The 144,179-nt window shown below is 39.7% G+C and overlaps 12 protein-coding genes across 14 annotated transcripts in view; 11 read left to right on the forward strand and 1 right to left on the reverse strand.

Moving 5' to 3' along the window:
• Positions 1-3,532: 3,532 nt before the first annotated feature.
• On the reverse strand, positions 3,533-66,863 carry LOC117459026 (replication protein A 70 kDa DNA-binding subunit-like). Its single transcript, XM_034099857.2, has 17 exons — positions 66,750-66,863; positions 66,189-66,236; positions 65,905-65,980; positions 65,576-65,681; positions 65,395-65,486; positions 65,209-65,307; positions 57,826-58,177; positions 55,562-55,664; positions 55,195-55,263; positions 52,436-52,628; positions 49,118-49,254; positions 48,433-48,581; positions 44,887-45,016; positions 38,701-38,877; positions 38,456-38,563; positions 38,132-38,218; positions 3,533-8,255 (listed from the first exon to the last, which is right to left on the reverse strand). Exons 1-17 carry the CDS (start codon positions 66,780-66,782, stop codon positions 8,154-8,156), a joined length of 2,061 nt encoding a protein of 686 aa, XP_033955748.1. The 5' UTR covers positions 66,783-66,863; the 3' UTR covers positions 3,533-8,153.
• A 293-nt stretch (positions 66,864-67,156) lies between these two features.
• On the forward strand, positions 67,157-74,902 carry smyd4 (SET and MYND domain containing 4). Of its 2 annotated transcripts, none has more exons than XM_034099949.2 (10): positions 67,157-67,383; positions 67,689-67,833; positions 68,243-68,332; positions 71,209-72,178; positions 72,498-72,743; positions 73,000-73,202; positions 73,326-73,494; positions 73,586-73,702; positions 74,414-74,537; positions 74,694-74,902. In XM_034099949.2, exons 1-10 carry the CDS (start codon positions 67,247-67,249, stop codon positions 74,815-74,817), a joined length of 2,325 nt encoding a protein of 774 aa, XP_033955840.1. In that variant the 5' UTR covers positions 67,157-67,246; the 3' UTR covers positions 74,818-74,902. The 2 variants fall into 2 exon arrangements, with proteins under 2 accessions (XP_033955840.1, XP_033955841.1); XM_034099950.2 differs by having other exon boundaries at positions 73,326-73,473.
• A 15,627-nt stretch (positions 74,903-90,529) lies between these two features.
• Positions 90,530-92,701, forward strand: tpbgl (trophoblast glycoprotein like). The gene has a single exon (XM_034099645.1). It carries the CDS (start codon positions 90,775-90,777, stop codon positions 91,843-91,845), a length of 1,071 nt encoding a protein of 356 aa, XP_033955536.1. The 5' UTR covers positions 90,530-90,774; the 3' UTR covers positions 91,846-92,701.
• A 19,087-nt stretch (positions 92,702-111,788) lies between these two features.
• On the forward strand, positions 111,789-112,742 carry LOC117458936 (olfactory receptor 2AT4-like). The gene has a single exon (XM_034099686.1). The coding sequence runs from the start codon at positions 111,789-111,791 to the stop codon at positions 112,740-112,742; it is 954 nt and encodes a 317-aa protein (XP_033955577.1).
• A 2,398-nt stretch (positions 112,743-115,140) lies between these two features.
• On the forward strand, positions 115,141-116,740 carry coa4 (cytochrome c oxidase assembly factor 4 homolog). 2 transcript variants are annotated; one of them, XM_034098411.2, is made up of 2 exons: positions 115,141-115,309; positions 116,383-116,740. In XM_034098411.2, exon 2 carries the CDS (start codon positions 116,403-116,405, stop codon positions 116,652-116,654), a length of 252 nt encoding a protein of 83 aa, XP_033954302.1. In that variant the 5' UTR covers positions 115,141-115,309; positions 116,383-116,402; the 3' UTR covers positions 116,655-116,740. The 2 variants fall into 2 exon arrangements, with proteins under 2 accessions (XP_033954302.1, XP_033954301.1); XM_034098410.2 differs by having other exon boundaries at positions 115,144-115,309; positions 116,380-116,740.
• A 153-nt stretch (positions 116,741-116,893) lies between these two features.
• Positions 116,894-119,258, forward strand: LOC117458138 (olfactory receptor 2AT4-like). The gene has a single exon (XM_034098409.2). It carries the CDS (start codon positions 117,614-117,616, stop codon positions 118,631-118,633), a length of 1,020 nt encoding a protein of 339 aa, XP_033954300.1. The 5' UTR covers positions 116,894-117,613; the 3' UTR covers positions 118,634-119,258.
• Positions 119,259-120,680: 1,422 nt separating this feature from the next.
• LOC117458009 (olfactory receptor 2AT4-like) lies at positions 120,681-121,699 on the forward strand. Its single transcript, XM_034098245.1, is given in 2 exon segments — positions 120,681-121,197; positions 121,200-121,699. Coding segments are annotated over 2 exon segments (1,017 nt in total).
• Positions 121,700-122,781: 1,082 nt separating this feature from the next.
• On the forward strand, positions 122,782-124,929 carry LOC117458010 (olfactory receptor 2AT4-like). The gene is given in 5 exon segments (XM_034098246.2): positions 122,782-122,821; positions 123,711-124,109; positions 124,112-124,567; positions 124,570-124,688; positions 124,924-124,929. Coding segments are annotated over 5 exon segments (1,020 nt in total).
• A 915-nt stretch (positions 124,930-125,844) lies between these two features.
• Positions 125,845-128,002, forward strand: LOC117458011 (olfactory receptor 1M1-like). The gene is given in 7 exon segments (XM_034098247.2): positions 125,845-125,921; positions 126,914-127,083; positions 127,086-127,240; positions 127,242-127,436; positions 127,438-127,674; positions 127,676-127,759; positions 127,997-128,002. Coding segments are annotated over 7 exon segments (924 nt in total).
• Positions 128,003-129,893: 1,891 nt separating this feature from the next.
• Positions 129,894-130,913, forward strand: LOC117458012 (olfactory receptor 2AT4-like). Its single transcript, XM_034098248.1, has one exon. The coding sequence runs from the start codon at positions 129,894-129,896 to the stop codon at positions 130,911-130,913; it is 1,020 nt and encodes a 339-aa protein (XP_033954139.1).
• Positions 130,914-132,868: 1,955 nt separating this feature from the next.
• LOC117459003 (olfactory receptor 2AT4-like) lies at positions 132,869-133,868 on the forward strand. The gene is given in 2 exon segments (XM_034099824.2): positions 132,869-132,892; positions 132,894-133,868. Coding segments are annotated over 2 exon segments (999 nt in total).
• Positions 133,869-136,399: 2,531 nt separating this feature from the next.
• LOC117458013 (olfactory receptor 5K4-like) overlaps positions 136,400-144,179 on the forward strand; it is a 12,258-nt gene continuing 4,478 nt past the window's right edge. Inside the window, exons 1-2 of the mRNA XM_071205352.1 lie at positions 136,400-136,845; positions 141,618-141,733. Coding sequence (XP_071061453.1) covers positions 136,443-136,845; positions 141,618-141,733 — 519 coding nt within the window. The 5' untranslated portion in view covers positions 136,400-136,442. The remainder of the gene's footprint in view (positions 136,846-141,617; positions 141,734-144,179) is intronic.

Consider the following 144,179-nt stretch of genomic DNA (forward strand, 5'->3'; position numbering starts at 1 on the left):
GGGATTTGGGATTTGTAGTCTTTGTAGTCGCGTATTTTTCATAGTCTTATATTTCAACAGTTTTACGACAAAATGTGACTTTTTTGACATGGAACTTATTGTTTAAGATTGACAAACATCATATGTGTAGTTCGTGGCACAATTCAAACGGGATCAAAAGATACGTTTTCTCTCTCCATTGAATTCAATGTAAATGTTTCGCTTCCGGGGTCCCATGGGCCGGAAGTAGATGGGCGTGACTTCGCCTCTCTATAGGCAGATGTATCAGGGGCGTGGCCTTTGTCGAATAACCAGTAAATACACATTTCGATCGCTTCTTCTGTCGTTTACATAAATCTTTTGGTATATTTGGCTCCATAGGAACACTTTGATGCACTTTCAGTACCAGTGTGTGAGGTTGTGGTTGCGATGCCGATATGCGGACGCGTACAGCGAGGACTACAAAAAGACACACGAGGTGACTGGGGATGTGTGTTCAAAACATTGCAAGCTTGAATAAATAATTTAAACCATTTATTGTTGCCAGACTTATTACTGAATATCATGCTTAATGTGATACCAAGTCCATCTGAGACCTGTGTACACCTTCAGACAGCCTCCAAGTGAAGCACACATTGTTTACTCACAGTTTGAAAGCAGCGTGGAGAAGTCTTCAGCTGTGGAGAGCTCCGCCCAGGATAAACTGGGATACGACTTCTGTGGCTTGTTCTTGTTATCAGTCTTATATTTGTATCATGTATCGTTATTAATGTCATGTCGAGTTGATTTGAGACCCGTTTATACTTTCATACCATCTGTTAGTGAAACATACAGTCTGTCTGAGTTGTTTACACACAGCGTGGAGAGCTGTAGTAAACAGTGATCCGCTCAGATTAAACTGTGATACGAGTTCTGTGGCTATCAACCAGCGATCATGTTTAATATGACAGTCCTAGCCAACTGCTAGGACTGTCTTAGGGAAGACAGCTTTTAGATGCGCAGCTCCTCTGTCTTGGAATAGTCTGCAAATTAAATGGAAACTGAACAATCTGGTGCCACTAAATGTTTTTAAAGCTCGGTTGGATGCTAGTCAATCAGAAGCTATTGGTACCTGTTTATGTGGATAATTTTATGATGCTGTATGATGTCCTTTTGTTGTTCTGTTTATGCTTTTATGTTTCATGTGGAACTACTTGAACAGGTCTCCCTTGGAAAAGAGATCAATGATCTCAATGGGATTTTATCTGTATAAATAAAGGTTTGAAATGAAATGAAAGGAATATTAAAGAGTCAAGACTACACACATGTATCCCTTATCAAAACGGTATTCTGCACTTTGCCGCACTTATCCAGATCAAATTTGACTGTTTACTCGTTTTGCAAAGATAGAAGCAGAAATGTCATTGCTACATTTGCAGGGATATTTAGAATTTAAAATGCTGCTTGATCATTAATTTTGTTCTAGGCAAACAATGTTATGAATCCTCTATTCAAAAATATTATTCAGTGTCCATCGACATGAAAATAACAAAAAAGTTCATGCTGGACTCAGACCCGAGTCCCAATAGCAACAATCCCTCGTGCCAAGCGCGTTATGAGTGAGCCACGGGTCAATACGATGAATCTTCTCATCACAGGTTATTTTCTCACATTAACATTGTTAAAAGAGTCAGAGCAATTCAACCCGACCATCTTTTATAATGTGAGCAAATGTATGTACACTTTAAGCCATATAATATAAATGTTATAGTCATAGGCATTTGCTTTGAAATAGTATACTCTGATGATCTCACAGATGACAAAGACATCCATAGACAACGCTGCAAACTGTATGCCCAGGCAAACATATTAATGCGGAAGTTTCACAAGTGCTCTGTAGATGTCAAGGTATCATTTTTTAAAGCTTTCTGTACACCATTGTACACGGCTCACCTGTGGAGTAACTACAAGGCTAGAAGCATACACAAACTAAAAGTTGCATACAACGATGCTTTACGGTTGCTGCTGAGGGTACCAAGATGGCACAGTGCCATCCAGCTGTTTGTTAACTTGGGGGTACCTACTTGTCAAGCCCTTTTAAGAAAGTTAATGTACAAATTCATGTGTCGCCTGGAAGACTCGGACAATCATGTTATCTTGATTTTAATTAACCCTCTGAAGAGTTCTACCCGGTTCTCTTCCATGATTTGGAGACATTGGCGCAACAGCCTATACAGACAGTGAGCATGTGTGTCTGTGATTGGACTGATTTTATGTTTTTATCTGTTTGTTTTTATCTGTTTTGTGTTTAGCTTTTTATCTTATTTATTGATGTGTGTTTTGTCTTTTTGTATGTGATATGGACCTTGAGTCTGGAATCAAGATTGGAATATACCGTTATAGAATATCACCAGTTGTTCGGCCCACATCTTGTTCGGTAACACCGGCACAATGAATCCGCCTGAGGCAAATATACCTGAGGAGGGAGGGGAAGGCCTCTCTGAAATATGAAAAGAAATCAGAGAATTCCGCATGGAAACTGCTGGGAATTTGAGTATTGAAGGAAGATATAAACCACTTGAGAGAAGGCTTCGGAGAGCTGAAAATAAGAGCGGATGCAGCAGAATTAAGAATCGCAGAAAATGAAGACCGTAAAATCGGTATAACAAAAGTACTCCTTCACAGTTTACACATGCAAAAGCAACTGGAAAATAAATGTGAGGAACTTGAAGGCCGGAACAACCTGAGGATTTATTCAGTGCCCGAAAAATGTGAGGGAAATAGCATGATGGACTTTGTGGAAAACTTAATACGCGAGAAACTGGATGTGAGCGGCGAAATTCCCATTGAGAGAGCGCACCGGGCAACGGGGCATCTCACTGGGCACAGACCGTCCCCGATCAATAATAGTCCGCTTCCAAAACTACAACGTGAGGCAAAGGGTGCTACAAGCCGCATGGGCAAAGAAGGACATTAGGGTGAAAGATTGCAGGATTTTCTTTGATGAGGACTTCACCACCCAAGTGTTCAAGGAGCGCGCAAAATACAGACAAGTAAGGAAGCAGCTCCAGGAAAGAAACATCAAATCCCGCATTCTGTTCCCTGCCAAACTGAAATTTTTCGAGAAAAACAGAAAAGTCAGGGTGTTTAACAACCCACAAGATGCGGCACAGGGTCTACTGGAGTATGGTGTCAACATGCAGAGTCCAGCAGGAGAACCGGACTTGGAGTCTACTCTTCAGGCTTCAGGATGGCAGACACACCGCTCCAGGAACCGGAGAACCCCAGGATGTGAGCTGATGTCGGACGTAAAGACATTAATTGACTCGCTTGATCGGCATGAAAGAGCAAAGGAATGAACAGGTATGTGTGGAGGGAGTTAACTCCTTGCAGACGTACATGGAAAACAATAACAACACATACATGACTGAGCCACTCGGAATCTTTTCCGGATTTGACAACACAGAGTATAACATGTACAATTTTGATTATGATGTCAATTCAGAGAATCATGTGTTTAATCATATAAGTGACTCGTGTAAATATTATACCGATGATCAATTTAATGACAATGTTGGACTTGAAAATACATTTTCTTTAATACATTTCAACTGCAGGAGTCTGTATGCAAACTTTAATAAGATCACTGAATACCTACATACATTTAAAAGTAAATTCAAAGTAATTGCCATATCGGAGACTTGGCTAAATAAAGACGAAGTCACTGATTTCCAAATTGAGGGTTACGTGCTACACCATATCAACAGAACCAGGGGCAGACTGGGGGGAAAAAGTGGCCTGGGGATTAATTGACAGAAAGGCCCACTTAATGCGCGGCATGTATCGGCCGGCCGGCGCCGAAAGTATGATACTTAACAAAAAACCCTATGCATTTTATGTTATTTTGGATATAATCACATTGAGCCCTTGAGTTGCCTAGAGCAAAATAGTTACAGCATATATTTAGTGATTTTAATGTTAACAGATCATTGAATTGATGCAATAACATTTTGACCCAATTTGCCTGACTTGACACATGGAATAAAACATGGGCGTAGGAATCAATCATCATCATCATCATCATCATCATCATCATCATCATCATCATCATCATCATCATCATCATCATCATCATCATCATCATCATCATCATCATCATCATCATCATCATCATCATCGTCGTCTTTATTTAAAGAGACTCTTGGTCCATTATTACAAAACATACAACACTCAAATATAAATTAAAAAAGGCAGTTATACCAATGTTTCCACAGAGGTGACTGGTATCGTACAGCACTGAAACACGGATTTGAAAGCAGCATAATGACAGAGTTATGAGAAACATTCAATCGACAGATGAATTTGTACAACATGTTGGCTTGTATATATAAGACACGCCGCTGTCTATACATGTCATCATCATCAGCCATTTCATCTGTGATGATGTGTCCCAGATACTTAGTGTTACAGCAAACAGACAGCACCTGCGCTGATAGGTAGAATGTTGGAAAACAAAGGTTCTTATCCCTTTTTGCTCTACAGATCATTACAGCGCTCTTCTTAGCATTGTATTTAACATCAAATGTTAAATGTCAAACATCCTCAATGTGGGTGAAACAATTTAACAGGGGGTGTGGGCAGGTGGTGGACTTCACCTCCTCTAGGGGGGTCCGGGGGCAAGCTCCCCCGGGAAGATTTTTTTTTTTAAATGTTGAAGTTAAATGCATCAATCTGGTAAATTTTGAGCGCGAAATTATAGGGACTAAATCTATGGCAGTCAGTAGGGGCTTGGACTGTGAGCCGTAGGGTCGCCGGTTCAAGTCCCCGACCAGACCTATTTGGAGTGTGGACTTCTACTTGGAGAGCTCCTGCAGCACCAGGAGGCAACACGCCTTGTGTTTACCTTCAGAATCATTAGAAAGGCTAAAGAGCGGTGTGGCTGATGTGTTTTAACCACACACACACACACACACACACACACACACACACACACACACACACACACACACACACACACACACACACACACACACACACACACACACACACACACACACTATGCTATGCTTTTTTTTTTTTTGGCCCTCCGGCCCACACACAGCAAACTCCCGGTATTCCCAATGGCCAGTCCGCCCCTGAACAGAACCAATAAGAGAGGAGGGGGTGTGGCTCTTTATGTGGACAGCGTCCTAAAATGCACACTGGTTGAAAAAATGTCAATTGTGACTGATGATTTAATGGGATGCATAACTATAGAAATTGAAATGGAAAGGAAGAGAAATGTTGTTGTGACTTGTGCGTATAGAGCACCAGGATCAAATGTAGAGCTTTTTAAAGATAGTTTAGGAGTATTAATGGATGGCCTAAATGAAAATAAAACATGTATTATTTGTGGGGATTTTAACATCGATCTTCTAAATGTATCTAAATACAAAACAACTTCTGATTTCCTGCATGCATTGTACAGCAGGGGGCTTTATCCCCTAATCACTAAGCCCAGTGGAATAACATCAACTTGTGCAACATTGATCGACAATATCTTTACAAATGTCAGTGCATTTGAGTGCTAAGAGTGGGCTAATAATAAATGACATAAGCGACCATTTACCTGTATTTGTAGCATATGATTGGCAATTAAAGAAAAAGAAGGAAGAGACTCGCAGTAGATATGTCAGGGTAAGGACTGCTGAAGCAAAAGACACATTTAGGAGTGACCTCTTAAAGGAAGAGTGGAGAGGGGTTTATGTAGAAGATGTAAATGCTGCATATGAGTCCTTCCTGAAAATCTACATATCACTGTATGACAAACATTGTCCCACTGTACTCCGTACATATAAAGGTACTTATCATCAAAAGCCTTGGATAACCAAGGGCTTACAAAATGATTGCAAGAAGAAAAATAACCTTTATAAAGACTTCATAAAATGTAGGACAAAGGCAATTGAAAAGCAATACAAGGCATATAAAAATAAGTTGACAGTTATAATGAGACAAGCAAAAAGAGAATATTATAATAATATGTTAAAAGAAAAGAAAAATGATATCAAGCACATGGAAAATCTTAAATAATGTTATTGGAAATAAATCTGTATCCACTGGCCTGCCCAGTCACTTCATTGATAACAAAAATAAGGTTGTAAAAAACATGAATGAAGTGGTACATTAATTCAACTCTTTTTTTGTAAATGTCGGACCTCTTGCAAAGACTATTCCAAAACAACACGATGGGCAAAAAGAGGATGGCGGAATTGGGGGAAGTAAAGTGTTGCAGTCAATGTTTTTGGGAGAGATAAACAAAATTGAAATTAGATCCATTGTAGACAAATGCAAAAATAAGACTTCGACTGATAGTGATGGGGTCAACATGACAATAGTGAAAACGACTATTGACTGCATAATAAAACCGCTAAGCTACATCTTTAATCTTTCATTTCAGACAGGTATTTTCCCAGATAGCATGAAAATAGCTAAAGTTATCCCACTTTTTAAAATGAGGGAAAAAAGCCAATTTACCAACTACAGACCAGTGTCCTTGCTTTCACAATTTTCAAAGGTCCTTGAGAAATTGTTTGTCCAAAAATTTGATAATTTTATTGAAAAAAATGAGTTATTGAGTGAGTCAGTATGGATTTGGAAAAATCGATCGACAGCTTTAGCTTTAATGAAAATAACAGAAGAAATTACAACAGCTATAGAAAGAAAGAAATACACAATAGGTGTATTTATTGACTTAAAAAAGGCATTTGACACCATAGACCATTACCTATTAATTTAGAAATTACATAGATACGGAGTGAGAGGAGTAGTTCTAGATTGGTTAAAAAGTTATTTAGATAATAGACAACAATATGTAGAATTTGCTGGTAGTACATCGGAGTGTATGAACATAGAATGTGGTGTCCCGCAGGTCTCGGTTTTAGGGCCTAAACTTTTTATTTTGTACATCAATGACATATGTGAAACGTCAACATTATTGCAATACATTTATTTTGTTCAGGAGATGATTTAAACATTTTAGCAAAGTGTATTGGACATGAAATGGTCAAACTTAAAAGATGGTTTGATGAAAATAAGTTAACCCTAAATTTGAATAAAACGAAGTTTATGGTTTTTGCCAATAGAAAAAAAGATGAAAACATTTCACTGTCCATTGATGGAGTTTTTATTGAAAGGGTTTCTGAATTTCGATTCTTAGGTGTGACGCTGGATGAAAACCTGACATGGAAATCACACATAGCACATGTTAAAACGAAAGTGTCTAGGAATATTTCTGTTTTTGATGTCTTTGATGTGATGTCTCCTCTGTATTTGCCATTGTTATTGTTGTTATTGTTATTATTATCATCATCATGCGTCGCTTTCCACCTTCTTCTCCAGTAGGACTCAGATGAGGGTGTTGCACTTTTCCTTATACATGTGATGTTTTGGTGTTGTTTTGTTTCTTTCCGTTAACCGTCAAGGGGGAAATAAGTATTTTTTTGTGTGTGTTTCTCTTAGTATCCTAAGATACTGTTATGTTTGGCTGTGAAAAAAAATAAAAATATATATATTATTATGAAGGGCAGACCATCTATTTGTATTTATTTGTTTTTTTTAGAAAGGGGCAGGTCACATAAGATTTTATTCTTCTCCCTGCTCCTTTTCGCTCAATGGTAGAGTCATGTTTTGTGGCAATTATTGTACATTTGGTTTTGCGTACCATGAGCGGGACAAATAAAAATGAAATGAAATGAAAGGCTTTAAAACGGAACAATGAAAATCAAATAAAATCTCACTCAACGAACACTGAGCCACAGATTGGAAACCAAAGAGATGAATCATTTGTATAAAAAAGAGAAAACTCTTCAAACTTACCACGTATGATACACATGAAACATGATACAACTGTAAGCAGGTCTAGAACACAGTTATGCATAATCAGAAAGCCAAAGCTCTTTGTTAAAATGTCATTAAATAAAGAAAAGGTAAAAGTCATTCCCATGCCATTTGCAGTGTTTCACAAATGGCTCGCTGAGGGAAGTGAGCAACTAAATATCAGTCTTTTGTTTGGCTGCCATTTAACGCGATGAATCACCGGCCCTCTGCTGTCTCAGATAGGCTGTTATCTGGCTGGAGGGAAGCGGCGGACACCAGTCAGAGACCAGTGGAAGAAGAGTTTAATCACCGGGGCAGCTTTCAGATGACTGGGACCGGGTTCAGTTGGACAATCTGCGGATGTTGCTGAGGAGTCTCCGGCTGAACTCCCTGTGGTCCACCGGCTGCACCTCCATCACCGTCACCTTCACTCTGCTCTCATCCTGAGGAGGGGAGGAAACATTTCAGGCATCTCGAGACTCTGAGATCAGAAACATTCAAGAAATAAACATCATAGTGGACATTTTTGAACGACAGCTAAAGACACATCTTTTTAGATTAGCTTTTTATTAGCAAGCCCCCACTTTAAATGTTCTTTTAGTCTTTATTATTTACCTGCCTTTATATTGTTTTATTTATTTTATAGGTCTTAATCTTTTTATTTATTTTGTACCTATATGTTCACTTTGTTTTATGGGGTTTTATATTTTATATTGTTGCATCGACTCAGTTATCGATGTCAGAGAGAAACCATTATTTATTTTATTTAGTTTTATTATCATACATTTTACCTCCTTGTATCTATTAACCTGATAACATTTTATATTTTGCCACATGTACCTTTTAAAGTTCTTAACACAAAATGGGGGGGGGGAATTTCTTGTTGTTTGATTTCAACTTGTGATGTGTCATTTTGTAAAGCACTTTGAGCTGCATGTGTTGTATGAAAAGTGCTATATAAATAAAGCTTAATTAATATTATTATAGCATAATGTATTTCATGAAAACAACAGATCTCTTTAAGTAAGTGAGTTTAAATTATAAACAAATCCAAGCCTACATCTGTGTTTAAAGAGTGCTTCACACCCAACAGTCCAGCTCTAGTATCTATTGATCATACCGTGGATAGTCTGTTTATACGACAGCACTTTTTTAAATAGTCATGGTTATAGGAAAATGCATGTGTGTGGGAAGTAGTGAGAATATAACTGGATAGATTAGACTACGTTGTGTCTCATTATCCAGTTGTGAATGGATGTTGTTGAACATGGCCCACATTTACTTAATTTCTATTATTTTATTCACAAATGAAAGGTCAATTGATGGAAATAATTGATATACAAGTAATAACTTTGGGGTTACGTTTACCTTTAAGTAATTAGCAACAAGGCTATAGTAGCTTCTGGTAGCGTACCGAATGGTTTAAATGCTGTTGGCTGGTCATTGGTGCAAACTGAAATAACCATCCCAACTTATTAACACCATCCAACCTTTATAGGTATTTCATTATTTAACTAGAGTGAAACATGTTGGTCTGACTCCAGACTTGTATATAGAAAGCATGTACTGTATGTATGAGCATTGCTTGAGTTTTTTTTTTACAGTGACACATTTTTCGATTGATTGACGCTGTAATGGTCACAATTTCTTGACTGCACACATGGAAAACTCACAAGCGTGTTAGTGTTAATAAAACCATCGGCAAGCATTAGTCATGACGTTAACTCAGGGATAAATGCATATTTAACAATGTTTATACATTTATATGGATTGCTTTGTTCTTCTTGTTTACTGTATATGTTTGAGATTATGATGAGATTAAATGGAAGTTTTGTCTTACTTGCTTTCAAGCTTTGAAACTTTTTTAGATTTGCAGAATAAACAAAAATTACATGACAAAATCTGTGTGATAGAGGATTCATTTTCAACCTCTAAAAGTTAGCAAAAGCAGGATATTAAGTATTTGTATCTATAATTAAAAGAGAAAATTGTTAAATGTATGTTCTTATTAAATTATTACAGATATTTTTTAACTCAGCGTCAGTCAGTCTCAACAATGTGTAGCAACATCGACTATCAGCAGATATATTCCTTATCAAATAATGAAGTGGTTTGTCAGGACCTAATGTCCATATTAAAACAACTATACAAATGATTACACCTGACTGACAGTTCATTCTTCCATTAGCAATTCAGGCAGCATAACCAGCACCAATGATTTCATATTATACCATTATCTCATACGTGGTTCAACACCTCTATGAGTTTTCAATTTACGTATCTGAGTACGGCAGGAAAATTAAACTATACGGCGGCCGTCGAGACAAAAGGTACTACTTGACAAAAGGTGACAACTTATTTCAAAAATAATGGTCTTCCTAAGACGCGGAACTGTGAAAAATAAGGCTCGTTAATTAAATGTGCGTGAAGCTATTCCAATCACATCTGGAGAAAACAATTACTCAGTGGCCACGCATTTAACCCCTATTCTCGACTCTATTTCAGCAGGGGGGTGAGGTGGTGTCTTTCTTTGAGAATTAAAAAGGCAGACATGAAGACCCACACCTTCACACACATGCATCTAATAACAGCCAATACACACCTCTTTATTCCCCTTGATGAGAATGAATAAGATACTGTACTGAACAGTCACATGCTAAAATAAGCTAAGCTGCTGAACATGGTAAACATGTTACATGTTCATCATCAGACATTTTTATTGTCTGAGAGTATGTGGTCATTGCTGATGTTGACTTAAATGTCTAGCCCCGCTGGATTTCAGCCTTAAAGGTCACCGATTGTGCAAAATCCACTTTTTCATGTCTTTTAAACATAAACATGTGCCCCCTCTGTTTAAAGAGATTCTGAAAGTCTCAGTAACAAAGACCCCTCTCTTTTTGTCCTGATCCATTTATATAAAAACTTGTCTGAAAACGAGCTGATCAGATTTTGACCACTTTATGTCATAACGATTTTTTGGCTTGTGTAACCATTAGCCAATCACCAACCAAGGTAACCCCCCCCCCCACACACCTTATCACCTGAATCTCCTCCTAGAGCACCATTGTGTTCTTTTTAACCAAATATCTCTCAGAGGGGCGTGGGGAGGGGCTCCTTATTTTCATCTAAAGTAACAGACACAGAATCAGCACTTTTGAAACAGGGCTGAAACAGAGGGGATTATGGGATGCTGCAATGATCTGTTTGGTGTTTGGAGCCAAACACTTCAGAGACATATATCTGAGACCTATAATATATTGATGAAAAACAGTATAATAGGGGACCTTTAAATCGCAGCTATTAGCAGATGCTGAACCTGTATAGTGAATCTAATAATCCAATAAAAAGAAACCCTGCTATTCTCAAAGCAACCTAACTATGCAAACAACGTCTCGGCACTCTTTTACTTAATGCATGCATTTTAAATTAGGCTATATGCAGACATTTGGAGTATCTATCCAAAAGAAAGCAATTGCAAAAACAGTATAATTAAGAAAGCAGCAAAAATAGACAAACAGCAACAGTAAAAATACAAGTGTCTTCGGAGAGAAGGAGAAAGAGTAAGACCGCTCGAACGACTTTTTTTTGGGAAGCAGTGACAGGTTGCATTGTCAGCTGTTAAATGGAAAATAAGTGAATAAAGCAACCCTATTGAACATTTTTGAAAATGCATGTGAAAAAGAAGAATGAGAACAATGTCATTACTGTAAATAAACAAAAATATTTCTGCTCTCCATCCTTTCAGAAATCCTGGGCTTAGCTTTTTTCCTCTTTTAAGTGGCATCATGAGCCCCCCCCCCATAAGACCTCTGGCTCCAAATGACTCATACAAGCTTAATTGCCATTACGCTTAGACATTCCATTGGATGCAACAAAACTGTATGGCCGTGTACCCAATCAGTACATTCTGTGAATCGCACCTTAAGACATGGCAGCAAACCAATTATTTGTAGACGAGTCCCTTATAACCTATTTTAAGGCTTCATCATTTCCTGTTATCTTATGAAACTCAGAATGTGTTCACCTTCAGCCATTAAAGAATCTTCTGTACAAGGACAGGGAAAATATCTGAAAGTGATGCTGAAAGGATGCCAAGAGCGTGTTTTGTGGAGGATGTAAAGAGTGTGTGTGGCTCTCAGTGGCCTGTCTGTTAACAGGAAATAACAGGTCCCCTCTGACACTAATGTATTCATATAGACTACATCAATTCATTCACATCAGACAGACGGATGCACTCCTGCACAATCCGACTTATGCACACACACGTTTGAGGTCCTCCTGCAAACAACAGGCTAACACACACGTCTGCTTACCTCTTGTCTCTACATACATTAATAATAAAGTATAGAATCACAGATTTGAGATGAACAACCATCTAGCCTCGGAAAGACTTGAACGCTCACCGAGACTCAATATATTGCACCAAGTAATTTGTTTGTAATCAGATACACTTTCCCAAATTCTAAGCGCATCAAATGCAAATTTGATGTGGAAAATGCACTCATCTGTGCTAAGTAAATTCAATCCTAGGGGCCAAATCTAATTTTCACCATCATCTGAAGTCCATTCATGCCACTATAAGATGAGATGGGCTCCTACTGCACTGCAATCTGAAGCACAAGGGGCCGATCGACTGCTCTCTCCTACCTCTCAGGGGCTCCGCTCTAATGAAACCTGTCAGACAGTTTAGTCTAATATTCGGTTAAGATTAGTACATTTCATCACTTTAAGGTTCAAACAGATGTTGCCTCCACAGGAGAAACTTCAGCAGCTGTCCTCTGCTGAAACGTAAACTAACAAACATGGTAAATGTGACATTTTCTTCCGCTGGCAAACTTATTTGTAATCATTGCTCAATGCTGTAGAGAGCGGACTTTGTGGTCCCCCCTCCCATCACAGCTGTCCGACACCCTGGGGTGGCTCCTTGCTATCATTTCTGGTACTTTCTAAACCAGCAATATGACAATCATAACCGCTTCCTGCAGAGTTGTACAGGTGTGCAAAGATGAGAAAAAGATGTAAGGAAAATTCAGCAGTCGGCTGAACTATAAACAGTTTTGCCTTTCCATTACAGAAACAATATTATATTACATGTCATTTGTTAGATGCTTTTATCCAAAGCGACTTACATATATTCAGTACTGTGGACAATCCCCACAGGAGCAATTTGGAGTGAAGTGGGACACAACGACATGCTGACTGTAGCGGGGTTTGAACTTGCTACCCCCTGATTTGAAGTCCAGCACTCTATCCACTGAGCCACAGCCGCCCCGGAATATATTTTCAATATTGTTTATTACATTTATGACACTGTTGTGCATTTCAAATATTTTAAAATATATCTTCAGACATATTTGGACAGTGCATAAATCATGTTTAAACAATTTATATACCTGTTACGGCTGCTGCCTTCCTGGTCCTCTTAACTCTGTTGTGTGTGTGTGTGTGTGTGTGTGTGTGTGTGTGTGTATGCAAATGAGCTGTACGGTTCCCCCGATGGCATTGGCTGTCCCGCCCTCGTACCATCCGAAGAGGCTAGAGGCATCTGTCTCACAACACAAAGCCTCCAGCAATATAGTCTAGATTACGACTTAGTGAAGGTTGCCATCCTCAGAGTGTATGAGTTAGTTCCTGAAGCTTATCGACAGAAGTTTAGACACCATAGGAAGAGTCCTGATCAAACGCACGTAGAGTTCGCTAGGTAAAAGGGAATGTGTTTAGCTAAGTGGATTGCCTCATGTAATGCTACAGATTAATCTTCTCTGAAGGAATTGATTATGTTGGAGGAGTTTAAGAAGTGTTTGCCCGATCGCATTGTTATGTACGTGCATGAAAAGAAGGTAAACTCTCTCTCTGCTGCTGCTGCTGTTTTAGCCGATGAATATGTGTTGACGCATAAATCTGTGTTTTCTCCTGTCTCTACTGAGAGGTCACGCCGTGTGTCTGCCGCACCATCGCCTGAGCCGTTAAATGTGTATAATGTATACTGTCACCAACCTGGACATGTCATTGCCAACTGTGCAGCGCTGAAGCGTAAAGAACAGCGGCAGAATATGTCCCCGGCCCGCCAAACGGTATTGGCCTGATTACCCATACACGTGCACAGGCGAGTAAAAGTGTTTCTGATGTTCCATTGTCTGATCCTTTGATTGTGCCGGTGCTTCCAGATAAAGCTGTGTCCGAGGAGAAGCCAGAAATTGTGGCTTCCCCTCGTGAGGATGTCGTGAGACCAGCGCAACACGCCGGCTCAGACAAGCCTCTCGACTTCGACTCTGCCGGTAACCCGAGAGCGTCAGCTCGTTTATCGGATCCTAGTGTTGGTGTTAGCTCTGCAACACTTTAAGATTTATGTTGGACCCAGCCTGTGGCCAATTGTGGTGTTTACATGTTACAATCCCTTCATATTCCGCCCCAGCGTGTCCAAGCACAACCAGCGTCTCATGCAATGGGCTCTGATTGTGCGGGACTACAACGTTAGACATCCGTCATTAAAGGGCTCAGAGAATGTGTTGGCCGATGCTTTGTCCAGGTTGAGTTAGTGTGGGATTAGTGTAGTGTGTTTAGTTTCACAAAACCTGTGGGTTTGTGTCTTAAGGGGGGGGGGAGTGTTACGGCTGCTGCCTTCCTGGTCCTCTTAACTCTGTTGTGTGTGTGTGTGTGTGTGTGTGTGTGTGTGTGTGTGTGTGTGTGTGTGTGTGTGTGTGTGTGTGCAAATGAGCTGTGCGGTTGCCCCGATGGCATTGGCCGTCCCGCCCTCGTACCATCCGAAGAGGTGATTGGACCGACGTCATCCAATCCCTGCCTGCTTCCGGCACATCTTCCGGGGGAGGAGTACAAAGGCCGGGGACGGAGATCATTCTGGAGGCTCTGTGTTGTGAGACAGATGCCTCTAGCCTCTTGCTGTGCTTACTCGTTGTGCTCGTTAAATACTGTGAATCCTCTGCGTTTAGTTATACTGCTTAGCAGTGTGTTAAAGTAGTGTTCTGTGTTTAGTGTTGTGTGTTAAGAAGACCCAGGTTAGCTTAGCGGTTAGCGCCTGTCGATTAGCAGCAGCTGTGTTTTTGTGCAGCCTTTTCATTTACTTGTACCACGTTTAACTTGAGGTTTTGTTTCCCCTTTTGGGTAATACTTATTACGCTGTATAAGCTGTAAAACTCCCTTTTGGAGTTCTCTTTCCTTTGGTTGTTGCCCACCAGTGTTTTGCCCTTTGTTTCCCACACGGAAAGAAAGTATATGAACATATATGCCAATATATGGCAAATATATGCAGAATATATGCTGCATATATGCCATATTCAGTTTCATATATGTGCATATATGTGGATTAATAGGAGATATATGTGTCATATATAGCTCATATATTTCCACATATATGCCAAAGTCAGGTTCATATATTTGCATATATCTCCTACATAATGCCTCATATATAGCTCATATATCTGTATTTTTGCATATATGTCATACAGAATGCCTACATATAGGTCTTTGCAAGGTAATGTGGTAATGTGCATATTATTCCAAAGTTCTATATAACTACATGAATTAATCATTGTAGGCCTACTTATTTCCATTCAATTCAGATTGAGGTTTGCGGATTGCCCAAGACAATTCAATGTATAAAGACAATATTGTTTGATTACGGTATGTTTTATTGTATGAAGCAACATTTTTAGTTTAGTTATTTCACCCAGGACCGGAACCGGATGTTTATATCCGCTCGATGTCAGCTGATCAGTTTAAGATTAGTAAATTATTAAATATTTGATAATTGTACATTATTGTTAAAACACTAGGGCTGTCAAGTTAACGCGTTAATAACGCGTTAACACAAAAAAAATGAACGCCACTAATTATTTTAACGCATGTGTATTTTTTTTCCTCGGCCGCCCCGTAGTTTCAGAGCGCATCGAGTTTAAAATACCATCTACAAGCTGATGCTGACAGCCCCGCTCCTGCTGCCCGCTTGCAGCTAGTGTTAATTTCGTTGACTAAAACTATGACGAAATATGTTCGTCAACGACCTTTTTTTCCATGACGAAAACGAGACGATGACGAGACGGCACCGACGGCAGTAAACAATAACTGTAACGAAATCATCATGCAATATCGTTGACGAAAAGTGACGAGACGAAAATGTAGTTTACTAAATAAAAACTATGACAAAATCTCTCTTTACTTTCGTTGACGAAAAATGAGGAGACGAAATATTATCAAAGATAACCAGCAGTTCCATTTCCGGCAGCGGCACAATATGAACTGTCAGGAAGACTCGGGTCTAACTAACCTTATTTAACAGAAAATAAAATGGCAACAACAGGGCTTAGGAGCAGTGGTCGCGTTAACCCCCCCCCACGGAAATGTTACGATCCTGTCCGTCAAAATGACTGACAACGAAAAAGTCTAAAGCCACCACTGCTAGGGAGAAAGAAACGATGTGATATTTGGGCCCATTTTCGCTACAATGAGGCGGAGAAAAAAAGCGAATGCATTGTTTCATCAGAAGGGAAGTAATGTGGCAAAACAGCTGGTAAAAACACCACAAACCTGACCAGATACTCTCTGCAAAGCTGCTTTCTTAATCATTCAACCTGTGTTTTTCATCAAATAAGGACAAGATAATCTTATTTATTTATATATAGACTAGGCTAGACTAGTTTGACTGAAATGTTCTATATAATCTGATGACTAAAAAAGACTCAACAGTTTTCATTGACAAAAAGTAGACTAAAATAATTAGTTTTCTTTGACTAAAATAAGACTAAAATGCTCAGACTTTTAGTCGACTAAATCTTGACTGAAATGTTTACTGTTTTAGTCGACTAAAATAGGACTAAAATGCTCAGACTTTTAGTCGACTAAAACTTGACTAAATAAAAACAGGATGAAGGTGACTAAATATGACTAAAACTAAAAAGGAAATTTAACACAGGACTAAGACTAAAACTAAATTAAAAAATAGCTGACGAAATTAACACTACTTGCAGCAGACCACACTTCCACGCTCACCGGCAGGCACCGACTGGCTATTGGGAGGACCGGGAGGGTGTGTGTGTATGTGTGGCCCCAGCGAGCGAGAGAGAGACCTTACGTGTATTGTTGTTGTTAGCATCTGGTGCTAGCTAGCTGCGCTAACGGATATAAGGAGCTGTTTAAATGAAAACAGAGGAGCGACATTTCGCCACAACTGCGCCGAGCACTTGACTTTATGCAGGCAGCCAGACAGTGGGACATTGTACGAACAGTCAGCACGGGTAGTGCGCAACATGATTGCAGCGTCCAGGCAGCTCCCGTTCGAGCATATGCCTTGAGTTGCACATAGCTCCAACGATCCATCTCACACACACACACACACACACACACACACACACACACACACACACACACACACACACACACACACACACACACACACACACACACACACACACACACACACACACACACACACACACACACACACACACACACACACACACACACACACACACACACACACACACACACACACACACACACACACACACACACACACACATCCCACATCATGACAGCTCATTGATACTTTGTAATTCTACTCCACTACAATTCAGAGGTTAACCTGGTATTTTTACTCCACTACACTTATTTGAGTTACTTTGCAAATTCTGATTAATGATGTGAAATATAAACAACCCTTAAATCAGACTTTAGTTACACCTGAGTAAAATTCAGGGAAGGTGATTGTCAAGTGCCAACAATCAGGAGAGATATTTGATAGTTGGTGCTTGAGAAGACTAAACATGTATCTGCAATTGACATTAATGGAAACGAGTAATAAAGTATATTAATTACTCGTTATTCTCTACTAATAGTTAATTAAAGACTATATTATGGCTATTTTGCACATCCATTTTAAGATTTTAAGGGTTTATTGACATATCATATACACAACTACGGTGTAGTTATGCAATGAATGAAACACTTGGGTCACAGGTTCCTCAATAGTGCATTACAAGACATCTATCAATATGTGTGTACCTCCACCATTAAACTGTCATATTCTGCACATTTCTTATTCTATCTACATACATAAGAGTATAATCCATATGTATAATATTAGTTAAAATAAGTGCTTCAACATAGTTAACATTGCAGGAAAGCAATATATTAGACGTTAAGTACTTCGTCAGGCTTAATATTTATCTGGAGATAGATACCCCCAAAGTTTTTTCTTATTTAAAAGAAGACCTTAATCTGTTATTTAATGTTTAAATAAAGGTTAATTCGTTTTTCTGTTTTGCACCTCCTCCTATTAATATCTTTGTACATCTTGCACTAAACTAGAGATCACTTATAGTATCTTCTTGATTTTTTTATATTCTATATTTCTATCACAGACCTTCTACTTTCCCCCTATGAAAGTATATGTACTCTTAATATTTTTTTAATCAAATAGAACACATAAAAACAATAATTCAATAACATGCTTTAACCACTAGGCGGTGCACACAAGGTACACACAGCCATAATAACTTTGTATTATTAGTGTAGGACACTATGTACAACATCTGAAGATGTGTAGTTTTATTCATGCTTTCATATAATTTTACAGCATATTGCTATACTATTTCAGACTCAGTATTTACATTCTTACATTCAAAATTCAATCAAATTCAAATCAGTAATATCTTTAAAAACTACAGTCCTTTTATATCAGCTGTGCACCGTTATGGTGTAAATATAACCTATCTACAGTATGAATTATATCAAATGTAAAAGTCAGCCGAATTAGTGTTGATACTGCAAGGAGACGTATTGTGTGAAGAGAAATTGAAGATGTTTTTTAATTGTTGATATATTTATGACATTTCTTCTAGTTTTTCCAAAGGTCTTCTCATCAGGGCTCTATCAATAAAGAACTACGGCAGATCTGTAATATGTAATGCAGCCGAACCGTGTATTACAATGCCGTTATGTGATGACTTTTAAAGAGAAAAGCAAGAGCACTCGGAATTAAGTATTATTTTATTCTTTTAAAAATGTTTTCCGGATTTCATATAATATAAACACCAAATCCCAGCATGCTTTGCGGCTAAAACATCCAATCAGCGTAGCTGAGGATCTTGGGTAATCGCTCGAAATGCCTACGTCTGTTTCCGGTTATTTTTATTTGGAAATTCAGTTCCTGACGGACACCAAAAAAGCCAGAGATTATGGAATTAAACGAATAAATAAAAGCAAGCATAATTGTGTGTTATTGGTGAGTAAATAACAGTGTGTTATTTTGAAAAGAATAACAAATTAGAAGGAAAAAAAGATTTTAAAAATACGAGGCTCTGAGCCCCATGTATTTTCCTCACAGACGGCAACACTAAAGGTCTAAAATAAAGACCTAAATGAATATTTGGGATGTTCTTGCCTTTAGATTCTCCCAATAAGTCCAAGTACAGAGGGTAACTTTGCCGTGAAAAAACACATTTCCACCAAAAAAACGTTAGCAACCATGTGTACACATTCATGAAGTAATCTTCGTCATAACTAGCAAACTAAACATCATGTACATGTACTGCACAAATAATCAGAAATAAAACCTCATTACTCGCATAAAATGACATCAAAACGCATTTTAATGGCCAAATGAACCTTAAAATAGGCATTTTCCACCGAGAATAACACGAAGGTCGGCCATTGTTGTTGATCACGTGGTCTGGGAGCTGTTGCAGCGTCCATAGCAACCACCCTAGCAACCATGAATGTGTACACATTCATGAAGTATTCTTCGTCATAACTAGCAAACTAAACATCATGTACATGTACTGCACAAATAATCAGAAATAAAAACTCATTACTCGCATAAAATGACATCAAAACGCATTTTAATGGCCAAATGAACCTTAAAATAGGCATTTTCCACGGAGAATAACACGAAGGTCGGCCATCGTTGTTGATCACGTGGTCTATGAAGGTCTATGGGACGCCCTGCCCGTAGAAGCCTGACGGTCAAGGGGTCCGCTGTCCACAATGAAGGTCTATGGGACGCCCTGCCCGTAGAAGCCTGACGGGCAAGGGGTACCCTGTACGTAATATAGCGACAGGGAGGGGCCCTGACCGTCCGTCAATATGTGACGGGATGGGAGTGAGAACGTGTTGCGCGCGGACGCAAGGGAGCTAATAGACAGTGGCCGGTGTATCAAGCCAGGATCATCAAGGTTGCAAGTATGTACACGCTATCCATATTTATTTAGCTTTAGTAACTAATTAAATGAACAAAAGCCTGTAAACCAGGCAACGTTTTCAGACCAAGGACCCCTTGGCTGAGAGAGAGAAGAAGCAGGGACACCCACTACATATTGTATAAAATTGTGTTGTAAATTAAACATTTTCATAGATTTCTTAGACAGCTTCATAGACTTTGACAGCACTATCATCAGTGTATGTTCCATTAATGTGTATTTTCAGACATTTAACCACTTGAGCCATCAATATTTAGTCTTTTTCCCCCCCTCTACACCAAACCTCTGCCAAAAATAGCAGATCTGTAGTAAATCTGGGGACCCCCTGTTGAAGACCCCTGCTGTAGACTATATGTTGAGCCAGCTACGCTTTTCGGCGCGAGCAACCATAACAGAAAATAGCAGTACAGTGTTTGCTACTGTGTCACGTTAATGTTGATGTATCTGCACCAGAATGGGAGAAGAGTCTGAAAAGAATACTCTGTGACCAATGACGAGGCTGACACTACTAAACGGGTTACCAAGCCCAATTGGCGATACGTCGACAGTGATGAAGAGGAGGAGGAGAAGGGTCCTGCTAAGAAGAGGGCTTATCTGGACGAAGAGGAGAGACCTATTTCCAAGAAAAAGGTAACTGACTGCATCCATTGCGTGTTGTAAAGGTAAGTTTAGATTTAGCTGCATAACAGTAACTGTTTAAGGTAAACAATCAACTTGAGTGTTACGGCTGCTGCCTTCCTGGTCCTCTTAACTCTGTTTTGTGTGTGTGTGTGTGTGTGTGTGTGTGTGTGTGTGTGTGTGTGTGTGTGTGTGTGTGTGTGTGTGTGTGTGTGTAGGCTGCAAGTGAGATGCAGAGGGAGCAAGACACTTCAATGTGGGAGAAGAAAAAAAAGCAGCAATTCCAGACAACAATTCAGGAGTTGAGGGATGCAAACTTGGCCCTGAAAAATGAAAATGATAATTTGAAAGACCTCATAATAAAGCGTAAGTATTATTGTATTGCAGATTGAAATTGTGAAGGGGTCAGGAGTCTTTTGCAAAAGAGATGCGTGGAAGGCATCCATCGATACCACCTCTGGCACAGCAATGGTGCGAACTCTCCTCCTCGGCACATTTCCCATTGAAACCCTGCTTCAGAGCAACCTCAACGGTAAAATAAAAAAAGCTACTGTTCAAAGTCTCTTTAAATCAATCCTGTCTTTAATAAAGAAAGGCAGTTTACACATGTGTTTTTCTTTCTAAACTGATTCACCTAAGAATGGAAAAACTGAACTATTTTCTTACTCTCTGTTTTCGCTGCTGCAATTTGTTGCGAGTAATATTTTTTTTACAATTGTCCCACACTCTAGCCCAGTGGTTCTCAAACTTTATCATTTCAAGGACCCCCATAACTCAGAGTGTATGATTGGAAACCAAATGTGTATGGGTCTATTTGGAACACCCCCAAGGAACCTTGAGTGTCATTTGTCCCTGGACAACCACTCTAGCCTAAAGTGTGGGCCAGTAGTATGTAAACATTAGCTGCTGCAGATCAGCAGGATTACCCACCTTTCATTTGCAAAATAATAATTATAAAATATTACTTTAGGTGGCAAGCCAAAGCGAGGTGATGGGGAGCAGCTGGAAGCCCTGGACCTAGGGAAAAAGGCGGCCATAATCGGTGAGTAAAAACGAATGAATTTAGAAAGGAAAATAAAAGTTAATAGAGATGCCTCAAGTTGACTACTTTAACCATCCCTGGCTGTTTCACTATGTATTAGCTACCAATGGTAGTATCAGGATCAGCATCAGGTAAGTGAGGAGGACACCCATTAATGGTATCTGCACGGATTAGCACCTACTGTAGGGTGATCACTACATTTTCAATTGCTCACTTCTTGATCACAGCTCTCTTCTAATAGAACCCATTTTCTGGGCTAGTGTGCTTCCACTGTGGTGGTCCTCTGTGTTATAGAATATGTAGTCGTTAATAACCCCATGACACTAATTGTTCTCCTCTGCAGTGTTAAATAACCAGCATCTTCACCCTTAATCAATGACCATGCCCTTTGTACTGTGTTTGTGCCATATCATGTCTTTAATTAATGTTCTTGATTGCAATGCATATCTTAATGCTCTTCTGGTAAACAACCTGTGCTGATGATCTCTGTTGTTTGTATACAAGTGAAGTTCATGTTTTTTTAAACAGTATTTTGAAAAGCCAAACTTTACCTAATTCTAACTAATAATTGTAAACTTAGCAGCTTCTTAGACAGATTTGGTAATGCACTGACTTTTCAGATAATTCAAAAATAATAGTAATGATATATGAAACAAATCACTAATAAAATAGATCATCTGTTTGAATAAAGGCTTTGGGCTTTATCTGCCAATAAACTCACAGGGGAGCTCGTGTACACTACACCAGGTGGTTTGGCAAAACCTTGGAGTGGAATGCTTGGAGTCTGTAGAAGACTTGGAGCATTTTTACACTGTCATCTCATTATGTCCTTTTCTTTTCTCTGTAGAGGCAACAATGAAGAAGTGGCCACACACAACGAAGGACCAGCTGGGTACAGCCATCAACAACAAGCTGACAGAGCTCAGGGCTCGCCAAAAGCAGACAAAATAATTGACATTTATTGACAATAAATGTATGTTAATGACTTATACATTTTGTGTGTTGTATTTTTTTATGTAGGTATGTATAAACCTTGAACAGAGGTGTAAATAAATATATATGCACATATAGGCTAAACTTAAATGTGCATATATGTGAAACATATATGCACATATATGTTTTACATATATGTGCATATATGTGCAACCTATATGTGCATCTACTGTATGTGCAACCTATATGTGCATATACACTTCACCTATATATTTACATATATGTTCAGAGACATACAGTATATGTAGGGGTCTATATTTTTAATATATGTCACATATATGTTAAACATATATGCGACATATATTAAAAATATATAGGTTCATATATATTCCTTCCATGTGGGTTGTGCCAGGCTGTATGCCTTATTATTTTTGGTCCACCATTATATATATATATATATATAAAAGTTATAAGTAGTTTTATTATATATATATATATATATATATATATATATATATATAATAAAACTACTTATAACTTTTACCAATTCCATTCTGGTTTGTGTTGCTTCCCTTTGGTTCCCCTAGCCCAGTAGGGAACGTAATACATGGGGTCTGGTCCGGGATGACTATTTGTTTCATACCGGTTACGTCCTGGCTCGTGGAAAGTAACATATAACCAGTTGGAAATTGGTAAATCTCTAAACTTTTAGTGGTCAATAAAGGCTTATCTCTTGAATCATGAAAATAGCAAAGGAGAAAAAAAACATTTATACGAAAAGTTGAGTAATTTAACTTTAATAAATCTGTTGGAAAGTGGAGCAGTCTTACACCTCCAATTGAAGCATGAAAAGCAAGAGAAAAACAAAAGACTGGAGTCACAGGATCTGTTACATTCAGCTAAAGGCCTGTGCTGTTTACTATGTATGTATACTCGATGGCAGAGAAAACTACAAGATTTTAGTGAATTGTGCTTGTTAAATAAAACAGGTACTTTATCATCCTTGCTCTTCCCTTAAATAATTTGAAACGTAGTTTATATGCAAAAAAAGAACAACATTACAAATATGATCTTGAGCACACTTATTTTTCTCCGTCTGTCCCCATCTTTTTGAAAAGCTATGAAACAAGGCGCGAAGAAAAGAGCTCTGAATATATCTTAATAAGCCGTGTGGAGAAAACGTCCTGCTCACACCTCATTATCTGTACTTGCTGTTATAATCAGCTACAGTGTTCCTGTTAGACGTCAGATCTGTTTTTACCACATTTTTACAATATCACAAAAGTATGACAATAATTAAAAAGTTGATGAAAACTAATAGATGTAACAGGATGTGTTGATCCTGGTCTTGACATCAATTACTAAAAAAAATGTCTGACACTGCTCTGATGTTTCTTTTAAATATCTCCTACAGCTGTAGATTTGGTTTATAACTGGCTAAAGCATTTTTCTTGATAATTTCACCTGAAAATACAGACATGGATCTAATGCTAGAATTGTATTTGTTGATTTTTCCTCTGCTTTTAACACAATTCAACCTCATATTTTAATCGGCAGACTTTTAGAACAATTTGAAATAAGCAATAAGCTTATGGGCTGGATTCTTGATTTTTTTAACCAATAGGACACAAAGAGTGAGGGTGAATGGGACCTTATCTGCGTATCAGAGGCGCAGTTTGCGGAATGCCGGTGTGAAAAATGCGTGTGTCGTCTCTTTCAACCTGTCTGAGTCAGAGCGAGAGTTTAAAAAAAAAAAAGAGTCAGAGCGAGAGTAAACAGCTCATCTAGTTGCATCTGTACTGTAGCTAGTAGCCTATAGTTTCACCGACCGGGGTGGCATGGGGTGGCAACTGCCACCCTAAAAATAGGCCTTGCCACCCCAGCTTCCACCCCAGTTGGCAGCTGTGTTTTGAAAGAAAAGTTGTGGCTCATCGGACATTTATGAGAGAAAGTCCCTAATGTCCGAGTGCAAGTGAATGCAGCACAAGACGCACGTCTTGTAACCCCTCCCCCGGCCCTGGCGCGAGCGTGGAAATATGATTGACGGCGATTTCATTTGAACGGGACGGTGCAAAACGAGAAGCATTCTGACCCAAGTACTGAAGGAATGAGGTATTTGCGGTCTACAATGACAGAGAAGAGACTGTCAGTGTGGCTGTACTCAGCATTGAATCAAAACGCACTAAAGCTGTTGATCTTAATAAGTTTGTGAGGCGTTTTGCTGAACAAAATGGTAATCGCCACATTCAGCTGTAATACACGTCAACTTGATGCTCTGCTCACGGATGAGCATACAAAACTGTTAAGATGATGACCTTACGTGTGTAAATATATTTTTTTCTTTGTGGGAGTCTGCCCCCAAAAAACTGTTTTAAGTCCTGAGAAAGTCAAATAAGACGGTGTGTAAAACTACACTGCCCAGCCAAAAAAAGTAACCACTTTGATTGAACTAGGCCAGTAGGTAAGGGCATTCCACTGGATAATAACTGAAGTATAAAATAATGCTTGACTGAAGTGATGGAGACCATGTTTGAAGGCAAACAAAAAGAGGAAATAACAGGTCAAATCAAGCAAATCCCCCTCTCAGATTCCACAGCAACCAGAAGAACATAAATACTGGCTGGTGATTTGATTAATCAGCTTTGTGATGGAATAAAAAATGCACAGTGCATTTCCTTAGCTGTGGATGAGTCCACTGACACCACTGACAATGCTCAGTTGCTGGTGTTTGTGAGTTTTTATGATGAGACAAAGGGGGAGTTTGTTGAAGATGTGTTGGGCCTGAACCTCAGTGGACACACAAAGGGGCAAGACATTTATAAAGCAATAATGGGAATGCTGAATGAAAGAGGGTGCAGCTGCCTTTATTCATAACTGTGCAGCTCTTACACTGCGACTCTGAGGGATCAAGCACAGACACAATAACAATGAAAATGGCTGCATACAGATTATTTTTGTTTTTGCAACCTCGTGATAAGAATCTTGTTGCAATTCTTTAAAGGTTTAAATGACCGTAATAAACGGACCTTTGTCTTATTGAAACAATTTTTTTGGACCTTTAAGATTTGTATTTGAATGCCCCTGCTTTACAATATGTGTCAAAGTAGGTGGGAAAATAGGACTATTTTAAAGTATGCAGATGACTCTGTAATTGTTAGTAGGCTCCAGGACAATGAGACCAGCCACGGCCCTGTCATTGACGACTTTGTCAGGTGGTGTGAGGAGTCCTATCTACAACTGAACATAAGCAAAACCAAGGACATGATCATTGATTTTAGAAGACATCCCCACATATATGAAGTCTTAACAATCCAGAATCAGAAAGTAGAATTTGTGCAATCATACAAATATCCAAACTGTGAAGCTGTGTGCAAAAGGGGGCACCAGCGTTTGTACTGTCTTAGGAAACTGTCCTATTTTAACATGATGATCATGTTTTATCGTGCTTTTATCGAGTCAATTCTGTCTTTTTCACTAATGTCATGGTTTGGTAACCTGACTTTAAAGAGCAGAAACTCTCTGAGTCAGATCGTAAAGTGGTCCAGCCAACTCACTCCATAATCGTCCAGGAGCGACGTTTGGTCAGTGTCCGTGGCATGCAGTTATGACGCTCCTAGGCTCCTTCAGCTTCACAAAGGGACGCAAATAGCTTTCAACTGATTACAATGTATTCCCATCTGCGGCGGGATTTGACGCTCATGGAAGCACGGCATTCGTTTGTGTCGGCTGCCCTTAAAGGCAATGTGAGCGTCCATTCTCATTGGATAACGGAGAATTGTACACCCGGAAGTAAGTATTCCCCTTACGGTACGTCCACACAGCAGCTTTAAACAAATCTTCCAACGCTTCCAACACTTCTCTGCCCATTGACTTTGAATGCGGATGACGTCACTTTGCCTCGCTTTTCGCCGAACTGCATTGTGGGGGAGCGAAGCGAAGATTTCCAGGATTTTCAGGATTCAAAAGTTGAGCAATGTTCAACTTTTGAAGCTGAGCTGGAAGCGTCAGCCAATCAAATCCTGTTTATGCAAATCTGACAGTAGAAGCGCTAGCCAATCAAACCGCGTGTAAGCAGGGAGAACCAGACCGCAGTTCATTTCCTCATATTCCAAACGAGAAATGACGGTAGCAAATCACCCGGTTCTTTACGACCAGAACTATTAACGGGATACAAACCGGAGGAACCAGGCATGGAGGGAGGTGGCAGAGACAGTGGGTGAAACTGGTAGGTTTTCGCCTGTTTGGGGAGTTTATATGTATATTGCTCGCATAAAATGCCCGGGGTTTTTTGCTTTGTATGTCGGGGGCGGGAGATTCATGTGATTGGTTGTTGGTCGCGTTGCTCGCAAAAAATCCCCAAGCTTTCAGACACGTCCAGCTCCAAGATTTTCAAGATTTTTGAAAAGCTGCTGTGTGGACGTACCGTTACTGTCGATTGATTTTACAGTATTTTTTCGGAGTAAAGGATGGCAGAAGACACTACACTACCCAGAATCCCCAGCTATCGTTTAGGACTACACCATGATAGTCCTCAAGCTCTGATTGGAGAGTGTACTCCGAGGGTTACGCCGAGCCTCGAACAGCACTTGAAATGGGATGGAACCACGGCAGACTGTCCAAAACTGGATTTGAACGGGTCCACCGCACCGTAATCACACAAATTCTGTGTTTTATATTTAACAATTCTGTGTTCTTTATTTATTGATTGTTCAATACCTGACAAGGCCGGAGATGAAATATCTACATACATTTTATAAGAGTATAATACATTATGTATAATATCAGTTAAAATAAGTGCTTCAACATAGTACATATTGATAGATGTCTTGTAATGCACTATTGAGGAACCTGCGACCCAAGTTTTTCATTCAATGCATAACTACACCATAGTTGTGTATATGATATGTCAATAAACCTTAGAAAATCTTGAAATCTTGAAAGGGATGTGCAAAATAGTCATTATATACAGTCTTTAATTAACTATTAGTAGAGAATAACGAGTAATGAATATACTTTATAGGGATCCTATTAATATCTAATAATAAAAAATAATGAAATTCAATAACATGCTTTAACCACTAGGCCTAGGTGTCCCTTTATATCAGCTGTGCACCTTTATGGTGTAAATACAGCCTATCTACCAATTGGATCAAATATAAAAGTCAGCCGAATTAGTGTTGATACTGCAAGGAGACGTATTGTGTGAAAAGAAATATAAGATGTTGTTTAATGGCTGATATATTTATGATCCACGTCACGTTTTCAGTTCCTCATGTTTGTCTAGAAGTCTTCTCATCAGGGCTCTATAAATACAGAACTACGGCAGATATGTAATATTTAATGCAGCTGAACCGTGTATTACAATGCCGTTATGTGATGACTTTCAAAGAGAAAAGCAAGCACACTCGGAATAAAGTATTATTTTTTTTTTTTTAAATGTTTTCGGTCTGTTTCTGGTATTTGTCAATGACGATGTGCTGTGAGATGTGAGACTGGAATTGCACAGGGGAAAATAACGTATCTTTAGATGCAGATTTTGTTAAACTAATACGTTTGCGCTGTGGACCAACACCATACTTTGACGGGGAATGGGTTAGCAATAAAGATAACACCATTAAACAGTTACACAACATAACAGAAATAATATCGATAGCAGCGTCCCTAGCAACCACCTTGGTAACAATGAAAACGTTGTAGACACAATTTCCTGATGTAATCTTCGTAATAACTAGCAAACTAAAGATCATGTACATCCACTGCACACATCATCTGAAATAACAACTCATATTTCTCGCATCAAATGACATCAAAACGCATTTTAATGGCCAAACTAACTTTAAAATAGAAGCCATGTTTTTTTTTCTGCAGGGAGAAATTTGAAGATCATGTGACATAGACAGGGTTTGTCAAACAGAGCACATGGTGTAGTCCTAAACGATAGCTGGGGATTCTGGGTAGTGTAGTGTCTTCTGCCATCCTTTACTCCGAAAAAATATTTGTTTCTCCGAATCTAAGGGGAAAAATACAAAAGCATTGCACAACATTTAAACCAATCAATGTTGTGTAATTAACAAGGATAATCGGGTGTTTTTTAGTCGATGAGTAGTGCAGATATCACTGTAAAATCAATCGACAGTAAGGGGAATATTTACTTCCGGGTGTACAATTCTCCGTTATCCAATGAGAATGGACGCTCACATTGCCTTTAACCTCTTAAGCCCGAAGGTCCCCCCAGTGGACCCCTCCCACCGTTTTTTTACGAGACTATGTCTCAGGGCTTCTTAACATTTATGAAACTATTAATGTTTCATACCCTTTTAAAGGTAAGAAACTCCGCTAACTGACAATAAGAACAATTGTTAGCTAAAAAAAACACAAGAGTAATACCAAGCCTTTGAATTAGCATTGAGCGAAAAAATGCTAACTAATGCTAACGCTTTTTTACACAGAACTCACGGTAGAAATGCCCTTATTACTATCTTAACTGCACAAACAAGATATACGATTTAAAGCTGAGACTCCACAGATTCCACACATGTAATGTCATCACTGCACGACCTCGAATTCCTGGAGCTATCAGCCAGAAAAGACTATTCCAATGGTAATGTTTATGTGGATTTGGGAACTGCCCATCGATTCTATTGGATGTAATGGTTAAAGGGGACCTATCATGCAAAATGCACCTTTGTACGTCTTTTATACATGAATATGTGTCCCCGGTGTTCCAGGGAACTCACCAAGTGTCAGAAAACACAACCCTCTCTATTTTCCTCCTTCGCCAAATCTCTAAAAAAGGGGCTGCAACGGATCTGAAAAAAACGGATCCAGATTTTAACACTTTTCTACGTCACAGAGAAGTCCTCGGCTTATTGGTCAACTCTCCACCTATCAGGGGAATGAGCCACGGCCACGTGCATTGCCAAACCTCTCATTCGCATATAGGCTATCGGCAGGCCAAATCAACCCACATCTGTGTTTTTGCCAGCTCTTGCCAGGATGTCTAAGCCAGTTAAACGTTGTGCTGTTGTTGGCTGCAAGACTCGGGACAGGGGACTGCATGCAATGCCATCAGTGGAAAAAGAAATGAATCTGTGGCTAGACTTCATTTACAAGGGACATGTGCCAGAAGACCATGGCAGATTTCTGTTTGTGTGTTCCAAACATTTTACGACGGACATGTTTATGAACTTGTCTCAAGTCCAACACGGATATGCCTCCAAAGTAATGCTAAACCCGGGATCAATACCAACCATCCGGGACCAGGCCAGTGAGGACACATCCAAATTTGAAGCTGTAAGTTTTTATTTAGCGGTGTTTTTCCTGATAAAGCTATCTCTAGCTTGTAGCATGTAGCTTCGCCGTATCAATGTCGCCTCAAACCCAAATAGTAATCGGTTAGGTGTTTATATATTTTTGTAGCATTTTATTTTGTACGCTTCGCAGTCTTTGCTTTGTCTTTTATTTTAATTATCAGGCATTTGCTAACATGTTCAGACATACTGCCGTAATGGCGATCTGTGTGAAGGCTGTAAAGCCATGCCCTAGGCGATAACACAAGTATTTATTCTCCTATTTATTAGTATTTTGTATCCTCTAAAATCATATTGAGTAAGTTATAATAACAAACGTAATCTTCTGTAGGCAAGTGCCGTTTTTTCCAGCGTTATATGTAAAAGCTTTTGTGATTGTAGTCTGTAAGAACGATCAGATATCATCGATCTGTAAGCTAAGCTACGCTACGCTAATGAGACATGCCGTTTTTTCCAGCGTTATATGTAAAAGCTTTTGTGATTGTAGTCTGTAAGAACGATCAGATATCATCGATCTGTAAGCTAAGCTAAGCTAATGAGACATGCCGTTTTTTGCAGCGTTATATGTAAAAGCTTTTGTATGTTTACTTGTTTGCGCACATGAATATAAATGGGGGTGTGTTAGGATACAACACTGTGTATGTATGCGAGGGGGGACACACACCATGAGTAAAACTGAGCTAAAGCCCCGTTGGTCTGTTGTTGTTGACAAGGCCTTACCTCTAGCAACAGGCTAATTAGTGGCTAGCACTCATTACAGTCAGTCTACTGAGCTCAGCCCCTCTCCAACACATCATCTGTATTGAGTCAGAAACACAGCATGCACGTTACGGTTCAAAACTAACTCGGATTGGAAAAGGCTAAGCAAAGAGCTTTGCTAAATAGAGAGTTTTGCTAAATAGAGAGTTTTAGCCCCATCTTTTGGGATTTCAGACTATATTTATCCAAATAGTATTTTCTCATCCTGAATACTAAATTGAGATGATTTTGTTCTAACTATGTGTTCTTCTTTACAGGCCAGCACCTCACATACTTACTAATTAGTGACAATTTGTACATCCTTTGCTATTATTTACATTTTTTTGTATCATGGCGGAAATGAAAGACTGTACCTGGCAGCCCTGCACTACAATGAAAACGCTGAGCGTGCACAAGCCACTACATCCACTGGAAACCCTCTGTATAAACTGCAGTTCCCAAAGGCCAGGAAGGGAGAATGCAGAGCAAAACCAGTAAAGACTGACCCCACATTCCGTAAGTGTTTAAAATATTTATTATACAACTATTTACAAATATAAAATAAAAAAATTAGAAAGAAGTTTCAGTTTTTTACATGCATATACTAATCTAAACCACATTTTTTGTTGTGCTTTTTTTACCATTGCACAGCCCTACGTGGCCAACTTGATGGACCTCATCTTCGACCAAGTCTTTGTGGACCCTGCACCATTATGAGCGACCTGACAGGGAGGAGGTCATCGCCGGGTATGCTACACGGTTCAATTTGGCTGCTGTCTGAACCCAACATCGACATTTCACGGATCAGGAAACTCCCTGCGTATCCTGAGGACAACGCAGGCCGGAATCACCACTCTGATCCTGCGTCCAAGGAAGCCCCAGCACCAGCTCACAAAGCATCTGTACAAATATTTAGTGTCATTTATACAAAATACAAGTAGGCTACATTTAGTTTTTTTTAATGGGTTTTTTTAACCGTTGATTTTGACAATAAAGTTCCGAGTTGATATCAAAATGTGTCGTGATTATTCATGTTTGGATGGGTAAAGAATATTCTGATTTCAAAAGCATAAGGTTGTGTGTGTGTGGACCTTTTTGTCGTACACATGGGTGTGTTATGCCATTGCTGTGTAGTATATAATATAATAGTACATGTACAATGACAGAATGAAAGATTGCATAAAGCCATATACACCAGTATTTATTTCCATGAACAATATTAGCATTAGTTTTACAATTTCAGTCAAAACAAACAAACCACTCACTGCTCTATTTGCCTCAACTGTAGTCCACCATGTTCAGCTCTGTAAATATTCAACGCATTCTGCAGGGAGAACACATTTAGGCACCCAGGCTCCAATCCAGGATGGTCCACCATACAGGTTACAGAGTCCTCAAGTTACTGCATCCGTCTTGACACATTGTGATAAACATATATTGAATGACATGTGAAATGTATTTAAACAGACAACTTAGTAAAGCTGTCAAAAATGTTACCTGTGGTATCTCCATGCAGCACACATTCTCCGTTCAGAAGGCATCGTGGCGCAATTTGCACAAAGAAGTCAATAACTGAGCTTTTAAAAACACATGAAACTACACACATTGCTGACAACTGAGGTGTTGTTGGAGTTATACTTTTTATCATCCTAAGTTATTCAACCTTCCAATGGTTGTTGCACGATGTTGGAAGAAAAGGACTGTAAACTATTAATAAACGCGATGAGGCCATTGTATATATGCTGAAAATATGAATGTCTCCCTTTATAAATATATATATCGCTGTTTTTGCGTTACAAACTGTACACATTGCATTCTTGCTAATTAGCCAAAATATGAACGGAATAAGGAGCAAGCATCGTAACAGAGTAAAATAAATAGGGACAACAGCTTGTCAGCGAACCATTCAGAAACGTCCTGCTGCAACCGAGATTTTTGCACCTCCACCAAAAACTCCGCTGCTTCAGGGTCAGTTTCTGGATCAAATTGATAATATGCTTGAACACATGCATTGCTCTGAGATGACATGTTTATTCCACACTCGTAATCACAGCAAGCACGGTAACGTGACTCTCGCCGGCTCATGCCTGCTCTTCTGCAGGGGGGCGTGGTCAGCTGCTGCTCAGAATTTTCAAAGACAGGTTTGGAATAGAGCGAAAATGAGCGAAACGAGGCATGTCTAAAAAATGATCTGTTTGGTATTTTGAAAAATAAAATGTATAAATATACCTTATATAGGTATGGTCATACACTATATCATTTACATATAGCATGATAGGTGTCCTTTAAGAAAAAGGTGTAAATCACCCAAATCGACCAATGGGTTCCAGAGATATGGTCCTGCGTAAAGTATAAAGAATGCCAGCCAGCTTAAGTACATTACGCAGCAGACTTTACTTATTATTTACTACGTAAGGAAGCAGGAATTGCAGGACCCAGAGCGCACGAAGCACAGAGCGGACAGCAGATAACGGAATTGCAGTTTTATTGCTTATAGATTATCAGAACATTTCAAAGGGGACACAGCCACATTGGATATTAACCTATGGATTAACTACATCATCGTTTTTATCGTTTTAAAGCCATTGAAGACCAGTTTAGACCAGACAAAGAGGAAGGTGAGCCATGTTAGCCTAGCACATTAGCGCTAGCGCCACTTGTTTTGATGTACGTTTTTGTTGATAACGTCTCGAGTTTGTATCTTTCAGTGTTGAGGTGGGCACCGTTAGATTCTGTGTCTTTACGATCATAAACAATGTGTTGGATGTGCAGCTAGGATAAGTAATAAGAACTTAGAAAAGAAAGCAACCAATCAGATCTTGTCCTTCAACCAAGGTATTCTACATCCTTGATCGAATGCCCTGGCTGTTGCACTGAATGAGAGCGTACGTTTGGACTGACAGTTTGATCAACCAATCATATATTGATTTGTAGCCAATGGGCGTATTCTTTCAGAGTTTCCCTCGGTTCCAGGGTACTCTAGAAGGCCCGCAGTTAACTGGCTCGAGACAGAGGATAGATGAATGCGACGAAGCAATTCATGCCATTTTATTGTTTTTAACGTTGAAATGACAAGTGCAACAGGTGAAGATGAAGTTGTTGCGGAATTGTTGTGAGTACCCTTTTCAAGACAACAATTCAGTGAAAAGACGGACATTATAATGTCGCGGAGGTGTGTGTGTCTACATAAGGTCCAGTTGTGATAGACACAGTTCGCCACTGCGTTACTCTGATGATAGTGTTCAAGACAGCCTATATGTCTGAACTCGATCCTTAGAATAATGTGTTACGGAGCCTTCTCTTCAATAACGTTTCCACATAACGAGCATTTTGCGCTGCTCTTTTCCAATGTGGAAGCAGAATGTGTGAAAGCATACAGCAGGATGCGGGGTGTGTCTCTTGACATCTTTAGACTGGAATAGCGGGGCCCAGTACGTGAACTCGCCTCGCAGGTGCACACGACAGGATAGAGGACATCAGACTCCAGAGAAAAATCGTAGGGGGGGAAATTCACGAGTCCGAGTCAGCGTATACGATAATTCACGAGTCCGAGTCCGAGTCGCATCAATCAGTGCGCGAGTCCGAGTCGAGTCACGAGTCCCGAAAATCGGCACTCAAGTCCGACTCGAGTCCGAGTCCGGGACTCGAGTACTTCATCTCTGAATCACACTAAGGCAGGGATGGGCAACTTTGATGCTGGTGGGGGCCACATCATTGATGCACTGGCCACCAGGGGGCCGCAGATTCAGTTGGAACACACACACACAAATTCCATGTGTTGTATGTAATTATTAACAAATATACTAAGTCTGACATCTTCATTGACATTTTACAATCAAAGGGAACATCCCCAAAAAATGGGAACATCCTCTTATAAGCTCACTAAACAAATATCAGAAATGTTATTTCATTTTTACAAGTGGCATGTTTGTATTGAACAGGTTATTAAACAGTGGAATACAACTATTTTAAACTATTGGAAAGCACGGAAAATGTGTGTGTATTGAGATGAACCATAAAGATGACATAAACATGAAGTCATGAACACTAACCCAGACATTAGTTATCTAACTTGAACCTAAAACACTTGTAGCCAGTCTCTGCATTCCCCTTGTTCCACAATAAGGGGAATGTCCACACAGACACCCGTCAGCCCGCACTCTGCTGTTCCTCAGCGCCGCTCCCTCCCTCCCGCTGACATTATGAATGAAAAGCGCAGTAATCATAGATAACGGCAGGGTCCGTGACAGTTTGTTTTCATCTGATTTCAAATAAACAAAGTCTTGGTTTTAAGAATATTAAACTTGTTTCACCAAATTCAGATGATAAAAATAACTTTTAAGCTTGTAACAGCATAATTACAAGAGGCAACTTAACGTCACAGCAGGCACAACAACAGCCGGTGTTTCTTGTGAGGGTTTCCCCGGGAAACAAACACAATACACACAAATGCGTCACAGATTATTTCGCGGTATTTTAAATCATCGACGCAGCTCTCGACGTAACTAGGAGTCTAGTGGACGGTATCAGTACTACAAGTAAACATTTAAATTAAAAAATATAAAAATAATTATTTTTTTTTAATTAAATACGTTATTTATAAATTAATCTGAGGGCCGCAAAAAGAGGAGGTGGGGGCCGCATGCGTACAATATCAGAAAATAATCACACTTTTTTCTGACTATAAAGGTTGTGTCTCGTATGTAGGTTCTAACTGTTAGATAAGCTATCTGGCCGTGTCTGGTTTGTGAGGGCTGCGTATCAACAGTGTCCGCTGTTTATGCATATTGGATAAAAATCGTTATTGCACCCTTTAGATTTGAGACCGACAGACATATAGAAGAACGGACCGACTGTCACTGCCCGTCCCTGAAACCCCTGTTAGTGTTTGTATGGCTGCGGTCGGATAATCCAAAAATCAGCTCCTAACGTCTAACCCTATCGTCTATTCCTTGACCTCTGAGTGAAACGTCACGGGGTTAAGGGATAGTGGATAGGAACATTCAAAAGGACTTTGGAGAAGAGACTGCGGTACTTTAGAGAATCCGACTGCACTTTCACTATCCGACGTGTTTATAATGCGCCAGCGGACTTCATAAATGTGCGTCTGCTACTGTGGGGAAACTATGGAAACTACAGTTTTCTATACAGCGGACTACAACATGGATGTATAATAAGAACGAGGGACTACTGTAAACTCATCTAGAAACTCTGCACCGTGCTCTGATGCTGTTGTTTTATGCTTTATGACAGTGATTCTCAAATGGGTGTACGCGGACCACTAGGGGTACGTTGGGGTACTGCAGGGGGTACATGAGGTAAACAAAATAAAAAGGTTAATAAAAAAAATACCTTGCATGATTACAAAAATAATCTTAGTACAATAAGTTAAATAGAAAACACAATTTTACATAAAATATTCCTAGAACCACTAAGGGGGTCCTCATATAAACATGTTACATTTGTGTATTGTATTTATAGTTTTTAATAATATATAATTTTGTTCATTGGGTTGTTAAACATATAATAATTCAATTGAAAAACTTTTTTTTCATGCATAAAGATGAAAATATCTTTAGTTTGTTGTAATGCATGCATTAAGGAGTTCATAAATCACACACTGATGGAACATCACTATATTGTAATTATTTATATAGGCTTTTTCTGTCAAAAATGTCCGGGGTCGGTCAGGGGGTACTTGGCTGAGAAAAATGTTCAAAGGGGGTACATTACTGAAAAAAGGTTTGAGAAGCACTGCTTTATGAACGTGGACAACAGAGAGACATATTCTTCATGACCAAAGTTGGAATTGAAATAAAAAATTCAATCAACCACACCTGCAACCTGCTCATCAGTCACTATGAAAGCCTGCAGCCTGCACTCATTCCCTGCCGGATTGTTGCCGTGAACGGATTGTTGCGTTATCAAAAACATCTTAAGAAGGTTATCACCAAACATTTTAAGAATGTTTTTAGAGAACGTTATCCTACCTTTCAGAACAACATTCTGGGAACCAAAATAAAACGTCCAGCTGAAAACATTTTAAGAATAGTAGGGCATAATGTTCGAACAATGTTATCAAAAACATCTTGAGAATGTTATCACCAAACATTTTAAGAATGTTTTTAGAGAACGTTATCCTACCGTTCAGAAGAACATTCTGGGAACCAAAAGAAAACTTCCCGCTGAAAACATTCCTAGAACAGTGAATGGTAACATTCTCAGAATGTTTTTAGAACAAAACATTTCAAGCTGGGCCTGACGCTCTGCTCATGAACTTTGCATCGCATTCCTCGTAGGATTTCTTGAGGTCAGGACGGTTCAGAGCTCATCCAACATCTCAATCATTCCACTCAGACTCTTGGTATGCGCCCCTGGTAGCAAATTAGCTTCTGAATAATTGAGCTAATTAGGCTTAGACAGACAATAGCTAAATGCTAATTAGTGCCTAATTAAGAGAAATAAATCCACAGCTGTATTTGTTTTCTGTTATCCATAGTGCACTTGCAACATAACAACTCCCTTGTCAGTGTGATACTAATTGAAATGATTCTAGATGCATGTTGTGTGACTGACAGCACGTTGTGATTATATTGCGCATCTTGTTTTGTGGCTTTGCATGCTTGGTACCGCGGTAAGCCGAAGATAATAACCAAAGACAATCTGGTTAAAACAAGTTCACGGATGGCACGCAACCCATTAATTAAAAAACAACACACCTCGATGTATCATACTTTAGCACCGGGGGAAGCTTCACATCAAATCAGTGAAGTCTCACTTTGGAATATTTATGGGGATATGTTATCAAGCGAGCTCCTTCTCCTCCTACACCTATGATATTCACTTCCAGCTACAACTCTTTCCACCACTGCCTGTAACAAGATCATCTTAAAAGGTTGCTGCAGATCAGTTTAATCGTTCTGCCAATCAAAATACTAAATCTGTAAACGCTGCAAGCTCTGCCTTTTCATGTTTTTACCAACATTCACTCACCAAAAAACATGTTTCCTGCCAAAACAGAATCTTGTGGGATTGAAAAATATGAAATGCTGCCATTTGTAATAAAAAGTACTTACATTTTCATAACTTAACTGTTGTCATATGAAAGAAACTGCTTTAACAAACAGACTCACACAGCTTAGCTGTATGCTGTAGCTGTTCCAATATCCTGGTTTGATTGTGAAATGAAATCGACGCTAAATGAGACCATTTACTGTTTTTACAACAATGCCACTTGTTTGCAATCCTGGTTATTTTAAAAGCCTATTTTTCCAGATCCATTATTAGTGTACCGCTGGTGCATTTGTTCAGAACAACGATAAGACGGACGTGACATTTTTCTCACAGCTTGCAGGACAATGAGTGGAACCGTTGTATGTCATTACATTCTGCTTTCTTATTCCTGGGAAACTAAATTGCCTCGCATTGTATCATATTCTTTTGTGCTCTTGTTTATAGCTACTTACGTTGTACGTCTCCAGCTTGACTCGGTTTCTGAAGATGTGGGTTGTAAAGTTGGCTTTCTGAAAGACTTCATCGAATGCATTCTCGTCCTCAGGAGCACGCAGACAAAAGAAAGACAAGGTAAATACAAAAGCATTGGCAATGGAAGCAGTCTGTTATAGTTAGACCTCCTGAAAAAAATGTGTTCAAGTAATTTTCTTGTCAGATGGGAACAAAATAGTTAGAGGAGTGTGTTGTAGCATAGCGTGTGTGTGTGTGTGTGTGTGTGTGTGTGTGTGTGTGTGTGTGTGTGTGTGTGTGTGTGTGTGTGTGTGTCTCTCTCTCACTGTGTCTCTGAGCTGTCCCAGTATTTCTGCACTGTGACCCAACAGGGCCTCAGCTGTCTCCTGGAAGCATGTCACCCACTGGTTATCCCCGAAGTCTGCTAAGTTGGCCTGAGTGTCAGACAGAGAGGATGAAGGGGCGAGAGATTATTCATGTGTGTGTATGTGTGTTATTGGAGAAGTTCCTCAAAGTCAACGGCACTGCATGTGTGATAAACAAGTGTTAATGATGTACACTTTGAGCTTACATTAAGTATGAGTCGGTATTTGAAGTTGGGGAACTCTCGGCTACACTTCTCGCAGCGGTACAGTCCGTTCTGTTGCTCGATCACCTTCTTGTTGCAGTCTTCAGTGGGACAGGCCTGGTACAGACAGTTCTCCTTACGAGTGTACAGGACCGTCGCCAGGCAGCTGAAGTAGTCAGCCTGGGATGAGAGAACAAAAGCGGGAGAAGAGGAAATCTTATTATGGGGACAGAGCTTTGAGATGAATGAAAACGACCAAAATCTAACTCCTGCAATCTGAACGTCTAAAAGGCTGTTATTCATTTGCAGGTGCTACCCCCTACACAATGTGCAACGACAAATCTAACCTGAAATTCAAATGCCATACGGAAAAATCTAAGCAGATGAACACTCATTTAATTATAGAAATGTGTGTGCTGCATTTGTTCATCTTATTTTACACATGGTAAAACCCTGTTGCTCCAATGGAGAATATGAATGTGGATGTCTGGTCAAATGTCATGCCACCTTTACACAATGTTTGAGGTGAACTGCATTAAATGTTTAATTTCGGCAACCAAGCCAGATCCCAGCGCAGTCAACATGTCGATGTATCCTTGGGCAAGATACTTAACCCTGAGTTCCTGTTGTGTGAATGTTAGTTCCTATAGCAAGGTGCAGTGATCTGTATGAATGGGTGTGAATGGGTGAATGACTTGAAGTATGTAAAGTGAAGGGTCGTAAAGACTGGATTTAGCGTTATATAAATACAGTCCATTTACCAGGGACATTCTTCCAACTGGAGCTTTGAGAAAATACTCCGTCCTTTCAGGTTTCAAATGAATGGGTCTAAACAAGACACATCATCAGTGTTTGTTATGTAGGAGGATACATCTTGGTAAAGGAACAAGGCGCCATGTGGCTCAGGCTGTAAGAACACAATGAGTAATCACCAGTACAAGGAACAAAATCACAAAACAGTGGTCGGGTACGATGAGCTATTTTAGAGCATGCAACACTTCTAACACCTTTCTGTTCAGGCTCAACAGGAAGCCGTCCTGTTTATAATAAACAAAAACACATTTAAAAAGGGCGAAGAAACATCTGTAATAAACGTTGTGTTAGGGCTGCTCAATTAATCGTATTTTAATCGCAATTACGATGTTGGCTTGCAACGATTATGAAAATGACATAATCAAAATAAAACGATTATTATTTTTTATTTAAAAAAATGTGTTTGATTGGTTTTTCAGTTGAATTATACTTAAAGTTTAGGGTAATCAACTGTTACAAACATACTGTTCACATTTTTTTTTCAATAAATGGATGTTTTCAAAGTAAATGCATAATCATTAATAATAATAATAATAATCGTGATATCAATTATTGACCCAAATAATCAAGATTATGATTTTTGCCATAATCGAGCAGCCCTACGTTGTGTTGTCAATCATAGTAAGGCAACGGAGTAACAACTGGCCATGTGGCTTTAATGACAATCAAGTAGTGTTGGGTGAGGTAAATCAGTACAGAAAGAGTGCAGGAAATTAATTGCCCACATGTGCACCATGTCTGCGTTCAAATATTGATCTTATCATGGCTGCCATTACATTTGGTATTCTTAAATCATAACTTTGCAACGTACATGTTAAACCAAAGCCCATCAAGGTCTATGAAATAAACTAAAGGAGTAAAAAAGCTCATTCTAGAGCAGACAGGAAATCCTTCAAGGGTTTTAATTAATTTTAATGTGAATAAATAAGCTGCTTAGGGTGTAAAGAGAAACGTTAAATAAAATGAGTAAACTTCGATCAAACTTGGCTTCATCAGTAAAACTGTTGCCAGCGAGTCAGTCCAGCTGGTTGAAGCGCGCTGTTTACACATCTCTATTTGACTTCCAAACAATCTTGGAACGGTTTGAAAAGAAAGCAGAGGGGGTTTGAGAGGTTTTTGCATAATGGTTGCAAGATGAGACGATTCTCTCTCTCCCTGTCTAATACATAAATTGAGCTAAAGTGTACACACACACACACACACACACACACACACACACACACACACACACACACACACACACACACACACACACACACACACACACACACACACACACACACACACACACACACACACACACACACACACACACACACACACACACACACACACACACACACACACACACACACACACACACACACACACACACACACACACACACACACACCTATCATGCAGGGCTATATGCAAACACCCTAAACTTCTTTCAGTTAAGAATTTCAATTGAAGTGCACACAGTCAAACAGAATCAAATTTCAATCCAGCGAGTCGCAGTAATTTAAAACAGATATTAGCACCTAAAGTGGCAGAACTCACACTGTGTAAAATCAACGGCAAAATGCTAATTCTGGGGGAGAAGATGCTATTATCTCATGCTGTAGAGAGGCACAGCATTCGATTTCCAAATATAAATATAAAAAAATGCATACAGCAGCTGAACCGTGTCTCATTGGGAAGAAGCACACTCGTGTACACGCCTGCATTCAAACAGTAATGGTATCTTCTACCAGGAGAGCGGGCCTTGAACAAGATGTTGGAATTACAGCCAGGATTTAAAATGCATTCTAAACAACAACTACAAGCAAGAGCTGGGCCAGACTCATTACTAATGTTGGCCTAAATGAGTCCATCAAAGACTCTCTCTAGGACGCTGGCCAACTTTACACACTGACTGAGCAATGCTGCTTTCTTTAAACAACCCACAAATTCTGTACAATGTTCACAGGGAGTATTTGATATGAAAAGTCCATAGTGTTCTCTGCATCCCCTGTGAGATGTTTGATGCACCCCAGCACGTGCACTCCGCTCTGCATCAGCCAAACAGCTCGCTGCACCCTCGCTGCGAAGGGGACCCAAGTTCCCATCAGCAAAAACACGTGGGTTTGCTATCCTGGCTCCAAAATGGTGGAATGAGCTCCCCATTGACATCAGGACAGCAGATAGCTTACACACCTTCCGGCGCAGACTGAAAACTCATCTCTTTCGACTCCACTTCGAGCGATAGAACTATTAACAAAGCACTTATATACTAATAAAGGGCTGGCTTACCTAAAGCCAGTTGAGTAGCACTTGAAATGTTTTTGCTCTATGAAACCTGATGTACTTATATGATTCTGTTTTCTTCAAGTTTGTATTTTGTTGGTCGAACGCACTTATTGTAAGTCGCTTTGGATAAAAGTCAGCTAAATGCAATGTAATGTAATGTTGTCCCCTCGACCTCTGCAGATACTTCTGTCAGACTCTGAGCTATCTGACACTTTGTTCCCGCTAGCCATCATTGACTCACATCCTCATACTCTGTCCATCTACCAGAACCCATGCCACACAGCAAGGACCCCTCAGAAACACTTACTAAGAAGGTTTTTTTAATTAGGAGAATGTCTCCCTTAAGCAACAGCCCTCTCCCCATCATCACTGCTCTCCCATGCTTCCGCCCGCATGCCTGCCTCATCACATTTTGCAGACATGGGCAGATTGAAGCGCTAGAAGGCTGAAGAGGTGGCGAGGCGGTGGGGGGGGGAAGGTGGCAGGAGGGTGGACGCGGCATGCGGCAGGAAGAACACAACGCCTTGTTCGGGGGCTTGTTGAAGGCTCGGGATGCTGCTAAAGAAAATATGAGGATAACAGGTCGGAAGTATCTGGGCCATAGTGCTTCCATCATAGTGACTACACCCCTCCGAATAAATCCCTCTGCAATTGTCATCCTCTCTGCTGTTCTTCTTCAGTTCTTTTTTTGTCACCTTCTGTATTCTAGCGTGTATATTGAAGCCTTGGGGCAAAATATTAACCTTTAGAACACCGAGAAGAACCTAGAGGAGCAGCACGACCAACGCTGCACACAAAAAACTATCAGAGACAAAAATATCTGTGCAGACTTACCTGAAGATTCACACACACCTCTAACATTCTGTAAATAGTTGTCATTCTTATCACACCAAATCCCTATGTCACCTTCTGGCACTTAAATGCAATTAAAATGTGTATGTGGAAGTGAAAATCTACTTCACATAATTGACGTACGTGGCTGCACATGCCAACTTTAATGCTTGTCCCAAAACCCCAACTGCTACATTCATTAGAAGTGGCTTACACCCACCCACCCGCCCGCCCGCCCGCCCGCCCAAGAGAAGACTAAATGAAGGTAAAACTAAATGATGGTAAAACCCAAAGAAAAAGATAGGAGCGAAATCAGAGTTTGAATTATTAACACATTCTCACCTCTCAACCATTTCCCACACAACTGCCACTTAGCTAACTGTTCCTATCCTTTTCTAAATACCCCTCGTCACTTCTCTCTTTTAGTCACCACACTTTTCACACTGTTTTAACTTTTTGGTTTTGTTCTCCGTGGCCTTGTTTCCTTACATCCTGCTACACAGGTTTGTAAGTTACATGCATTTTAAGTGTCTAGATTTCCTTCCCGGCTCTCACTCTCCCACGTTCTCCGTCCGCACTACTTCCCTCCTGGTAATGTTATGCCCTATAGGCTTCCTCAAACTCCAACACATAATTAGACATTTTCATTAGAAACGACATTGATCTTGAAGAAGCTACCCCTAAGTGGCTTCTAATTAAACGTGAGGGATGAGGGAGACTAGTCGGAGATAAACCTAATTTATTAGATAGAAAGTTTATGAGTGGCACGTACCATTACATTGCCTTTACTTTTAGTGGCAGCCTCGCACAATTCTGTACAATGACATTTCTTAAAATGGCACAAGGTTTAATTTCTTACATGCTCCTCCGGCATATGGCAGTTCAACCCCGTACTGCTAATATGTGAGCATCACTATCTCCCTCCCACTGCTAAACCAGGAGAACCATGACTCTAATCTGTCAAGTCGCGGCCTCCAACTGCTCTATTTACAATGAAAGAAGACTGGCTGTGGATTTGAGTTTGGCTAAATGCTTACATTCAAAAGGAGGCTGACTAAAATCCTGACTATTCACAGAAAATCTTCTTTTTAAATAAAAGGCCATCAGTGTAATCTCCATATGGCTAAACAATCACTATTCAGCTGTTATATCCTTTGACAAGGCGATATTTACCATGTGATCTTTCCTAAAAGCCTCAAGTTGAACTCAGCCGTGGGTCACACTGTATATGTAGCTTAAGAAAACACAAGCCACAGTTACAGCAAGTGAGTGAAATGTGTCAACAAAATGCAAGACTCAAACTCTTGATGTTTTTAATCCCTCAACATTTGGTTTTGATCCTGTCTGACTGCAAAACAGTAAAGCTGTAACTCTTTGATTTTCAAGGACTGACACCAAAACCCTGTGTTTACTGAGCTCGTCTTACATCAAACTCTGCTCTACTGTAGCTGCGCTGATCCAACGTCAGTTCTAAGGGTTTCTTTCATTTGTCTTTAAACAGTAGCCAGCAGCCCAAGTGGGAGAATCTTTTTTTTTTAATAAACATATTAGTTGCTTCCAGCTAAACCCAGAGATCCAACGAAAACTGCAGCGCAAATACCAATATTTATTTTTTGCTGTGACTTTTCTAAATAATTAGGTAATATTCATATTCTGAGAATAAAACTTGAAAAAGTAAACTAATCTAAAACCCAAATAAAAACAAGGTAAACTGTTGGAGTCACGGTTGTTTAGAGTTTTCATTATGAGTCTTCCTTTCTGATCTTATAATGTGGACTGCACTGAATCATGCAGGTCCTAAATAAATCTTCAACCAAAGCCAAAGAAACATAAATACTGTAAATGCCAAAACATTCCGTAAAATGAAGACAAAAAAACATTCATTTACAATATCAGTAGATCAACAATCTTCAGATCCATATCAAATATAACTAATTAGCGACAGCCCCATTTAACTTTGATAGTAGTTATCAATCAGAATATAGCATAATAACAAAAGGGATGGAAAATAAAAAATGTAACCCAAATCGGTTTTATAGTTTCTTTCAAGGTTCAATATATCCAAATGACCAAAAAAATGTGTAATATAGTATTTAATTGTAAGTATTCATTTGATATGGCGGGGTTTTATATTTTTCTGTCTCTGGTGTAATGTGGGTGAACTTATCCCTTGAGGTCACTTTTTCTTTCTCTTTTGAAGGTCAGCAGGTTTAATACGTCTTTAGATGGGTGGCATGCTATGTTGTTGTGTAAGGCTATAAGTATGCACTGCACCTTCTCTCCATGTCCCAGGTGTTCATTCTTAACTTCGCTCAGCGTTTTCCAGTTGGTCTTTGCTCCGCTGCCCGCTGACCTGGTCTCTGTGAGGGATTGGCCGTCCAGCGCATAGCCTCCCTGATCATACCTATTGTGTGGACATGAAAACACATGTGGAAATAACTGTATGCTCAAAAAACAAAAACAAACATGCATGCATTATTTAGAGCGTAAGGATGATTTCTTGAGTGAAATGAAACAAAAACAGAGCGTGTGCTGAGCTGATTAAGCTCAAGTAACACCTTCAATATTAGTCATCTGTAAACATGTAGAAGTGTATCATATGGCAAAGAAGAGGATGTGAAAGCAAATGTGTGTGTTACACATACATGGAGGTGTGCTATATAAACAGACTTTCCTGTGAAGGAGATACTGCACTGTATCTTCTATTATCTAAAGAAACTGCCTACAGTCATGCCCGTTAAGTCAACTCCCTTAATCCCGTAACTGATTTACAGAATCAGTATCCTGCAATCTATGTCATCTGACATATGGCTATCTATCATGGACAAAGGCATTATTCTTCATTTAGCTTTTATATTTACATACATTTGAGTCCCTAAACCCTGTTTCTTTAATGAGGCAGAAAGAAAAATAATGCTCGTCTCTCTTTCTTTCTACTCCATCTATAAATGTATCTACCTTTTTAATATTCCCTTTAAAATCATATTGAATCAGCGTGATTCCTGCTCTGTATTCTAGTGGAGCAGAACAATCTAATCAAGGCATCATCCAAATTCATCAGTTTCCTTCAATTATGCAAGCAAGCCTGGTCAAAACAGTCTCTCAAAGCAACACGCCGCCACAGGAACAGGAGTCTGACAGATACTCTTTGTCTTCACAAAGCGCAGACCTACATGATATTAAAAGGAGTGAAAACACTCCTTGTTCCTTGAAAAACATTCAATGTCATTCCTAAACCGATGTCAGCATGTAAACTGGAGAGAAGAGCAAACAGCAGCAGAGAGAGGACGGGAGGGGGGGGTCGGAGAAGAACAGAAGGAGAAATAAAAGAAAGGACAGGCAGGGTGTTTTTTTAGCCCTTTGAATATAAAGATGTATTGACCAAAGACTAACAGAACTCAGGTTGAAGCTCCAGCAACGGAACATGCACTCTCTCTCCAACACACACACTGAATTACTGCTGTAAATAATGCAACACACACTTACACACAAATGGCTTTTGTTCAAGCAGTTAGCTTACTTTTCAAACCAGTCATTAACAACTGAAAGAATGAACATAATAGTGCCCACAGGAACCAGCCAACCTAAACTTTTATTTATAGCATGCAGACGCTGTGAGTGCACTGTTTGACGCAGTTCCATCCAAGAATAGCTTTCAGTGTAACACACAAGCCGGCACATGCACACTAGGCATTGAAATGTACATACACACAACAGGAAAAGAAAAAAGGAGAATAAATGCATTTATATTTCAGCGGTGGCCAGGCTTGGGAACAGCCTTAATGAGTGAATGAGTCATAATTTTAAATCCCTGCACAGGAACTGCTAATAAGAATCCAGTTTGATGTTGCTCACTGTGTGCCCATATTTCTGTGCACGTACAGTAGTAGTTCAGAGCGGAAATCCAGAAATATCCGTGTTCTGCTTTTCTGTTATTCCCTCAATCCTGTCTAGAGTCTTGCTGGGACTGGGGAGGCACATGCCACCAGTCCCCTGACACGTGCTCATCTGGGTGATGTGCATGTCCCAGATGTGTGTTAGGTAGGGCTGCACATGTTGGGAAATACTGACATTGGAATATATATTTCAGGGCTCTGTTCTTGGTCCCCTCCTCTTCTCCCTGTACACAAACTCGCTCGGATCTGTCATTAGCCCGCATGGTTTTTCATACCACTGCTATGCTGACGACACCCAATTAATTCTGTCCTTTCCCCGCTCAGAGACCCAGGTCGTCGCACGTATCTCTGCTTGTCTAGCTGACATCTCTCAGTGGATGTCTGCTCACCACCTCAAGCTCAACCTTGACAAGACTGAACTGCTTTTCCTTCCGGGAAAAGATTGTCCCACTCTTGACCTGACTATCAACATCGGCACCTCTGTTGTTTCCCCGACTCAGACTGCAAGGGATCTGGGTGTGATCCTAGATAACAACCTGTCCTTCACTGCAAACATCGCTGCTACAACCCGTTGCTGCAGATACACGCTTTACAACATCAGGAAGATACGTCCCCAGCTGACCCAGAAAGCGACGCAGGTTCTGGTCCAGCCTCTCATCATCTCACGCCTAGACTACTGCAACTCCCTCCTGGCTGGTCTACCTGCATGTGCCATCCGACCTCTGCAGCTCATCCAGAATGCAGCGGCTCGTCTGGTCTTCAACCTTCCTAAATTCTCCCACATTACTCCGCTCCTCCACTGGCTTCCGGTAACTGCTAGAATCCACTTCAAGACAATGGTACTTGCGTACCATGCTGCGAATGGATCTGGCCCTTCCTACATCCAGGACATGGTTAAACCGTACACCCCAGCACGTGCACTACGCTCTGCATCAACCAAACAGCTCGCTGCACCATCGCTGCGAGGGGGACCCAAGTTCCCATCAGCAAAAACACGTGGGTTTGCTATCCTGGCTCCAAAATGGTGGAATGAGCTCCCCATTGAAATCAGGACAGCAGAAAGCTTACACACCTTCCAGACTGAAAACTCATCTCTTTCGACTCCACTTCGAGCGATAGAACTATTAACAAAGCACTTATATACTAATAAAGGGCTGGCTCATCTAAAGCCAGTTGAGTAGCACTTGAAATGTTTTTGCTCTATGAAACCTGATGTACTTATATGATTCTGTTTTCTTCAAGTTTGTTGGTCGAACGCACTTATTGTAAGTCGCTTTGGATAAAAGCGTCAGCTAAATGCAATGTAATGTAATGTAATAATTATTTTGGGATATAAAGAGGAATTTCAACCAGATGAAGACAAAGTTATATATTTAAAAACATCCTCCTCTCTGTAGCAATAACACATCCATACAACCAATGTTTCTGTATGCAAATGTCTTCCTTTTTGCAATCAAATCTGACTTTTCTCCCTTTTGTCTCCTGTTCCTCTCTCAATTTCATGTTGTGGTCTCAGTGGCCTACTTTGGTTGTTTGATAAACTGATCAAGAATTATCGTGATTAGTTGCTTGTTGTGAAAGCGGAGACTGCATGTCACTAACTGGCAACTTAGTCGGAGAAAACTATATTCTATTTGACAGTGGTTAGGGCTCAGAAGAGGACTTTCCTGCGATATGGTTATGCACATGCAAACATCCCACAGTCACTGCTGTAACTCTATATTGTGCAGCCCTAGTGTTTACTTTTTAATATATCTCACATACAGTACATAAACATGAGAAAACAATCAATATTTGGTGTCCTTTGTCTACATGTAACCTGTCTTGTGTGGTGCTTGTGGTTGGATGTCCGTGGACAATTGTGTGTTTATGATTATGTTGGTGAGTGATTGTCGGTGAATGAGTGAACAGCAGTGTGACTCACCAGGCCCGCAGACTAAAAGCCTCGGGTAAGTCTGGGTTGACCATGACTGTTGAACTGAACAAAGCCGAGACAGATCTTCCCCCAAAATCAGACAGCCGAGCGCCTTTGACGGCCACCACAGGGTTTACAGAGCAGTCGAACTTCTCCGCCTGCAGAAAGAACAAACTGTGTCAGACAGTAATTGAGGGGAGAAAGATTTAGAACGACAAAATAAGTTGTTTTTTTGTTTCTTGTATGTGCAGTCTGTTCCTGCAGCTTGCAGAGGGCACAACGTAATATGTGGTATCGTTTGCTTTTATGATTGGACAACCGACAAGTCATTTGAAAGTCATTTTTGGATTTTGGCAAAGAGGAGGGATTAGCTCTTGCAGATTGAATGAGCTTAGAGAAGAATAGTGCCATTTCATGCACATTCGAGAGTTATTTAGCCTTCAGCTCAAATCAGGGCCTTTGGTTCAAAACACTCCTGAAGGTCAGGAGAATGATTTGACCGAGCCAAATTTTACAGCCCAGTAAGCCCACCCGCCTCGATTCGCCAGAGCACACACAGATAATGTGCATAGATGGATGGGCACCTTCATAAAACACACGATTAATTACAGCCTGCTAAACAAGTTTTTATGATAAACCGCAAATCCATCCCTGAATGCAGATGGAGAGCAAGGAAAGAGATTATAGTTATTACCTCCTCTCTCCACAGTGTGAGTGTCACCACTTTGCCAGTCGTGTCTATTAGCTGGAGGGCCCTCTTGGAGACTTCTCTGCTGGTCTTTGTGGTGATACGAGATACATCGTCGGCACTCTTGCACACTCCAATTACATCTACAGGCAGAGGGAGTCATTGTATATGTCCATCTATAGATACCTCCAGGTAGACAACAATCCAATGAGGTATGAAAGCAATTGTCTGTTATGTGAAAAGAGCCTTTTGAAATGCCTCCACATGGTGTAAAGTGTGAAAATACCCCCTGGATACACTACATTATATCAAGTGGTATCACATCATGAGCACTAAAGACCCAACACAGCAGAGAGTAGACACCCCTCTGATGTTGCCAGTTGTAGCAGACTGACATAAATGTCATAACATGCTGGCTAACACCCAGAACCACACTCAGAACCACAACAAACATGCTCATTCATGTTTCCTGTCATGCTCAGGGACAAAACTTCATTCAGGATTACTGCTGAGCGCAGAAGGTGAAGAGCAGAGCCTAAAAAGGACTGAAATTAAGAATTAAACCCGAAGTCAAATTAATTCAAGACACTCTTGTAGAACAAACGGAGTGTTGAAAGGTTACTGAAAACAAAGCAAATAAAAAGACTGAATCAATTTCGGAAAAGTATTATGAATTGTTATGAATGAACACATTTTAATCATATAACCAAAGGTTAAATAGACTGTGTGTACAAACTGACATCCTATGATTGAATCTTTAGTCTAGAATTGACACGAAAAAAACGTCTTCGATATTTGCAATCGTATGAAAAGAAAAGCAGCCAAAACAACGAAGCTATTATCGGCAAAGGTTTGTCATTTTACATGATGTAAAACCTAATGGTTAAAAAGGTGCAGTTTTTCTTGTAAACAAACAAAGTTACCCTCTAAAATGCTCTGTGTATGTCATTGACCTGACAATATGTTGAATGCCTTTCCTCATTTTAAACCAACATTTGAACAATTTAAAAAAGCTTCTTTTTTATTGCATTGTTTACTTACTTACTACTGCTATTGCCGTTGTTACAGTATTGCAATTTTATTTCCACCATCTATTGAGTTATGTGTTGTGTTGTGTGTGTGTGCACATAACAGGGACCCAAAAGCACTACTAGAGGTGAAATGCTCCGCAGGGCCCCTTTAAATGGCAATGATTGAATTAGTGTTACTTAATTTTCTGTCCGTCATCCCATGATGTCACAACCAGAGCCCATGCATAAAATAAAATGACTGGGCCTAATCACAATATAGATTTTGCAAACCAGTCATTCTCTAAACATCATCCTCCAGACTGCTACTTCTGCTAACCTTTCTCTAAACTCTCCCTCTCCCCCCTCCTCTCTTGCTCCGTGTCTGTGCCTTTTTAGCCCTCGATAATTCCATTATGATTGAGACGATGTCATCCACCTCTGAACTCCATTATCACCACAGGAACAGGCTGACAGTTCTCATTACCATGTTATAATCCCCTATTTAACAAAGGAGCAAGGAGAGCGGTAGTGGGGAGAGAGTGAATGGAGAGACAACAGATGACACGCACAGGAGTCCGGACGTGTAACGCTGCCCCTCTGCGAACACACTCCAGCAGGTAAACCCTCTCAGTGCATCGAAACAGTGATGCTCCGCTGGCTTACATTGCTCATAGTTCACGCTAATTTAGTGATGCAATATTACTGCTCTGAATGTAAACCTACATGAATCATCCACTCGGTAAGTTACAGTATGTGGTTGGCATTTCATAGCCACCATTAATTTAATCTCCAATATGGCATGTTGAATAGTTAATTGCAGCCCTACAGTATACAATGCAAAGTGAAGTGCAATTTCCCATCTGGGTGTGTGTGATAAAATGAAGAAACTGATGGATGTGGTGGGAAATGCGTCAGAGATTGCTCTTTAAATTCTGCTTCACTATAATACTCACTGGCCATTTAACTTTGATAACTTCTCAAGGCTTCTGTACTTTTCTGCTCAGACTGGAATATGATTAAGTCATTATGTGTCTATTTGAATCAAAATGTGTGTCTATTTCATTTTGTTTAAGCAGAAATTAAAAATGTTTCTTAAAGTTATCATTATAAAGTTGTTTGGAAGATGTAATGGCCGTATAATGACACCATCAGCTTTAAATGGGTCCTTATAAACCTGTACTGGAATGAAAATTATACACATTTAAATAATGCCCTACTCAAAAGAATAAGCCATGTACTTGCATACAGACCAATAGCAGTTTTAAAAAAAGACACTCTTTGCCACAACTACAGAAACATCACTGTCACACCGGGGATAGTGCACTGATCCTCAGATCAGTCGAGCAGGGGAACACTAGTTTAATCCCGCCATGACCCCCACTGCAGTCAACATGCCGTTGTGTCCTTGGGCAAGACACTTCACCCCAAATTGCTCCTGTGGGTATTGTCCACAGTATTGATGTATTGCTATCTAATATATGTAATATGTAATGTAAAGCGCTAAAATAAACGCAATTAATTATTAATATTAGTATAATACCTGTACATCATCTCACTAATAACATAGAGCCAATCACACTGTTTTTCAATACCAATCTACACATCGGTCGTCTCAATTTACCTGTCACCGAGATAAGACATTTCTCTCAGGCACAGAGGGCAGGCATTGCAACTAACCTTTATAAAAACAGTGAATGGAGCATTATCCTCGTTATATCTCTACTCTTTCCAATATGTCTGAATTAACCTTCCCTCTGACCCCATCATAATGGTACAACTGGCATGAGCCTGTCTATTAGCAAAACATTTAATCTATCATTTGTAATTGTCTGAATTGATAGAGTAGATAGAGAGATGACCCAGCCGATACCCCAAATGTTCTAATACTGGCAGCCTGACCAGCCGTCCTCTGGGTTATAAATTGGGCCGCATGCTTTTTATTTTTCCCTGGTAAAAGTATTTTAGGTTTCTTGGGTTACACAGTTGGTGAATCACCCTTCACACTTGTTTCCAGTGTTCACAAGGTTAGAAGAGGGAGTGAGTCATCTTCTGAGCCCGAACCACAGCCGGCTGATTGGTTGTGACACATATCTATCTTAATCAGTTGATTTAACTGTTTTCAAGACAGGATTGAAAACCATGCGCTTGAGAGAGAGATGTCAAAACAAAAACCTTGATCGGCCACACTTCATTTGCATTTACATTTGCCGTTCCCTCTAACAGACCTGCTATCTCAGTCTTACGTTTTTATCTTTGAGTGGTTGAATGCTAGAAATGTATTAATCAATTCTCATTGATGAAATTCGTCTCTTACCAACAATGGTGTCTGTATCTCTGTTCTCCAGCTCTGCAATGGGCACAAAGTCACAGTTCACTGCGGGAATGCCCTGACTGTCATCACATGGCACGACGGATGAGTGAGCCTGGAGGGTCATCTCGTAGTTGTTCTTCAGTGTGGTGAACTGTTTGTTAGCTACCTTCAGCGTAGCCTTAGTGATGTAGTACACCTACAGAGAAAGGATGAGCAAAGTCATCAAATCAAAGCTAATCAGACTGATTATTTCCTGTGAAGTTAAAGCAGCATGAACCAATCGATTGGGTAACCACTTTATTGATCCCGCAAAGGAAATTATTATTTTACAAAAGAGCCTCTTGTTCCACCCAAAAATCTTAATAAGAAAGGAAAAACCTTCAGGTCCTACTAAAATGTGGTGTCATATCAGGCCCATCACTTCTGTAATTCACCAGAAAAGAAGCGGCAGCTGAGAGCAAGTCTGCTAAACAGCAACATGTAAAACTCAATATGCGAGGCACACTTCTTTGTTTACTCCCCCAACACTCCAATATTAGAGGGTATATAGCCTCTATCTCTCTGCTCTATGACTTGTTTGCATTCCTTCCCCTCTCTCTCTGATTTACCCCACACAGAGATGAAGCTAATGTGATAAGCATTCTGGCCACTCAGAGCCAGTCACACCCACTCACTGTTCTGTCAATACTCCGATCACGAAGGGAAGACGGATTCATTCCTTTATTTATCTTTGGAGGGCAGAGGGCACAAATTGGATGTGGGGCTGTTGGGAGTCCCTGTCAGCGGCTGATACCTGAGACAGTGTGACGAGCAAAACGATGGTCGAGGTTAATTGAGTTATTAAGCTCTGTGGACACACGGAGTTGAGCAAGAGCTTTAACATGTGTTCTACCTGTTGTTCATTTCCAAATGGCATGTTCAGGGTGAGCCCCACCCATTTGAACACAAACAGCACGCACTGGAAAGGCCATTGTTTCTTGCATGAACAATAGCCTGAGACCATTGCCAACGCCTTATTGAGGAACAAAGGTGATATCTCTAATTGTTTGCCCTCCTACATCTGGATACCTCTTCTGACATTTTACTCTTTATCACTTTTTTATTAATGCCACCCTTGTGTTTTTTGTACGCAATATTCTGGTATACTATGAACATGACTTCAAACTTCGAAGACCTGAAGGCACAAGTTTCATTTAAGGGCAGCACTTTTTATTGTTAAAAGGAATTTCTTAAATTTGAATTATTTCTTAAAATTCGTTAGTATTTTAGGGATCCTACTATACAACATAATATTATTGTGTAGAGTTGTTTTTGCAGGCCTCCAGCATCAGTGTCAGTTACATAACCTTAGCTGGAGCTGGACAGTAAAGCAGATCCTCGCTGACACAGGGTCTTGAATCAGGACCCTCGGGATGAAAGATGATCCTATTAACAAATGCTATCTCCAAGTTTTTTCTGAATAATGAAAATGTTTCACTGATTTTGATCTTAGTTATAGTCGATATGATAAATACTAGAATCCCAAAGGATTTTCTATTATTTTATAAAGCCATAGCTTATCTGAAGATCTTGTGTTGTTAGGCTTTCAATAAATACAAATATATATTACAAGAGTCATTTGAAATCAAATAAAAAAGTGGGTATTCAAATATGTGGGCCTTTGAATAAAAAAGAAGCCTGAGCAAATGTTTCGAAGATTTTTGTTGCTAGCTGTAATTCCTCTTCTCCTTACTTGCTGTAAAGAGAAGTACAGTGACTGCAGTCTAAGAGAAAAGTGAGAAAATCAAGCGTCATTCTTCTTGTGTGTTTCGTTGTTTGTGTTGTAGGTTTTTCTAATGGATTGCAAGTCTGACAATGAAGTAGAGGGAGATGATGTGCCGAAATGCGTTGTGATCATCCAGGAAGAAAAAGTGCCAGGACACAACATTAGCAATAAATCACCATGACTACCAGGATTAAGACACAATAAAAACTGTGCATTTCTTCGCCCCATTGTTTCCGGTGTTTAAAGTGATTGCTTCGCTTCTAATATGTAGAGAAGGAGTGAGCATATTGACGCAAAATTATAATTATCTCTGTATCGATTACTAATGCTGGAATAGAAACTTTATAAAACACGTCCTCCATGGATAACACAGCCTGCTGGACTGGTAGCCATTTCAATACATTGGTAATAGATGTAATATCAGCAAACAAACAAACAAAACAATATCAACACATCAGAAGTTTGTTCCCACTGTTCTCAGCATACTCCTGGCCTCATACTGTATGTCTTCTCAAATGCTGTAAATGTCTCAAATATATAGCATATATTTCAGAAAAATACGACATAATAAATCCCTTCCACAAAATCCTCTAATACTTGCCTCCGGCTCATTCATTGGTCAGAAGTCCTGAAGGCATTAAAGGATTTTGCAGAAGGGTTTGTTAGGCACTCTTGTACCTATGATATATTAGTTTGAGGCGTTATGCGCATAAAATATGGATAACTGAGCTTAGAAGCTTACTCTGCAAGTTGTTTGTGGATTTGTACAGCCTTTAGATATTGTCTTAATGTTGTCAACTTCATCAAAGAAATGAAATGGCTGCAATGCTTCAAAGCTCCTTCTGAAACAATGCAAATACAAACATTTCTTTCCATCGTTCGAAGCTGGAATAATAATGTGTAACAAAATAACTAAAGCTTATTTTTAAGGGAAGAAACTCTTATCACTTCCAGTAAGGATGGGTGTGGGTGAGGGGGGGGGGGGGGGTCTGCTCACCTTGCCTTGCTCCACTAGTGAGAAAAACTGGTCCACTTCTTTGTTGAACGCTGTGACCCTGATTTCTCCCTGTTGAGCAGCACATTTCCATCAAACAACATTTCGTTACACGGATAAAACCAAAAACAGCCATGTGTGACATGTGTTTGACATGCACGCACAAAACTGATATTCAGGCCTCTCCACTCGTCTACTCGTGATGATATTGGTGATGTTGTTAATGATGTCAGGACTTATGCCTTGAATGTTGTTGTATTAGTGTTTTATTATTGTTGTATTGTTTTAAGTGGAAGTGTTCCCCAGGAAGAGTAGCTTTTGTCAAGAGCAAAAGCTACTGGGGATCCTTAATAAACATAAACATACTCACACTCTCGTCCAGTACTTCAAAGGAGAAAAGCCTCCCGTCTCCTCGAGAGTTACTCCAGGTGCGGATGCTGGACTTGTTGGTGACTCGGACTCTGATAGTCCATCTAAGAATACACACAGAGCGTATCATAATGAATCAGAGCATATGTCAACAAGATAAGGTAAATCACGCGATGTGCAATAAGTGATGTTGACTTAGCCCAAATGGCCCTGGTGAAAACATTAAAGAAGACATTTGTTGCATACGTTTTTTTTCAAATATTTTACCTGCAGGATGAACGAGAATGCCTTTAATCAGATTTATTTTATGGGTATACACGTAACTATAAAAAAAATGAAGTTGTCTTAGGCCAACACAGTTATGTTCTTCAACTTAATTAAAAGTGTAGAAGTTTTCAGGTCAAACCAAACAGTAAAGAACGCTGCAGAGACAATATTAAAAGCTTATTTTTTTGTTAATGAGCATCACAACTCTTACATAAGGAAACTGGATGAGTGTCTCCTTTTTTTTTCAAAGTTTTATAAAAGAAAAGAAAAAAAAAACACCCAGCAACTTTCTTTTCAAAGAGTAAACTAGGTGTTCATCTGCCAACTCCGGGATGCATTTCAAATATGCCTCTTGTTCTGTTTTTAACAACAGCCTGCCTAGCTCGGCAGTTTATGCAGCAGTGAGCTTTTTGACTGCGTTGATAATTGTGCAGTTGAGGATATTCATACCATAACTTTGCCTGCAATAAAATCCCCTATCATGAGAGCAGCTGCTGGCCCAGAGTGAACCTCATTCCCTGCTCAGTATGGATAAGACTGCTACACCCAGGTTTATGGCAGCCAAAAGCCAATTATACTCTGCTCTAGATGCTATTACTTAACAGCGGCAGAATGGGATGAGAAAGCTGTGCAAATGGCCATATAAGACCATGTACACAAACACAGCATCCCACACACCCGCGCCTTTCTTTTCATGCTAACATACGTAGCAGAACACAGCTGCTGAAGTAATCTGTTTTGCTCACTGTAGGTACTCCCCAACTTCAAAGTTAGAACAGTCATCAGTTTGTTACAACACCTAGAGGCACAGTTAACTTTACAGCTTGCAATTTCAAACTGGGCTACAATATCAGAGTTCATACATGAGAGAGAGCTGACAGGTTACCTTTAGTTCAATCTGGGTAAATACATCTCGCTATACGGTGCCCTTGTATTTTATGGCCAATTTAAAGGCGAGAGACTTAAGCTAAATGAAAAGATTAGAAGCAAGAGGGGGGGGGGGGGGGGGGGAACAAAACGATGTTGGCCAAATCCCCAACAGGGAAAATAGCAGAATCAAAACCTCAGCAGCAGACAATAAAGACCCAGCAGTACCTGCCGTTAAAGTCTACCTTTCTGAGGAAAGATTGGTCATTTCATTTCCATGCAGATGTGCTGAGTGCCCACGCAAAATCCATACACACACACAAGCATATAGGCATTGGTAAAGAACAACTGAATGCTCACGCAGGCATAAAGATACACATTTTAAAACATGCCCCAAAGTGATTCTCTGAAATAGCAGCAAACAGGAAAGTAGAGTCACAGCATGAGAGGAAATTGTTATAACGAGTATAAGGAAAAAAACATTGTTTGCCTAGAATCTTGGAGGAAATGCATGCAAGTCAGCTTCCTCGCAAAGTTACGTTTTGTTTAAAGGTCACCTATTATGCAAAATCCACTTTTTCATATTGTTTATACATCAACATGTGTCCCCTCTGTGCAAAGAGACTCTGAACGTTTCAGGAAAAAAAATGTGCCCACTTTTTGTCTTCTTGATCCATTTATATAAAAACCTGTCTGAAAATGAGCTGATCAGATGTTGGCCACTTTATGATGTCATAACGATTTGTTGGCTTGTGTAGCCATTAGCCAATCACCAACCAAGGTATCCCCCCCCCACACCTTATCACCTGAATCTCCTCCTAGAGCACCATTGTGTTCTTTTTATCCAAATATCTCCCAGAGGGGCGTGGGGAGTGGCTCCTTATTTTCATCTAAAGTAACAGACACAGAATCAGCACTTTTGAAACAGGGCTGAAACAGAGGGGATTATGGCATGCTGCAATGCATGATCTGTTTGGTATTTGGAGGCAAACACTTCAGAGACATGTTTTGTATTTATCTGAGACCTATAATATATTGATGAAAAACAGTATAATAGGGGACCTTTAAAGAATTTTAAAACTACTGTACATGTATGTGAAAATTTAGAAATGGACACACACTTAAACTTACTTGCTTTGGTAAGGGTTGAGGCCTTCTATTGGAATCACTTTTGTTGAAGAACCTGGAGAAGTGCTGCCACCCTTTGTGGGTGTAAACTTGTGAGGGGAAGTTTTCATTGGTGAAGCTTTCAATGGTGAAGCTTTCATTGGTGAAAACATGGACGTTGAAGCCATCATGGGTGACGCCTTCATGGGTGATGCCTTCATGGGTGATGCCCCCATGGGTGATGCCCCCATGGGTGATGCCTTCATGGGTGAAGCCTTCATAGGTGATGCCCCCATGGATGATGCCTTCATGGGTGAAGCCTTCATGGGTGACTTTCCCACAAAACCACTTCCCTGTCCTCGTGGAGGAGAACGGTCTGCAGGGAAACAAAGTTAGCTCGTTCCTGAATATGTGTACTCCAAATGTACAAGAGGAAAATTAAATAGTGATTAAAGATTAATACATTTATTGAGCAATTACACTTTTCAAAGCTTAAAAAAAAAAATTCTAAATGTGGAGCCTACGTGGCCCACAATGCAGACATGCTCAATCTGAAGCTGCTTTCCCAAAATATCATCACTTTCTTCAACTTTTGGTACGTTCTGCAGCTGCCCTAACAAAGTGTGTAATGTTGTGTACAGCAGGGGTTCCCAACCCCCGGTCCGCGGACCGGTACCGGGCCGCGAGGTGTTACTGCCGGGCCGCAAAATAGCTGTGAGTTTATTGTAATATTTGCAGAATTATAAATATATAAAAATATGACATTGACTCTTTTGCTCATATATCTACTGTAATTGTGACCAGATGCACTTGCACATACTGTGTTCTTACTAAATCTCTTTTTTTTGGGAGTTCTTGAGTTGCTAAATAACCTCCAAGCACATGCAAAAGTTTGCATGCACAGTAGATGAGGTTAACCACTTAAATTTGATGATAAGGGTACGTAACTGGTAGAACACTTACTGGATTTTCCAAGAGGCAATGTGGAATTAATGAAACACTCGCACTCACATTATAAAACATTAGTGGTTGTACTGTTATCTGATCATTTGAGCAGCAGCCAAATGATAAACTGCCTGAGAAAATTAAACTCTCCGCACAGATCTCCCTGTAGAGTTACTAATTTGTAAAGTTTGTGCCAATGAATGAAACCGTTTTAGGGTAATACTGCCCATTGATTATTAAATGTTTTAATTACTTTACCTACAGTATGCCTTTTGGTCATTGGAAAAATAAGAATGAAATATCTGAATATCAGTACTGACATAAAATATACATTCCTAACCACATTCACGAGTCTGTGTCAGAGTAAAACAAAATCTTTAGAGGGTATTATACCTTATATAAAAGGTCAAATTAATGTTTTAAATAGGCAGTAATGTGTTTAGCAGTATGAATACATGAGGAAGCCTTCACTTGTATACATAAAAATACAAGTTATATCAAATCAATAAAACTCAGTGTTACAATGAATTACTAGGTTGATAATGTTTTTCAAGATTAGGTAGGTGTGCACTAAATCCACCTTACTTTGACTCAATATAAAATAAATCACAGACAGACCAACACAACTACAAATGCAAAGATAAGAAAAAGTTCCCATTGTTTTCTAAATAGATCATCTTTTATATTTATTTAAAAAATGACAATGCCAGCAAACTTGAACAGTTCCGACCGGCCTACAGAATTGCAAGGTGTTATTCTCACCTCCCACAATAACGTTGAATCAGCCCCATCAGCAGTGACTCAGGCTAGATAGTTGGCTGTTGTCAAAATATATTTTGCTCAATTTCTCATTTTGGCTTGAATGGCGTATCATATTGAGGAACAGCATTTGAGGGGAAGAATTGTCAGGGATAAAAAGGTGCAATTCCACAGAGACCACTCCGCTGATATAAGCTCCTGTTCTGGAGCATAACAGCAACTCACCTCGATGATACCCTCCCCTGCTGGTGTGCAGTATCTTGTGTATGTGTGTGTGTGTGTGTGTGTGTGTGTGTGTGTGTGTGTGTGTGTGTGTGTGTGTGTGTGTGTGTGTGTGTGTGTGTGTGTGTGTGTGTGTGTGTGTGTGTGTGTGTGTGTGTGTGTGTGTGTGTGTGTGTGTGTGTGTGTGTGTGTGTGTGTGTGTGTGTGTGTGTTAGGGCTGTCCCGAATACCATTTTTCGGGCTCCGGATATTCGGTAGTAATCAGCAGCGAATATTCGAATATTCGGTGCGGAGAGATTTGTATTTTTTTTTAATACATTTTTTTTTCACATTTTTTTTTTTTCCCCAAAAGGTTTCATAACACGCTCCGAATCCGAGACACCTGACAACACGCTGTTAAGCAGAAGCGCAGATAGAGCATACTATTACGATTTATATGTATTTATTGTATCAGTACTCGCAAACATTAAAACTAAATGTGTCCTCTGCATTTAACCCAGCGCAGCACCCGGGGACCAAATCTGGTTCCACATTCCGTCTATAACATTTTACAACCTGAACAGTCAAACAAAGATACAAAACACATATTTCAGCTGCCAGCTTCATGTTGCTGGCATTGTCGTGGACAACGGCTACTCGCTTATAATTCGGAATGGCAAAGGCGTCCGCCACTTCTCCAAGCTGTTCTACAATATTTACTCCCGTATGGTTTACTTCCATTACTTTGGTTTCCAAAACAAAGTTACAGAGTTTCCACTCGCGAGTTATGAAATGACAGGTGACAGCCATATACGCCTCCATACGCACCGAGGTGGTCCAAATGTCCGTTGTAAAACTTACGGCAGTTGAGTTTTCAATCTGAGTTACAATTTGGTCTCGGTGATCGCTGTACTTCAGAGACATGGCATCTAAAATACTGGAGCGTTTGGGGACAGTGTAGCCGGGCTCCATCTTCTTTATTAATTTTCTGAAGCCTTCGCCTTCGACTATGTAAATGGGTCTCATATCCATAGCGATGAAATGTACTATGGCATCTGTTATCTCTATCTTTCTTTTCTCCGTTATCGTTTTTTTTAACTGTAGGGTCTGCTGTATTGTTGAGGATGTTGATGGCTGGGATGCGTGGGGATGCACCTATGGCCACAATGTATTATTAGGCTGAGCTACTCAACTTTATGCCAATAATTGCCTTAGCCCCAGATGTTCCCACATTACTCCTATTATTTTCACTATGCTGATAAAATTAAAAAACTAATATAAAAAAATAATTCGGTTGCTTGCTTGCAACTATTTTCCAAGCAAAGTAAGTGCACGTTTTTATCATGTTTAACGTTACTGTTTAAACGGCGGATAAAGCAGCTTCATCATGGCAACTTCACAACAGCTAAACTAAGCTAGGTTACAGCATCCAGGTGACTTTTCAGAGTTGTTGTGCCACCGTGGTAGGCCAGTTTCTTATCACATATTTGGCACACTGCCTTCTTTTTACCGTCGTCCAATTTAAAATGGTCCCACACAGCTGAAGTCTTCGGCATTTTATGGGTGAAACGAGGTGAAGCGAGATGAAGCGTGCCATTTGCGTTTGTGACTGTGAACAGTGAACGCAATGTCAGGAGCACAGGCTGAGATTGTATATATTTCCGCATTTTAACAGTGCAATTCAAAAGTATAAATATAGTATAAGAATATGGCAATTCGCCTTTATTAATAGCATACATTTAGAAAAATATATTAATTTGTTTGAAAAATATTTTATTTTTAAAAATATTTTTTTGTTTGAAAAAAAAAAAAAAAACGAATATCCGAATAATGAAATTGAAACCCGAATAGTTGGCCAACGAACGAATATTCGAATAGTCGAATATTCGGGTACAGCCCTAGTGTGTGTGTGTGTGTGTGTGTGTGTGTGTGTGTGTGTGTGTTTCATGTATCCTTGGGGGAATCACAGATTGAACAGCTATTTTCAGGCGAGGGGTAATTAACATCAATATTCATACACACGCCATTCGGATGGAGTGTTTAAAGGAAAGAGGCATGTAGTGAAAGAAGAGACGAGGTGAAGATGGGCGAGGACGGGAGAAGAACAGAGCAAAGAGCGGGGCACAGAGATTGATCAAGAATCCTCATTTTTGGTGATTAAGACGAGTACAGAGTCCTAATATGTCGGCCACTAACGTATTCAACGCTGCCCGTTTGAGGAGAGTGCTTGATGGTGAGGATACAACAGGAGCAGAGAAAATTAAAAAATTAAAAAATTAAAAGGCCATAAATAGAGAAAGTGAATAAGAAAGCGAGAGCGTGTTCAGAGAATAAGTGCCAAAGTGTAAAGAGTTGTGAGGACAAAAGAAACCTGCAGAGAATAGTTAGTAATGAATAATGAATAATTTTTTTAACTGCACTTCAGCGAGTGCAGATCTCTTTTTAGAATTTAAATATCATCTGCGAAGCAGTTTTAAGGTGGTCTATTTCAGGGGTTGCTGCTGATGAATATTTAAATGGGAACACAGAGACGTCAGTGACGACTGTGTCATGACCTTTGGCTCCACACCTAGTGCTTACAGACTAGTTTGTTTTAAAACAATACAGAATATTAATATTGGTAATATTTTTGTATTTAAGGGAGAACAATGTCACTTATGACTGACAGAGATTACAAGTTATCCATACATGTACATTAATAATAAATGCTGAAAATATTTGAAAGGATTCCATCAAAGTCTGCTGACATCAGGGGAAAATCCTCCCAGTCCGCGCTGCCAGAGGTCAGGTTTCCCTGCAGATCAGAGCCCCCGTGGCTGATAGGGCGAGCTTTACATTCAGCTAATTACGCTTTCTCCCGTCCTCGCTTCCTGCCTCTGGACCGTGATCTGGATATTGATCAACTTCATCATTAAGGATGATATGTCTCAGAAAAGACAAGAAGGAAGGAACCAAAGGTGTATCCTACTGTAGGTGGAAGTATTTTTAAAGGCACAGCAACACCATTAAGTCAGAACCTGTTCGTGCTTGATCGGCTGATCTGATTGGACAGTACAAGAGCAGACAGTGGACTGTTGTAGAAACAGCTATATGTTAAGACTTAGTAATATTATTGAATAATTGTAATACTGTACTGTACATTGAGAATTTTTCATGTTTATGCAGAAAACATAAAAGATTATCCGTGTTTATTCCGAATCACATATTAAATCATAACAAACTGCTCCAACTGGCTCATTCAGGCACAATGTTTATCCTAAAGAGATTCACAGATTATTTGTATTAGTCTTTTAAATCTAGCTTGAGCCTGCTTAGGATAGGCACACCGTCACGGAAGAATGTTTTACATGATTGGGCTCTATGGCTTGTTATATTATTTTAGTAATTACCACATGTATTTGTGTATTGATGTTCATTTTACAATGCTCTAATGCAGCAATAGATCTGTAATTGCTGTTGAGGCATCAGGCAGATGATGTGCGTCATGAGGGGTAACCATCTCTTAAAATCCACATTGTCCAGTTAAAACCATTCCTCCATCTTTGCAACTCTGCCTCCTTCTCTCTCACATTCCCTGTTGGGAGGAGCTGAAGGACTGTGAAGAGGCTTGAACCCCGACTCTCTGATAAAACAGGACCCTACCCAGTCTTAACACTCACAGCTCATTGGAAACAAATCATTTGTGGCACTTAATAATATTTCAACGGCACACAAATGTATCGCATTGCTATTAACAAAAACAAAGTAATTAAACACATTCAGTAGGAGATACAACTTACTAGTGAGACATTATGCATAAGGCTTGTTTTTGGCTGTAGAAAAGAATGCAGGAGTGTTTCATCAACAGAACAATTAAATAGAGCAGCCAGTTTGCTGTATTTGGCGCGATCTCTGAGGTAACACGATTCAAAGGATCTAACGAGGAAGTTTGATGAACTACTTAATGCAAAGCCTCATCTTTGCTCAGTCAAATTAGTTGACTTTCTCTCTCCCCCTCCGTCTGCCTGTGCATCGCTATGAGGGGAATTCAGTCCACAAAACAATATTCATGAAGCCATGAACTGGAGGAGCCATCGGCCCACACATCTCCCTCAGCCACGACACACACATATACACACACATGTGCAGACAAACACCTACAAAGGAACAACATATACCAAGCACTCATTATCCACCCACATGCCTACATCCTCCACTGAGGAGGACTATTGGGTATGTTTCTGCCACACAACAAAATCAATGTGGATGCTGAGAGCAGCTGGTGGTAGAAAGCAAGTGAGTGAAACAAAGACTCAGCTAACAAAAGAGCACCCAATAAAACACAGGCTACGTTCGGCATGATACATGGCACCAGCCGTTTTGGCAGAACGCCAACCATCATTTTCCCATTCTGTTATAAAAAGCTGACCGGTGGTAAAAGAGTCAAAGGTGTAAGTTATTGTGTCCACCAGCTGCAGAGGCCAGTGGATAAGATAGTTTCCTGCTCTGATAGGTGAGCAATAAATAGGATAAAAGTGCAAAGTGTGATGTGAAAATAGAGCAAAGGAGCTGCAGTCTTCCATTACCTCCACCTGGTTGAATACCATGCTGTGCTTTGTGATCCGGTTTCATCTTGTTCTTAACTGACGCTCAGTCTACCGAATTTGAACACTGAAGTTCAATGAGTATCAAAAGAATGATGCCAGGATGATATTTTTAGTCTATATTCCCGGTTAAAGTTTGGTATGGTAAATGCGATTGAAAAACAAAGACTGTTGAGGAAAACCAAAACAGAACTGCAAATCTATCATCAGCACTATTCTTTCCAAGGGTACATGGCTCCCTCTGTTGGTCACATGAGAGGTTGAGTATAGAGATTTTCTATAAAATAACAGCCAAACGAACAACAATCTCATCAATCCTAAGATATCCTGTTATTGTGCAACTATCATTCAATAACTCCATATTCACAGTGCAACGGAGATTAATAATGACTGTCTTAAATAAGAAAAATCAACAAAATATGTTGAGATCTGAGAAATGTAATAACTGATTGTCTAAAAAGAAGAACATTTTATTCCTAAACGATGGTGAATAAGTTATACATTGAAAACTACACATTCAAAGTAAATATCAATCAAGAATTCCTTCTGCATGATTTCAGAACAAATAATTCATTCTGTGACTTCTTGTGAACAAAACTGTATTCACCTCAATCACAGCCCTTATGCTCAGTGCTTCTAACTCGGCTAAATGAAGAAATTAGAACTTGTTTACATCAGTGGGGTATTTAATGACTGTAATCTCTGTAGCAAATGAGTAGTATCAATCTAAATGACATGTAATATCACAAGCAGAGGGCCTCTGGAGGCATTGTTTTGTTGTGTTTGACAAAGATTTATTCTAAAGTCTCTGCCTTGCAAGCAGTGGCTCGGAAAAGCAACCCATATATTTTTGGTACTGTCAATACTTTACTGGCTTCAAAACACTAAAATACACGATAGCTTTAAATAGTACACTCACTGCTTTTGTTCCACTTAAAGGGACCAGGTTCTGCTGCAGATGGAAGGGAGGCCGGGACAGAGGTGCTGGAGACAGACTCCTGTGAAGATGACATCTTAACTGAAAGTTCAAAAACACCATAAGGAACATGAAAGCCATTTTTAATGGATCCTGACTTCATGAATGTGCATTTAAAAAAAGTCATACCAACTGTTTCATATGGAGTGGGATCTCCAATCTTCCCTCCAGTTTCTTCAGCAGACTGCAACATCTCCATGTCCAACAAAATCACCACAGACCTGGAAGTTCAAATATGTCTAAATTAAGGGCAAGAACCAAATAAATATAGAAAAGGAATCATGGAGGAAATGCAAATGAAAACACATACCTTCCATCTGTCAATGTATTGTTGATGGACTTCTTCACCAGAAACACACTGTTCGGTACCAGGTTGTCTTCTGTCAGATCGTTTAACTGTGTAGCCAGTAGGAAGGCTACATTCAAAACACATACAAACATATTCATGTTCATTCCAAAAAAAGATGACAACTTATTTATCCATAACTGGTTCTAGATTATCTCCTTAGGCATGATTTTCTTAAAAAAGAGACCGTATATAATTCAAAACTAATTATTGCTTAATAATTAATGACATTACAACTTTCTACCAACATTTCAAACCCACAGTCACAGACTTGGCAACTACAAGATACTCACAAGACCAAGTGTGCTGGCCATCACTCATCCTTAGCCGGTACCTGGGTGGAGAGCCAGTAGACACCTGACGGATGTTCTGACAAACACAAATGGAGTACAAAAAACAAGGCTCAACATTATCACACTCATTTGACAGTAACATCAGAAATCCAACTGCCCTGTGTACATAGTACAGTAAACAAAATATAAACATTAATAATAATCGTCATATAAGCATGGCTGTATTTACTGTATAGAGACAGCATAGACGTTAGAGGCCATGCAGAGAGTGAGAGTTTACTTACAAGTATCTGCAGCACGGCATTGTTCACCTCTGAGCCTTTTACCAGGGCCTAGACAACAACACACATGGTTAGTATCTGTCTGCTGCCTGGCCCCATCCTGTCCCATGTCACATTACCATGCTACACAAGTTACAGTAAAACATGCATAAGAGATTAATGAAGTGGCAAATACGTGTACCGCCACTAGAAGGTAAGCGTCAACAACATGGACAGCAAATGTTTAGGAAGAATTGGTCAAATTGTGAGATTTGAGTCACAACCATAGACTGTATATAAAGGGTCACAACACATAAATAAAGCGTTGTTTTTGCGTCAATATTTGAATACATGATATACAAGCTTGTATTTATTTAACACCATTAACACAGAAAACTGGCTTTAAATAACATAAAACGTTTCACAATTTGGTAGGTTAATGTTAATGTTGCTTTATTCAGCTGTCAAAACAAAATCTCATTAGCTGACAGTGCTAACAGTTGCAGAAAAACGACGGCTCGAAGCTAGTATTACTATTTCAAGTCAATAAAATAAACAGTGTATTATATTAACATGTACGCTTACTTCAACTGCCCCATTTGTGAGTGTTACACTCATTTTCCTAGGTAATGTGCTTCTCAAAGCCAGCAGACTTTAGGTTTTGATGTGCGTAGCCAAGTAAAAAAGATGGTAATTTATCGCGAGAGAAGAGAGACAGACGATATTTGCAACACGGATTATTGTCAGATATTGGTAAAGCCTTCAAAATAAAGTACAGTCTGTCAGGAATTGTGAAACGCAAATAGAATTGTTTAGAACACGTGCGGTTAATTAACATAAACAAAACTATAACTTGATATTTTACACTCAGTATTTAATTGATATCAATGCATTGCAATTTATCAACATTGTTCCCTTTGGTTTATATGTTAGGGTATTATTTTGAAGGTTGGCATCGGAAGTTGTTTTTTCATCTGCGCTACCTTGACAGTTGTGCTCTGTGTGCCGTGAGCACGCGTGAAACGAAACTCAAAACAAACCCAGAAGTATCATCCGGTGCGCATGTGGTTTATTTGTAGGTCATGATGGATCTTCCATGCATCCAGTGGCAAGATTATGTTGCACAAAAATGGACCGTACTTGACCCCGAGCTAAAGGAAAAGTTTACTACCCTGCTTGAAATAGATGATATTTTCAAATGTAGCCTAACTCTGACAACGTGAGTAGCTAGCTTACTGCTGTAGTTAGCTGCTTGTGGGTTTAAAGTGTATATCTGAGGACAACGTCACTAACTAAATAAAGGTCCATTAACTATTTAAAAGTGCTTTGTATTAAGTATTTGTGAACATAGCCTTGTTTTTCAATTGGGCCGTTTAACTAAACTTGGCAAATGTACATTTAGGTTTTCTTTAACTCTGTAAACAATTACCAATAGAAAATGTTGAACCCAGATACGTTAACTCAAGTAATAACTTAGTAAACTACTTGATTAGTACTTAGTTTATCTCCATTTGTGTTTTAAAGTCAGGAGGATCTGGACTTCGTGCAGTCAATCTCTGCAGCATACTCCGTACAGAAGGAGGCACAGCAGGCAGCCAAATGCAGGGAGAGGGGGAACTCCAGCTTCAAGATCAGAGACTTCACTGCAGCTGCTCTGCACTATTCACAGGTGAAGTACACGTATTACTCTATTGATCCCTATGTGCCAGAAAATAAAAACAAAATACATGTATGTGGTACTGCTAGGTTATCTGTCGCCACTTTTTAATAGCGGGTACCCGGCTCCTCCACATGAACTTTTTCATTTCTCAAAATAACAAACATTAATCATAGGGGTTAGGGTTATTTAGAGAGTCTGAAAAAAACAAAAAAGTACCCATTATATTTGTGTCCAACATTCCAATTTCAGTTGAATTTCAGAAAAGTTATGGCTGAAGCAATGATATAATGAAAATGTAAATTGAATATATTTTGAGATCCCCATTATTTAAATTAATTTGTGATTATATAGCATGACATGTCTAACTGTCGAAATAAATACATATTGACATCCAGTGATCTCCCTCTCCTTATGAAAGGGCATATGTGTTAATCCTCTAAGCTCGGAGCAGCTGTCTCTCTGCTATGCAAACCGCTCTGCTGCTCTCTACCATCTGCAGCACTACCAGGTAAGAAATAATAAGAAAGTGTGGCACTTGCTGTATCTTTAAAGCCTGTTTAAACCAGTTCGGCTATATAGTATGGAATGCCATTTAAGCCAAAGTTAAATAAATAATTAAATAAATGCATATATATATATATATATATATTTAAATATGCCTATGAAATCAATTCTGAAATAAATAAATGAAGCAATAAATATGTATACATGTACATTTAAATACATATTTATTTATTTCATGGGACTTTTATTTCATAATGACACATTTATTTATTTCAAGAGACTAATTTCATAATGACACATTTATTTATTTCAAGAGACTTTTATTTCATAATGACACATTTATTTATTTCAGGGGACTTGTATTTCATAATGACACATTTCCATTACTTATATGCAAATGAACGGGGCATGGTTAGCTCACAGATCCAGACCAAAGCAACAGCACCACAACACTGACTCAATAGCTCTTGTTTCACACTCCAGTACTCTTAAGTGGTTTGCAAACTGCCAATAAACCAAACCGGTTCCGGTTCAAGAGCCGTTCTGAGTCCAGAGCCAGTTCCGGGCTACAGCCTGATTTAGCTCTGGTTCTTCCTGTTTCAGCCGCAGCGGAGCCGCCGGCTCTAAACACCGAAAACCGGTTCTTAGCTGACCCCACTTGGCTGCCAGGCAAGAACCACGCTCACGTCGGAAGGGGGTGAGATTAACCTGAGCCATAATAACAGTTTATGGCGAGTATGGAAAATGAAAGTTGTAACAAGCAGTAGCGCTGAGCAAAGTGACTAGAACGCAACCACACCCTTGTAAAAAAATAACACTTTATAAAGTCAGGCAACACTAACCAGGCTTCGTGTGATTCTGTTTATTTGTACCTTACTTTGACCATCCGTTCACTGTCATTGATCATTGTGGAGAGCAGGCAGAAGTGTTGTTTTGTATTATAGCAGCTATCAGATGGAATCAATACATGGGCTGCACAGGTTGTGCTGTCGGACTATCACAAGTAGAATCATAATGAAAAGGTAAAATTTGCCTGTAGAAAACAGCTTATGCCACAATAGGATAGCAACAAGTAGTCAAGATAGTCAGATTAGCTTCGGTTGCTGTTGCATAACTGAGGTCAACTCAGCCGTCTCTCGCGTTCGCTTGGTCAAATCAGCAGCTATTCATTTTTGAGTGCGCAATTAGCAGTTATACAACAGCAACCGAAGCTAATCTGATTATCTTGACTACTTGTTGCTATCCTATTGTGGCATAAGCTGTTTTCTACAGGCACATTTTACCTTTTCATTATGATTCTACTTGTGATAGTCCGACAGCACAACCTGTGCAGCCCATGTATTGATTCCATCTGATAGCTGCTATAATACAAAACAACACTTCTGCCTGCTCTCCACAATGATCAATGACAGTGAACGGATGGTCAAAGTAAGGTACAAATAAACAGAATCACACGAAGCCTGGTTAGTGTTGCCTGACTTTATAAAGTGTTATTTTTTTACAAGGGTGTGGTTGCGTTCTAGTCACTTTGCTCAGCGCTACTGCTTGTTACAACTTTCATTTTCCATACTCGCCATAAACTGTTATTATGGCTCAGGTTAATCTCACCCCCTTCCGACGTGAGCGTGGTTCTTGCCTGGCAGCCAAGTGGGGTCAGCTAAGAACCGGTTTTCGGTGTTTAGAGCCGGCGGCTCCGCTGCGGCTGAAACAGGAAGAACCAGAGCTAAATCAGGCTGTAGCCCGGAACTGGCTCTGGACTCAGAACCAGAGAAGAACCAGAAAAGCACAAGAACGGTTCTTGAACCGGAACCGGTTTGGTTTATTGTCAGTTTGCAAACCACTTAAGAGTACTGGAGTGTGAAACAAGAGCTATTGAGTCAGTGTTGTGATGCTGTTGCTTTGGTCTGGATCTGTGAGCTAACCACGCCCCGTTCATTTGCATATAAGTAATGGAAATGTGTCATTATGAAATACAAGTCCCCTGAAATAAATAAATGTGTCATTATGAAATAAAAGTCTCTTGAAATAAATAAATGTGTATTTAAATGTACATGTATACATATTTATTGCCTCATTTATTTATTTCAGAATTTATTTCATAGGCATATTTATATATATATGTATTTATGTATTAATTTATTTATGGCTTAAATGACATTCCATAATATATTACTGGCTGTGTGAAAATGGGCCTGGGGAAATCTAACAGATTGTGTGATCAAACGGTGACTAGGGCTGCTCGATTATTGCAAAAATCATAATCTCGATTATTTGGGTCAATAATTGATATCACGATTATTAAAAACGATTATCCATTTACTTTGAAAACATCCATTAATTGGAGAAAAAACTGAACTTTAAGTATAATTCAACTGAAAAACCAATTTAAAAAAAAAAAAATCGTTTTATTTCAATTACGTTGTTTTCGTAATCGTTGCAAGCCATAATCGTAATTGCGATTTAAAATACGATTAATTGAGCAGCCCTAACAGTGACACAATCAAACATTTTCTGCACATTATTAACATGCTGTTCACACTAAAGTCCATTCATATAGCAGATGCTTTGCAAGAGCATATACGTATGTGATTTGAGATTAAAGTGCATTACTTACAAGGCCACCCATGCAATATATATTTGGAGGACAGGCAAGCCATTACATACAGACCGTGTGTTCAGGGCATATGTATTCTATGTAATCTTTATGTTTGTTTATGTTTATCTCTTTTATTGAGTGTGTTTTATTTTCATATTTTTAGGCCTGGTTTAGTTTTAGATCTGTACTCAGTCCTAGGCTTGTTTTTACTTATAAATTAGTTATTACAATGTCCATCATCTTTATATTTTGCTCACAGTTCAATGATTCTTATTATCCCTCAGGATTCCCTTAAAGACATTGACAGAGCTCTAAAGCATGGCTATCCCTCTCATCTTTCACACAAACTAGAGGACCGTCGCACACAATGCCTCAGGCACCTCTCTGTAGATCAAAAGGGAAAAGACAATCCTGACTCAAAGAATCCTACAGACGGAGGAAAAGGGACATCTGTTGGACCTCTTTCATTTGGGATTTGTCCTCAAGCTGTTGTTGGCTTCAGCCCGGAGAAAGGGCGACACCTTGTGGCTGCGGAGAGAATAGCAGCTGGGGAGGTGCTTCTGCATGACAGGCCATACAGCTGTGTCCTCATACCAGGGATGGAGGAGGTACAAGGTAAAGGAGGAAGGCAGGATGCAGAGGGAGGAGTGGAGCACCGGCGCTGTCACAGGTGTTTGACTGAAACTCTGAGTCCTGTGCCGTGTGAGGGCTGCAGCTACACCCGATACTGCTCAACTTCCTGTCAGCGAGACGCCTGGGAGGAACATCACCAGTGGGAGTGTTCATTGGGAGCAGATCTGATGGTGATGGGCGTGATGTCACAGCTCGCTCTGAGGGTCACACTAAAGGCGGGGTTGAAAAACATCCAAATGGCCAAGGAGCCAATCAGAAACGAGCACACAGAGCCAGAGTCCAGGGATTCAAAGCCTCCCGATCCTTGTGCTTCACACTACGGTGACACTTATCGCAGCGTGTTTCACTTACAACACCACCTGAATCGCCACAGCCCTTGTGTGCGTTTCCTGAGTGCGATTACCATAGCAACACTGTACCTAAAGCTCAGCAAGGCAGGACCTCCACCTGCATCTTGGAACCTTAGTAGACCCTTACAGGCAAACAGCCATCCCCCAGACGAGGAGGGAGGTATTGGAGCAGCTTGGAACTCAGAGCTGTGGCTGATGGGAAGTGTAGTTCTCAGGCACATGCTGCAGCTGAGGTGTAACGCTCAGGCAATCATCACGCTGCAAGACACAGGTGAATTGAGTTTTGTCCAAGTGAAAAATCAAGACTTAAAGTCAGACACATTAAAGCAGTTTGTTCACATCTTTAGGTATTCAGATTCTTATTATAGAAGAAAACAAACATTGACTTTTGTGAAGTTAGAACCAGTGAATTGGCCATATGAACTGATTATCTCAACTTTTGTCTATTCTTTTCTGGTGGTAGACTCATTTTGCTTTACTTTAATTGTTTCAATGGTACAATCCACAATAGAAGAATGTATACTATCTTCAGCTTTGAATGTTGTCTAATCGTAAATTGACATTTTCTTTCTCGTTCTTGCATCTCACAGGAGCGGAAAACTCACCGGTGCAGTCTAGCAGGGAAATTCGCATTGCGACGGCGATGTTCCCAACTCTCAGTCTTCTGAATCACTCCTGCTGTCCCAACACCAGTCTGGCGTTCAGCACAGGAACACATCTGTCTGCAGACTTCAGTGAGAGTGTAGCTGAGATGAGAAGCAAAGCAAGCGGAGTCACTGTCGCTGTCAGAGCAGCCAAAGATATCTCTCCTGGACAAGAAATCCTGCACTGCTATGGTAGGAAAATGTCTTATTCTGCTCCAAAATAATTGTTAGGGTGCTGACCAATTTCATAACATACAAATCTTCATAGAAAAGCATTACCTTACATATAGTGTGGATAAAACAATGCTTTTTAATTGTTTTGTTGTAGATTAAACACTGACATTATTCAGCTGAAATGACTGTGCTTTCAGTTGGCAGTGTTATTCTTTAACTGTTCTTGTTGTGTTATAACTGGTGCTGTAATAAAGCCCTATCCTCCCTCCCTCAGGTCCCCACAGCAGGAGGATGCCGACCCAAGAACGCCAGTGTTTCCTGCAGGAACAATACTACTTCCTGTGTCAGTGTGAGGCCTGCACGCTGCAGCAGCAGTCAGAGGAAGAGGACGGTTCAGAGGGCAGACAGCAGTGCTCAAGTGTTGGAGGCAATCCACAGTCTGGACTTTTGTGTGGGAAGTGCAAAGGATCTCTCAATGTAGGTATTCTTAAGGGTTTTTGTGGATTTTCTTTCGTGCAATTAAACATGATTAATTGTCTGAGTTTCTCTATCTTTCTAGGGTTCCATCCTTAATCATTTGAATCACTTTATGATTTTCAGAGAAGCAGCGAGGAGAGAGGAAAAGGATTCATATGTTCCCAGGCATCCTGCGGTCACTGTGTGGCGTTATCTGAAGTGAACCAGAGGCTGCAGGAAATAAAGCAGGACCTGAAGAAGGCTGTGGACCTCATGGAAAGAGAGAGGCCAGGTGATTCTGAAAAACCGAAATGTAAATGTGGATACAGTAATGCATCACTGCCATTCTTCCCTATGTTCTTTTTTACACCTTCATGTTATTCTTCTGCTCCTCCCTCCGTCAGATGAGGCTCTGAGACTGTTGAGGAGGACCCAGAGTCCGTCTGCTCTGAGCCTCGCAGAGACACATCCGTTACAGGGGGAGTTGGAAGATGCTACGGCCAGAGCGTATGCTACCATGGGTGAGAATAATCATGTGTGTGACCTCTGTGGTGAATACACACCTGCTGTTGAACTTTTACAATAACAGAACTCTCTACCGATTGGTTGAGCATCTAAACCTTCTGAAAGTTTGCCACCTGAAAAGTTCTCTCTCTATGTGCACTCTGGGGATTTGTTATATAATTCTGGGCTGGATCTGGCTCAATCAATAAAACATCACATTTTTCAACAGCATGTCATAATTCAATAACAATACCAAACAGTAGGGAAACATACTGAAGATTTAAAGAATAATTCATTTACTTTAATTATAATGTACCATTATTATTGGTGCTTTTTCAGGCAGATGCTGTTTCACACATATACAAACTGTATCAAGCATTATCGTTAATGTCATTTGACCTCCAGCAGTTTATGTGAAATGATTGGCCCTAGAACTATTTAGCTGTGGAAGGCTCAATTTTTGAGTCAAAGATAACCACTCTGAAAAGGAAATTGTATTTGGTATCCTGGCATACTTTACTAGAAATGTAGTACTGGCAGCCACTGGACAAGCACACTGATATGTTGTTGTTTGAATCAGCTGAATTTCTTAACAGTGTAATGCTTATATTAAATATGAAGGAAAAGCCGAAAAACAATAACGGAATGATCAGACATCCTGAGGTGTCAAATGTGAATATTTTTGAACTTTTGCAACCCTCTTACTGGGTGGTTTATTTTTCCTGTAGGCGATTGGAGTAATGCTGCCTCACACCTTGAGAGAAGTGCCGTAGCTATTGAGAACCAGTACGGAAAGGAGAGCATTGAACTGGGTCGACAACTCTTCAAATTAGCCCAGCTTCACTTCAATGGGTGAGTGAGTTGTGCAGACATAAAGTAAACATTTTCAAGGTGTGTCGTTTGTTTCAATGTCTAAACAATGTGCAACTGTTCTGCTGTGTTCTTATTTTGACAAACATCATTGGTAGAAAATAATAGTTCTGTATTGCTCTCCTGTCCTTCTCCCAGTGGTGCCAGAGGCCCCGCCCTCTCTGTCATCCCCAGGGTCAGAAAACTGCTCTGCCTTCACTGTGGCCCTCAATGTGAAGAACTACAGGAGCTGCAAGCGATGGAGGACTGTCTAACAGCATAGTCTTACATAATAACAAGAGCGGAAATCTTTGCAGTATATTTTTAGTTTTGAACGAAGTCTAAGTAAATAAAAATCTGTGAACGTTTCTAATTGTGAGCCTTGTGTGCTTTTTAATGTATTAAGAAATTGAGATATATCACTGTTTACAAACACTTGAGGGTATGTACAGGTACCTTTATACTGACATACTGTTTTGGAAGTGACGTGCATGTTTTCACAGCGTCTCCATGGCCACAGGTATAGATTCAGTTAATCGTGGTTCCATATGCTTCCATCATCAATTTCAATGTCATGCTGCAATGGAAGTATTGAAGTGTGAGGCAACCTACACACCGGTAACAAAAAGGTTTACACCAAGTTAATCAATTTATAAAATCTGCAAATGCCCTCAGCCACATACACAGGTAGCCCTCTGACCTTTAGGTGGCAGCATTTATCCACCAACAAATTAAATGTAATGCTTCAATGGCCGTAAAGCAATATATAGCTTTGACTGTTTAACCAACAGAATCAACCCCATGTCCACCAATACCTTCAACTTAAAGTCTTTATGAGCCAGTGTTATAAAGCATCATCATCATGTGCTACATGAACAGCAAGAGACGAGGGTTCTGGTCACAGAGCTCTGCTGAAGAGGTGAATTGGTTTTCAGAGATGATATAAAGCTCCTGTTGTGCAAAGACACTAACATATCGATCACAGCTGGAAGTCCTGAGGCATCTGCCAGTTAGACGTCAACAGTTTCTGGGTGGCAGCCAGTTCCACTGACATGGGTACGTGCTCACAGAAAGGTTAAGACATTAAACTCGGGGGAGGCAGCTGCTGAAATCAGAGGAGAAGTCGTGTGTGAAGGCTACACGGGGGCGGGGGCATGCTTAATATTAGGCTCAAGACCAAAAGAAAAGTCAATCTTGAGCAGGGGGGAAATAATAGAAGCATATCATAAGCAGGGATCATTTCACGGTGACTTTGCTCTTTTCATTCTTTGTTGAAACCCAAGACAATGAGAGAATAAACCCCATGATGTCTTTTTTGTGCAACCAACCATTCAAAACTCCCAGACATGCAATTTGCTATAATGCAAGACACATTTGAGAACCTGAGACAATCAAATGTTTGAAATGATTCAAACAATGAATTGTTATTAGACGGTTTACACTACTTTCTTAAAAAAATGTATCAGATACCGAAGAGCAATGTTTCTTATTATACTTTTGTTTTACTACAGAGTCTATAAAACAAGAGGTGAAGAGCTAAGAAGATTTTTCTATGTGGCTGCGATCAGCCAAGCGACTTCAGAGCCACAAATCAAGGCCTGACAAGCTGAGGAGGAGTTTCACACAGGCTATGAAGGCCTTGAACAACGCACAATAAACTATGAAGGGCGATGTACTAAAGAACATGCAGCTAAATTAAATGTTATGGACAATACTGCATTTTATACTGTGATGACACATCTCTTTCCCCTTTATTATATCTTGCAGTTGTTTTTAATTCTTTGTATATCTTCAGTACTTGCTATTTTGGTATGTGTTATCTAGTATTTTTTGTAAACAGCATTTAAATATGCATAAATGTTTGTATTTGTAAAAAAAATACCTTAAATCTTATGCAACATACGGTCAGTACCGCAAATAGAAACCTATAACCTAAAAATCAATTTAAATGACCCGAGAGTCTTTGAATTGTATACATTTTTTGTAATAAATGACATAGTACTTTTATGTTGTATGCAAATCAGTAGATGTCTAAAATAGCTGGCTTGAAAGAATGTTCAAACACCAGTTCAGGGGGGTTTTTCAGATCAGAAAATATTATCATGCTGTGTAGACACTGCTGTAGAGAGTCCTCAAAAGTGAACCAGATATGAACCCTATTTTGTAATTCCACTCCTCGCTGAAATCTCCCTTAGCAAATCCTGAGCACGTACTTTTTTGTACAGTCTGTCCTCTAATGAGCTACTGTACATTACCATAATGTTAACATGACATTTCAGATAATGACTTCTCAGACTGGGAAAATCACTGATGCAGCTTAAAATATGCAAATGTAGAGCCAGAGATAACATTGCTTACATTTCATATAGGGAGATGCAGCACACAAAAGAAGGTACTAATGTGGCTGAACATCCCCTTAAGTAGAGTAAGTGATAACATTACTGTCATAGTAATCCAAGAGGTATTAAAGATACAGTATTTTAATTTTAAAATGCTCTCCAAACACCCTGATGAAAGACTATTGATAAGAAAAAGGCCCCACATTCAAATTCTGAACATCTCGAGATCTAAAATCACATGCTGGTTTCTGAGTTATTTCTGTTTGTTTGTGTGCCTTGTTTGTAAGTTTCTATATCAGGCAGGAGGTCAGGGAGAACATGTCAGCTGATATTTAAAAGAAAAGGCAAACAGCATGAACAGGAGCATGAGAAATAGAAACACAGCCAGCACGAGGAAGTCTGCAGACATCACCGTGCTGCGGCCGTATCAGATCACAGGTTCCTTATTAGAATGTCCAGAGCCATTTGAGGCCAATTTTCAGTGGCTGAGGTCTCGGGCTTATCAGATGTCTTGCCATACATAATGCAATCAAAATTGGCCAGACTGACAACAAAAAGCTGTGGCGTGTGTATTCTGTAACAAGGCCTGCGTCAATCTGTAACACAGACCGAAATACTCATCTTCTGTAAGCCTCAAACGTTACAACTCACTGCCTGCATGAATTATAAACAGCTGGTAACATTAACAATGCACTGGTCTTCAGTCTGAATGTGTGGCTAGATATGGTAAAGTTAAAGAAAGACACATTTGTAGGTAGTTGGTAATAGGCCTACCAGGGTTTTGTACGATCAAATGTTTAGAATCATCATCAGCTGCACAACTACAGTATGACAAAAACGTTTAATGAGAGATTACTTTACAGTAAGAAGCCTGAATGTGTTACACTAACGAATTCCACCAAGGTCAAAGACCCTATCTTGCCATAAAAGCAAGTGAAAAAAGTGTTGGTAATTCAACCTGTGATTTGTATTCGATACACAACGTTATGGTCTCTCACTGGACCCATGCAACAGTATTCCACCAATTGGGAGTCTGACTGGTACACATAACTATATCAAAATAGAAAGACACAATAAAAATGGTTGCGTAATAATGGGGCTAGATGAAAAGTCAGGCCTCCCTAAAGACAATAAAGACTATGAATTTGATTGCCAAATTAAATAGCACTTCTCATAAATTAGTGTCCCTTTGCTTGTCTTTTGGTTTTTGTTGCTCGAGAGCTTATTTTTCCAGGTATTTCTGTCACTGTATCCGACCAATAGAAAAGCAGATGCAGAGTATACTCTATTTCCACTTCATCACTAAGGTCAAGCTCCGAAACACTACCCAAAAGCCAACTCGAAACTAAAACCCTGAAAAAAACAAATTATTGTTAAACTCTTTGTGATGTTTTTAAAACATTAATAATTTGGGCTTGCTGTTTGTGATCATAATTCAATTGTATTCTGTTATGTATCCCATTGAACTCTCTTTCACTGTTCATCCATCATCCTGCACTTTAAATTATCCCGTGCGGACCTTTTTGGAGAGTCTCATCTTCACCTTTATAAGCCCTCTGTCCACCCTGAGAGATACATGAGCCCCTTCTTCCTCTCTGAAGGGCCTAACCCCCTCGACTTCTCCGATGTCGGCATCTGCCTTTAAGAGGATTTCTTAAAGATGCCTGATCTTTCAGCGGCCGACATCTGATACATGATGCACAGGATGGTAATGTGGCTGTTGCTCATGTAAAAATAAAATCCCAATCCATCTCTCACAGAGGCAAGGTTATTACCGACTATTATGGAAATAGCTGACAGTAAATAATAGTCACTCAAGACTTATTGTTAAAGTAAAATTATGTATTTAAATTAGTTTGGAAAGATTGTTTTAGATTTGGAGCAAAAATAGAAATATTCATTTTTAATTTTTTAATTTTTTAGAATCATAGAGTGGAGGTATGACTTTGCAGCATTGACGGTTAAGAAAGGTCTAATTTGTTTAAAATGTTGCAAGTTGAATTCAACGGTATTGGATACTTTCTTGATATGTTTCTTAAAAATCAAGTTTGAGTCCAGTATGACTCCTAGGTACTTGAAGTGGGGGACTAGTTCTAATTCTGCTCCGTTTAAAAACACATTTTTTTGCATTTAACTGTAAGCAAATGTTGTTCAGCCAGTGTTGAACCTTGTCCAATACATTTGAGAGACAGGATGAGATTATTTCAGTATTTGTCCCGTGTACAAAGATGACCTTGGACACTTGTGCTGATAGATTGATTTACTAGCATAGTAATTGGTTTTATTAGACTGTCAATATTTGTCTTTATAAAGTTGGTGTCTATATCCTCTGCATCCCCTTAGAACCTTTTAACCCTAAGATTATATTTTTTATCTCCACCTCTGTGATTTCCTCCAGGTCAAAAACTGGATGTGTATCCACAATCGGGCTATGGGAGACCTCAGATGGCGGGAAGAGCTTTGTGATGCCCAGAGTACTATTTATAAAATACTAATTTAGAGAGTTGGCCAACACTGCAGGGTCTTTTATCAGGGCATCATTGATTTTTAATCCTAGAGCATTATTTTCCTGTTTCTTATGTTTACCTAATAGCTTATTTAGGATTTGCCAAACGTTTTTACTGTTACCTTTCGCACCTTCAATTATATTGATGAAAAAGTTTGCTTTGGCCTGTCTTATTGTTCGAGTTACCTTGTTACGAGCATAAGTACATTTATGTCTGTCAGTGGATAGTCCGGATTTTAAGCTCTGCTTTAATAGTTGGCCTCTAGATTTAATCAAATTCCTGCACTGTAGATTCAGCCCAATTAGCCATTTTCACTGCCTCCATAAAACGTTGTTGCAGGTTTTTGGGGATAAAGCGTGAACCCAAGGCAGGGGATTTAGGTGTGGCCATGAACCTTTTTTTTGTAAGTTTCCTGGCAAAAAAGAACAAGATTATGGTCCGAAAGACCAGTCAGGAAGTTGTAGGTTTTAACTATTCTGTCAGCTTTGTTTGTAAATATTAAATCTATCATAGTCTTGGAGGTTTTGGTTATTCTAGTCGGTTGATCCATTAGTTGTATTAAGTTGTGTTTATCGATGATCCGTTTTAAGCTTTTTTCTATTTTGTTTGTCATTCCAGTTGATATTAAAGTCGCCTACAATAATTAACTCTTTGTTGGAGTCACAGGAATTCAGCAGGAGTTTTACTTAGTCATAGAAATCCACCTTAGCGGTGGGTTGTCGATACAGGCAAATCATGGTGAGGGACATTTCCTCAGATAGTTTGATTTCCACAGCAACACAATCAAATTAAATTAGCTGGGAGTGCAATCTCCCTACAAGTAAAGGTATCCCTCACATAAAGCAGCACACCCCCTCCTTTTCCCTTCAGTCTGTCCTTCCTAACCACATTATAATCCTGACATAGATACAAGAGTGGATGGTGACGACTGTTTTAGCCAAGATTCAGATATTCCCAAACAGTCAATATTGGATTCAAGGAGGAGATGTTCTAGTTGTTCATGTTTATTGCAGATGCTGCGGAAATTTAAATGTCCACTGAATAGTCCCTTCGGCTTGCACCGAGGATCCCACACTATTTTAGCTTGATTCACTGTTCGAAACATTTTTGTGCAACGGTGTTTTTTAAATACAGGATTTCTAGGCTGTACCTCGGTGCCGTTGTTGACAGTGGAGCAGTCAAAGCTTGCTGGTGTTTTTCATTAGTTTTTGCTGGAGCTTGCAGGCTACAATTTCAAAGAGAGTGGGCTGGTGGGTTGAAGGGGAATCACGATCTGTGTGTGAGGGCTGGTGTAATTTCAGCTCTACAGAGAAGGGCTTGCTAAATTTGGCACAATTGCCTGAGAGGTGTAGACTTTACGGGACAATGTGAGGGTCAGCTGGGCCAGCACACCCACCAGCAATCACTTTCCTAAAAGTGTCTGCTCACCTTGCTGGAACACACACACACACACACACACACACACACACACACACACACACACACACACACACACACACACACACACACACACACACACACACACACACACACACACACACACACACACACACACACACACACACACACACACACACACACACACACACACACACACACACACACACACACACACACACACACACACACACACACACACACACACACACACACACACACACCTAAGGGTTCACCTGGTTCTTGACATTTAAATCCTCAGCACTTTTAGATTATAGGACAATCATGTCATTACATGAGTGCAGAAATAACTTTGCATAATTTGGTTTCATTAGCATCACACTATCTTCTACAACTGGAGGAGATGTTGTTGACAAACACTAAGGAGGAATTTACTGCAGCATCTGCTCTCTTGTTAAGATGTTCCCTGATATGAAAGCTAAATATTGCTTACATTTCCCATACCACTCCAGGAGACAATAACCCAGTTGACATACTTTAAACCTAAAAAAGCAAATAAAAAATATTGAGGAATATTGAGTGTCCTTGGGGATATGTATTTATTTACTTAGTTTATATTCTGTGGTGTCAGCACTCCACGCTGCCGCCTGAGGCACTAAATAGGTTAAATGAAGATTTGTTTACATACAGTAAGTGCCTTAAAGGTATATTTATCAGACAAACCAATGTTTGAGGAAGCAGTTGAGCTTGGGTTTCTGAAACAGGCTGACATGAAACTGTAGACTATCTTGTCGGGTTAAGAGCTAAGAATAGGTCCCCCTCTCTCTCCTCTCCAGATAAAAATAATGACCTCCTCTTTTTAATAAGCTCTGCCATAATAAATGTAAAATAATCTCTCTTTCCTCCTCCTCCATCTCCCCATGCCTCCTTTTCTCTGCATGTCTCACTCTGCTCTCAGATATAATGGCACAAGTATTTTCAGCACTGTGGTGAAACGTGGATGGATGATGAAGACAATTCCCTCGCTGACTGCTCATACTCCTTCATCAGCTATCCCTCCCTCCCTGTAATGTAATGTGATTCTTTATTGCTCTCTGTAGGGACATTTCCTTTTTTACTTTCTTCATCCTTCACCAGCAGCAGAGCAGGTTGGAAATTGGTGTCGTGTTCAAGTGTCGTGACATTTCAGCAGGGATAATCCTTGCTGGTTCTCCTGTTGGTAAGTGGTCTAGTCCAGTTGGAGCTAGTTTACACTACATCAGTGGTTCTCAAACTTGTTCTGTCATTCCCCACTTTGAACAGGTGGGCCTTTTCATTCCCCACCTGTTCCTCATCGCTCCAATAAAATGGTTGGCCAAGCTTAAAATTGTCCAATGTATCGTTCTATAACGGGGGTCTCCCACCTTTTTGAGGATGAGAGCTACTTTCAAAAAATAAAACAAGTCGTGAGCTACTTTTACTCCTCTTTTTTGTTTTTTTGCAGTGTATATATTTAGCACATTTTAACATTATTATATGCTTACCTTTAACCTTTGTGTGTTGTTTGAGTCTGTGGGACCCGTTTTCAGTGTTTACTAAAAGAAAATGTAGCAATTTAATTATTTTAACCTGCTTTATTTGGTGGTGGACGGCACATCCTCTAGGGTCCGGGGGCATGCACCCCCAGGAAGATTTTATTTCAAATGTTGAAGTTAAATCCATCAATCTGGTGCACTTTGAGCTAGGGCTGCTAAATTAATCGTATTTTAATCGCAATTACGTTTTTGGCTTGCAACGATTATGAAAACAACATAATCGAAATAAAACGATTTTATTTATTTTTTAAATAGGTTTTTCAGTTGAATTATACTTAAAGTTCAGGGTAATCAACTGTTAAAAACATACTTTTCAAATTATTTTCTTCAATAAATTGATGTTTTAAAAGTAAATGGTTAATCGTTTTTCATAATCGTGATATCAATTATTACATAGCAAAAATACATCTCTTGAGATGATAATGGTGCATACTCTGGACTTTTTTGATACACTTAGATTTGGTGTGAAATATTAGGTAATCCATCCTCAATATGGGCTTTGAACAAAACCCTAAAACAAAACCTACTCAAAAACATCTATTTTATGGAACGGCTAACAAGAAATATGTCAAGGGCCCCTACACTACACTACTTTTTTTCTAAACAAAATATACTTATTTTATATAGCACATTGTATTTTTACACTATGTGCTGAGAACAAAACAGAAGTTGCATCCACAAACGAACATTTCATTTAAAACCTCTAAAAATTACGAATTCCTTAATGGCTTTTATTGATTAACTATAGTAGCCAGAAAGGTTGGTAATAATTAACAATATATTGTGCTGCATAAGCTATGTCTTTCTATTTCAAATAATCACTACTGATTTATATAAATATAGTGAAGTAAAAAGTATTAAACTTCTGTAAATGAAGTAGAGTGTAAGAAGAACAAAGCTATCGTGAATAGAAACATGCTAATACAAAAGTACCAAATAAGCAAAGATGTAGTCAAGTACTTGAGTAAATAAACACATAGATAATTGACACCATTGTGTTGTGGTTACTAACTTTTGCTAATACCTTCTTTGACCACACAGTCCTGGAGATCTCCCATCACACATACTGTAGCTCATCAGCTACAAATACATTCATTATTGAATAAGTGCGGTAAGAGGCCAGACTCTGGTCTGTGGTCCTCCTGCTGCTCCGGGTGCACAGCAGAACGGAGAGAGTTTGCTATGGAAAGTTCACCCTGACGGAGAAGTGATGAGCAGTCTGGCTGCTTGCTGATGGATGGAGGACACTACTCTGATTGCCTTGCCCTGCCAAACATAAATACCATCTCTTAATTCTCCTCTTCCAGACAGCCTGACAGCACCAAGGTTTATTGAGAGTGATGTCAGGCTGGCTAGGCCACAGCCAGCATTGAAATGTACACGACTCTGCTATAAAAATGTTGTTCAAGTCCTTTATTTATTCATTAATTTAGTTTATTTTACTATATTAGCATAGCATAGCGCTGGTATTTAACAATTTGTCAACACATTGTCACCTGATTATCTGATGACCTCTATGGACTCTTGAAACTCTAACTCCTGTTTACAGTTTGTTTGGTGTTTGTTTAGGATCTCCTTGAAAACGACATGATTCCTATTTTCATTTTATCCTGGGATAATACATTTCTAAAATAGAGTGAGATAAAAAAAAGAAAGGTATTATATGCTTATATGGTATCATCATGTTATTAAGCTCAAGTGAGTGACCGACCACATTTTGTAACACATAAAGAAAGTACACATACAGTAAAGTATTTATAGTGCAATTATCTAAAAGACAAATGGAAGCAATTGGAAGATTATGTCCGTACAGTGGTGCTGAAACGGATCACCGACTTACTGTAACTGATGAACCCCTCCTAACAGGACTGGCAGCAGGTCAATGTCTTGCCCTGACTCAGGTGGTTCACTTTCAGGGTGTCACTGATACACTTCACCCTTCAGCAGGGGTGTCTTAACTGCCATAGCACCTCTGTGTCGCCCGTCAATGTCAGCCAGAAGGACAAACAGCGGTCACCTGAACATCAGATATCAACCGTTTTGTAATTCAATCTAAATAGAGTCATTGCAAGCCAAGTATCCATGTCATTTGTTTGTTAGGTGGTCGTTAGAAACGTAATGTTATTATGGACCGGGAGGAGACGTAAACTAATCCATCGGGCTACTGAGGGACTCATTATTTTGTAATCCTAACTGTGGAAATCCATAGGGCTATTGGGCCCATAACGTCATGAATATCTGTTAACATGCGTATAACTTTATATCACCCGTGATTAACCTATATTCTTTATTTTCAAGTCTTTAGATTCTGAAGCGAATAGGAAAAGACAAATAATCGACTTAAGAATCGAATACAAAATGTTTTTTACTGAGTTACTCAGAAAACATGTGTAAAACTTGGTTGTTCGTTCAACTGATAGAGAGAAATTCAGAGATTTATAAGGATTCAAACATATCCTGAACTGGCCTCCTTGATCCTACACAGGTATGTGATATCTCTATTGTATTTGTGAAATACATGGTGAGCATGATTAAACTTCAATAAATTAATTTATTTTGGTTAAAATGTACTTTGTTTCACTATTAGCACATTACAGTTATTCAGTGTGCATAACTACAAATATAAACTTTTGCTTAGTGCATGGGGCATTCTGCATAGTGTTATTTTTATGTACATTATGTTTTAATACATTTTTAAAGAAATGCATGATGCACTACAAATACTCGGGCTAGGTAGATCACAATCTTTACATCTTGAGGTGTAGCTCATAGAAACATAACACAGTTTTTCCATTGGGGCCACTGAACTCAACACACGATGAATGTACCTTGCGGTCGCTTTAATCAGATGTAATGTTATCACAACATCCTCTAAAGCAGGGGTGTCAAACTCAATTTCATCTCGGGCCACATTAGCATCATGGTTGCACTCAAAGGGCCAGTTTTATATATATATTTGGCACCCCAGGCCTTGAGTTTGACACCCCTGCTCTAAAGCTTTCCATTCACAGAGTGATTTACAGCCACAGCTAACTCTTCTGAATGAGTGAATTGACTTTGTTCGACTGGTTGTGTCGGTCTGTCTACGGCTCACTCCATTACAAATCTACATGACTAATTCATGGTCCCGGGACAGGGGACACCGGCTCCTCAAGATCCATTTACACCCTCATCTCCTCACGACTCTGCCCGGATTCCACTACACTTCTTCACTTCTCCCTCACCTCCACCCTGTCCTCCCTTATCCCCTCATCTCTTATTCATCCGGAGGTGGAGTACTGTATAAGGAGCAGTCCTGCGGATATACAGACTTAGAGACAAGTTGAGTGGACAAATAGAGGAACAAACTGCACTTTGGGTGGAAGGCGAAGGAGATAGAAAGAGTGAAATAGGGGATGTGTTACTATCTATTTTGGCTTTTCAACTGTTATTTTGCAGGAGTTTAGACAGATAGCATAATTTCACTGGCTTTCGAGCACAGGTAACTTTTGTGTGGGATCAGATATATCTTTTTCAACCCTGTGTGTGTGTGTGTGTGTGTGTGTGTGTGTGTGTGTGTGTGTGTGTGTGTGTGTGTGTGTGTGTGTGTGTGTGTGTGTGTGTGTGTGTGTGTGTGTGTGTGTGTGTGTGTGTGTGTGAGTTTGTAAACCACATTATTCACAGTAGATAAAGAGTCCTTCAACTTCTCACCTCAAACTATAAAACACATGGTGCAAGGAGAAAGATTAAGGAAGGATTTTCAGGCGGAAGGGACAGAACGTCCTGGTGTACCGTGTACCACAATATCTCCCCTGGCACCTATCTAGTGGACAGGAGCAATATAAGCTTGTGTTTGCTTTTAGCTGGCTGTATGTCTTTTTCACACAAGTCCTAAATAAACATTGCTTATCTGTCAAAGGTGGGAAGAAGGGGATATTCTCCAAACATTTGATAGCAATTAAGAGAAGTTGAAAAAGGGACAAAACTGCTTGTAGGCGTGCATCTCTTTGATGCTGTCACAACCAAAACATCATAAGCAATATTAGCAAAAGTTGTTCACGTTTGTGTATCCTCACCCACCGTACCCATGCTTTATCCAGCAAAGAGGATACATGTAAATGTGCCTTTGGAAATTGCTGTCAATAAAGGTAGTACATCATTTTGTATTTAGAGTCTTTTCTAATCTTCACACAGCATTTGTGTGATATAGTAGCAGAATAATGTTGAGATTTCTCTACACTGTGATACCCTAAAGCCTGGAATACTTTACAATCTTCACATGCCTTTTGTATACTCTTTTCTTTTACATATTTTTTGAATTGATTGTAATTAAATGGAAGGAATTCAAGCATGTGTCAGTCCATGTGTCCCAGTGGTGGGAGGATGAAGTAATAATCAGCTCGGCTGTTAAAAACAAGGTTAATGAATGACTGATGGAAGAAGCGTGAGGGTGGAATATGCAGAGGACATATAATCCTACACACAGCGCACCCAACATGTAAACACACACACACACACACACACACACACACACACACACACACACACACACACACACACACACACACACACACACACACACACACACACACACACACACACACACACACACACACACACACACACACACACACACACACACACACACACACACACACACACACACACACACACACACACACACACACACACAGCATGCCACTGCTAATTTAGCATGTGCATCAGAGCCGTCAGAAATAACGACACGCCTGAGGAAAACTTGCCTGCCAAGGTTATTGGCAAATGGTCACAAGTTTGACACACACACGCACACACACACACACACACACACACACACACACACACACACACACACACACACACACACACACACACACACACACACACACACACACACACACACACACACACACACACACACACACACACACACACACACACACACACACACACACACACACACACACACACACACACACACACACACACACACACACACACACACACACAAACACACACACTCACTGTGGTCTGGAGATAGGGATGGGAAACCTTGAGTAAATCAATTACAAGGTTCAGTGTCAAGTTGAAGGTCACGAGGAGGGCACCATAACAATATCCCAGTGACAGCCTGTGAATAGCTGCCAGCACTAAATCAGCTGTCTGCACGGGCAGATAGAGCGGACACTTGTGGAGCAGGCAAATGAGTCCTGAGAGGACAAGATGCGGACTGAGCAGATGTCCTTGTTTGTTTGGCGGAAGAAATACTATCCCATGCGCTGTAATAGGAAAAACAACCTGACATTAATATGGCACTCTGCGCTTATCAGAAGCACCAGCAGTACGGTCATCCACCATCACTCTTTATCTCTTTCTGACTTGTTCCCTCTCTGCTTTAGTTTCTCTCGCTCTACCTCTCACAGCTTCTATATTTATATACCCAGCAGAGCCGCTGTTGTCCGGCAGATCCAGATTTAGTGCCCTTGAGCTTGACAGCGAACTGCAATCAGCTCCACACTCCCCAGTGCCAGGAGCCATAGTAAATACAAACACTAGGCCTTTTATGGTTCCCATTGTCCTTTCATGGAATAGTTTGTCATTTTGATTAATATGCTTATTTGCTCTTTTGCCAACTTAGACTATAGATCGATGTAACTCCTTTATGTCTCTATTCCATTACAATAAAAATAGAGTCAGATCTGCACTCTACACTATGCACTATAGAGCCAAAAGTATTCGGATACTCTTTCCACATAATTGTGTTTACTTTTGGCGAGATGTTCAATGACTATCGACAGCTTACTGTTTCTCTGCATCTGCTCCATTTAAGTAAATCCCAAATGGTTTGATCTGAGCTATTATGGTGAAGACATCCTGAAAGTTATTTTTGATATTTATAAATCATAAATGGGACCAGACGTGATAGAGAGTGATGGATATGTTAAGTAACATTAAGCCTTTCTCTATTTCCCTTATCAGCTATTTCAAATAGTGCTTATCTCCTCTACATGGTCTAAATATCTCTGTTTTTGTCTTAAACAGATTTTCTTTGCTATTGTTCTTCTCTTCCATCCCGACTCAGCTCAGAACTGACTGCACTGTGCTGCACTTTGGAACTATCCGAGGTGCTGAATCTTGCTTCCTTTCTGTCTCCATCTGTATTTTCTTTTCTTCCTCAGCTCATGTTGTATTCATTGTTGGTCAAAAGAAGTGCATTCCGCTTTGCATTTTTCTTTCCTTTCACTTTTCTATGTGTATGCTTTTTCTTTCATTGCTTCCTTTGAAGATACATGTTTTAATCTATGGTTTTAATGCTATGTAGTTTTCTGTAAAGCTGTCATTAGTGCTTATTCTCTTTGCCTTATGATAACACTTTCTTTCTATCCCTCTTTATTTCTTGCTGACCACTTAAATCCTAAACAAACCCATTCCCCTTTTTCTGGCTTATATGTCCTTAATTATGCTGGAGGGGGATAAGACACACGTATGACTAAAGGGAATATTGCATTTTAGTGATGCATTGTGGTCTGATGCCCTCATATCAAAGCTTCCAGCCACCCGTGTGCTTAAAAAGGGTATAACTGACTACATCCTCATTGCAGGCTTGAATTTAAACTCCTTGTTTTCTGTTTCTTCATGAGCAGAGACAACATGACAGACTTATGTCAATCCTGCACCACATGCAAATCTCAGTTGGATGCAGCTAATGTATTCAAGCTTATTGATTCGTTTGCCAACTCTAAGCTGTAGACAGCGAGAGCGTTACCAATTCCCAGAAAAACTGTTTACTTTCTTTGAAAAAGGGATCAATTAGAAAGAACTGCAAAGGCCTCCAGGCTCCACTGCACTGCCCTGATTTGCAACAAAGATAATAAGATGGCATAAATTAGGACCATAAATGATGGAAACGTGATGTGGAAAGGAAATGGCAAACTCTTCTGGAGTTCAATTATCTGGCAACCATCTAAGTTTTGATAAACTAGCTAATGTTATCGTTCCAACTGGGGGATTAGGATTTGTTTTTTTAATTGGAAAATGATGAGAATAAGTCACTGTTCATGCAATATCACGTGGACATGTCAATTATTTAACTCACAATGCCTTAAAAGCATAGTATATATCTACAGTTGCAAGAAAAAGTATGTGAACCCTTTGGATTCTCCACACATAGCGTTGTGTGTTCCTTCCAAACAACTCAACTTTGGTTTCATCTGTCCACAGAATATTTTGCCAGTAGTGCTGTGGAACATCCAGGTGCTCTTTTGCAAACTTCAAACGTGCAGCAATGTTTTTTCTGGACAGCAGTGGCTTCCTCCGTGGTGTCCTCCCATGAACTCCATTCTTGTTCAGTGTTTTACGTATCGTAGATTCGTCAACAGAGATGTTGGCATGTGCCAGAGATTTCTTTAAGTCTCTAGCTGACACTCTAGGATTCTTCTTCACCTCATTGAGCATTCTGCGCTGTGCTCTTGCAGTCATCTTTACAGGACGGCCACTCCTAGGGAGAGTAGCAACAGTGCTGAACTTTCTCCATTTATAGACAACTTGTCTTACCGTGGACTGATGAACATCAAGGCTTTTAGAGATACTTTTGTAACCCTTTCCAGCTTTATGCAAGTCAACAATTCTTAATCGTAGGTCTTCTGAGAGCTCTTCTGTGCGAGGCATGGCTCACATCTGGCAATGCTTCTTAAGAATAGCAAATTCAAAACTGGTGTGTATTTTTTATAGGGCAGGGCAGCTTTAACAACACCTCCAATCTCGTCTCATTGATTGGACTCCAGGTTGGCTGACTCCTGACTCCAAGTAGCTCTTGAAGAAGTCTTTAGCCTAGGGGTTCACCCTGCACTGTGAATGTTTACATGGTGTGTTCAATAAAAACATGAAAACATATCATTGTTTGTGTGGTATTAGTTTAAGCAGACTGTGTGTGTCTATTGTTGTGACTTAGATGAAGATCAGAACACATTTTATGACCAACTTATGCAGAAATCCAGGTAATTCCAAAGGGTTCACATACTTTTTCTTGCAACTGTATATGTAATGTTCCCTTGCTTTTTTTCAAATTAATAAGTATAATATGAGGATGAGTGACTCCGGAGTGCTTGCATATCTCTCTCCCCCCTCCTTTCTCTCTCTCTCTCTCTCTCTCTCTCTTTCTGTGACAGGCGTCAAAAATACCACAAAGGGAGCGCGAATCAGCAGCTTTCCACGTAGCCACATTTGCCTGTCCACCGTACCGAGAATCCTAAAGAAAAGTAATATTTTCTCCGGACAGAGACCCACATCACCAAGGTGACGGTGGAAAGAGCGTGTTTTTTTCTACTCTGCTGGTCCAAAGTGACCGAAGCCGGACTGATTCGACTTTACATGCCTGAGAAAAGATACAAGTCGTTCACCTTCTCTGCGAGACACACAGACTCAGACCTGCTTTGAGACTAAAATGAGGAAGAATATGTGGATATTTCACAGGGTCGACAATTCAAAGTGTTTTTTTTTCATTTGGAATCAGTGTTTGTATTACGCAGCGGTGGCGTGTTTGTTGTTTTCCACTGTCAGGACGGATGTCGCTTGCCCAGAGGACTGCATCTGTGCCAGAGACTCCGGGACAGTGACCTGCCGTGACGGGAAGGACACCGAGGTACCAGGAGATATACCGGAGTGGACGTCCACCTTGATACTCAAGGGGAGAAACATTTCAACTTTGCAGCGTGGTGCGTTCATGAGCAACGGGACGGAGACGGAGTTGACGACACTCTCGCTCTCCTATAACGGGATACGGGTTATTGAACATTACGCATTCCTGGGACTTCCTCGATTGCATTTGCTGGATCTTAGCCACAACTCGCTGGAGTTTATTTCAGCCCGGGCTTTCCACGGGTTACTGGAGCTGCGCTCTCTTTACCTAAATCACTCGCTTTTACCTCCAGCCACGGAGCAGCTCTCAAATGCACTCAGCAAACAAAGTTTGCCCAACCTCCACCGACTGGAGTTGGCGGGAAACATGCTAAAGCATATTCCCCAAATTCGGTTAGATATGCATAATCTCCACGCTTTAGTGCTGATAAACAACTCAATAGAGAGCATAGGAGGGGACAATGTAACTACGTTGTACCAGCAAAGGCGAATTCGCTTCTACTTATCTTTAAACCCATTTCGGTGCAACTGTGAGATGGAGGCGTTTTACTACTGGTTGAAGAACTCTTCCCAGTGCCCGGATGCAGGGCGGCTCGTGTGCAGCGAGCCGGAGTCCAGGAGGGGGGTCCCTGTGGAGAAGCTCAGGGAGGAGGACTTGGATTGTATGAACGAGAACCTGGAGGCGGTTTCTTACGTGTTTCTCGGTTTGGTGTTGGCTCTGATCGGGGTGGTGTTTCTCATGGTGCTCTATCTAAACCGGAGAGGCATCAAAAGGTGGCTCAACAACATCAGAGATGCGTGCAGGGACCAGATGGAGGTCTACCACTACCGGTACGAGCAGGACTCAGACCCGAGACTGTCCAATGTGGCTGTTTAACCATCAGAAACATATAAAAAAGACTGGGGAGATTCCCTGGCAGTGCCATGTCACGGTCAAAATCAATAGTTTTTACAATCACTTTCATAATTCTCAGCAGCTGGCCAATTAACTGCATGCATATTCCTCTCACATTGGGATATGCACAGAGCCAAACACAGATACATGACTGTAAAGAGACTATTACGCGTTCATCTTACACAACTGAATACTTAAAACTTCCAAGTACTGTTGTACATATTGTATCTTGAGAGGATTGTGTTAACTTGCCCAATCTAAAGCAGCTTATCCAACTCAGTATTATGTATCTTATTAACCAAGTGACAATATACAGTAGAGTACATATATATAATTTCAGTTGTATTAATGCTGGAACGAAACGGTGAATCAATGTCATTACTGAAAACTGTAGCTGTTGCAAAGTTATGGCCTACATTCAGGACACCCCAGAGAGAACAAGGTTGTTTCTAATCTACCGAGAGTGCATATTGCAAAGTGCTGAGAGAGACGGGCAGGTAAAATGAGGCAAGGAAGCTGGTAAATGCCATGTTCCCACAAGCAGGCAATGCTAGAGTTAACTGTCATATTTCATCATGGAGAACACAGGATATGTTACCAACCTTGTCTTTCCAAACCACCTCTGACCTCTGAAAATAACGTTTATCATTTGACACCAGGTCAGTTTATCAGTTAAAGGGCAAAAGAGACAGAGTCTAACCATGCATGTGATTGTTGTAGGCATAGAAAACCAAACAAAACATTAATAAAAGGTCAAATAAAAATGGTGAGTTAGCAGTGTTCTTTACGTCACAACATTTTATCATCACTGTCAGGAAATGTTGACTTCATGCAGCACTGTGCCAGATAATAAACAAAGGAAGTGTTTCCCTATTTGTATTTAATCAAAAACATATTTTAAAAAAACGAATTAGCTCCATGTAGGCTTGAATGAGTGCACCTGCTCCATGTGAACATTTGAGTGAGTGTCACTGAACTACAGTAAGATGTCACATTGTCAGCCCCTCGTGGCTCTCCAAAAAAGGTCTGGACTTTCACATCTGTTTTATTTTTAAAGCATCAAAGAGTGCAGGGCTGGCAGAGGTCTGCGCGGGGAGATATAGCCTGACAGAAAGGCATGGCAGTGTTAATCAAATCAGCCCAGCTGTGACGAATAAACCTTGGGAAATCACGATCGACCTGTGAAGTCAGTGTCTCTCTGCAGCCCGGAGCTTATCAAGCCTCCTAACTCAAGGTCTGCACTCTGTACTACAATCACAGGGATTTCTGAACCACGGGTCATACAGGAAAATCTGCACAACAGCAGGAGATAGGAATATGTGTGTGAGGATATCAATTAAAGTCATGTGAAAACCATGTCAGGCAAAGAACAGATGAAGGTAAAAAGCAACACAGATGTCTTCGTGAAACCATCAGGGATTTTGATCATTTCATCATTTGTTTCATAAACAGGTTATAGTTTGCATTTTTTCCTATTTAACCTCATATCAGTGGCAGAGGGCAGAAAATGCTTGAAAAAAAAATGTGTGTATAAATAAGCGACCGGCAACACTATCAGGAATCAATGTGATTTCACCTGCTTTCCCTTAAACATGTAAATATAAGATAATTGCTGCAGATTTAAAACATTTGTTTTGTCATTATTTATTAGATACTTCTGAAACACGGGCTACTAGAGAGATAGATAATTTTCTCTTCCAATTCCACAAGGTCAGCAGTGCAGGAGCTGCCTTTCCATAATGATGTCACTGAGATGTGAGACATTGTGACTTACATGTCAGGTGCCATGGCAGTGTCCTGGGCATGTCATGTTGTATATGGAGACTGAAGAGACAAGCTTCATTGTTAGGAAAGCATTGTTCAAAGATTAAAGCATGTTGACTTGACTCATGTTGACATCATACACTCATGTTGACATCATACACTTTCATGTGCATAATGATTGAGATATATTTTCAACAAGGCTCTTTACAGTAGCAACAATACATCCATCATAAAGGAACAAAACAGCCAAACATCAAATAAATTACACTCATGACAATGATATGTTGTGTGTGTGTGTGTGTGTGTGTGTGTGTGTGTGTGTGTGTGTGTGTGTGTGTGTGTGTGTGTGTGTGTGTGTGTGTGTGTGTGTGTGTGTGTGTGTGTGTGTGTGTGTGTGTGTGTGTGTGTGTGTGTGTGTGTGTGTGTGTGTGTGTGTACTGTTAGCATGTCATACCCAGTCTACACCTACACAGCTTTATAGGACACAGAGCTCAGAGCTAAATGTCAACATCAGCATGCTCACAGTGAAAATGCCGTCATGCTGATATTTAGCATGTATAATGTCTATGATGATCACCATCTTACTTGTCATCATCTCTTGAGCAATGTTCTGCCATATGTTTAATAAAATAGCTAATATCTAATGATATCTTCATCCTGCCTTTGCTGACACATTCTCTCTTTGGCTGATATGTTGTATTTTTCTCCTCAGTCATCAGCTTTTTTCCATTTTTAATGGATTCTTGAACACAAATAAAGAGTTAGCGGGAATACAGTAAACTGAATTTGCATGTTCAAAGTATTCAGGCATTCTCCATACTGTATATTTGACCTCTTATTGCTGTATTTATTTTCTCCTCTGCTATTTTGCCACATTCTCCTTACAAATACCATGCTTCCCAAAGACTTCCTTTCTGCCTTACACGGCCCACCCCCGCTCTCTGTCTATTTCCCACTCTCGCTCCCCTTCATCCGGGTAAATGACTTTATCCAGTTGAGTGACTTTGTAAAGGATGCGTGGAGTGGACAGGGTTTAAGCTGAGCACAGTAAAAAGGAAGAAAGAAAAAAGACAGATAAAGGACAGGGAAGTAGAGAAAAGATTCATTAGAGTTCTTTAGTCCAGGCACTGAATGTCCTTGACTTATGTAAAGCTATGACTAACCCTCTCCTTTCTTATATGAATGTCTGGGAGGCAAAAGCTCAACTGCAAACGATGGGACACGTCTAAAATGAATGTGAAAATCAACTATAAACCGCTGCTGCTATCAGAGGACGCAATCATATCTGAGTTTCTGAACTTCCAGCAACTTTTTAAATGACCTCTGTCTCTCCTCTGTAGGAACACTCACTCTGATGTCTCATAGCCCATCAACCACTGATTGAGTATGCATCAAGCTGAAAGGAAAGGTTGTGACTTATGGAAGGGAGTCTGCCAGTTTACAGTCTGCTGATTACTGGTTATTGATTGCTGGACGTGCCTCTGCTGCCTTGTGAAGATACATGAAGGGGTTTGTTATCGCAGGAGAGGAGAACGAGACGTGTTTCTGAGGACGGGGACGGGGGTTGAGAGTAAAATCTGTCCTGTTAGATTCTACTGAGGATAAATTGTCTATGACGTTAAAGAGTAGAAGAGGGTTCATGTTTCAAATAATTATTTTATTGGTAAAACTTTATGAGATGAGAACAGTCCAATGAAACGGAACTGTGTGCTAATGTTTGTATTGGGCAAAGTGACCTCAGAGCAATGGGATTTTATATTTCTCTTTTTATCCAATCTCTGTCCCACGCAAAACCAGTAGCCAGAAATTCCCCCTGCATCTGAAAGGTTAACTTTTTACTCCACTTCAAAAGACAAATCTTTCACACACGTTCCCATCGACTACAAATGCATTGCATTTTTTATTCAGTACTAATGTTTACATACAGAACAGGACAGCAGCTGTTAGTAATAAAAAAGGCGACCAATGGAAGAAACTTTGTGATGCAAAATCTAAATTATTAAACAGTATGTTTTACTCCTCCTCTGCCCTGGGTGTGCAAACTGATATTAGAATTTGTTATATATACATGGAAAAATATTGGCCAGTATTTTCTCTAAAATCAGCACATCATTCAAACAAACAAGTCTGATTCTGATCCAGATAGATTTGTATTAAAGGGAACATTTGCCACCTTTTACGTTGGTGTCTAAACATTGTTGATTGTTGATGGTTAATTGAAAGTTGGCACTGAATAATACAAATAAATGTTCAATGTGAAGTATCAAATAAATACAGATATTGTATAGCTATCGGTATTGAGACATTTCAAAACATTAGCCAGCCCTATGTTCATTTGTATATCAATACATGTTTCACATAGCACAGATTATGTAATAAAAGATTACAATGCATTCTGGGTAAATATGCTCCTTTACAGTCTGCCATTGCTCACTTCCTCCCTCAGCCCTTGAAGGCTTGAACTCACAACAAATCTCTTGAGATCAGACATTAGATTTGAGAGGATTGGATTTAAGATGGTGACGGGGACTCCCCCAAGAGCAAGTCAACAATGTGTTTTTAAACACAAACATCAATGAATAAGTGTCACTAAAATGTTTACTTTGAATTCATTTTTAATTAAAGTCTGTTCAAGGCTCATTATTAGTTTGCACCCCCACAAATTCCCTTTCATTTTGAATTGTCAGAATGCAGGCCTGGGATTCCCTACATGCTCTTATGAGATTAATTAAGCTTTAACTTGAACAGTTAACATTTTGTTTGTTTGTTTGTTTGTTACAGGGAAGGTCATTACCCTGCATTCAGTGGTAATGCCATCATAATTGGAGCTCATTAGAGCGACTCCCAGGAGTCACACAGGCAGGAATCATTTGTCTGGGGTCACTATGACCTCGCTGATAATAAATGCACCCTCTGGGAAAAGTATACTTTTGGCATGTCATCATAATATTGTGTTGGCTTATGCTTCTAAAATACACACACAGTAAGATAAGAAAAGTAAGAAGTCCAGCATTGTATGATTAAAGTTAGGATAAGAAAGATACTTATTAAATAATGCATCAATCCCATTTTTCGCCTGCACTCCTCCAGTCAATACTTTATTTTCTGTCTACTCTGCAGTGCAATAACTAACCATGGGAACCAAAGTGGTGAACTCTGTCTGGCCTTTAAGCTCAAAGGTCATGTGGGCTTTGATCAGCACCACATCAGGGTCTAAAGAGGTCGACTGCAGTGCAGGCTGGTTTATTACTTTATTCATCCTGTACTGTGGATAAACACAGTTAGCTGGTCGATCAGCCTCTGACCAGCAGAACTGGATCTGTTCTAACAAGCAGTACAGGTGCCTCAGATCTATACACTAATTAAACCTTTGACTTTCCTGTCAATGTCTAAGCAGTCAATATATGGAATGATTCCACGAGAGAGAGAGAGAGAGAGAGAGAGAGAGAGAGAGAGAGAGAGAGAGAGAGAGAGAGAGAGAGAGAGAGCTCTGACCTTAATCTCTCACTGAAGGACAAATATGAATTCCCTTAGATTTCACACGCTAATTTCAATCAAGTTACGTTGCAGCGAGGCCACAGGTGCGTTTGGATTAGATAATTCGGTTAACATGCATCACAAATACCCCTCACATCCCAGGTTATGGGAATGATTGGAACTGTGACACTTATGCTAAATATATAATCCAGGCACCATGGCCGTTATCATACAGAGAACTAAGAAATCACATAAAGGTCAATCATTGGTGCTTTGCGCCAAAAGATCAGAGACAAACTGGCTGACGCCCTTATGGATAGTTTGAACATCTTCAAACTAAGTTTTTGTCCACTAAATATTGAATCCAAGCAGCTGCCTCGCTGCTGAGAGTAAGTCATTAAGATTTTAATGGATGGCCTGTCCTCTCAAGGACAAGTAGGAAATATAACCAGCAATCACTCCATCAATGTTTAAATGAATAATTACATGTAAAAGTTGTACATTTATTATGCCATGCCCGGCAGCACATTTTAATAACAGATAAACCCACACGTTCTTTGCCTCAGTTTAAACCTGCATGATATCTTGAATTCTGTGGTGAAGATACGAGAAAAAATGACATGCAGATGTTTAATCTCTAGCCAAAAATATAAATGTTTGTATGTTTTGGCTGCTATTTATCTGAAGTTAACAGTCAGTACTCACTGCATTAAAATGCTTGTTTTCTATTAGATGTACACACTAGGTCCATATAAGACAAACTGCTCTACATTTCCTACTTAGATTGTAAGTCATTTTCTCTATTATACTTGATAAAGTAGAACAAAATCAGTAACGTGGTTCTAGAAGAACAAAGCATTTCAGTTCCTTATGACAATAATTCAGCCTAAATACTAACTGTTTAGTGTTCATTTAATCTCCTCCTCATCAAAAACACCACTGCTGTAGCTCTGCTAATTAGCTGCCAGCACACTGAGTGTGTGATGGGCTGTTTCTCATTGAAATGGCTGTGAAAATAAATTGCTGTCTCAGCATTTGAATATTTCATGCTCTCCTTCGCTGGAGAGAAGTGTCTGATGGTAACATTGGTCCGTTACCTCAGAGAGAACAGCATCTGCTCTGAAAACCTGTCACTTTTGGAGCATTCAAAGAGCTCTTTCCTCTCAGTGCACAACTCCAATCCAACTAACTACATCCTGAATTTAAACATGCATCAACACCACATTACAGTCAGTTACTTTAAGTGTACCCTTAACTTTATACATTTGTATTTGATCAGTATTCACAAATAAAGTCCCATTAAGTAGCAAGTGTAATGTGTTTAACAAGCTCTCATAACATATCTGATAGCTTCCTAATGCTAAACTGATATACCATTAAGGTCAGTGAGCTTTTGGTTACTTTGTCCAAAGTGCATTTCAGTGAACAGTGAACACTAACTTTTTCTTTGACTATGAAAATCCGCAAACTACTACCTTCATGTGGCCATATGGCTATACTGCAGCTGGACAGATTAACTGGAATGTGATTTTGGCCAGACACTACAGGCAAAAAACATATTTTTACATGCACTAGTCAATTATTAGAGTTCGGCTTACTTTGCTTAACATGTCTGCTATTGCTGTTAGAAAAATTGGAATTACAGGGTTGAGGTATCAATGTAATAAAAGGAATACAGTCTAAATATACACTGAATTTACAATATATATTTAGGCCAAGAACAGCAGTGTTTTATCAGGCAAAGATTAGCTATCCCCACACTATAAAAAACATGGAGGTAGAATTGCAAGATGCAGGAGTTGCTTTCAAGGGGAGTAGGAGTAGATTGGCAGGTGAAGAGTGAGGTGGAGCTGATGCTGCTGAGAGCATCTGTCCCCAGACTGACTGTCCCCAGTGAAACTTAATATAAAAATGTAATTTAATACATTTTTTATAGAATTTTTTATTTTGCACGTCAATTTCATGCAGGCAATTAAATCAGAATAGAAGTGCGATATCCATAGCTTGGAGTGAAAATAATCATAAATCAACGACAGGGTTCAAGAAATGTTGATCCGGAAGGTTATGTTCAGCCGTAAATCACTGTTACTGCAAGTTGTTAAAATACGTAACACACACAAAGGGAGTGAGTTGTGGTAAAAACACATTTTGACAATGACCACATGTTATTTTTGAAACCCCTCCTATCAAGCCATGTCTAACTGTTTCACAAAAGTCTCTATCCGTGTTCCTGAAACTTTGAATCAGCTGTTGGGTCTCTTCTCTTTGAGGACATACATTCAAAGAGGGTTTCTCGGCCTTCCCTTTTTCAGGATTCTGTATTCAAGGCTTCCATTTAATCCAAATAACCTACATAAATCAAAGGCCAGGAGAAGCTCATAACTTCCTGCTGTATATCACCATGACAGCGTATGTCACGGGTTAATTGCATTCATTTAGCCAAGGTCTGAGTTAGAATTTGAACTTGGACATGGAATACAGTTCCATAGCAGGGAACCCAAAATATAAAGACATCATCATGTATTGCCTTTTTCTTAGATGTGGTTATTTTTAGTCTTGTCTGGCAGTGTGACACTTTCATGAAATTCCCCTTGGACTTTATTACATCTTCATTTTATTATCAAAGAGGACATGTTGTCCCAAGACAGAAGGATCAAGCCTCTGAAGAGTCTTTCTAATGAGTCCCAGTTGTGAGGCAGCACTGGGGAACCATGGTTAATGACATTGTCTGTAAACAAACACTCTACTATTGAACCACTGTTGTCTAATTAATCTCTCCCCTCAGTAATTACAACGGAAGGAAAGTGGTAATGGAAACACTTTAAAGTTACATTTTGAGGAAAACCTGATACTTCAATATAGACAAACAATCAAATAGCGACCCTTCTTTAAACCCTCATAACATAAATGTTTAAAGTAACAGCCGACTGTAAACAATTGAAGAAAAATAATGTGTACATGCACTCATTGTATGTACACAGGAAGTAGTAGAAAATTGCATTCAAGCAATCCTTTTTTAATAGTTCTGAAATGATTCATCATGGTACTTACTGATCATTTTACCAATTTAGACACACATTTTGGTGAGAATTTACTTAAAAATACAATTTTAGCACCGAGTAAACAGCCTCTCCTTAAATGTATGACTTTTGATTGTGTTTTTCTGACTTTGCCTCTGATAGTTAATCTTTGCAGTTTTTATTGCGCTGCACAATAACACTGAGGTCAGCTCTTATCTGCTCTATCCTCATGGATCATGCTTGGTTCTTGGCTGGGCCTTATCAAACTTCAAAGTCATCATAATGCCTTGACACTGAATCAGCCAACTGTTATAAGTCTGTCTAAAAGTTAATTGTTAGACCTTTGTGATGAACTTGAGAAAATACTTTTCAAGGATTTATTACACTGTTGGACTTCCCAACTTTTCTTTAAAACTGTAAAGATAATTTATTGATAAGGTTTCAGTTGTACACACTGGCGGCCTCTCCCTGACCCTATTGAGCAAATCACCAGCCAGTTGTCTTTTATCCATAATAGATACCGTTTCTTAAGCATTGTTATTAAATTGTAGTGTTTCTAATAGTATTTATTTAGTGACAGTGGGCCACTAGCTGTGTTTTAAGGACCATGGCTTCATAGAGAGATTTCTGAAAAGGCTATGTATACTTTGCTTTATAAATTCAACATTGGATGGTGCATTCATTCATTGGTGGTGGTTACTTATAACATCCTTAATAGAAATCTTTCATTTCTTCTGTTTTTTTGTGAGGCATTTTTAATTTTCTGCTGCTGCACAATTACATTTTCGATGTCTTGTTGCTTCAGGCCAATCTCCAATATATTACATTACATTGCATTTAGCTGACGCTTTTATCCAAAGCGACTTACAATAAGTACATTCGACCAGGAAGACACAACCTTGAAGAAAACAGAATCATATAAGTTAGGGATGTGCATCTCCATCACTGAGGCCGATGCGATGCGCATCTCGATACGTTGCCACGATACGATACATTAACGATACATTTGAAACACCAGGCGATGCGATACGATACGATTCACCCCTGTTGCGATACAGTTCGATACGATTTGATTCAACATTATGCGATACGATGCGATTCAACACTATGCAAAAATAATGATACTTCAATATGGTACGACAGAGGATTTTTGTTTTATTCCTTATATGCAGCAAATCATACATTAACAAAAAAGTGCTTTACATATTTGGTACTGCACATCCCATCATGCCGTTTATTTTTTTACCTTTAAAAGCTCTCCAGAGTACAGTACAATTGTATAACACCTCACAGTTAAACAATGTAAGGATGCATTGCTCATGATTAACAAATAACAGCTACCATGGTGCCATGCCCATACAGCTGCCAGCCTGATGTGCTTAACACTCATAGGCTAACTCACCAGTGGGTTCTATAACAATAAAGAATATAAATAACCTTTCACAAACAGGTATTTCATAACTGCTTATAGTAAGGAAGACATTTAAATTATTATTGGCCTTCACAGGCTGCTGTAACACCACTCTCTCTGACAGAACACCTCACTGAGTGATTTAACTCATATGTCTAACTTTCAGGTTTCTCTTTTCAGCCGCAGACCCCATGTCGCCTCTTTATGTGCGTCGCTAAGTTCCTCGTACTACTTGTGTACTTTAAAGTGGCTCGGCATCGTTAACAATTTGCGAGCGATTTTTCAAGTTGACCGTCTGTAGTATATAGCGCCGCGCACATATACCATCAGGACGTTACTGATGGGGTGCGGCTGCGGAGTGATACTGTGTGTATGCAAGCCCGCATCAAGGACGGATCTATGTATCATGGCTGTAGACCTGTTAAGTAATAAAGATACCTCATACAAAGGTCTACGGATACCTTATTACTCTCCATGACCTGCGGTCAACTATATAGCATAAAGGATTATTACACCGTCTTTCTTGAACAATCCGAAGTGTTGCCAAACGTTTGATTTGTAGGTATTTTTCGGTGCGCTGTGTTTCTCTTTCTCCTCAACTTCCGTGTGGGTTGATAACTGAGACTCTCGGCCTCCGTAGTGGCGAAGCAAATATCAAAGATCGTCTCTGCTGAGCGTTGACAAGATGAGGGGATTTTATATGAATGAATCGGTTTTTTACCGATGCAAAGACACTACGCAATCGATGCATCGCGAGTTCAATCCAAACTGTAGCCGATGTGCACTCTTTCAACCGGTGCACTCGCATCTTGAACGTTTATGCCGGTGCACCGATGCGAATCGGTGAATCTTAACATCTCTAATATAAGTACATCAGGTTTCATAGAGCCAAGCATTTCAAGTGCTACTCAACTGGCTATAGATAAGCCAGTCCTTTATTAGTATATAAGTGCTCTGTTAGCAGTTCTTTGTTAGTAATTCTATCGCTCGAGGTGGAGTCGAAAGAGATGAGTTTTCAGTCTGCGCCGGAAGGTGTGTAAGCTTTCTGCGGTCCTGATTTCAATGGGGAGCTCATTCCACCATTTTGGAGCCAGGATAGCAAACCCACGTGTTTTTGCTGATGGGAACTTGGATCCCCCTCGCAGTGCGGGTGCAGCGAGTCGTTTGGCTGATGCAGACCGGAGTGCACGCGCTGGGGTGTACGGTTTAACCATGTCCTGGATGTAGGAAGGGCCAGATCCATTCGCAGTATGGTACGCAAGTACCAGTGTCTTGAAGTGAATTCTAGCAGTTACCGTAAGCCAATGAATGACACGGTGGACTCACAAGAACTCAGATGCACGATTCTTTCTTGACTTCAGAACTATCTTTTAATATAAAAAAGACTTCTCAAAGTACAAAGGTATCTAGGATCTACTAGGACACTCAAAAGTTCACTAGGCTCGACTAGGTTGCTCAAAGTTACACGAGGAAATACAGACATGGACTTAGTGTTGAGACAAGACGAACCGACAAAAGACAACAGGAGAACAGGGCTACATATACACAACAGTTAATGAGGCACAGGTGCAAACAATCCAGAACAGGAGATCACTATCAAGCTGACAAGTGACACACCACCACAGGAAGTGATGACACCTGAAACGAGAGGACAGAGTCAACATCAAAATAAAACTGCAAGGCTACCAGAATAAACACAAAACAATAAGCTCACAGACTCTAACGCTGAAACCTTACAGTACCCCCCCTCTTACGGACGGCTCCAGACGTCCCTGAAGCCTGAGACTGTTCTCTATCAAAGTCAGATATAAGGGTCTTGTCCACAATGAAGCTGCCTGGGATCCAGCACCTCTCCTCTAATCCGTACCCTACCCAGTCGACCAGGAACTGTCTACCTCTGCCCCTCTTCCTTTCAGACAGTATTTTGTCCACAGTGTATACTTGACCCCCGTCGACAATCCGGGGAGGTGGAGGGGGCGTGGAGGCGGTTACCAGTCTGCTCTCTTTAACTGGTTTCAACTTGCTGACATGAAACGTGGGGTGGACCTTGATGGACTTTGGAAGACATAAACGGACAGCAACAGGGTTAATCACTTTGGCTATGGGAAAAGGACCAACGAACCGGGGAGCCAGCTTCCTGGAGGCGACATGGAGAGGAAGATCCTTGGTAGATAGCCACACTCGTTGTCCGGCCTGGTACTTGGGGGCTGGACGTCGTTTCCGGTCGGCCAATACCTTCATGCCAACGGCACTCCTCTGCAACATATGGCGAACTCCCGCCCAGACCCGACGGCAGCGGCGAACCAGAGCATGGGCTGATGGTACGGTGACCTCCTTCTCGAGCTCCGGAAACAATGGAGGTTGGTATCCATGGACACATTGAAACGGGGAGATACCAGTGGCTGATGTGGGTAAATTGTTGTGCGCATACTCCACCCAAATCAGATTCTTACTCCAGGTGGTAGGTTTCTCGGACGCTAGACATCTCAAACAGGTCTCCAAATCCTGATTCATCCTCTCCGCTTGTCCATTCGACTGTGGGTGGTATCCGGAGGTCAGACTAACAGTGGCTTGGATTAGGTGACAAAACTCCTTCCAAAAACGTGACACGAACTGAGGGCCTCGGTATGAAACGACATCACTGGGGAAACCATGGATCCTGAACACATGGGACAACATGGCCTCTGCTGTTTCTTTGGCATTAGGTAACTTGGGCATGGCGACAAAGTGTGCCATTTTAGAAAAACGATCAATCACAGTGAGTATGGTGGTATTACCTGCCGATGTTGGTAATCCCGTCACAAAATCCAACGCAATGTGAGACCATGGTCTGTTGGGAATGGGCAGAGGTTGGAGAAGACCTGCCGCAGCTTGCCGAGAAGTTTTGTTCCTGGCGCACACAGGACATTCCGCCACATATTCTGCAACATCCTTCCACATCCCCGGCCACCAGAATCTGTGTCTCACCATGAACAGGGTCCTTTTGTTTCCAGGATGACAGGTAAGTACAGACGTATGGGCCCAATGAACAACTTGAGATCGAAGTTGCTCCGGCACAAACAAGCGATTCTGAGGACACCCTCTTGGGACAGGATTTCCAACGTTTGCCTGTTTGACCTTGGCTTCAATGGGCCAGGTCACCCTCCCTATCACTCGGTCTGGCCGCAGAATGGGATCTGGACTCTTGGGGACTGGCTCAGGATCAAACATCCTGGAGAGTGCATCAGGCTTTCCATTCTGCGAACCAGGTCGATATGACAGAGTGAACCTAAATCTGTTAAAGAACAAAGCCCATCTGGCCTGCCTAGAGTTCAGACGTTTGACCTTCCTGATGTATTGCAGGTTTTTATGCTCCGTCCAGACCAGGAAATCCTGCTCCGCTCCCTCCAACCAGTGCCGCCACTCCTCCAAAGCAATCTTCACCGCCAACAGTTCCCGATTTCCCACGTCGTAATTCCTCTCAGCAGAAGATAGCTTACGGGAGAGATATGCACATGGATGAAGCTTGTTGTCCCCCGCTGACCTCTGAGAGAGTATAGCTCCAACGCCGTCGTTGGAGGCGTCCACTTCCACCACAAACTGTCGGTGGCGATCAGGTACCGTCAGGATGGGAGCTGTGGTGAACCTCCTCTTCAGTTCCAGGAAAGATTTCTCTGCCTGTGGATTCCACACAAACTGAACATGGGGAGAGGTAAGGGCATGGAGAGGAGAGGCAATAGCACTGAAATTGCGTATGAACCGTCTGTAAAAGTTAGCAAACCCCAGGAATTGCTGAACTTTCTTTCTAAAGTCTGGCGTGGGCCAATTAGCCACGTCACTGACCTTAGCTGGGTCCATTTCCACCTTGTTAGGGGAAATCACAAAGTCCAAAAATGCCACAGAGTTCACATGAAACTCGCATTTTTCGGCCTTTACAAACAAATGGTTAGCCAGGAGTCTCTGAAGAACAAGGTGAACATGGTTAACATGAGTTTTCTTATCTGGGGAAAAGATGAGAATATCATCGAGATACACAAAACAGAAAACATTCAGGAAATCTCGTAACACATCATTAATGAGGGCTTGGAAAACAGCAGGTGCATTGCAAAGTCCAAAAGGCATTACCAAATATTCATAATGTCCCGTAGGTGTATTGAAACCCGTTTTCCACTCATCCCCCTCCCGGATGCGCACAAGATGATACGCATTCCTTAAGTCAAGCTTGGTGAATATCTTGGCTCCCTGTAACAGATCGAATGCCGTAGAGATGAGTGGAAGGGGATATCTGTTCTTAACTGTGATCTGATTAAGTGGACTGTAATCAATACAGGGCCTTAATGAAACGTCCTTTTTCCCTACAAAAAAGAAACCTGCTGCTGCTGGGGATGATGATGGCCGAATCAAGCCAGCTTTGAGTGATGATCCGATATACTCTTCCATGGCCTCCCTTTCAGGACCAGAGAGAGAATACAACCGTCCTTTGGGGATAGTAGAGCCCGAGAGAAGGTCTATGGGGCAATCATACGGTCTATGGGGAGGCAAGGAAGTAGCTTGTGTCTTGTTAAACACCTCCTTAATGTCAAGGTAACACTCTGGCACTTTGGATAAGTCAGGAAAGTCAGAATGTTTAGAAGAAGTGACACTGTCCCTATCTGACACCTGTTTAAAGTTCCCAGATCTGGGCGGTCCACTCGAAACTGTATGAGAGGCTAAACATGAACGAGAGCACTCACTCCCCCACCCCTTAACCTTTCCTGTAAGCCAGTCCATGTGAGGGTTATGTTTAACAAGCCACGGGTAACCCAAAATGAGAGGCTGTTGAGCTGAGTTAAATAAATGAAAGCTAATACACTCACGGTGCTCCTGATCTATGACAATTTCTATGGGTTCCGTGCGATGAGTAACTGTACATAACATGCGGCCATCCAACGCGCTAGCCTCTAATGGCTGATCTAAAAGGACAATGTTTAAGTTCAACTCTTTAGCCAGCTCCCAGTCTAACAAGCTCTCATCAGCCCCAGAATCAATTAATGCATCCTGAGTCACAGTTTTATCATTCAGTTTCATTTGTACCTCGAGGAAGGGTTGAAAGAAGTCACTCGGCTCACCAGCGTCCCTCTTCCCGCTGATGAGCCTGATCTTTTGCCCGACAGGCTGCCAGAACATGACCCTGCTGGCCGCAGTAGAAACACAGCCGCTCCCGTAGGCGGCGCTGACGTTCCTCCGGAGTGAGTTTGGCTCTTCCGAGCTGCATCTGTTCCTCCGCGGCGCTAGGGGGCGCTGGTCGCTCTGGAGACGAAGTCCGGGTATTACTCCGCCAACCGTAGTGTTCCCTCTGTAACTCCCGTCCGAACAGTGGAATGAAAGCTGTTTTCTCCCGACGTCTCTCTGCTAGACGTTGGTCCACCCGGATAGCCATGGCGATGAGCGAGTCCAATTCTACAGGCAACTCTAATGGAGCTAACTGATCCTTTATGGGATCCGCTAATCCATGCAGAAACGCATCAAAAAGAGCCGCTGAGTTCCATCCACTCTCCGCTGCCAGGGTCCGGAATTCGATCGCGTAATCCGCCACTCTCCTCTGCCGTTGTTTGATGTTCACCAGGGCTCTCGCTGACTCTCTCCCGGGTGCTGTCTGGTCAAAAATGTTTTTCATAGAATCCATGAATACCCTTAACGACTGGCAAACAGGCGAGTCTCGGGCTCATTCAGCTGTTGCCCAGGCTCCTGCTCTTCCCGTCAAGTGAGATACTATGAAACCTACCTTAGCTTGATCTGTGGGAAATGCTGCGGGCTGATGTTTGAAATGGAGATCGCACTGTATCAGGAATGGACGACAGTTTCCAGAATCCCCGGAGAACTTCTCCGTCGAAGCGAGGCGGAGTGAAGACGATGGCATGGGTATTTGAACAGGGATCTCAGCAAACCCGACCTCTGCTGGACCGGAAAACTCTGCCGCAGGAACAGCAGGACGTGCCTCGAGGTGCGTAAGTATGTCACGCATCTTTTCCGCCAGGTGATTTATTTCCGTTGTCACTGTTGACTGGAAGTGTCGCTGACGGGCATTTAAGTCCTGAACCCCCTGGTTCATTGTTGTCAGCTGTTCCTCATGGTGATGCAGGCGTGTTCCTTGCGCCTGCAAAGCCGTCTTTAACACGGTGGAATCGGCTGAGTCCATCTTGTTTGGTCGGTTCGTTCTGACACGGTGGACTCACAAGAACTCAGATGCACGATTCTTTCTTGACTTCAGAACTATCTTTTAATATAAAAAAGACTTCTCAAAGTACAAAGGTATCTAGGATCTACTAGGACACTCAAAAGTTCACTAGGCTCGACTAGGTTGCTCAAAGTTACACGAGGAAATACAGACATGGACTTAGTGTTGAGACAAGACGAACCGACAAAAGACAACAGGAGAACAGGGCTACATATTGTTAGGAGATTTTGGTGGTAACTAGGCCGCATTTCCAAATCTCCTCGCGTCCCTACACAAGCCGTTATCTTACAGGAAGGAAACCCAGAGCATACAAGTAACCGTGTAACAATAATCCATTTTAATGGTAATATACAATGCAATACAATCAAGTACAGTACAAATTAAATACAGTTTATCTGTGGGATCCCATAATTACCTGTGCCAGCGAGAGGAGAGAGAGGGAGGCACACCGCGGGGTTCCTGTCTAAATACTTCGCTGACCAGAGGAGGAGTTATCTGCGCCCCCCTTCCAGACCAGTGATTGGCTGCCCAAATTAGTATCAACAGCTCACATCTTAAGTTCCCCAATCCCAGTGGCTCAGCTTCCTTATCACAGGGACCTGAGATGACTGTATGTTAACTCCACACCTTCCCCCTCTTCCTTTGTCCTCACAAAACCAAATGTTCACAGGCCCCAAAAACAGTTCACAGTTTTCTTACTCAAATCATTTTCAAGCTTCTTCACAGTTTGCATGAATACATACAAATATTTCCTTACAATATACACAACAGTTAATGAGGCACAGGTGCAAACAATCCAGAACAGGAGATCACTATCAAGCTGACAAGTGACACACCACCACAGGAAGTGATGACACCTGAAACGAGAGGACAGAGTCAACATCAAAATAAAACTGCAAGGCCACCAGAATAAACACAAAACAATAAGCTCACAGACTCTAATGCTGAAACCTTACAATGAAGGGAGCGGAGGAGCGGAGTGGTGTGGGAAAATGTAGGAAGGTTGAAGACCAGACGAGCCGCTGCATTCTGGATGAGCTGCAGAGGTCGGATGGCACATGCAGGTAGACCAGCCAGGAGGGAGTTGCAGTAGTCTAGGCGTGAGATGATGAGAGGCTGGACCAGAACCTGCGTCGCTTTCTGGGTCAGCTGGGGACGTATCTTCCTGATGTTGTAAAGCGTGTATCTGCAGCAACGGGTTGTAGCAGCGATGTTTGCAGTGAAGGACAGGTTGTTATCTAGGATCACACCCAGATTCCTTGCAGTCTGGGTCAGAGGTGCCGAGGTGCCGATGTTGATAGTCAGGTCAAGAGTGGGACAATCTTTTCCCGGAAGGAAAAGCAGTTCAGTCTTGTCAAGGTTGAGCTTGAGGTGATGAGCGGACATCCACTGAGAGATGTCAGCTAGACAAGCAGAGATGCGTGCGACGACCTGGGTCTCTGAGCGGGGAAAGGACAGAATTAATTGGGTGTCGTCAGCGTAGCAATGGTATGAAAAACCATGCGGGCTAATGACTGATCCGAGCGAGTTTGTGTACAGGGAGAAGAGGAAGGGACCAAGAACAGAGCACCGAGGGACCCTTCGATGATTTTACAGTAAATCGTTATTGTGTCCAATGCTAACACGGCTAGTAACTTCACACAATCTAAAGTGTATCCGCATCTTTTTAACAATTTGAATACTATTTAGAGTAAGACAACTACAAAAAGGGCTTCATTGGTGTTAGGGGGCTGAGTTGCAGGCCTATCTCATACAGCCCTTTAGAGAATAGGTACGTCAGCATTAGATTGTTAAGGGCTTTGTACTTGAGATTTTCAAGAACACTAATGACTCATTAATATCAGTACCCATTCCCATAACATTCAAGTTTTAATTGCAAGAGAGCAAAACCTTCTAATGGATGCAAAGGAGATTAATTAGGCTTAAGCCTCAACACTAAAAGGTTTGTTTGTTGCACACAGGGTCATTAACTAGCCTCCTTTGGTAATGACATCACAAATAGGACTCATTAGCATAGTTCCTAGGAGTCAGTGTGGCAGGAGAAAATCCTTTTGTCTGGGGTCACTGTGTCCTGTTTGGTGATAAAAGCCCCCTCAGGAAATGCTATTTATTGTCAATGTTACACTTTGTTTCCAAGTCAATGCATTCACGCCAAGTTTATACGATGTGTGACAGTTTTTGGAAAAGAATACTGAATTTGTTTATAGTTTCCCCATTACTAAACACTCAATTTAGTAAGACAGTCGGTCAATTAGTATTGTATGTATCCTCTTCCAAATCAAATGAAGTTCTACTTTGTAGCCTAACAAACTTAACTTGTTATTTCAGAAAAAAGGTACTCTTGGGGAGAAAGCACAGTGCACAGGGGCCAACATGTTCCACCTATTTACCTCCTTGTGTGAGACCGCAAGACCTGCTAATAGATGCAGGTGAGAATAATTAGGCAAAGGTTTGAATAGTAAACAGTTTTGTTTGTTATCAGGAGGGCCATTAAATTGCTTTCTCCGATGATGAAATCTCAAACTGGGTTCATTAGAAAGACTCTAAGGTGTAATTTGCAACAGAAAGTCCTTTTGTCATTATGTACTGTTTGATGATAACAGAGAGGAGGATGCTTTGGAAATTGTTTTTCATTTGCTTTAAGTCATAAAGATTTTATTCAGATTCTACCATTTACACCGTGGTCAAGAAGGAAATGTTTTGGGGTTAAGTTTAACCAATCACTCAAGAATTGATAAAAAGGCAAAACAAATCCCTCGAAAATGCAACTGTAGTGCATTCAGGACCCCAAGCAACTCAGTAGAAACATTCATGATTTGGTAATAAAGACGTTTGACTTCTGCTAAAATGTATTGTTTTTGTGGTTGGCGAGAACTATTCTGAAAACTGTCACCATATCGTCAATATGAGTAGAAAAGCCAAACATCCTCTGAATGCCCTACAGTAGGTCTCAGGTTTGCTGTTGTAAAGCTTTACGAGGCTGTGATTATCCTAGATAGCAGAAAAACTCAAATTTGACAGGGAGGTCAAGATTCAAAAAGATGGTCTCACTACAATGGTGCGGCTTATTTCGGAACACCATCGCACGTGAAAACAATTGAGCTAATCGGATTCACAATTGTCTCAGATTTAGAGAAATCCCCAATTTACACAATTCTAAAACTGAATGTTTTCCCCGAACTGGGATAAGCATGTCTATTAAGTGGAGGTACATGTGTACCAATAGATCCCCATGACATTAAGAGATATTGTGATGACAGGTCAAAGGACTGCTGTGAATATGGCCGTGCCAGTTTTTCCCCTCGCTAAAATATAGCCATATTTAGACTGCTTACAGAGTTGGTATCACTGGTCTATAAAATTCACAATCACATGAAATCAGATAATCCCAAATCTCCCTAATCTATTGACAATATCCTAAAAAGATTAGAATCATTAATGTTGTCCGAATAAATAAAGGCTTGTTTGAATAAGTAATGTTGTAAAGAGAATCAAAAAGAGTAAATAACACTTCCAAACTTTGCTGTTTGGGTTTCAGTGTTATTCTTAAGTGACATTATTTATAACCTTCATTCTTTCATTCCCTTTAGAAAAAGATGAATGAGAGCCACAAAACAATAATGAGGTGTTATTTTCTCTGCAAGATAAGTTATGAAACAATGCAGTAGTCTTCACGGATTAAACTTTAATTGCAACTAAAGGACCCTACTAATTATGTTATTGTTTATACCTATTATTTTTAATTAGCAGAGTTCATGTCATCACTAGAGATCAATGAAGATGATATAATTTCCACTGTACACAGGTCAGACACGCAGACACATGGAGCCTCTTTGTGTATAACGGACATCAACACAGAAGGTGAGTAAAAAGTGCAATGTGTTGTATTCTGTTGTGTGTTTGTATTCACTTCAAGACTGGTCATGGTGTACATGTGTCCATTTGAAGTATGTGATAGGAAAGCTAAATAATAAATGTATTTGCTTAATCTTTTTTAGCCCACAGAGCTTTGATATAACGCGGACCAGCAGCAGTCTGTAGCCTGCCGAGTTCAACTATGTCTTCTGTTTTAAACGACTCTCTCATCATTCATCCTCCAGGGTTTTATATCATCGCATTTGAGACATTTCCCAATATCAGTGTCTACATTATCTTTCTAGCATTTGTCTATGTGGTTACACTAGTGTTCAATATTTTATTGATCTACATAATTGCCTGTAACCATTGCTTACACACTCCAAAATTCATGGCAGTTGTCAACCTGGCAGTAATTGATATTGTCTTAAACACAAGCACTATTCCAAGCATGATAAAGACATTTCTGTTTAAGGACAACTTTGTTCCATTCAACCTCTGTTTGTTACAAATGTATGTTTACTACGCTTTTATATCTTTGGAGTCGTATTCCCTTGCTATACTTGCCTATGACAGGTTGATTGCAATATGTTTCCCTCTGCGTCAGAACGTATTCAACACACTGCCGATCATGTCTTGTCTTATCAGCGTTACTTGGGTTTACAGTCTGGGAAGAGTTGCATACAGCACCGCAATCATGACTCGACTTTCTTTTTGCAATTCTGTCAGAGTGTTTAGCTACTTCTGTGACTATGCACCTGTTTTTAGACTCGCCTGTAATGATTACACACTCCAGTGGTCAATCGCTTCAACTTCAAGCATGGTGAATCTGATGGCCCCTTTGACTTTTATCCTCCTGTCTTATGTCATCATTCTGGTCACTGTGTTCAGGATGAAATCAGTAAATAATAGGATGAAAGCTCTCGCTACTTGCATTGAACACCTAGTCCTTGTTGCTGTATTTTTCACTCCTATAATCATAATTTTCTTAATTGGTCTTTATGTGCGATCCATTGACCCGGACCAGCGCGTGTTGAGTCTGTCGCTGGCCTCTTGCATCGCACCCTGCATAAATTCTGTTGTATATTCTTTAAAAACAAAAGAGATCAGAACCAGAGCCCTGGCATTGGTCAAAAGAGTAAAAACAAGCCCTTAACAAATGTATTTTTTTCCAAAAGCTATCATTGGAGAGTTATAATGCTCAACGGTCACGATTGTGTGCGTATGTGTGTGTGCGTGTGTCTTTGGTGGAACAAAAAGAGGTCTACAGTAAAGGAAATGGGAATGGTTGTGTCTGATTTATAAGCATTTCAAAGCTTAAAGTTTAATATTATGTATCAATCATATTAATCCATAATATGTTTTTCTCATATTCTTTTTTATTTGATATACTGCTATTACGTTAACACATTCAAGAGCATGAAATAATGCCGGAAAACATATTAGTGACTTATTATGACATAAAATATACTTGTTGTAAACTGTACTTGATTGTAATTATTTGCAATGTGTTCATATGACTGCTCTGGTTCTTCTATGTGTCATATGGAATCTTCTTATCTGAAATTGACTTTTTTTTTACTGTATCTCTTTTGTTTATTCCTCATAAATGATTTGGCAAAGCAAAATTTCCCTTTATGTGTGTTGCATGAAACAACATCAGAGAAGCATTTTCGAGCTAAGTTTGACGATGTTGGCACAGGTTGATTGTGTTTTCCTTTCCTAAATATGTGATGAAAAGAGTGAAAGGGGGACATAATGTAGAGGCATCTGTATTTGGGCTCTGATGATAAGTAGGCATGCATTATCATTTTCAAGGATACATATTTTAAAATGTTGATATTTAAAAAATTAACTGGAGCATACTTGGGAGGATAAATGAAATGCGTAATTGTTCCTACTGTTGTATGTTTCCTACTATGAACCATGTCGGCAAGTGGTTCAATTGAAAATACCAACATCATCAGTAGATATCTGTCAATTATTTTTAAATGATTTATTTGCTGAAATATAAATATATATAATATAAACAGTATAAACTGGCATTAGATATATAGTTCCATGTGGAAATCTACCAATACACCTAAAAATGAATGTACAATAACCACTTTTCGCTGAGCCTAAAGTTTGCATGGAAATTAGTGTTTGAAAGTCCTTTAGGAAGGCCTATAAATGTATAAAACAAAGTAAAAATTGTTATTTGATTAAACAAAACATAGTCAGAGGACACTGTCGGAGTGGCAGGTCAATGACCTCTGGAGTGTCTCCTGCAGCCATTAGAAAGCAGTTGGAAGTTAAATGAAAATAAAGTTTCACACAAGCAATTAATGTAATGCTCCGATTTCCCTCTGTTTTTAATTGCCATTATTCCTAATAGGTGCAACTGAGATTAATTAGTCTGATGTGGATTAAAGTAAAAATGTTTGTTCGTTAAAGTTGAGATCATTAATATGAATTCTCTGGAGATGGCAACACAAGCTTGGCTCATTAGAACTATTTAGTTAGAAGAAGAATTGGGATGGATGAAACCCTCTTTAATGGTCACACATGCAGAGCACACAGCACATTCGGCCTCTGCATTTAACTCATCCTAGTACCAGGAGTCTAGTACTAGGAGCAGTAGGCAGCTATTGTACAGCGCCCGGGAGCAATGGGAGCAAGTAGCAGTCCTCACTCCATATGTTAGGTCTGGTAGGGGCTTGAACCGGCGACCCTTCAGCTCCCAGTCCAAGCCCCTACTGACTGAGCCACTGCTGGACAACTAGTTTTGTCTTACCCATCGTGTTTAGTGATGAATTTCTCCTCTGGGAACATTTACCAACTGAAAAGTCGTTTAATGTGTTTGTCCCTGATTACTAAGTCTGTACAAACACAGTTCACAAAATGACCAAAACGTTTAACTCACAATAATTGAACTCAGTATGCTCTACCTGTATTCATCTGACAGCAACTTGATTGAACCGTTGTTTCTAAAGAGTCACACTTCAAGACGGACCATAATATGAGTTCTGTTTATTATTTGTATTCTTTTTGAATGTTTCGTTTTTATGTTTACCTTTGGCTTGTATATACTTGTACAGCATCTCAGAAACTGCTTCTGAAAATGTTATTGTGTGTCTGTGCTTGTCCCCCTAAAATAAACGAATACATTGAAAACAATATATATATTTGTTCACTAATGAAACTGAATTGTCAAGAATCAGATCAATGCACCATAGAAGGCACAACATGTTTTTGTTAAGCGTTTTTTTTTTTTATTAATAAATGTTAACATCTTGAACCATTATGAACCAGGCTGTAAAATAATGAGCCCCCGTGAGTGGGCCCAACATGTTTGTAACAGGCAAGCTTTTTATTCTTCAGGTTTTATGAACTACAGAACCTTCCATAGATATGCATTGTAAAACATTCACCACATAAGCAGTTTACTATGATAAAGTATGGACTACAAAATGATGATGTTGTTGCAATGTATTCACTGATAGGAACGCTACGATGTATTATTAATGAGTTGAGTGTTCGGTAGGAAGTGGAACTAATGACGAACGGACATCGACGGAACTATGTTACGGTTACACGTTCGTCCGCTGCTAAAATGTGTCCTCCGAGAAACACTTGCAGTTGACTGTGGTTTGTTATGAGAAGTCTAGAGTAAAGTGTTGCAGGCTATGGAAAAATAATTCCAGTGTCTCAACGAAAAGATCGCTCAAAAAGAATAAACAGGTAAGAAAAACGAAGGGTTACGTAAACATGTGTGTTTGCTAGCACCTCTCTCGATACTGTTAGCCTACCTTTGAGCTAAGGTTATTGAGTGTATTCTCTTATTAATGCAGCTACATGACAACGACGAATGTTTACTGTACTTAAGTATACGTAGCAATATTTTTCTAAGGAAATCCACGTCAATTAACAGCCCTATTGCCCCGCTCTGGTACAATAACAGGTACTCTAAGCAAAGTCTAGCCTGCTTAATGTTAGTGTCACTTTTAAATGTAAAACGACTCGTTGTGCAAAATGTCTCCCATAGAAGTGAAGGGTATTATTGGTCCATCAACATGTCAGACCAATGTTGCAGCTGGTCGAGGTGAAGCTTCATCATCATCATATTCATCATCATATTTGTTAAGATCATTATATGTTTTGAAACTGTGAGTCTGTGTAGTGGAGTGAAAGTATACAGTAAGTGCTAATGTCTTGACTGTAGAAGCTAGTTTTAGGTCGGATCTTTAACAGAAATTCACTCCAGTCTTCTTGCTCAGTTTCACAAACTGTCAGCAGCTACAGGACAGTTAGCTCACATTCGAGTCCTTGATCTTAACTACAAGGTTTCACTTAGGGACCATCAATTAATTATAGTTAGAGTGACACAAAACCAAAGTTATGTGCATGCTTGCTCTCTTATATAATATATCTATCTATTATGTTTTATGCTCACCTATTATGATTACTGATGTGTCATTAATTGATTTTACATGATAGAAGATAATACATTTTTGTTCAATAGCTTCCATTTCATGTGACCCAGGGACTCAGAATACAAATAGTATTACCTCAATGGAAAAATAAGACACATCTAATTTATTTTAGTGCTTTTATCTATTCTATATGCATATGAGGCATTACTAGTTTTCATTGTTTGTTTTTATATGGGGCTATCAAAAAAAAAACGATTTTTCCCTGTTAAAATGAACAGCACAGACACTTGGATAGACTAGGATGTTTTGTGGTTTTTCCTAAGACTAATTTATTACCTGTGTATTAACTGTATTGAAACCATTATGTGTTATCCTCAGCAGAGCAATTGAGTCGGCACAGGATGGCATCCCCCCATGACCGCAGCCGTAAAGATGAAGATGAGGATGACCCCGTTGATCGGATGATATCCCGCACAGGCTGTGCAGAGCAACATTACGCTGTGCAGGAGTGCATGGGTGAACACCAGGACTGGCGCATCTGCAAAAGTCAGGTCCAGACTTTCAAAGACTGCATGATGAATTTCCAAATCGCCCGGAAAGAGCAGCTGATGAAGCAGCGGCAGAAAACCTTCCCTGAGTCTGCTCCGAGCTGAACACACTGGCTGGGATGTGTTGAGGGCATGCAAATCAAAAGACTGTACCTAATCACAATATTGTTAATTAAAATAAAGTATGAGCAGCTACAAAAAAACAACGACTTGGACTTTCATGTTTGTGTGGTCGAGAGTGCTATGGATACATAGAGCTAATAGAAGTAAAAGTGAGATTATGCCAAAGAAAGGTTTGAGGACATCTAATAACTTTATTTTAAATGTTTTATCCAGCAGGGAGCACAGGGAAGTTCTTTTTTTTTTAATTGTCAATTTAATAAGCATAAAATGTTTAACATATCCTTTCATTATAATTGGATACAAACATACTGTCTGCTGTCACAAGAGGCCACAATGGCACAATAGTAGTATTATTTGAACAGACTGATTTAGGAATTAGTTGACACGAGTTACCATAAAGTTGTCATATTGTGTGAAGATTAAAGTATAAGTGCAGTGTTACTGCAAGATCATCTCAATGGTACAGAAATCATGTCCAAAACATAGCAACTTAGTTTTATATTGGGAAGCATTGTATCCAAACATTAGTTGAGTTTGAGTATAAAATAAGCTTAATCAGAGTAAGCTGCAAACCTGCTCTTAATGACTTCCTTAGCTAGTTTCGTCTCAAGAGATCAATGAAGGAAGTATATCTTCCCCTATACACAGGACAGACGTGCAGTCATGTGTTTGCTGCTTTGAGATTGCAGCATTACATTAGAGCTGTTGCTCAACAATCATTAAGAGACCATCAGGTAGGCCACATTCACAGATTTCTTTCAGCATTTGTACATTTTTTTAATTGACTGAGAATGTCTTATATACTGCAATGTTTTAATTTGCTAATTGAACCAGCATGCACATGTGGTTTATAACTTCTATAGATGTCTAATGTACAATATTTATTTGTTCTTTAGACAGGAGACCTTTTCAGCAGAGTTCGTCCGGTGTGGAGATCTACTATGTCTTTTCTCAGGACTGTTTTAAATGACTCTATCATCATCATTCATCCTCCAGGCTTCTATATCATTGGGTTTGAGACTTTTCCCTTCATCAGTGTCTACTTTATCTTTCTATCGTTTGTTTATGTGGTCACAGTGCTCGCCAATTGTTTGGTGATCTATGTAATTTGCTTTAATCGTTCTTTACACACTCCAAAATGTCTGGCTGTGGTAAACCTCGCAGTAATTGATGTTATCCTGAACACGTGCACTATTCCCAGCATGATCAAGATATTCCTTGTTAAAGACAACTTTATTCCATATAACCTCTGTTTGTTACAAATGTTTGTCTACTACGCTTTTATATCTTTGGAGTCGTATGCACTTGCTATACTTGCCTATGACAGGTTGATTGCAATATGTTTCCCTCTGCGTCACAACTCGATCAACACAATGCAGAGCATGTCATGGATTGTCGGCGTGACTTGGTTTTTTGGTCTGGGAGTAATATTATTTACAACAAGTCTAATGTCTCGACTGTCTTTTTGTAATTCTGTAATAGTCTTTAGTTATTTCTGTGACTATGCGCCTGTGTTCAGACTCGCCTGTAATGATTATTCAATGCAGTGGGCTTCAGCGTCTTTCCTTACCATTTTGATACTTGCAGTACCCTTTACTTTTATTATCCTGTCTTATGTGAGCATTCTGGCGACTGTATTCATGATGAAATCTTTAGACAGTCGGGTGAAAGCTCTGGCCACTTGTGTGGAGCATATCATCCTTGTTGCTGTGTTTTACATTCCTATCCTTACCATATTTTGCGTTGGGTTTTATCTGGGTCTCATCGACCCAGACCAGCGTGTGCTGAGTCTGTCGTTGGCCTCTTGCATCCCACCTTGTGTCAATCCTCTCATATATTCTTTGAAAACCAGAGAGATCAAAATCAGAGTTCTGGCATTGGTAAGAAGAAATACAATTGGCACACAACCAACAAACCCCCCAAAAAACAATCATTTTAGGGTTGATAAAACACAGCACTAAATAAAAAAGGACTAATTGGCAGTAGTAAGTAAATTGATTTACTAGTATGCTGTTGCTGGTATCTCTAATATTACTTAGCTAATCTGTACTTAATTAAAATTGATATTTCTATCATAACACTTTTTCGTTATATCTACCGTCTGCATTTCACAGTGTTAAAAAAATCTATGGAAAACAGCATGACTATAGAGCAGCAGCCTTGAGGCTCTGTTGCTCCTCATCACTAAAGCAGGTTATGGGCAGACAGCATGCATGAGCCACACAAATGAATCTCAAAAGGCTCAACTCTAAAGGATTATTGTTTTGTTTTGTTTGCAGGTTTTGTGTTGTGATGTGCTATATATTTTTGAGAACCTTTAAATATTTGGTGTCGTTGTTGTTTGTAATTACTCATTGTCAGAACTTTCTCAAATTTGAATGTACTTCAACTGCTTAGATATCTTATTTGTGACTGATAAAACTGAATAATGTTTTATTGTGTTTATTTATACCAACAATGAAGTTTAAAAGTGAAGTAATTCATCTTCCACGTATACATGATTTAGAAATCTGTAAAAAACGTAACAAGCATTAAACATGTGTACTTCATGTACCTGTGTACTTCATTACTGTTCAAATCATTGATTCTCGGTTTAACTTTGTTGTTTTGGGAATCTAGTAAATCTAACGTGCTGAAAGAAAACCCGATTACAGACCTTGTTTAAAGATGAAGAAAATAAAATGGCCGTGCAGATTAATGTGAGATTCACTGACTACTTCACAGATTGAGTAACCCCGGTGAACCTTCACCATGAAAACTGGCTTGTACCATATCATTAAATTACCGGTTTTGATTATACTCTATCACACTAAACACTTTACTGCTAAAATAATAGCTAATGATTCAGAGAACAACTATATATAAACTCCAAAACACAATTGAATGAATGAGCTCTTAATACCATCTTTACAATTACATATTATTCACTTGCACACGCTGTAGAACATAATGTTTCAAGTAAAACATTTTATGAAATAAAGTCTTTTATTGAATTGATTTGAATTCAACCATAGCATCGCAGTTCAAGTCACACATGCCAAAGGAGCATGACAAGGCCAACAACAAGACCAAAGGTGACACATCATATCTGGAGTTTTAGTGTTAATAGGAGTAAGCAGCCTAAGACTTTTAGGCAGTGTAGAAAGACCAAGACAACCGACCTGGCTGCTGGCCTGGAAAAAGGTACTTTAAAGGAAATGGCCGCTTTCTAAAAACACCATTGAGTAATGGGAACTTTAACCTCCATGCTCTATTGTGTTTATTCGCATTAGTAACAATAACAACTCAGATTAATAAGTTTGAAGTTTGCACAGTAAAAGGTTTGCTTGTTAAAGACAAGGTCATTAACAGAAACTCTCTGGTGACGGCATCACAAATTAGGCTCATTAAAACCATGGCCTGTTTAAGAAAGTCAGCATAATGCATGTTGTTTCCAAACTTTCTGAAAGTTGTTTTGTCTCAATAATGTATTGAAAAGGTACATTTACAGAAATCTAAATAAGCAAATGATTACACAATAATGCTTATTACATGTATGGGACCAAATAAATCAGTGACTCAAGTGTGGTTGGTCCTGAATGTTCCATCTACTCACAAGAGGTACTTCTCATCAGTGAGGGCAATAAAGTGCTTGTGAACTGAGCTTAATAAGTTTAATGGAAAGAAAAAGTAATGCTGTGATCTCTGTGGAACAAATTAACATCATTAAAAGGCTTCTTCTTCTCAGTATCACTAGAAAGCTTTATCTCGGGAGATCAATAAGGAAAGTATATATTCCACTGTATGAGGGGTCGGACAGTTCGAGTCAGAGTTACTATTGATCCAGGGCTTCAGGTAAGCTTCATGATTAACTATCACATAACTACTTTAAACACTGTTAGGTTGAATTGTATTAATGAAAATGGCATGATAATATGAGGCTTTTCAACGTCTACGTGTGTGATGTGATTTATTTCCTCTTTATCAGACCAGAGAGCCATCCTCCTTCACAGGCTGCGGAGATCTACTATGTCTTTTCTCAGGACTGTTTTAAATGACTCTATCATCATCATTCATCCTCCAGGCTTCTATATCATTGGGTTTGAGACTTTTCCCTTCATCAGTGTCTACTTTATCTTTCTATCGTTTGTTTATGTGGTCACAGTGCTCGCCAATTGTTTGGTGATCTATGTAATTTGCTTTAATCGTTCTTTACACACTCCAAAATGTCTGGCTGTGGTAAACCTCGCAGTAATTGATGTTATCCTGAACACGTGCACTATTCCCAGCATGATCAAGATATTCCTTGTTAAAGACAACTTTATTCCATATAACCTCTGTTTGTTACAAATGTTTGTCTACTACGCTTTTATATCTTTGGAGTCGTATGCACTTGCTATACTTGCCTATGACAGGTTGATTGCAATATGTTTCCCTCTGCGTCACAACTCGATCAACACAATGCAGAGCATGTCATGGATTGTCGGCGTGACTTGGTTTTTTGGTCTGGGAGTAATATTATTTACAACAAGTCTAATGTCTCGACTGTCTTTTGTAATTCTGTAATAGTCTTTAGCTATTTCTGTGACTATGCGCCTGTATTCAGACTCGCCTGTAACGATTATTCAATGCAGTGGGCTTCAGCGTCTTTCCTTACCATTTTGATACTTGCAGTACCCTTTACTTTTATTATCCTGTCTTATGTGAGCATTCTGGCGACTGTATTCATGATGAAATCTTTAGACAGTCGGGTGAAAGCTCTGGCCACTTGTGTGGAGCATATCATCCTTGTTGCTGTGTTTTACATTCCTATCCTTACCATATTTTGCGTTGGGTTTTATCTGGGTCTGATCGACCCAGACCAGCGTGTGCTGAGTCTGTCGTTGGCCTCTTGCATCCCACCTTGTGTCAATCCTCTCATATATTCTTTGAAAACCAGAGAGATCAAAATCAGAGTTCTGGCATTGGTAAGAAGAAATACAATTGGCACACAACCAACAAACCCCCCAAAAAACAATCCTTTTAGGGTTGATAAAACACAGCACTAAATAAAAAAGGACTAATTGGCAGTAGTAAGTAAATTGATTTACTAGTATGCTGTTGCTGGTATCTCTAATATTACTTAGCTAATCTGTACTTAATTAAAAATTGATATTCTATCATAACACTTTTTCGTTATATCTACCGTCTGCATTTCACAGTGTTAAACAAATCTATGGAAAACAGCAATGGACTTATAGAGCAGCAGCCTTGAGGCTCTGTTGCTCCTCATCACTAAAGCAGGTTATGGGCAGACAGCATGCATGAGCCACACAAATGAATCTCAAAAGGCTCAACTCTAAAGGATTATTGTTTTGTTTTGTTTGCAGGTTTTGTGTTGTGATGTGCTATATATTTTTGAGAACCTTTAAAATATTTGGTGTCGTTGTTGTTTGTAATTACTCATTGTCAGAACTTTCTCAAATTTGAATGTACTTCAACTGCTTAGATATCTTATTTGTGACTGATAAAACTGAATAATGTTTTATTGTGTTTATTTATACCAACAATGAAGTTTAAAAGTGAAGTAATTCATCTTCCACGTATACATGATTTAGAAATCTGTAAAAAATGTAAACCAGCATTAAACATGTGGACTTCATGTACCTGTGTACTTCATTACTGTTCAAATCATTGATTCTCGGTTTAACTTTGTTGTTTTGGGAATCTAGTAAAATCTAACGTGTTGAAAGAAAACCCGATTACAGACCTTGTTTAAAGATGAAGAAAATAAAATGGCCGTGCCAGATTAATGTGAGATTCACTGACTACTTCACAGATTGAGTAACACCGGTGAACCTTCACCATGAAAACTGGCTTGTACCATATCATTAAATTACCGGGTTTTGATTATACCTCTATCACACTAAACACTTTACTGCTAAAATAATAGCTAATGATTCAGAGAACAACTATATATAAACTCCAAAACACAATTGAATGAATGAGCTCTTAATACCATCTTTACAATTACATATTATTCACTTGCACACGCTGTAGAACATAATGTTTCAAGTAAAACATTTTATGAAATAAAGTCTTTTATTGAATTGATTTGAATTCAACCGTAGCATCGCAGTTCAAGTCACACATGCCAAAGGAGCATGACAAGGCCAACAACAAGACCAAAGGTGACACATCATATCTGGAGTTTTAGTGTTAATAGGAGTAAGCAGCCTAAGACTTTTAGGCAGTGTAGAAAGACCAAGACAACCGACCTGGCTGCTGGCCTGGAAAAAGGTACTTTAAAGGAAATGGCGCTTTCTAAAAACACCATTGAGTAATGGGAACTTTAACCTCCATGCTGTATTGTGTTTAATCGCATTAGTAACAATAACAACTCAGATTAATAAGTTTGAAGTTTGCACAGTAAAAGGTTTGCTTGTTAAAGACAAGGTCATTAACAGAAACTCTCTGGTGACGGCATCACAAATTAGGCTCATTAAAACCATGGCCTGTTAAGAAAGTCAGCATAATGCATGTTGTTTCCAAACTTTCTGAAAGTTGTTTTGTCTCAATAATGTATTGAAAAGGTACATTTACAGAAATCTAAATAAGCAAATGATTACACAATAATGCTTATTACATGTATGGGACCAAATAAATCAGTGACTCAAGTGTGGTTGGTCCTGAATGTTCCATCTACTCACAAGAGGTACTTCTCATCAGTGAGGGCAATAAAGTGCTTGTGAACTGAGCTTAATAAGTTTAATGGAAGAAAAGTAATGCTGTGATCTCTGTGGAACAAATTAACATCATTAAAAGGCTTCTTCTTCTCAGTATCACTAGAAAGCTTTATCTCGGGAGATCAATAAGGAAAGTATATATTCCACTGTATGAGGGGTCGGACAGTTCGAGTCAGAGTTACTATTGATCCAGGGCTTCAGGTAAGCTTCATGATTAACTATCACATAACTACTTTAAACACTGTTAGGTTGAATTGTATTAATGAAAATGGCATGATAATATGAGGCTTTTCAACGTCTACGTGTGTGATGTGATTTATTTCCTCTTTATCAGACCAGAGAGCCATCCTCCTTCACAGGCTGCGGAGATCTACTATGTCTTTTCTCAGGACTGTTTTAAATGACTCTATCATCATCATTCATCCTCCAGGCTTCTATATCATTGGGTTTGAGACTTTTCCCTTCATCAGTGTCTACTTTATCTTTCTATCGTTTGTTTATGTGGTCACAGTGCTCGCCAATTGTTTGGTGATCTATGTAATTTGCTTTAATCGTTCTTTACACACTCCAAAATGTCTGGCTGTGGTAAACCTCGCAGTAATTGATGTTATCCTGAACACGTGCACTATTCCCAGCATGATCAAGATATTCCTTGTTAAAGACAACTTTATTCCATATAACCTCTGTTTGTTACAAATGTTTGTCTACTACGCTTTTATATCTTTGGAGTCTATGCACTTGCTATACTTGCCTATGACAGGTTGATTGCAATATGTTTCCCTCTGCGTCACAACTCGATCAACACAATGCAGAGCATGTCATGGATTGTCGGCGTGACTTGGTTTTTTGGTCTGGGAGTAATATTATTTACAACAAGTCTAATGTCTCGACTGTCTTTTTGTAATTCTGTAATAGTCTTTAGCTATTTCTGTGACTATGCGCCTGTGTTCAGACTCGCCTGTAACGATTATTCAATGCAGTGGGCTTCAGCGTCTTTCCTTACCATTTTGATACTTGCAGTACCCTTTACTTTTATTATCCTGTCTTATGTGAGCATTCTGGCGACTGTATTCATGATGAAATCTTTAGACAGTCGGGTGAAAGCTCTGGCCACTTGTGTGGAGCATATCATCCTTGTTGCTGTGTTTTACATTCCTATCCTTACCATATTTTGCGTTGGGTTTATCTGGGTCTCATCGACCCAGACCAGCGTGTGCTGAGTCTGTCGTTGGCCTCTTGCATCCCACCTTGTGTCAATCCTCTCATATATTCTTTGAAAACCAGAGAGATCAAAATCAGAGTTCTGGCATTGGTAAGAAGAAATACAATGGCACACAACCAAACAAACCCCCCCAAAAAACAATCCTTTTAGGGTTGATAAAACACAGCACTAAATAAAAAAGGACTAATTGGCAGTAGTAAGTAAATTGATTTACTAGTATGCTGTTGCTGGTATCTCTAATATTACTTAGCTAATCTGTACTTAATTAAAATTGATATTTCTATCATAACACTTTTTCGTTATATCTACCGTCTGCATTTCACAGTGTTAAACAATCTATGGAAAACAGCATGACTATAGAGCAAGCAGCCTTGAGGCTCTGTTGCTCCTCATCACTAAGCAGGTTATGGGCAGACAGCATGCATGAGCCACACAAATGAATCTCAAAAGGCTCAACTCTAAGGATTATTGTTTTGTTTTGTTTGCAGGTTTTGGTTGGTGATGTGCTATATATTTTGAGAACCTTTAAATATTTGGTTGTCGATGTTGTTTGTATTACTCATTGTCAGAACTTTCTCAAATTTGAATGTACTTCAACTGCTTAGATATCTTATTTGTGACTGATAAAACTGAATAAGTTTTATTGTGTTTATTTATACCAACAATGAAGTTTAAAAGTGAAGTAATTCATCTTCCACGTATACATGATTTAGAAATCTGTAAAAAACGTAAACAAGCATTAAACATGTGGACTTCATGTACCTGTTACTTCATTACTGTTCAAATCATTGATTCTCGGTGTAACTTTGTTGTTTTGGATCTAGTAAATCTAACGTGCTGAAAGAAAACCCGATTACAGACCTTGTTTTAAAGATGAAGAAAATAAAATGGCCGTGCAGATTAATGTGAGATTCACTGACTACTTCACACAGATTGAGTAACCCCGGTGAACCTTCACCATGAAAAACTGGCTTGTACCATATCATTAAATTACCGGTTTTTGATTATACTCTATCACACTAAACACTTTACTGCTAAAAATAATAGCTAATGATTCAGAGAACAACTATATATAAACTCCAAAACACAATTGAATGAATGAGCTCTTATACCATCTTTACAATTACATATTTATACTTGCACACGCTGTAGAACATAATGTTTCAAGTAAAACATTTTATGAAATAAAGTCTTTTATTGAATTGATTTGAATTCACAACCGTAGCATCGCAGTTTCAAGTCACACATGCCAAAGGAGCATGACAAGGCCAAGCAAACAAGACCAAAGGTGACACATCATATCTGGAGTTTAGTGTTAATAGGGTAAGCAGCCTAAGACTTTTAGGCAGTGTAGAAAGACCAAGACAACCGACCTGGCTGCTGGCCTGGGAAAAAGGTACTTTAAAGGAATGGCCGCTTTTAAAAACACCATTGAGTAATGGGAACTTTAACCTCCATGCTGTATTGTGTTTAATCGCATTAGTAACAATAACAACTCAGATTAATAAGTTTGAAGTTTGCACAGTAAAAAGGTTTGCTTGTTTAAAGACAAGGTCATTAACAGAAACTCTCTGGTGACGGCATCACAAATTAGGCTCATTAAAACCATGGCCTGTTTAAGAAAGTCAGCATAATGCATGTTGTTTCCAAACTTTCTGAAAGTTGTTTTGTCTCAATAATGTATTGAAAAGGTACATTTACAGAATCTAAATAAGCAAATGATTACACAATAATGCTTATTACATGTATGGGACCAAATAAATCAGTGACTCAAGTGTGGTTGGTCCTGAATGTTCCATCTACTCACAAGAGGTACTTCTCATCAGTGAGGGCAATAAAGTGCTTGTGAACTGAGCTTAATAAGTTTAATGGAAAGAAAAAGTATGCTGTGATCTCTGTGGAACAAATTAACATCATTAAAAGGCTTCTTCTTCTCAGTATCACTAGAAGCTTTATCTCGGGAGATCAATAAGGAAAGTATATATTCCACTGTATGAGGGGTCGGACAGTTCGAGTCAGAGTTACTATTGATCCAGGGCTTCAGGTAAGCTTCATGATTAACTATCACATAACTACTTTAAACACTGTTAGGTTGAATTGTATTAATGAAAATGGCATGATATATGAGGCTTTCAACGTCTACGTGTGTGATGTGATTTATTCCTCTTTATCAGACCAGAGAGCCATCCTCCTTCGCAGGCTGCGGAGATATACTATGTCCTTTTCTCAGGACTGTTTTTAAATGACTCTATCATCATCATTCATCCTCCAGGCTTCTATATCAATTGGGTTTTGAGACTTTTCCCTTCAATCAGTGTCTACTTTATCTTTCTATCGTTTGTTTATGTGGTCACAGTGCTCGCCAATTGTTTGGTGATCTATGTAATTTGCTTTAATCGTTCTTTACACACTCCAAAATGTCTGGCTGTGGTAAACCTCGCAGTAATTGATGTTATCCTGAACACGTGCACTATTCCCAGCATGATCAGATATTCCTTGTTAAAGACAACTTTATTCCATATAACCTCTGTTTGTTACAAATGTTTGTCTACTACGCTTTTATATCTTTGGAGTCGTATGCACTTGCTATACTTGCCTATGACAGGTTGATTGCAATATGTTTCCCTCTGCGTCACAACTCGAATCAACACAATGCAGAGCATGTCATGGATTGTCGGCGTGACTTGGTTTTTTGGTCTGGGAGTAATATTATTTACAACAAGTCTAATGTCTCGACTGTCTTTTTGTAATTCTGTAATAGTCTTTAGCTATTTCTGTGACTATGCGCCTGTGTTCAGACTCGCCTGTAACGATTATTCAATGCAGTGGGCTTCAGCGGTCTTTCCTTACCATTTTGATACTTGCAGTACCCTTTACTTTTATTATCCTGTCTTATGTGAGCATTCTGGCGACTGTATTCATGATGAAATCTTTAGACAGTCGGGTGAAAGCTCTGGCCACTTGTGTGGAGCATATCATCCTTGTTGCTGTGTTTTACATTCCTATCCTTACCATATTTGCGTTGGGTTTTATCTGGGTCTCATCGACCCAGACCAGCGTGTGGCTGAGTCTGTCGTTGTGCCTCTTGCATCCCACCTTGTGTCAATCCTCTCATATATTCTTTGAAAACCAGAGAGATCAAAATCAGAGTTCTGGCATTGGTAAGAAGAAATACAATTGGCACACAACCAACAAACCCCCCAAAAAAACAATCCTTTAGGGTTGATAAAACACACAGCACTAAATAAAAAAGGACTAATTGGCAGTAGTAAGTAAATTGATTTACTAGTATGCTGTTGCTGGTATCTCTAATATTACTTAGCTAATCTGTACTTAATTAAAATTGATATTTCTATCATAACACTTTTTCGTTATATCTACCGTCCTGCATTTCACAGTGTTAAACAAATCTATGGAAAACAGCATGACTATAGAGCCAGGGCAGCCCTTGAGGCTCTGTTGCTCCTCATCACTAAAGCAGGTTATGGGCAGACAGCATGCATGAGCCACACAAATGAATCTCAAAAGGCTCAACTCTAAAGGATTATTGTTTTGTTTTGTTTGCAGGTTTTGTGTTGTGATGTGCTATATATTTTGAGAACCTTTAAATATTTGGTGTCGTTGTTGTTTGTAATTACTCATTGTCAGAACTTTCTCAAATTTGAATGTACTTCAACTGCTTAGATATCTTATTTGTGACTGATAAAACTGAATAATGTTTTATTGTGTTTATTTATACCAACAATGAAGTTTAAAAGTGAAGTAATTCATCTTCCACGTATACATGATTTAGAAATCTGTAAAAAACGTAACAAGCATTAAACATGTGGACTTCATGTACCTGTGTACTTCATTACTGTTCAAATCATTGATTCTCGGTTTAACTTTGTTGTTTTGGGAATCTAGTAAATCTAACGTGCTGAAAGAAAACCCGATTACAGACCTTGTTTAAAGATGAAGAAAATAAAATGGCCGTGCAGATTAATGTGAGATTCACTGACTACTTCACAGATTGAGTAACCCCGGTGAACCTTCACCATGAAAACTGGCTTGTACCATATCATTAAATTACCGGTTTTGATTATACTCTATCACACTAAACACTTTACTGCTAAAATAATAGCTAATGATTCAGAGAACAACTATATATAAACTCCAAAACACAATTGAATGAATGAGCTCTTAATACCATCTTTACAATTACATATTATTCACTTGCACACGCTGTAGAACATAATGTTTCAAGTAAAACATTTTATGAAATAAAGTCTTTTATTGAATTGATTTGAATTCAACCGTAGCATCGCAGTTCAAGTCACACATGCCAAAGGAGCATGACAAGGCCAACAACAAGACCAAAGGTGACACATCATATCTGGAGTTTTAGTGTTAATAGGAGTAAGCAGCCTAAGACTTTTAGGCAGTGTAGAAAGACCAAGACAACCGACCTGGCTGCTGGCCTGGAAAAAGGTACTTTAAAGGAAATGGCGCTTTCTAAAAACACCATAGAATAAATGGGAACTTTAACCTCCATGCTGTATTGTGTTTATTCGCATTAGTAACAATAACAACTCAGATTAATAAGTTTGAAGTTTGCACAGTAAAAGGTTTGCTTGTTAAAGACAAGGTCATTAACAGAAACTCTCTGGTGACGGCATCACAAATTAGGCTCATTAAAACCATGGCCTGTTTAAGAAAGTCAGCATAATGCATGTTGTTTCCAAACTTTCTGAAAGTTGTTTTGTCTCAATAATGTATTGAAAAGGTACATTTACAGAAATCTAAATAAGCAAATGATTACACAATAATGCTTATTACATGTATGGGACCAAATAAATCAGTGACTCAAGTGTGGTTGGTCCTGAATGTTCCATCTACTCACAAGAGGTACTTCTCATCAGTGAGGGCAATAAAGTGCTTGTGAACTGAGCTTAATAAGTTTAATGGAAAGAAAAAGTAATGCCGTGATCTCTGTGGAACAAATTAACATCATTAAAAGGCTTCTTCTTCTCAGTATCACTAGAAAGCTTTATCTCGGGAGATCAATAAGGAAAGTATATATTCCACTGTATGAGGGGTCGGACAGTTCGAGTCAGAGTTACTATTGATCCAGGGCTTCAGGTAAGCTTCATGATTAACTATCACATAACTACTTTAAACACTGTTAGGTTGAATTGTATTAATGAAAATGGCATGATAATATGAGGCTTTTCAACGTCTACGTGTGTGATGTGATTTATTTCCTCTTTATCAGACCAGAGAGCCATCCTCCTTCACAGGCTGCGGAGATATACTATGTCTTTTCTCAGGACTGTTTTAAATGACACTAACATCGTCATTCATCCTCCAGGCTTCTATATCATTGGGTTTGAGACTTTTCCCTTCATCAGTGTCTACTTTATCTTTCTATCGTTTGTTTATGTGGTCACAGTGCTCGCCAATTGTTTGGTGATCTATGTAATTTGCTTTAATCGTTCTTTACACACTCCAAAATTTCTGGCTGTGGTAAACCTCGCAGTAATTGATGTTATCCTGAACACGTGCACTATTCCCAGCATGATCAAGATATTCCTTGTTAAAGACAACTTTATTCCATTTAACCTCTGTTTGTTACAAATGTTCGTCTACTACGCTTTTGGGTCTTTGGAGTCGTATGCACTTGCTATACTTGCCTATGACCGGTTGATTGCAATATGTTTCCCTCTGCGTCACAACTCGATCAACACAATGCAGAGCATGTCATGGATTGTCGGTGTGACTTGGTTTATTGCTATAGGAGCAATCACATTTACAACAGGTATAATGACTCAGCTGTCTTTTTGCAATTCTGTAATAGTGTTTAGCTATTTCTGTGACTATGCGCCTGTGTTCCGACTCGCCTGTAATGATTACACAATTCAGTGGGCTTCAGCTTCCTTCCTTACTGTTTTGCTCCTTGTAGGCCCCTTTACTTTTATTCTCCTGTCTTATGTGAGCATTCTGGCGACTGTATTCATGATGAAATCTTTAGACAGTCGGGTGAAAGCTCTGGCCACTTGTGTGGAGCATATCATCCTTGTTGCTGTGTTTTACATTCCTATCCTTACCATATTTAGTATTGGGTTTTATCTGGGTCTGATCGACCCAGACCAGCGTGTGCTGAGTCTGTCGTTGGCCTCTTGCATCCCACCTTGTGTTAATCCTCTCATATATTCTTTGAAAACCAGAGAGATCAAAATCAGAGTTCTGGCATTGGTAAGAAAAAGTAAAATTGGCACACAACCAACAAACCCCCCAAAAAACAATCCTTTTAGGGTTGATAAAACACAGCACTAAATAAAAAAAGGACTAATTGGCAGTAGTAAGTAAATTGATTTACTAGTATGCTGTTGCTGGTATCTCTAATATTACTTAGCTAATCTGTACTTAATTAAAATTGACATTTCTATCATAACACTTTTTGTTAAATCTACTGTATGCATTTCACAGTGTTAAACAAAGGAACCGATAAGAGCATGACAAAATAGAGCAGCAGCCTCATCATTGTTTTGTTTTGTTTGCAGGTTTTGTGTTGTAATGTGCAATATGTGTGGAGAACCTTTAAATATTTGGTGTCGTTGTTGTTTGTAATTATTCATTGTCAGAACTTTTTCAAATTTGAATGTACTTCAACTGCTTAGATATCTTATTTGTGACTGATAAAACTGAATAATGTTTTATTGTGTTTATTTATACCAACAATGAAGTTTAAAAGTGAAGTAATTCATCTTCCACGTATACATGATTTAGAAATCTGTAAAAAAACGTAACAAGCATTAAACATGTGGACTTCATGTACCTGTGTACTTCATTACTGTTCAAATCATTGATTCTCGGTTTAACTTTGTTGTTTTGGGAATCTAGTAAATCTAACGTGCTGAAAGAAAACCCGATTACAGTCCTTGTTTAAAGATGAAGAAAATAAAATGGCCGTGCAGATTAATGTGAGATTCACTGACTACTTCACAGATTGAGTAACCCCGGTGAACCTTCACCATGAAAACTGGCTTGTACCATATCATTAAATTACCGGTTTTGATTATACTCTATCACACTAAACACTTTACTGCTAAAATAATAGCTAATGATTCAGAGAACAACTATATATAAACTCCAAAACACAATTGAATGAATGAGCTCTTAATACCATCTTTACAATTACATATTATTCACTTGCACACGCTGTAGAACATAATGTTTCAAGTAAAACATTTTATGAAATAAAGTCTTTTATTGAATTGATTTGAATTCAACCGTAGCATCGCAGTTCAAGTCACACATGCCAAAGGAGCATGACAAGGCCAACAACAAGACCAAAGGTGACACATCATATCTGGAGTTTTAGTGTTAATAGGAGTAAGCAGCCTAAGACTTTTAGGCAGTGTAGAAAGACCAAGACAACCGACCTGGCTGCTGGCCTGGAAAAAGGTACTTTAAAGGAAATGGCCGCTTTCTAAAAACACCATTGAGTAATGGGAACTTTAACCTCCATGCTCTATTGTGTTTATTCGCATTAGTAACAATAACAACTCAGATTAATAAGTTTGAAGTTTGCACAGTAAAAGGTTTGCTTGTTAAAGACAAGGTCATTAACAGAAACTCTCTGGTGACGGCATCACAAATTAGGCTCATTAAAACCATGGCCTGTTTAAGAAAGTCAGCATAATGCATGTTGTTTCCAAACTTTCTGAAAGTTGTTTGTCTCAATAATGTATTGAAAAGGTACATTTACAGAAATCTAAATAAGCAAATGATTACACAATAATGCTTATTACATGTATGGGACCAAATAAATCAGTGACTCAAGTGTGGTTGGTCCTGAATGTTCCATCTACTCACAAGAGGTACTTCTCATCAGTGAGGGCAATAAAGTGCTTGTGAACTGAGCTTAATAAGTTTAATGGAAAGAAAAAGTAATGCTGTGATCTCTGTGGAACAAATTAACATCATTAAAAGGCTTCTTCTTCTCAGTATCACTAGAAAGCTTTATCTCGGGAGATCAATAAGGAAAGTATATATTCCACTGTATGAGGGGTCGGACAGTTCGAGTCAGAGTTACTATTGATCCAGGGCTTCAGGTAAGCTTCATGATTAACTATCACATAACTACTTTAAACACTGTTAGGTTGAATTGTATTAATGAAAATGGCATGATAATATGAGGCTTTTCAACGTCTACGTGTGTGATGTGATTTATTTCCTCTTTATCAGACCAGAGAGCCATCCTCCTTCGCAGGCTGCGGAGATATACTATGTCTTTTCTCAGGACTGTTTTAAAATGACTCTATCATCATCATTCATCCTCCAGGCTTCTATATCATTGGGTTTGAGACTTTTCCCTTCATCAGTGTCTACTTTATCTTTCTATCGTTTGTTTATGTGGTCACAGTGCTCGCCAATTGTTTGGTGATCTATGTAATTTGCTTTAATCGTTCTTTACACACTCCAAAATGTCTGGCTGTGGTAAACCTCGCAGTAATTGATGTTATCCTGAACACGTGCACTATTCCCAGCATGATCAAGATATTCCTTGTTAAAGACAACTTTATTCCATATAACCTCTGTTTGTTACAAATGTTTGTCTACTACGCTTTTATATCTTTGGAGTCGTATGCACTTGCTATACTTGCCTATGACAGGTTGATTGCAATATGTTTCCCTCTGCGTCACAACTCGATCAACACAATGCAGAGCATGTCATGGATTGTCGGCGTGACTTGGTTTTTTGGTCTGGGAGTAATATTATTTACAACAAGTCTAATGTCTCGACTGTCTTTTTGTAATTCTGTAATAGTCTTTAGCTATTTCTGTGACTATGCGCCTGTATTCAGACTCGCCTGTAACGATTATTCAATGCAGTGGGCTTCAGCGTCTTTCCTTACCATTTTGATACTTGCAGTACCCTTTACTTTTATTATCCTGTCTTATGTGAGCATTCTGGCGACTGTATTCATGATGAAATCTTTAGACAGTCGGGTGAAAGCTCTGGCCACTTGTGTGGAGCATATCATCCTTGTTGCTGTGTTTTACATTCCTATCCTTACCATATTTTGCGTTGGGTTTTATCTGGGTCTGATCGACCCAGACCAGCGTGTGCTGAGTCTGTCGTTGGCCTCTTGCATCCCACCTTGTGTCAATCCTCTCATATATTCTTTGAAAACCAGAGAGATCAAAATCAGAGTTCTGGCATTGGTAAGAAGAAATACAATTGGCACACAACCAACAAACCCCCCCAAAAAACAATCCTTTTAGGGTTGATAAAACACAGCACTAAATAAAAAAGGACTAATTGGCAGTAGTAAGTAAATTGATTTACTAGTATGCTGTTGCTGGTATCTCTAATATTACTTAGCTAATCTGTACTTAATTAAAATTGATATTTCTATCATAACACTTTTTCGTTATATCTACCGTCTGCATTTCACAGTGTTAAACAAATCTATGGAAAACAGCATGACTATAGAGCAGCAGCCTTGAGGCTCTGTTGCTCCTCATCACTAAAGCAGGTTATGGGCAGACAGCATGCATGAGCCACACAAATGAATCTCAAAAGGCTCAACTCTAAAGGATTATTGTTTTGTTTTGTTTGCAGGTTTTGTGTTGTGATGTGCTATATATTTTTGAGAACCTTTAAATATTTGGTGTCGTTGTTGTTTGTAATTACTCATTGTCAGAACTTTCTCAAATTTGAATGTACTTCAACTGCTTAGATATCTTATTTGTGACTGATAAAACTGAATAATGTTTTATTGTGTTTATTTATACCAACAATGAAGTTTAAAAGTGAAGTAATTCATCTTCCACGTATACATGATTTAGAAATCTGTAAAAAACGTAACAAGCATTAACATGTGGACTTCATGTACCTGTGTACTTCATTACTGTTCAAATCATTGATTCTCGGTTTAACTTTGTTGTTTTGGGAATCTAGTAAATCTAACGTGCTGAAAGAAAACCCGATTACAGACCTTGTTTAAAGATGAAGAAAATAAAATGGCCGTGCAGATTAATGTGAGATTCACTGACTACTTCACAGATTGAGTAACCCCGGTGAACCTTCACCATGAAAACTGGCTTGTACCATATCATTAAATTACCGGTTTTGATTATACTCTATCACACTAAACACTTTACTGCTAAAATAATAGCTAATGATTCAGAGAACAACTATATATAAACTCCAAAACACAATTGAATGAATGAGCTCTTAATACCATCTTTACAATTAAATATTATTCACTTGCACACGCTGTAGAACATAATGTTTCAAGTAAAACATTTTATGAAATAAAGTCTTTTATTGAATTGATTTGAATGCAACCGTAGCATCGCAGTTCAAGTCACACATGCCAAAGGAGCATGACAAGGCCAACAACAAGACCAAAGGTGACACATCATATCTGGAGTTTTAGTGTTAATAGGAGTAAGCAGCCTAAGACTTTTAGGCAGTGTAGAAAGACCAAGACAACCGACCTGGCTGCTGGCCTGGAAAAAGGTACTTTAAAGGAAATGGCGCTTTCTAAAAACACCATAGAATAATGGGAACTTTAACCTCCATGCTGTATTGTGTTTATTCGCATTAGTAACAATAACAACTCAGATTAATAAGTTTGAAGTTTGCACAGTAAAAGGTTTGCTTGTTAAAGACAAGGTCATTAACAGAAACTCTCTGGTGACGGCATCACAAATTAGGCTCATTAAAACCATGGCCTGTTTAAGAAAGTCAGCATAATGCATGTTGTTTCCAAACTTTCTGAAAGTTGTTTTGTCTCAATAATGTATTGAAAAGGTACATTTACAGAAATCTAAATAAGCAAATGATTACACAATAATGCTTATTACATGTATGGGACCAAATAAATCAGTGACTCAAGTGTGGTTGGTCCTGAATGTTCCATCTACTCACAAGAGGTACTTCTCATCAGTGAGGGCAATAAAGTGCTTGTGAACTGAGCTTAATAAGTTTAATGGAAAGAAAAAGTAATGCCGTGATCTCTGTGGAACAAATTAACATCATTAAAAGGCTTCTTCTTCTCAGTATCACTAGAAAGCTTTATCTCGGGAGATCAATAAGGAAAGTATATATTCCACTGTATGAGGGGTCGGACAGTTCGAGTCAGAGTTACTATTGATCCAGGGCTTCAGGTAAGCTTCATGATTAACTATCACATAACTACTTTAAACACTGTTAGGTTGAATTGTATTAATGAAAATGGCATGATAATATGAGGCTTTTCAACGTCTACGTGTGTGATGTGATTTATTTCCTCTTTATCAGACCAGAGAGCCATCCTCCTTCACAGGCTGCGGAGATCTACTATGTCTTTTCTCAGGACTGTTTTAAATGATTCTATCATCGTCATTCATCCTCCAGGCTTCTATATCATTGGGTTTGAGACTTTTCCCTTCATCAGTGTCTACTTTATCTTTCTATCGTTTGTTTATGTGGTCACAGTGCTCGCCAATTGTTTGGTGATCTATGTAATTTGCTTTAATCGTTCTTTACACACTCCAAAATGTCTGGCTGTGGTAAACCTCGCAGTAATTGATGTTATCCTGAACACGTGCACTATTCCCAGCATGATAAATATATTCCTTGTTAAAGACAACTTTATTCCATATAACCTCTGTTTTTTACAAATGTTCGTCTACTACGCTTTTGGGTCTTTGGAGTCATATGTACTTGCTATACTTGCCTATGACAGGTTGATTGCAATATGTTTCCCTCTGAGTCACAACTCGATCAACACAATGCAGAGCATGTCATGGATTGTCGGCGTGACTTGGTTTATTGGTCTGGGAGTAACATTATTTACAACAAGTCTAATGTCTCGACTGTCTTTTTGTAATTCTGTAATAGTGTTTAGCTATTTCTGTGACTATGCGCCTGTGTTCAGACTCGCCTGTAACGATTATTCACTGCAGTGGGCTTCAGTTTCCTTCCTTACTATTTTGCTCCTTGCAGTACCCTTTACTTTTATTCTCCTGTCTTATGTGAGCATTCTGGCGACTGTATTCATGATGAAATCTTTAGACAGTCGGGTGAAAGCTCTGGCCACTTGTGTGGAGCATATCATCCTTGTTGCTGTGTTTTACATTCCTATCCTTACCATATTTTGCGTTGGGTTTTATTTGGGTCTGATCGACCCAGACCAGCGTGTGCTGAGTCTGTCGTTGGCCTCTTCAATCAATCAATCAATGTTTATTTATATAGCCCAATATCACAAATGTTACATTTGTCTCAGTGGTCTTCACAGTGTGTACAGAATATCAGTATGACAATACGACACCCTCTGTCCTTAGACCCTCACATCGTACAAGGAAAAACTTCCAAAGAAAACCCAGTTTAAAGGGAAAAATGGGAGAAACCTCAGGGAGAGCAACAGAGGAGGGATCCCTCTCCCAGGACGGACAGACGTGCAATAGATGCCGTGTGTAAATTGAAAAGATAATACATTTGCAACATAGGTAGTCCAAATGTTTGGAAATGCATGTGTGTATAATAGGAAGATGAATCCACGAGGATATCCATCCAGGACCTATGATCCAGGACCACAGCCACGACTCAAGATCCAGCGCTCGCGATCCAGGACACAGGACCGCAGGATCATCCATGACTCCGGATCCCAGCGTATATAGACACCAAAAAGAAAGACATTTGGGGAAGCTGGGTTAATCGGAACATGAGTGTACACGGGTATAGACAGAGAGAAGGAAGAAGTAAGATGTCCCCCGACAAACTAAGCCTATATCAGCAAAACTAGGGGCTGAATCTAATCAGCCCTAACTATAAGCTTTATCAAAAAGGAAGGTCTTAAGCGCACTCTTAAAAACGGATAGGGTGTCTGCCGCCCGAACACAAACTGGAAGCTGATTCCACAAATGTGGAGCTTGATAAGAAAAGGCTCTGGCTCCCATTGTACTTTTAAAGATTCTAGGAACAACCAACAACCCTGCATTCTTGGAACGCAATGCCCTAGTAGGACAGTAGGGTATAATGAGTTCTTTAAGGTAAGATGGCGCCTGCCCATTAAGGGCTTTGTAGGCGAGAAGAAGAATTTTAAATTCTATCCTGTGTTCTATAGGGAGCCAGTGTAAGGCAGCCAGAACAGGAGTAATGTGGTCCCTTTTCCTAACTCTGGTTAGTACACGAGCCGCAGCATTTTGAATCAGCTGAAGCGACTTGATTGACTTCTTGGTACTCCCTGATAATAAAGAGTTACAATAATCCAGCCTAGAAGTAACAAATGCATGGACTAGTTTCTCTGCATCGTTTTGAGGCAAGATATGCCTGATTTTTGCAATGTTACGTAGATGGAAGTAGGCGGTCCTTGAAATTGATTTTATGTGGGCGTTAAAGGATAAATCCTGATCAAATATAACACCAAGATTCCTTACAGTCTCACTGGAGGCCAAATTAATGCCATCCATAGTTAGTATGTCTTTAGATAATTTGTTTCGTAGATTCTTCGGGCCAAGTACAATAACTTCAGTTTTGGTCGTGTTTAACATCAAAAAGTTTAAGGTCATCCACGTTTTTAAGTCCTTAAGGCAGTCTTGAATTTTATTTAGATGATTAATTTCATCAGGCTTGATTGATAAATATAGTTGAGTATCATCCGCATAACAATGAAAGTTTACAGAATGATTCCTTATAATATTGCCTAACGGAAGCATATATAATGTGAACAAAATAGGTCCGAGCATTGAGCCCTGTGGCACTCCATGGCTAACTTTGGTTTGCGTGGAAGATTCATCGTTAACACGTACAAACTGAGAGCGTTCAGATAGATAGGACCTAAACCAGCCTAAAGCAGTTCCCTGTATGCCAACTAAGTGCTCTAGTCTTTGCAATAGGATATCATGGTCGATAGTATCAAATGCAGCACTAAGATCGAGCAAAACAAGAATAGAGACAAGTCCCTTGTCTGAGGCTATTAGAATATCATTTGTGACTTTAACCAGAGCTGTCTCTGTGCTATGATGTGTTCTAAAGCCAGACTGAAAATCTTCAAATAAATCATTGTTTTTTAAGTAATCACACAACTGTTTTGCGACCGCTTTCTCAAGAATTTTTGAGAGGAACGGAAGATTAGAAATAGGTCTATAGTTGGCTAAAACCTCTGGATCGAGGTTGTGCTTTTTAAGAAGCGGTTTTATCACTGCTACTTTGAATGATTGTGGAACATAGCCTGATAATAAAGACATATTCATAATATTTAATAAAGAAGTGCTAATTAATGGAAAAACTTCCTTCAACAGCTTAGTTGGAATTGGGTCTAACATACACGTTGATGGTTTAGAAGAGAGAATCATTGAATGTAATTGTTCAAGGTTAATGGCTGAAAAGCATTCTAGTTTACTATCTAGTGTAATATTAGAACTTACGATTTCGGGAGCTGTTGATAACACTATACTGGTCGAAGGCAAGAGGTCATTAATTTTGTTTCTAAGAGTAACAATTTTATCGTTAAAAAAGCACATAAAATCATTACTACTGAGTGCTAAGGGAATAGAAGGCTCAATCGAGCTGTGGCTCTCTGTCAGCCTGGCTACAGTGCTGAAAAGAAATCTTGCATTATTCTTATTCTCATCTATTAATGAAGAGTAGTAGGCTGCTCTCGCTTTACGCAGTGCTTTCTTATATTCATTGAGAGTAATATGCCAAATTAAACGAGATTCTTCAAGTTTAGTGGAACGCCATATCCTTTCAAGTTGTCTAGACTTTTGCTTTATTTTGCGGGTTTCGGCATTATGCCATGGAGCTAATCTATGTTGTTTTATTTTCTTCTTTTTCAAAGGAGCAACATAATCTAATTTTATTCGCAGCGCATCTATAGCACTATCAACAACATGATCAATTTGGGGTGGTGTACATTTTGTATAAGTTTCCTCCCCTACATGCAGACATGCTATCGAGTTAAGTATTGGTTGAATCTCTTCCTTAAATGTGGCTATAGCACTAACAGATAGGTTTCTGCTGCAAGAGCTTTTGACTAATGCTTTGTAGTCTAGTAACAGTACTTCAAAAGTTACTAAGAAATGGTCGGATAAAGCAGGATTATGCGGTTCGACTAATAGTTGCTCAATTTCAATACCATAAATCAGAACAAGGTCGAGAGTGTGATTATAACAGTGGGTTGGTTTATTTACACTCTGACAGAAACCAACAGAATCTAATATAGAGTTAAATGCAACAGTAAGGCTATTTTTATCATCGTCAACATGAATATTAAAGTCACCTACGATAATTACTTTGTCTGTTTTAAGAACCAAAGTTGATAAAAACTCAGAGAATTCTGATAAGAATTCTGAATAAGGACCTGGTGCACGATACACTGTAACAAATAAGATTGGCTGCAAAGTTTTCCAGGTCGGATGCGTAAGACTAAAAACGAGGCTTTCAAAAGAGGTATAATTACATTTTGGTTTAGTATTGATAAGTAAACTTGAGTCAAAGATTGCTGCAACTCCACCTCCTCGGCCCGTGCCTCGAGCAATATGAGTGTTGACATGGCTGGGTGGAGTGGCCTCATTTATGCTGACATATTCTTCATGTCTCAACCAAGTTTCAGTGAGACAGCATATATCAATATTATAATCTGATATTAAATCATTTACCAATATTGCTTTAGATGCTAGAGATCTTATGTTTAAGAGACCACATTTAATCTTCCTGTTTTGTTGCACTGTAGTAGTTGTTACATTTACTTTTATTAGGTTATTATGTATGACACCTCTATTAGGTTTTACATTAAATTGTCCTTGGGCAGACACACACACCGCTAATATTGGGTATTTTATTGGGTTCGGGATTCCTATGGGTGACTGCCTAGGAGAGAGCGCAGAGAAGCGTGTAAGACTGCGACTCTGCCTCCTGGTCTCAACTCCAGTTTGTCATGGATTACGTCCACAAAGCCCTGAAATGTTTGCCGAAATGAGATCTGCACCTTTCAAAGTAGGGTGAATGCCGTCTCTCTTAATCAGACCAGGTTTTCCCCAGAAGGCTGTCCAATTATTTACGAAGCCCACATTGTTTGCTGGGCACCACCAAGACAACCAGCGCTGAAATGATGACATGCGGCTATACATGTCATCATTGATCAGATTGGGGAGGGGACCAGAGAAGATTACGGTGTCCGACATTGTTTTAGCATAACTACACACCGACTCCACATTAAGTTTTGTGCATTCTGATTGGCGTAAACGAACATCATTACCACCGACGTGAATAACAATCCTACTGTATTTACGTTTATCTTTAGCCAGCAGTTTAAGATGCGCCTCAACGTCGCCCGCTCTGGCCCCCGGAATGCATGTGACTGTGGAGGCTTCGGTCTCTAAATTCACGTGTCTCATAATAGAGCTACCAATAACCAGAGTTGGCTTCTCAGCGGGTGTCTCGCTGAGTGGGGAATATCTGTTAGATACGTGAACGGGTTGGTGGGGACCTGCGGGTTTCGCGTTATGCCCCTTCTGAACAGTCACCCAGCCTCCCTGCTGCTCGGGAGTTGCCGGGGGACGGCTAAGAGGAGCTACATTTTGCCGGTCCGCACATGCTAACATGGGCTTTACTTTAACTGAGTTACTTTCTAAGATGCGGAGCCGGGCTTCTATGGCTATGATTCCCGCCTCCAACCTAACAACTATACTACATTTAACACATGTATCCTTACCAGTAAGGGAGGCCGGGAAGTAACCAAACATGAGACAGGAAGAGCAGGAAATAGCACCAGAAGGTGGGGAAAGAGCCATGGCTAGCTATCAAGCTAAAGTAGCTACCGTTAGCAAACCCGAAAAGAGTGTAGGCAACTGTGGAGTTACAGTCGCTAAGAGAAGGAGAGTTGTGAGTGCTTAAGCTGTAGTAACGTGTGATTACAACGTCAGGCAGTTGCCGTGATCAAGAGTTTTAAAACGATCGATTAAGTTTAAGTTAATAAGCTATCAGCAACAGAACAGGCACACGGGATACCCGGAGATGAAAACAACAACAACCGGAAGTTACAACGTGCAACGTGCTCACCGCAATAGGTTCCTCCTTCCGCATCCCACCTTGTGTCAATCCTCTCATATATTCTTTGAAAACCAGAGAAATCAAAATCAGAGTTCTGGCATTGGTAAGAAGAAATACAATTGGCACAGACAGTAAGAGCAAACCTTAGAAAGGTGATAAAATGTCTCGGTAGAAGCTTGTCAATTCTAGACCTGGGACTCAATTTTAATACCTGAGAGTGTTGGCACCAGAGTTTAAACAATTCAATTGACACACATTAATTTCATTTCCGGCTTTAACAATCTGTCCTCTACCTTTCTAACACTTTAGTTATCAAAATATAAGTTCAATATTATTCAATACAAATACTTTGAAAGAGTTTTTACATTGGGCCCAACCTAAAATATATACAAATTTTACTTTAAATGTATTTCATTTACTTATTTATATTTCATGCAATAAATGTCTGTACTTTTAATACCTGTGTGGTCTATACATATAAATCTTTGATGAGAAATAAAATGATGTCTTGCAATAAGTTCTTAGTGAAATGGATACTGTTGGACTCAGTACTACTTGGACTACTACCACAAGTACAATCAAGTACTTTTACTGTGTACGTTTTGAGTAATCCTTTGTCAAACTCCACCCATGAGCATGTTTTCTGCCATCTTTGATGAGAGATAAAAGGATTTTTTGCAATAAGTTCTTAATAAAATTGGTACTGTTGGATTCAGTACAATAGTCCTGTCTGTATGTAAAGTTATTCTACTGTCTTTACACTGGCTTCCTGTGTGTCAAAGAATATATTTCAAAATACTGCTGCTGGTTTATAAAGCTTTGAATGGTTTAGGCCCAAAATAAATGTCTGACCTCCCGCTAAATTATGAACCATCCAGATCTCTCAGGTCTTCAGGGACTGGTCAGCTTTCTGTCCCCAGAGTCAGAACTAAACATGGAAAAGCAGCGTTCAGTTATTATGCTCCAAATATCTGGAACAAACTCCCAGAAAACTGCAGGTCTGCTGCAACTCTGACTACTTTTAAATCCAGACTAAATACTTTTCTTTTTGCAGCTGCTTTTAAGGGTGCATTCACACCTAATAGTCCGCTCTCTGGTGCGCACCAGACGACAGTTTGTTACATTGTTTCATTTTTCAGAATGTTCGGTTTGCGTTCACACGGGCAAAACTCAAACGGACTATAAACTTTAAACACAAGTCATGTGCTCGGAAATGCTGTTCAACCATTGGTCAGACATTAAGGGGGTACAAACGCAAATCCCTGCAATTTCTAGCGGAGCCTCCGCCATGGAGCATCGGCACTTTCGGCAGGTTATTCTCATGCTGCTGTTAGTCTGGAGATCAACAGACATATTATTATATAATCAGACAATGTCCGTTAAAAGAACACCGACAGGCTGATCAGGAGCCCTACGCGAAGCGGAGGGATCTAGATCGGCATGCTGAGAGACGTTCTGCAGAGGAGGGGCGTTTCACCGACGACAGGTGTTCATACTTGTATGTAGCTGACGGAGAATTTTTACTTTACACGACACTGTTCAACACTTAATTCTGCTTTACTCTTTAACTAAACAACCGCGGATGTCTTGAAAGACTCTTTCGCTAAAGATTTTTGAAGATATCCGCGTTCTTGTGACACGTAAATACTGCGCTTCCTATGTTTTGGTGCGGACTGCGTTCACACCAGCAATGAACCGCTCCAGAGTTCGCAAGCAAGCACTCCGAGACCACCTATTTTAGCGGACCATGAGTCCGGTTGTTTAGTTCACTTAAGAGGTCTCGGACTGCGTTCACACCGACCCAAATGAACCGCACCAAGCGGCTAAACGCACCAGGGTTCGATACAACCGGACTATACAAGGCAGGTGTGAACGCACCCTAATTGAACTATTCACATCTTAAACTGCACTGTAACTTTTATCTTTTAATGTTTCTTTTATTATCTTTTCTTTTTAATGAATACCATTTTCTTAATGTCTTTCGTTTTTAGTAAAGCACTTTGAATTGCCTTGTGTTGAAAGGTACTATATAAATAAACTTGCCTTGCCTTGCCTTGCTGCACTTTTTTAAGACTCCAAAACACGCATTTGTACTGTATGTGTTTGGAGAAATGACACAACAAATGGCCCAGATTTGTACAATAGAAACTTGAAATCTTGTAATGTCGGAAACAATTCACACTGGCTGCCATGTGATATAGGCTTTGTTTTGCAATATTTATTCAACGGTCACTTCTTAGTTAAACAAATCTCAAATATAGATTTTAAATATATCAAATTGAGCATATACATGAAAACTATAGGTTACTTACGTAAACCCAGTAAACCCAATAAGCACCTCTTCTCGCTTCACCATAGCAAGGAGGGCCGTCTGGTGAGACATCTCACTACATGTTACTCTGACTACATGGGTTACGTAAGTAACCTATAGTTCTCATTCATAACACTCCGTTCGATGTCTCACTATGGGAAATTGTAGCTCCCGTATTGCCAGACGAGCTTATCTCGAAAATCACCAAACCAACCAGAACTTAACAGGTAGAGCTCTG

The sequence above is a fragment of the Pseudochaenichthys georgianus genome, chromosome 14 (assembly GCF_902827115.2).
Source record: "Pseudochaenichthys georgianus chromosome 14, fPseGeo1.2, whole genome shotgun sequence".
Classification (NCBI taxonomy): Eukaryota; Metazoa; Chordata; class Actinopteri; order Perciformes; family Channichthyidae; genus Pseudochaenichthys; species Pseudochaenichthys georgianus.

Coding starts and splice junctions, on each gene's coding strand:
- LOC117459026 (XM_034099857.2), bottom strand. CDS start 66,782: ATGAGTGTAACACTCACAAATGGGGCAGTTGAA. Junction 49,255..52,435: donor AGATACAGACACCATTGTTG/GTAAGAGACGAA, acceptor CTCTGCCTGTAG/ATGTAATTGGAGTGTGCAAG. Junction 48,582..49,117: donor TCACACTGTGGAGAGAGGAG/GTAATAACTATA, acceptor TTCTTTCTGCAG/GCGGAGAAGTTCGACTGCTC.
- smyd4 (XM_034099949.2), top strand. CDS start 67,247: ATGATGGATCTTCCATGCATCCAGTGGCAAGATTATGTTGCACAAAAA. Junction 73,495..73,585: donor TGATTCTGAAAAACCGAAAT/GTAAATGTGGAT, acceptor TCCCTCCGTCAG/ATGAGGCTCTGAGACTGTTG. Junction 73,703..74,413: donor CAGAGCGTATGCTACCATGG/GTGAGAATAATC, acceptor TTTTTCCTGTAG/GCGATTGGAGTAATGCTGCC.
- tpbgl (XM_034099645.1), top strand. CDS start 90,775: ATGAGGAAGAATATGTGGATATTTCACAGGGTCGACAATTCAAAGTGT.
- LOC117458936 (XM_034099686.1), top strand. CDS start 111,789: ATGTCTTCTGTTTTAAACGACTCTCTCATCATTCATCCTCCAGGGTTT.
- coa4 (XM_034098411.2), top strand. CDS start 116,403: ATGGCATCCCCCCATGACCGCAGCCGTAAAGATGAAGATGAGGATGAC.
- LOC117458138 (XM_034098409.2), top strand. CDS start 117,614: ATGTCTTTTCTCAGGACTGTTTTAAATGACTCTATCATCATCATTCAT.
- LOC117458012 (XM_034098248.1), top strand. CDS start 129,894: ATGTCTTTTCTCAGGACTGTTTTAAATGACACTAACATCGTCATTCAT.